Consider the following 121,896-nt stretch of genomic DNA (forward strand, 5'->3'; position numbering starts at 1 on the left):
CAGTGGGTTAGCACATTATCATTCCCAGCTGTCCACTTCATCCTGTGCTCTGGAGATCCCTCCCAGGAGGCTGTAAAGGCAGCCCCAGCTTGCAGCCCTGTGCCTTTGTGCACACCCATGTTCAGCACAGGCAGGAGCCACTGGCCCCACAACTGCAGTAACCAGGGCACAAAAGGGAGATCCCATCTGTTGTCCTTGTCCCTGAGGTTACACTGCTGTAAATATGTCTGAGCTAATCTACCTATGAATCTTCTGCCAAGAACAAAAGCAGGGGAAAAACTTCTAGAAAGAAAAGTTCAGGAACTCATCTGAGCTTCTAGGCTGTACTACACACACCGCTCAGTCTTCCAAGAAAAACCCAGCCAAACCCATCACTGTGAGCACCTCAAATAGTAAGTCAGGCTGAAATCTTGCACTGTGGTGCCAATGCACATGGAAAACCTCATCCCAAATCAATATAGGAACAAATCTCCACCAGGGTACTTGGGTAAGGGTGAAATGGGTGGTGGGATCCATGGGCTTAGCTGACACTAAGCCATGTCAGGGGTGATCAGTAGTAAGATGCCAGGTACATCCCAAATTCACCTCTCACGAATCAGAATTGTACTACAGAAGACAGCCTTCAGTGAAAGCTGGACATTCAGTGTTCATACTGAATATGAAACATACAGTTTGGAGTTCAGCATCAGCCACAGCATCAGGTTCAAATAACAGGTCTGGAAGATCTTGGAGTGCACTGATGGTTTTCAAAAGCCAAAGACTTTCCCATTTCCCAGAGCAGATGCCCAAAATTTAGTACTGCCTTGAGAGAAACTTGAGTCAAAATTCTGCTTCCAGACACCTTTCCTGCTAGCTGTAAATATGTTGCAGCCTAAGTCCTTCTCACTAGATACACAAAAAATGCCCTTTTCCCCCTCAGTAAGCAGATTTTCACTGATACACCTCAAAGTGTTTGCAAAATTTCCAACAACATTATGAGTGTTGGTGATTTATCAAAGCTGAACTGGAAAAGCAAAATTCTGCAACCAGTTAAAGAGCTTCTAGCTTTAATTATGGGAGAGGGAGCAGATTGAAGGGAGTAGGTGGAGGGAAGTCTGGGAACATACAGTACTGTGCACCATGAAATGTTGCAGGGAAGTGGAAGGCTGAAGGGCAGCCCCACGTATTTTAGAGATCTAACTGTAAATGTTATTGCTCTGCACATGTGAAAGACATAACATGTATTTTTTTTCAGTCTAACCAGCTCACTTCAGATTGAGGCAAACATGGAAGAATAAGTATTAAACCTCCATAGGAGACACACAGTGACTCACAGTTGTACATCTGAGATGAAAAACAAAAACGGCAATTGCCTTGAGTTGCCTTGGCCACAGGAGGGACTCCTCATGATTTAAGGAAAGGGGTATGGCACAATCCCTTAGTGAAGAAAACTCAGCTGAATTTAGAGACTCTTTCACTTCTCATGAGGCTAAACCCCACTAATTTCATTAATTTCATTACAGTAGCAACGTTTCTCCCAACATGTTTGGGAATCCAGACTCCCTGGCACCATAGCTTTAGCCACACAGCCATCCTTTCAATTGATTGCAGCAGGAGGTCCCCATATATGCCACAGTATCTAAGATTGCAAAGTTGGATTGCTAAATCTGAGCAGGAATTTCCACAGGGATGATCAGAAAATTAATTGGTGTCTTTTGGCATTGGAAATTTTTACATTTGTCAGCAACAGAGTAACAACACAAAATCCAAGTGATCCAATTCACAAATTTTTCTGGAATTCCTCATGTAAGTGCTTTCACAGTCTCTTCTTCTCTGAGAACTAGACAGCACCTCCTGGATATGTCAGGATCTTATGCTGCATCATTAGCAGTGCAGTAAAAGACATCCATGGCTACAATGCACTATGAAATGTGTCATCTGTCATAGGAGCTCAACCCATAGAAATAAACAGACATCCAAACTAAAATAATCCTGAGATCAGGGTCATTGTAAGAAGCCCAAGCTTTCCAAAAAAGCTTGGTTTCATAAACATACCCTTTCCACTCAGTTACTGATGAGAAATTTTAAAATAAAAGTTCAAATTCTAGCCCTGACACCACAATTTAATTTGTTCATTAAAGTACAGCCTAGTCTCTTTGAAAAAAGAGCATTATATAAGTTCTACTGCCAGGTTTGACCATAACTCCCTCTTGAAACTGCAGAACCAACAATTTTAGTAACTTGACAACCAGCACTATTTGTAGGCATCAATGCCCAAATTGCTCTGAATCTGAGCAGCTGCTTCCTGAACTTTATCATCACACCACACACAAAACAGAAACAAGAGGGGCTCTAGCAGAAGTCCAGAGGAATGCGGAAACCAAGCCCTGAGAGATGGTAGAGACCAGAAGGGAAGCAGGAGTAACGGTCCTGGAGAAAAGAGAAGTTTGACATGCTTTCCAGCTGAAGCAGGAAACTGCTCTTCTAACTGATCCCAACAGCTTCTGAAGCTAAAAAAAAAAAAAAAAAAAAAAAAAAAAAAAAAAAAAAAAAAAAAAAAAAAAAAATGGAACTGTCAGGAATAAAAAAAAAAAGAGGAAAGACAACCCTCTGACTGTTGCCACACTTGATAAACAACTGCAGGCACTAACTTTTTGTCCCAAGCAGATTATGCAACTGCAGAGACTGCTTTAGTGGTGTGGAGGACAAAATCCAGCACAGGGACACAGAGCTTTAGAAATACCAGTGCTTTTTATCTCCCTCCTTTGAACAGTCATTTTAATTTACCAAAATTTAGGGCTCAGGTACTCCTGTTAGACCACACTGATAATCTGTGGGCTCACAAAGCCTGGCTTAGTTAAAGCCCTCCAGGCCCTCTCAACACTTTCATTCATTCTGTGATCTCCTCTAAGCAATCAGGTTTTAGTCACACAGGCTTGCTGATTGCCCGCTGCTACAGCTGTGGGGCGCTGACGCAAAAACAGGGTTAGACTTATGGGGATGCTGGCTCAGCCTCACAGAGGGCACTTGTGACTCAAGTTTCACCACAGCATCAAAGGAAAATTCTCCCAACCTGTTATTTTCAACTCAGTGAGAAGATTAGTTCAAGCAACAATAACTTAGAAACAGAACTCAGTTCCCAAGACTATATTTATCACTACCAGATCTGTGTAAACCAAGGAGCCTATGGCTGCTTCTGCACATGCCACAGTTGCTTCTCATTTTTCCACAGAGAACTATGTTGGATGTGCAGGCTGGCTGGAAAGCCATTATGAGGGACAAAACCATGCCTAAAGCAATTTTGAGGCTCAAGGTATTTTTCCAAATTGGCCAAATCTTTCCCCTCCTGCCACAGCTTTGGAAAACAATTGCACATTCTATTGGTCGTGGCAGCTGAACTGTCAGTGGTTGCTGCTGCCTGTCACCAGAGAGTGACATGTTGGCAAGCCTTCAGGCACAGCATCAAGTCTCATGGAAGCTAGCAAGGAAGAAGGTGGAAGTGGTAGGAAAACAATTGTGTTTTTACAAGAGTTTTAGAGCTTTTTGCAGAGAAAGGGATACTGCAGGAATGGGAAAGAATCACATTCAGAAGAATAATGACAATTATCAGTCAAAGGGCTCCCTTTGGCCCCACAGCTCTGCTAAAGTCTCCCAGAAAAGGAGAAATGTAGAATATTTCCTGGCTTAGAAATATCACAGGATGATGGACCCAGAAAAAAAGTGCTGCAGTATCCCAGTTAACACAATTTTATTTTCAGTTTTGGACTTTTCATCCCACTCCAGAATTCAGTTTCCTAACCAGCTTCACTAAGCCATCTTGTGATACAAATTAATTAATAAACATCTTCATAACCAATTGCTCTTCAGTGCTGAGGAAGGAATGGCAATGTGCAGAGTCTGGGAAGAGCAGTTGTGCTGAGACTTCACCATTGACTAAGTATTGGCTATCCACCATTGTGGGGAACTTGCCGCCTTTGAGCTTGGTCATTTTCCTACACAGTAGATTCTAGCCTCACACAGGTTATCACCTGAGTGCACTTCAGACTGAAGAGGCAGGAAGGACAGAAGTAGCTACTGAATGCAGGGTGTGGGAGCGCTAAGCACTTATTGGAGAACTTTTAAGAAATATGTAATTTGTTTTTTATAACACTTATACATTTTATATATTATATATACAGTCTCATTAAAGTATCTCATTAAAGATACCACTTGTAACCCATTGCTTTGTGTCTTCAAACAGATCCCCAGCAAGATTTTGCTCTCAACATTGACCATTGTTCTGATATTGCAACCCACACCTTTAACATCAGAGCTGCAATGGTCCTAGGTAAGTCAATTGCTATTTTCTCACGCTGTACACAGGTAATTCATATGTGATTTCTGGTATTAAGAAGTAAGCAAGGGTGACAATCGCCTATAAAATATGAATGGGCTTCATTTCTTAGAAATTTCAAAACCTGTGCAGGGGTACAAAAATGTCAGTTCTGTTATCAGCTCGGCCTCAGACTACATATGTCACCCGAGAGAGGAGTATATCAACTTTCAGCCTCTATTCTGCTCCCACTCTTCATTTGTACACATGGAGAGCCAAGGGGGGCTGTTCTAGAGCTCATCATCTTCATAGCTAAGTTTTCTGGGGAGAGTCTTGTTGACTCTCACACACATTCTTGTGTCAGTACCTCACCAAATTTCCAAGTCTGTGACCCTTGCAGGTAGGGGACTGAAGGGACTCCCACAGAGTAGCACGGGGGACACTTCTCTGTCCCTCCTGGGAGTACAGAGGAGCATGATGGGAAAGTGCTGGCCTGAGGCAACAGTCATGCCATCAGTTTGCCACCTGCACTAGCTGAAATTATACCCTGATCAGCAATAAAGGTACAAACTGGGCGCACAATTTAATATTAGCCATAGCTTGCTTTGTGATTCTTTCACAGGAAAGCCACCTCTTGCAAACCTGAGCCCCAAGCTCATCTAGATCCTGTACTACCAGAGCATAAATATGAAAGCGCTGCTTTATACTCTAGCTGCTGAAAATAAATTTGCGTGCCAAGTGTCTTTTAGCACCTCAGAATGCTTATTTACATGCAAAAGATCTCCCTTCCCGTGAGAGTGCGGGCTATTTGTCCAGGGAGCATCAGTTTTCAGGTGGCTGCAAAGGTAAACAAGCCTGAAAAGAAAATCACACTACAGACATTTGCAAATACTTTTCCCACAAGTCAGAGTACAGGACCTCTGTCTAAATCCAGTAGCCTCACTGGCTCTACCTGTGTCAGCAAGCCAGGAACAAGCAGGCAACCTCCTAGCACTGCTAAGCTGTTATGCTGGTCCCTGGCACAGGTTTGGCTCAGGCCAGTTACTATTTTCCCAGGCAGCAGTTACAGGTCACAGGTTGCTCTCAGGGGCCCATTGGATATGATCCCTCTGCTAAGAACACAAGAAAAGTTTAGATGCAAGGACATGAGATTTGCTACGACATTTGACCGAGTCAGAAAATGGTCAAGGGCATAGTTTATTTAATAATCAAGATAACTGCTATTATGTCCCCTGTCATATACCTTGAAGGGCCTAGAGACCTATTCCTGAAGCACAGATTTCTATGTATCAGGAGTCCTCTATGAAGAGAAAAAGTCTAATGGCTCAAACAGCAGGAAGGAAAAAATATAATCTTTTTTGAAATAAAGTAATAAAGTTGTTGATCCTTGTGCTTTCTCTGAGCTCTCTTTCTACTTTGTGTGTAGGACACAGCATCAAGGAACTCTACGTCAAGCTGGACATGATCGTAAATGGAAAGACTATCTTAACCTACTCAGACACGCTTTGTGGGCCGGGTCATTCTAAGCTTATTTTCTGTGGAAAGAAGAAAGGAGGTAATTTAGGTGGCACTCTAAGTGTTTGATGGCTACTGAATACTCCAAGCAGGATGCGCCTGCTGTGCTGTTGAATGCACCAATACATTGTAATGTTCTGTTTACTTCACCAGCATGTTAATGGGTGACAGGAACACAGTAGGACAGAGACATTTTAATTTAAGGGCCTGCTTTTTCCCCCAACCTGTTTGTTTGTATTACTTTTAATTACAGAATATTGCACACACATGGGATTTCAAGTCCATTAAAAATAACTGTGGTTATGTGACCCCCATCCACCAGCAAAGAGGTTCATAAGCCCTATTTAGAGGCACGTGCTTGTCATGTGAGCAAGAAGTATGACAAAAATAAAGGCTAGTTTGGTAAAAGAAATGGTGAGCAAACAAACAACCATTCTGAATATGTTCTTCACTATTAAGCAAGTCACACCTCCTGTCCTCAAAGGTAATTCTTTAATCACTTTATGAAGAAAAATGTTTGAATAACGATATTTGGAACAAGATACTATTTGCTACCATCTATGGTTTGCATCTTCTTTCTGTTCAACATGTGCCTATGCAGCAGTCAAATGAATTCAGATCATGCCAGTCACACTGCCAGCTGGTGACGACTTACTCTAGTTGGTTTAGAGTGCTATTACTTGCCCCAGAAAACAGGCATCTTTGGGCCCAGGTGAGCCTGGGCAACTCAAGGCCCCTTCTGCCACAACCCATGCTAGGTAGTCCCAAGTTAGCTGTGCCATGTCTGGAAAAGCTGTGGTCATGCTTCTGGACTGCAGTAGTCATGTATCCAATAATTCTTAAATCCCCCTCATATCATGATCATCTATTTAGGTTGATTTTATAAAAAACAAGTAGAGCCACAAAGAAGTTTGGGTTGTCAGAGCACCAGATAGTTACAGAAGCTCTGCTTTCCTTGAGTCACTCGCATCTTCAAGCTGATAGCACTGCAATAACTCATGTGCAAGGGCCATGAGTTTAAAGACCATGCACAGCACTACTGCTAAGACAGTTCCTGGAAAATTACTACGACATTTCACACTGCACAAAACTATCACAAAGAATAATAGAGAAATGCTGCATGAGCAACCAATTATGTAAATCCTGCAAGCCAGATAGACAAAAAAATTAAATTCAGAAGTTTCTTCAATTGTGTATTGAATTACAAGAGGAGAAAACCCACCCACAGACCTACTGAAAAACTATCTTATTCTGATGAAGTACTTAATAACATCCTTTAGTGAATACATTAAGGAGAAGTAGAGTCAGTCCTGAGCTGAGCACAAACTGCTATTCACTCATTAAGCTACAAAGCCAAAACCTCCTGGGGTTTCCAAGTCTCTTAATCTTAAACTGACAGGCGATTGTTTCTGCTAATTGAACTACATTATGATATAAACATAATTGGTTGTTTAAATAATACTATATATCTTCATCTAGAAGTATCCCTACTTCAGTGCAAAGACATCTGCCGTGCACTTTTTAATACACACCCTCTCATCCAGTTGCTGTTTTTATTTAGTAATTAAGTCACAGTGGAAATGAAGTGAACTTTCTCGAACAGGTTCAAACTAAAAATGGGGTATTTCTTAATTAGTTGACAGTCAAATCTACCTGATTTGAAGAAGAGAATTAAGAATTGAGCTGAAGACCAATTTAAGGCTGTTCAGGCATAATTTACCGTATGAGCACAGTTGTAAATCTGACCTAATGCCTGTGAAGGAAGGACATCTTGTGAATGGCCAAGTATGCAGACTACTAAGACACAGGAGTGCAGAGAGCCCTTTCAACTGAAGCTTTTCATAGAGAGCCTCTTTTCCCTGCTGTATGGGCAACATTTCCAACATCTGGCCAGACCTGACTGGAGTTTAAATATAGTTTCACACAGGATTTGCTAGTCTTTCACAAGCAGGCCAAATATTGCCTGCTCCTCCCTCTCCCAAAATTAGACAGAACATCATCCTTGTACAGGTTTTGTTGATCCACTTACTTGTGGGGAAAAGCAGAGCAGAAGTTACAAGAAAAAGAGACTTTTAAAAGCCAGCTGTGGCAAAGTTTTAGTTATTTGAGGGAAGTTTTCTTGTTTTCATTACTACATTTTTTCATGACTGGAAATACTCTGTGTGCTGAAAAGACTTAATATAGCTTAAGATTTCATGTTCATCATAATCATATAGTATTTACTATTTTTGTTAACCAAAGGTCATGTCTGGCACTGCTCACTCGGACTCATAAATAGGATTCCAAGATCTTTTTCTTTGAGCTATATGTCTGTTGTGAAGTTGTTAGCTCAAAGTTTGCAAGGAAATTTACCATTGTCTATTTAGGAACAATAGCAACAAAATTGCTAAATTCTTTGTGGCATAACATGAACTCAGGCCTTCCTCTTTTTTAGTAGAATGTACTGGTTATTCCCAATTTCCTCCAAAGAAAAAAATTACGTAAGATTTAACAGATTTCCCAATGCAATCACTAAAATCAGAGTGGAAGATCTACCAGGGTAATATTAAGCAATGTGCCAACCACAGCTTGCAGGCTTAAGCAAAGCTACCTGACAAAAAGACAGCTGCCTCCTCTGCAAATTTTCTTTTGGGCTCAACTGACATAGGCACCATCAGAGCACTTGCACAATTCCTTGTGCAAACACCCCAGACCATAGAGAAACCTCCACCTTCCTTCAGACCTCCATTCTTTTACATTATTGTCCCCTTCAGTAGGTGTTACAGTGAGCAAGTTTCTAAAACAGTATTTGTGAATAAAAGTAGAGAACATAACATGAATTAAAAGACTGGCTATCACACTGAGAATGTAAGTAGCTGTTTCTGAGAAAGCAGCTATACCACAAAGCTAGGTCTTTGGGCTGACACACAATGCCATCTTGCTTATCCCCTTCATCTCACCTTTTCCTCACCAGTAAAGAGATTGAATCTTTCTCACCTGGCCACGTATTTACATATGTTTTTTCCCACTCAACTATACATCTATAGCTGGCAGTTATTCACATAGTTCCTACATCCATAGCACCCACAGAAGCTGTGTGTCAGTTGCATCGGTGCAAGATTGTGTCCTAGAAGAACTCCAACATGGAGCATTGAAGTTCTAAAAATATTTAAAACATAGAAAAAGGAAGAGGTGGGTGCAGATGTACAGGGCCTTTATATAGTATAAGAGTGTGAGAACGCATAAAGATTTTCAGTGAAAGGAAGATTTGAGAAAGAGGAGTGAGAATTTCATTATAGGTGTTTTGTCAGGAAGGAGAGGCATCTTCATGACAAATGATAACTAGTAATTTGAAGTAATCCTCAGGAAGTTCTTACTTACACATTTGAAAGCTCTGCCTCAAACTGGAAACTACTAAAGGCATGCTCACTAGCAATGAAAAGGACTAAGTCCCTTTTGGTAGAAAGTACAGTGAAAAGCTGCTACAAAAATACAGTAGTATCACCTTGATTCAGTGGTACAATAGAAATATTTTCTAGGCAGTTCTACAGAAATCACTTTCAGATAAATCTATAAGAAAAAGGACTGAAAGCAAATCATTGATGACAGCATGCTTGACAGGTACCACAAATTACCAGCAGACAAAAAAAGAAAAAGGATAATATTTAATTGGAAAAATACACTCATGGTTTATGCTCTTCCAAATGTGTGAGCATTTTTTGCAACCATATTTGGGCTTTTCTCTAGGAAGACCATAGAATTCTTTCAATAAGATAGGCTCAGTGTTTGTGACAGTTATACTTACTGCAGCAGATGTGTTCATCCTCTTTCAATTGAGGAATGTAAAAATGTATGAATATGTGGAGAAAAAATGCATATTAAGGATGCTGTGATAAACTGCAGTCCTTCAAGCCTTGGAGGATGTTTACCCTTCTAGAATTATAGTAGAAATCCCCATGCAACTGGAACACTGAATGATCTTTTAAAAGCCTGATCCACTGAGGAGGTTTCCATAGTCCAAAGTGAATGTGAATGATAAAATTCAGCTGATTTATGAATCCATAGTATTTCCTGAAAGGTCTCAACTAGCTGAAAATGAAAGCTGCCCTTACTTTCCCATAAGGACATACTTTCAAAGCAGCACAGCTTCCCCCTCCCCATTGAAGCAAGGAAGATTACAGGAGTTTCCAAAGGACTGGTTACAGAACCACAGAACTGTTGAGGTTGGAAAGTCATTTGAAGATCATCTAATCCAGTTCCACATACTTCAATCAGGGCCATGTCCAGGGCAAGGTTTTTAGATATAGCTAAGGATGGATGCTTTACAACCTCTCCAGGCAACCTCTGCCAGTGCTCACTCAGAAGTGTTTTGTGAGTTCAGGAAAAGCTTCCTGTGTTTTAGTTTGTGCCCACTGCCTCTTTGCCCTGCCACTAGGCACCAGTAGAGACAGCCTGGCTCCATCCTGTTTTACAACCCCACTTCAGGTATTTGTACATATTGATGTGTTGTCCCCTAATGTTTTTGTTCTCTACGCTGAACAGTCCCAGCTCCTTCAGTCTCCTCATTGGAGAGATGTTCTAGTCACTTAATTATATCAGTGGCCTTTCACTGGACTTTCTCCAGTAGCTCCATATGTTTCAGCTCTGAACCACTGCAAGACCCCTGGTTAAAAAGAGCTAAATAAGGGTAAAGCTGAAGCATAAAGCAGTAAATGTGGACCTCAAACTGGACAAGCAGCACCTGCTGGTCCACATTTGAAGGCTCCCTAAAAGATAATACAGTGATTTCTTTGATAACTGAGCAAAGGCATAGCTACAACACATCAGAGCAATCAAGGAAAACTTCTCAGAGTGGGCTGAGGCAGAGCCCTGAGACTGCATTCATCTAGTTACTTTATCACAGTGAAGTGTGTGGGGGAAAATAGCTTCTACCTACACTAGATGAGAGATTAGCATTGCCATCATTTCAGAAGCAAATTTATGGCCTGATGACACCTACTGCATTTTAAAATACAGGCTTTGCAGAGCCTGAATGCTGCATCTATGTTTTTAGATTCTGGATGGCTTTCTGAGAGCCTAGATGAGATCCTAACAAGCCACATGATCCAAGAGAAGCTTCCATACCCCCATGCAGAAGGACTTTGGGTGATTGTTCACAGCCCAGTTTCCTCTCCACTCTCCTCTGCTGTCATCCAAGATTTGCTAGGCTGCGAGTTGACTGAAGAAAAGGTAGTCCTACAAGGCTCTCTACTGAGCAAAAGGACACACAAAGCATGAGCCCCACCACTGCATGGTCCACACTACCCTGAGGGAGCAGCTCCCAGTATGCCTTAGATCACATCAACACACACAGCTCAAGTCCCAGGGGAGTCACTCACCATTATGCAGTCTTCAGTGCCTTTAGTTCCCATTTAGAGTCTATTAAAGCTGTGAACTGAGAGGTGGGCTGTACTGTAGTTTTTAAAATTTTTGAGTCACCACTCTCTGCAGTGGAGATGTGTCAGACTCCTGGGCTCTTGCTTCATGCACAGAAGCAAGTAGCAATGGTGACTGCTCTCTGAAAACAACAAGACTTCTTGCTGTCCACATGAATTAGCCAGGGATGCAGAGGGGAATGAGTACAGTACAATTGCTGTAGCATAGTTGATCTGTTTGGGATTGACAAACCGAGAAATAGTTATTCTGTTCTCTGTTTTGGGATTAGGTTTTTCAATGCAACACTAAGTTGTTTTGCATCTTCTCCACCTCCCAGGATCATCAGGGTGTTACACTAAACAAACTTCTCACTAATGCAAAGGTATAGAACACTGGTAATACCTCAGGTTTCTCCTTTTCCTAGTTTATCTTATTGTCATGATTCTTTCATATAATTTCGTTACAGGACTAACATTTCACATCATGTGTGGGAAGAACTTTTGTGGACTGTTTTCCAAGTCCATGCATACAATCTAAAGATGTTACAAAGCTTTTATCCAAAACTTTCACAAGAAACAGTTTAAATCAACAGTGAGACTAGACTAAAACAACTCTCTAGAAGTGAAAAGCATCAAAATGCCAGCACATACTCATATAAACATGATGAAACACTCCTCTGTCACTGTCAAAGTAAGGAATATTTCATGACACCTACAAAAAAGAATCCTTAAACAGTTCTTAGACTTTTCCATTACTTGTGTGGGGCAAGTTGTGCAAGAAATTCTGAAATACTGAAACATCTACAAGTTTTATTTTCAGTCAAGTCTGTACAGTTTGGCCCAGTAAGCTATGAAGAAGTAGGAGGAATTGCAGAACAGCTTGCTAATTCTCTCCATTAATGCCAAAGTTGCCCTTTCTTTAACAGCCAAGAGCAGGCATGCCTCGTATGATTAGGGAGATGAGGATTGGAAGGTGGAACTCCCAGGCTCTATTCCAGTCACCAACACAGTTGTGATGACTTTAATACCTCATGTAACTTCTTGATGAATGTTCCCTCAGCAGAGAGACAGACATATTCTTATTACTTTAAAGTCATGTTCAGCAAGCATTCAGAAGTCCATACCTACAGCTCAGCTCAGATTGGATTTTCTAAAAATTACCAAAACAGTACAGTTCAACTACTGCAGGTATTTAATAGTTCATGCTAAAGGACTTGAGTCTGGCAGTCCCCCCCTCCCCTTTCATTTTCAGGATGTGTGATGACATAGGTACGCCCAGCTGGTTGTGCAAAGACACACCCCCTTTTTCCATTCACATGAGCTGCAGATGCTCCTTGAGCCCAAGCTCTGCCTTGCTTTCCCCACAAGGCAGCATACATCCTGACATTTCCCTCAAAGGAACTGTTGCAGGGCTGTGTGTGGAGCATTTTGCAGTTCCATAGGACTTGTCACTGGAGGCTTTGAAATGTCATTACAAAAAAAAAAGCATCTATGATCAGCAGACTTTTTCCTTCATGTCTAACCATCCATAATCATTGTTGCTTTCCAGAACAACTCTATTATGAGGGGCCAGTCACACTGGGAATCAAAGAAATCCCTCAGGTAAGTTGGTCATGGTTGTGTTTCCAAGCAAAAGGGCTTCCCAAAGAAGGTATGGTCAGAGGACTACCAGAAATCATGCCAGTACATTCCAGGCTTCCCCAGCCAGCACACTGGATCTGATAGTGTTTTATATTAATAACCCTTTTCAATATGAAATGAAGCGGCTTTGCTTATAAAGAGTTACAGAGGCACTACTGTCCAGCAACAAAGTTTTGGTTTTTTTTTTCAGGCTAGCAAATGTCTGTACCAGCATTAAGTCAGACAGCCATAGAGTTCTTTAGTAGGCTCTCCCTCTCTTACTCTTAAAATAGCAAGAAAAGAAGCAGTTCCAGGGGACTCCCCAGAGACCAAGGCTGCAATTTTGCTCAGTCCTTAGTGAACTGAACAATTTGGAGAAGCTCATTCATCCTCTCTGGCTATAAAGGCAATTTAGATATCTATTGCAATTGAACAGGTTCCACTGTACATACATGGTGTCAGGCAGAGAGACCAAGGTCTTCTAGGTGGCAACTGAAGGTGCAAGTTATTAGGCCAAGAACACTTTCTCTGGATTTATGGAGCCTTAAAATAAGAAAATAATTTCTTAGGAAGGTGAGAAAACAAGTAGTAGTGTAGGTGCTGCTCTGAATTTCCTGGTCATCCATTACAGATGTTTTTTACTGGCAGCCTTCTCCATACACAGCTAAGTCTCCTAGAAGAGCAACCAAATCACACTGGAAAAAAAGCAATATTCAAAAGCTGAATGCAACAGTCTCTTAACTGGGCACAGCATGAAGATATATTTGATCAGTACGTAACAAAGGATTTTTTAGAGACATACAACGAAGAGATTGGATTGAAGAGAAGAAGGCAAAGTCTTTGATTATCAAGGCATCTTGTTGAGAATGTGGCAAAGAAAGGATCACAGTCACCACTGAAAAAGCACAGAGTTCATGTGCTCAGTACAATACCCCTTAGATTTACTCAGAGAGGCACAGCATGAGCTCTCAGTTCTTCAGCAGCAGATATAAAATGTATGTCAGAGGCTCAAAGATGAGGTCTGGGATCTGCTCAGCGCTGGATTGCTCTAGGCAGGAAAAGAAAACAGGATCAGAACAGGGATAGAGAACAAAGACATGAGTCCCAAAGAACCAGGCTTACCAAGACCTGCAGAGGTGATAACAAGGATAGCTGGCTTCTGGAAGATTGAGCCTCCATAAATGCTACCATCTCATATGTCTCAATCTTCCTTTGGTGATAGGAGCAACCAGGACCTTCATTTTCCCAAGGCTTTCACACAGGGAGCTGGACCCCCATTATGCAGGCTGTTATCCCACCCTAACCAGCCTGCTCCGCTAGAGGTTATACCTACAGAGGCTGTGTTGGGCACTGCCTTTTGATGTCTCACACAGGAGTGCCTGAGCTCCCATCAATCATCATCCTGCCCCAGGAGCAGCTTTACTAACATACTTATGTAGTAATGCCTCAAGACAAACTGAAGAATAGATCTTTAAACCAAGAAGAAGCCCCAGAAACATGCACACAGACCAGTAAAACTCCAATTCTGGGAAAATCAGCCGAATTTTCAGCTAGTTTCTGGAGCTAGAAACTCCAAGACTGATCACAAGCCTCTTTTAAAAACATTTTTCACCACAAGCAAAAAATAATTCTGAAGGAGAAAAAAGAAATCTAATCACTAATAAGCAATGGAAATTAGTTATTATGAAGTCTCTTCCATGAATTAAACCATAAGCTTTTGGAGAGTTAACATGCTTGTGTGAAAAGGAATAGGAAGCCTCTTTTGTTAATTAATCAATCAGGCAAATAACACCATCCTTCCATGCTGACAAAAAGGAATGATTCCATACAGCAATCATCTTCTGCTCATTGCAAAGAACAACCTCATCTGGAAAGCCTGAGGGATGTTTGCATGATCTACACAGGAATTACAACCAGGCTCTATTCTCAAGAGCATGTTGCCACTGGGTCTCTCTCTAAATTTAGATTTTACTCTTAACTTGAACCTCTCTGTGAGGATGCAGGCCAGGTATTGCTTTAAAAATCCCATTGAAAAAGGCAAATGCCAAGAAGCCTGACTCATTCTATCCATGTCTCCTATTCCAGAACCAGAAGGGCTCTAAATAGGGCACATGGTTCAAAGCAAGGAGGTCACTGCTGCCAACCTCTCTCACCCCACATTTTGCTCCCCTGTGTGCGCCAGCAAAAAAAAAAAAAAAAAAACAAAAAAACACAGAAATAATTACTGCAGTGCAAGCAATACACAGTGAATAAAATCTAGTTCACCTCTTCTTCCAAATCTGTTAAAGCCACTTTGGTCACCTTGGTACAGTGCTTCTCCAAGTGTCTGGAGAGCGCCATTTTACCTATACAAGATAGCCATGGCTTCTTTAAAGTTAAGATTTTTTTTGCATTGTAATGATATAAGTTCTCCCAAAAGCCTGAATTCACATTTTCAACTATACTATTGGAAATTAGACTACTTCTTGTTTTATTATATAGGAATTCATTACAGATTGAGTCAGCTATACACACTTCCCCCAGCATGCTCCGTTATAAAAATTCATCTCACTAACACTGAACAACAAGATCCATGTAAGAGAACTGCCAGAGAACTGAGGGCCTCTTTTTCCAGTTACTAAATAGCACAGGCCATATTGTGCTCGCTTATAAGAATCATGAGAATTTCCACAGATTTGAAGGGATTTTTTAATGCAGAAAAACATTTCATCCCCTTGCACTGTTTAACTTTCAATTTATGCTGTCAGCATTGATATCCCTGAGGAGAGTATTTTGGCAGAAAATATGGGCACATCCTTTACCACCTCTGAAACATTTGGACGAGGAAGGTTTTGGAGGAGCTTGATGGGAAAACATTGTTCTGTTTCTAAAAAGAGGAGTCGGAAACTTAAGCAGTTATATACTACTATGGGCTAATCTCTTGCTTTGCATTTTTCTCATACAGGGAGATTACACTGTTTCAGCAAAGCTGACTAATCAAGATCACGTCATTGTCGCTTGTGCCGATTTTACTGTGAAAAATTATTTAGACTATTATTAGCAACAAACCAATTTCATGAAAGCTACAGACTACCAAAACTATTCAAGTCAAGTAGGCTGCTTGCATGCTACAATGATTCTGAAGAAAATAATCCTCACATGGTGATTCTCATGCTGCTCCTCTTTATAATTTGCTATTTTCAAGAAGTTACTAGATCCTCTAGTGGTAATTTTATCTCTAAATGCACACTGTAGCCTACTTTTTTCTTCTAATATATACAGCTGTAAGAAGAAAGTATCCAATACCAACACTCTCATCTTAGGATGAAAATAGCATGAAGCAGAACAGGCGAGAGCCTAAACACTTTTTGCAGTAAGTTATGGAGGTATCCATTTCTAACACAGGCTAGAAGATGACTTTCACATATATCACATATTATGCAGTTACAGAACTCAACATCTTAAATCTTCTCTGGAGCCTGTCTGGAGTTTCCACTAGCACAGCTTTTGTTATAACCACAGAACAAAAGGAAATAGGATGAACATGCCTTTTTTCCAATGATCAATGTTGTGTCACTGGATTCATATCATTCTAGTCTTCTGGAGTCTACCTGGAATTTTTGGTTCTGTAATGTCTTTTAAATGATGCGTGAATCATTCTGTACTTAGACTATGTGCTCTTCTTGCTTCTCAATAAATTCATAATGAAAGACATTTTTCTCATTTTTTGTCATGTTTCTCGGATTTCTCCAAAGTTTAAGGGGGGGGGGGGAAGGATGATGAGGGAAACAAGTTCAAAGAGCACATTTTAAATATGAAGTATCAGTCATGTTTACACATATTTTATATTCACAGAGGACAAACTGTTCCTTGCTTTGAAGCCCCAGGAGAAGTAACACAAACTATATCCCAAGTGCAGCACATCTCCAAACCATCTCATTCCAGGAGTCTTTGTAACTGGCATAGCTGATGGGTAGATAGATAACCAAGTATAGGGCAGCACATAGGATTAGGATCTTGGCTTGGAGAGTGTAGAGACCTGTTTGGGATCCTGATATGGAGTAGGGTTGAGATATTATTTGAAAAGGTATAAGCAGGAATCAGAGACACAGGAGGCTCCTGGAGCTGAGCACAAATTTACAAAGGCTGGCCAGAAGCACTGGGCTGCATGCCTCATGTTGGAGAAGTTCAGTATGTACAGCTAGGGCAGCTGTGGCTCACATATGGCCACCCAGGAGTTCTGACATATGGCCTCCATCCTACACACCCACATTCTGCAGCTCAGACAAATTCCTGAGCAGCCAAAGAATCCCTGGTGCACAGATGACCAACACCTCAGAGCGGCCAAGAGGTAGCAGCAAGGGAGAGTCTCTTGTTTTCTTCTTGTGCAGCAAAACTCTCACCTGCTAGCCCAGCAACAGAGAGCAAGTCTGAGACCTGGGGGAGTCACAGGGAGGCTACCACAGCTGAACATGAACCAGCAAGTACACAAGATGGGATAGAGCACATTAAATACACTGCTCTTTCAGCCCATTTCTATTACACCCTGGTTTGGAGAGAGGAAAAAAGAAAAGAGGAAAGAGAGAAGACCAAGGTGTTCATCACAGCTTTGACCGCCACACTCCAAATCATGTTTCAAATTATGCTGTTTTGAAAACAATTTATCCAAGACACCATCATTGCTGCATTTTAGGTCCACATAAACAATAAAACAGTATCACTATACGGACACAGGAATTTTTTTTTCTCCTCATGCCAGCAGCTCTTCAACTTTATCTGACCCCCATGATTCCCATGAGATATCAGAAGAACCATACCTTGAAAAGCTAACAAAATTCCATTCAGCAGCAGCATTCATGAAAGAGCCCACTTGCTCAGCTCTATTTCACTGCAATCGCACAACAAAACCATGACTAAAACCCAAATTCCTGCCACTGAGCTTCTTGGTCTGTTATCTGATGAAAGACTAAGCAAATTAAAAACAGACACAGTGCTAGTTCAAGCACTTGTATTTGAAACTGATCCCATAATAGCCAAGATCTTCCTAGCCAAATTCACCAGGCTCCTTATAGCCTTGGGCACATCTGAAGGGGCCCCCAGGTCCACCACAGCAAAAAAGCCAACCTTTGCCTCCACATAGTACAGAGGCTCCCCCAGAGCATCTGTAGCAGAATCTGCTGTAAGAGGTCTCAGCTGACTAAAAAAATTGGAATTCAATCTCTAAAGCATCAAACTTCTGGCCCTTGAGATCTTCTGACCCTTCACTGCCCACCTCACACATGAACATTGCAAAGCCTCACTCCCAGCACCAGCTGAACAGCATTAGGCTTCCTATCACAAAAACTGCTTGCCCTTTTTCTGTGGGAATTAAGCTGAAAAACAAACACTACGTCTCAAACTCACATTCCACCACTTAACCTGGAGCTTTCTCCATAGTAGGAGAAAGGTATGTCTGTCATACCACAGAGACAGGGACATTTGTTGTCTAAAGATCATTCAGGGGTTAGAAGTTCAAGATTGCTGCTGTCCTCTAAATTAAAAAGGGCTTTACTCCTTCCATCAAATAATTTCCTTGGTTTCTTCCTTGAATTCTTGTTTCTAATCAGACACCACTTTGGCATGGTCAAGCAACAAAACCAGAGCTCATCTTCACTGATCCCAGCACAGCAAAAGAATCCCTTGCTGTCCCAGAAGATTTGTGCAATATTCACGCTATCATACCTGAATTTTAGTACATCTAGCAGCTACTGCAGTTATCTTTCTGAAGGAGCCTTGAAAGCTTAGTAAGGACTCTGCAGCAAGAACCAGGCTCTGAACACAGCTCAGCTGTGCACAGGTGAGAGCAATATCCTCAGGGATGTGCAGCCTGAGCAAGAAAGTGGTGGGGTTTTGCTAAAGCAAAGATCTGCACATTTCCACACAGATCTCCTTGAAGTAAGGGGTATGAGGCACAGGTGAACCCCATGGTCAGATTCTGGGCCAGAATTTCAGCCCTTGCTGGCAAGATTACTGGAATTGGAAGTGTCTTTATGTTGTTACTTCTGTTATGTTGAAAGACGCTACTCTTTCCGTAAAAATCCATTGCTTAAATTTTTCATATACCATCTCCTACACTCTCCAGTGCAGCCCTAAAATAATCCCAGAGTGACTGCATTTTGTTATTTTGATGGTGTTCTGCAGCATGAGAAAAGAGAGTAGGGGGAGCAGGAACATCTAAATTATGTTATTCCAATTGAAATCAAGTTTTTGTCCCAAAAGACACAAGGGAAGGTAAAGTATCTTATCTTTACCCTCAGCTCTTATGTAATGGACCATGATGAAGAATCCACCTAGAGCACAAACTCCAATTTCTTTCATGGATCATTCTGAAGTAACCTTCCCAGGACTGACAAATGCTTCAGTGAGACAGATGGGATTGGACTCTGCTCCCCAGGAGCTCCCACAGGGCTCAGGCAAACACAATGATCAGTGTGCTACAAATACACTCACTGATCAGCTAAAGCTGAGATAAAACAGCTACTACAATGTTTCTACCAAGTCATGCACACCCTAGTCACAGGGACTCCTGTGTACCAGCAGGCAAACTCCCAGACTGCCAGACACAAACAGATCTCCCACCATTCCTTCATACCAGCTCATCCCTAGTTCATTGTGAAGGTCCACCCACCAAGCCAGCTCCCACCCAGCCTCCTTAGAGGGCTGTAACTGCTGAGACCCTCATTTCTGTGCAGCAGTAGGATGGGGCATATGCTACAGGGATCAAGCAGCAGAGAACAGGAAAGCCTTCCCAGACCTCACATATGGATGCAGGACCTTCCTCATGCAGAGCAAGAATGCTGACTGTGGCAGATATGAGGGCAGAAAGTCACACATTTTACCCTGTGAGGGTAAGGGGGAAGTCTTGCTTGAATTGCTCTGTCAGCCTTACAGATTGCTTCTGTTTCCCCTCAACACCCACATCTCCAGGAGGCCTCAAAAACAAGTACTCTGGCCTAGCGTTGGCTGGATAATGTGGAGCTATTTAAAAATAAGAACTGTAAAAAAATATATTATGAAACAATCCTTTGCAGTCTAACCACAGGGTTAACTTCCTGCTGCCTGCTCTTCCCTTGCTGCTCAGCCCAGTCTCCCCTTGGAGGCAGGGACTCTCTCTGGTGTATCAGCACTGCCCTGACCCAGGAAGGAGAGCTGTTCATATCATGAGAGCTACATTCAAGCCCAGCCTCACTCTTGCCTCTCTAGAGCAAACACATTATAAATTGGTCTTAAAATGAATCTGAACTCTAGCACACAGATGTCTACAACAATCTCCCCAACAGAGTACAAAATAAATAAAAGAAATACAGAATGGACAAAACAAGTAAGGAAAAAAAAAAAAAAAACCTGGAAAGTAAGTCAGAAATAAAGCTGCCTTTGTTCTGCCCTTAGCGCAAAGTGAGATGCAAGATGTTTGCATAGAAAGATCCCATCCCTGAGGACATAAAAACCTTCTCCTCCCTATGTTTCTCTCATGAGACTACTCTGTTTCTCACCCATATACCTCCTCCCAAAAGTTCTTCATGTGTTTCCCCAGCCAGTGAGACTGAACAAGAACACCACATTCACCAAGTGAGCTCCCCCCACCAGACATCAACCATGGAGCCTGAATGTATCAGAGAGATGTGTGTTTCAGCCAAGAGACTCATTGCCGAGAGGGGATTCAAGCAGCTCTTGTTGGAGGAGAAAGGGGGAATCCCGACCAAAGAGATCAGTCAGAGAAGAGGCTCTGGAAAAGAAGAGCCTGGGGCTCAAGGTGATTTCTGCCAGCGGGCTATTTTGTTGATAAGGATTACACAGCTACTCAGTCTGCCAGACATGAGCCTGCAAATGGTAAAGCATTCCCTGTTGGCCCTGTGATAATACCTATACCATCTAGTTATACAATAAGCCTCAGGTTGTTTTCCTAAACCAGGCAGTTGCTGGCAAAGCTAAAATATAAGCTACTGTTGTCTCACACTGCAGTAAAGCAGCCTCACACAATTTCCCTCTCCCTCCTGATACTTTCTTCTATACAGCTGCACAGATACTAACACCATCAATGCAAGATCAGGGCACTCCCAGTCCAAGCAGGGAACAACTTAAAAGAGGTTCAAACTCCAACCACTTTGATCAGGGGAGTGGCTCCACCAGAGCCAAAATAAATGTTTGCTGATAATCCCATGCCCTGTTTGCTTGTGTGGCTCCCATTTTATTAGCCTTCTTATGGTAAATTTTACAGCTGGGGTTAGCAGAGTGATAAAATGCACAGATTATATTCTTCACTGTTGCTGGTCTGCTTCTCCCCAATTCAATGCAGCTTTACCTTGAAAAAACAAATACTTTGATCCAGGATGCTCTCTTGCCCCTTGCAAACCTTCACCTCCTTCTACCACTTGACAGTCATCAGTTCTGAGAACAATAGCCTGCTCCAGGGTGGAAGGAGAGCAAGTCACAATCAGATTTCCCTACTGAATGCTCTTTACAAGTGTACTCAAATCAGAGATCCTTCTCAATCACTGCACCACTGACAGCAATTTACCCCTCCCTCCCTGCAACGTTCTTCCTGGGTTCCAATAGGACCCCTCAGATGTTGAAGTACAAATAAATTCAAGATCCAGACCACAGAAACTTATTGGCGTCCTATGATTTGATTCCTCACACAATCATCACTGAAGCAGAAACTTCAGTGTCTATGCAGTAAGTTTTGGCCCCAAACAGAATACCATAACTTTCATCTCCTCATTCTTGGTTTATTCAAGTTATGCCCCAGCTTTCTCATTCTGAAAGCCAAGAGAGAAGCCAGCACAAGAAAGGGACTTGCTTTGCCTTTATTTCTCCAAATTCGAACTCCTATGCTAATCTGCATCACTTAGCTGGAGACACCTTTGTTCTATCTATATAAAAATCAAAGATGAACCAATTTATTAACTGTGGCACAGCAAAAGCTGAAGAAGCTGTCAGCAGCTCTCTAGTCCCAACATGGAATTCCTATTGCTTTGCAGCAGACTAAGAATTACTGTTCAGCCTTTAATGTTGAATTTTATGAATGGAAAACGGTTTTGCCCCAGAGCTTGTATTTATTATTCATAGCTTGGTCTGCTCCCTAAAAACAGGAAAGCAACATCAAATTCAAGGCTTCCCTGGATTCCTAGGGAACTACAGACCCAGATCAGGAACACAGAATATTTTTCCATTCTTAACTCTTTTGTCAGCATAAACATGGGTAAACATATAACAAGAAGCATAAGAGTTTAGAAAAACATTGGTACCTTGTGGATGATGAGTACAAACAAACAGGCCTAGAGACACTACTACAATGAGCTTTGGTACTGCAATTGCAGAAGTGGGAAGCAAATAACACTGCAGGATTCTTTCACCTCCAAGTCACTGCTGCTTGCTCACACAGTTCTCTTCTATAGTGTTGTCTACAATAGCAAACTGCTCCCACTGGCCAAAAAAAAAAAAAAAAAAAAAAAAAAATATTGAACAAAAACCCCAAGTACAGCCAACCATGATAACTATTCAGGGAAATTTTTCTATGTTGGCTTGACTGAAACAAACTCTCTGTGCAGACCTTCATATAACTGATAGCAGCCTCAGTATTGAAAGATAGTTTCTCTGCTAAATTTCTAGGGTTTACCTTCCCCTCAGGATGAAACCCCAAACACAGGTGAGACTGAGCTAACAGGCAAATATTAAATTTTGAAGACTTTCTGCTCTAAGTCAGGGTGCAGCCAGATCAAACAAAGCACTTTTGTCTTGAAAGAGCAGTGGCTAAAGAAGGGATTAAATGGAGGAACCTTCCAGACACAGACTGGGACCACACAGCAGAGAGGACTGGTACAACAAAATTCACCACAAGCTATTTGAAAGAAAGTCCAAAACTATAAAGTTGTACCTTTACAATATGGGGACTCCAGTAGCAAAATTGGCTGAAGGAATTCCTGGTTGTGTCAAGACACTGAACTTGCACTATTGTCTTATTTACTTATTTTAGGCTCAGAAAATTCTCTGGCCTGCTTATACTACAAAATCTTTAGCTGGGCTGAAGGATCGAGGTGCCAGGGTACAGCATTGTTCACATCAAAATCACTGCTAAGGTTTCTGCATTGCCCCACTGCAGTGCTGCTCAGGAGGCACTACCACACTACCAGGTTTTTCCACCACAGTGATTTCAAGATTTTCCTGCCTCCTCTCCTTCTTCAATAGTTACTACACCAACAGGAAACACTGTAGAATGAGATGAAAGAGAGGGGGATGGGGAACACTGTGAAATACAGATATAAATCCAAAAAACTTTCCAAAGTGGTACATCAGAGGGAAAATTTGAAAGCCAGTCTACCGTATTGCATAAGTGATTACATTTTGTACCATCTAGAGAAAAAGAAACACAACACCCATGCTGTTACTGGAACGTCTGCAAAGCTAAATTGTTTCCTTAGAGAGGGAAAAGCTGCCTGTACCTATAAGGTCCTGTACATCTCTAAGTGCTCTTGAGAGCACGTTGCAGCAGCTGATGTGCCTCAGGAAGTGCACCCTGCTGATGAAGGCCTGCCCCAGCTGCACTGGGAGCTATCACAAACAGCATCCACAGCCGAGCAGAGCACTGAGGCTCCTGGAGCTGTGCTCATGCCCGTGCCACCTCAACTGTGCACTTCCTTTCCCTCCCTTGCACCCACACAAGGTTCATTCTGCTCTGCTGCACAACTGCTCACAAACTACACCAGCAGAAAGCTGCTCACCTCTGCCTTGGGCTTTCTTCTTGGACTGGCTCTGCAAGGGTCATAGAAGTTTTGTAGCCACAAGAGGGGAAACAAGGTAGGAGGTTAAGAGATGCCTAAACTGCTCTGGGACTGCTGCTTACATGCAGGGCAGTTCTGAATCCTGCTCAGCTTCATGGAAACTTAAGTGCAATAGCAAAAATAATTTTGTGAATCCAATCCTCTAGGGAAAGCAAGGTGCCCTCCAAAGCTGAGATCCTGTTCTACTGGCATCCCTAAGGGCAGCTTTTTCCACAGTACCCCGAGCTACAGCTCCTCAGACCCAGGCAAGTCCTAGCTCTCCAGCTGATCCCCTTCCCATCTTGAGGAGGAGCCGAGATGCCATCCTGGCTCAGGAGGTATCTGCAGCAGGACCCAGTGCAGTCCCAGCAGGGCTGCCTGCCTACATCCATGCTGCCTTGTGCAGCGGCCCAGGTCCTGTGCTAATTGGTGCTAATAGATCAGACGCCAAGAGGATGGGACAATGGCTACCCCCTTAAACCAGGAAAATCTGGTTCTAAGAAAACCAGGAAAATCTGGTTCTGTCCTAAGGAGAAATCTTTACAAGAGTGCCATTGAAAAAGTGATTTCATTTCAAAGTATCTTTTTTTTTCCTTTAATTAGCATGAAATTTAAATATCAGGATTTGGACAATTGATCTGACCTCACCAAAGAGGATCTCTCCTATCATCTCTCCCCCACTGGGAGTCAAAACATTTTATGTTCTGAGCTCCCCCATCCCTGGGAAAGGAGGCGAGATCAGGGCTTCTTTTCATTCAATGCAACAACAAAAAAAAAAAAAAAAAAAAAAAAAAACAAAAAAAAAAAAACCCACAAAAAAGTAGGTGCTTCCATGAAGTGGAAAAATCCTGTTTGGGCCAGCCTTTGCACACCAAAGACCGTTCCCAGCTGCTGCACTGACCAGGCCTAAAGCTGCAGGTGATTTTTCCCCTTTGCGGCAGTGTTCGTCGCCTGGCGAAAAATCCGTGCGTGGGACTCCACGGCTGCTGCTGGTAGCGAGTAGGTGTGGGACACGTCAGTGGAAGCTGGGACACCCCTCCGTGCCAGGGCCAGCCAGGAGGTGGCACTCTTAAACTGCTGAGCCTTCCCACTACCCTGGAGTTTTGTCGGCTTTTTTTTCTCCGCTCCTACCTCCCCCCCAGTAATCTATTTTCCTGCCTTGAGGATGGCGATACACCATAGCAAAAAATCGTCGGAAAAAAAAAAAAAAAAAAAAAAAAAAAAAAAAAAAAAAAAAGAGCTTGTTAAACAGACGATGGCTTTGTGATTTCACGATTGTTTCCCTCTCGCATAAAGGGCTGGCCGGCTGAGAGGAAGAGGTTTACTCGGTGTAAGGTGATGTTATACAACTTTCTCCCTCTAGCAAGTGCCGGAACTGTTCTGGCTTAACCCTCTGACACCTTGACCCAGCCCATTCAAAGTCCCTTTTTAAATTTCTTTTAAGCGGCCTACACCCTTAACGCCCAGCAATGCAGAGCACCTACCGAGCCCTGACCCAGCAGGCGAACAACAAAAGCGCTTTATCTCGAGGGACGCGTTATCGCCCAGCTCCCGCTCCCTGAGCAAACAGCAGCGGTGGCCGGGGACAGCCAGGCTCCTCTGCCCAGAGCCCGGGCTGCTGGACACAGAAACAGCACTGACCTACCCCCCCTCAGCAGTTTGTACCACGATTTGCTGAGCTGGGGGGACAGTCTTTCCTAATAGGACTCAACAAGTCCCTAATCCCCAGGGAGGAGGCAGCGATGCCGCAAGGTTTTCCAGAATGCATGTCGGCACTTTCATGTCCCAGCAAGGCCCCGCGAGAGCATGGCTTGTTCACTGAGGGGAGGTGACTGAACAAGCTGCTGCAGTTCACAGCAGTCTTTGACTCTCTGTGAATCTGTAATAAAGCTCCAAGTGGGCAAAACATTGTCAAAACTTCATGGAATTATCTCCACTCACGCTTTGATGAAGCGGACACCAGCTTTCTTCATAGACCCCCCCCTCCTCATCAGCAACACTCACTCCAGTGCAAAGCCCCATCATCCAGGAATTATTAATATTTCTGCAACTATTTAATCATCTGTTTTTAAGAGAAATATGAGAATGAGAACATACATGCTGGATTTTTACTTCTCAAACTTCTTTAGCAGCCATGGAAGCAACAGGTGGGAAGTAACTAGCCAGCCGTGACCTGCTGGCTCTCCCTAAGCTGCATCTGGCCGTGGTTGGAGGGAAATCAGTGGTCAGAGGCTCAGCATGGGAACTGCTCACCTACACCATTTCTACTTTCAGGGCTTCAGAGAGTTTACAAATGAGTGCTGCTCCCTTGAGTAAGGAGGTCCTCAACTGCTCAGCCTGCATTTTTCAAGTAACAGCCCAGATGAGTCATAGCAAAGATTGCAGTGTCTGTGTCTTTTTTTAGGGAGTTAAAAGTTCTCATGGCCACTTTTTTCTTCCCTGAAACTTGGCCCTTTTCTACCACAACTGCAGAAACTACCAGAAAATAGGGCTTTGTGAGCCAGGTACTCCAGGACAGCAGTGCCCCAGTTGCTGGTAAACAGGCCACAGGTTCTTCTTGCCACATGAGTACCACACACCTCACCTTTCCTGAGCATCACACGTCGCACACAGATGGAAGAGCCAACCTGTGTACGTGCAGACAGCTCAACATTTCTCAGAAACACTGCCTTTTTTGTAGGCACTCAGACAAGCCTGTGCCCAGCCTGCTTTCCACTAAGGCCATCAGAAGGATGATGCTGAGCTGGTGGTACCAAATAAAATAATTTTCCAAGAGCTCCTGGGATTCATTATAGAAATTACCCACAAGCACTGATTTTTCTGGAAACCAAGCTAATTGCCAGCTTTCCTGAGGGCCTGGCAGCCTCTCCTCTCCCACTGAGAGAGCTCACACCTGGCCTCCTGATACAGAAATGACCATCATGAAACACAGATGGGGCTGCAGTGCCTCAGCTGCAAGAGCACTGACAGGACCAGCATTTAAAAGTAGCCCAATGCCTGCTTTGAAAGGCTCTCTAAACAGGTGACAAGGACCAAGCCAGAAGCCTTAGAAATTGCCCCACTGGGAACTTACTTGTCAGAGCAAATCCAGTGTGATACACCAACACAGTCCAAGTGCCTTGCAAATAGAAAGTTTCCAGTTAGACAATCATCTTGATCTTTATCAAAGCCACTTTTCTAGGACTTTACCACATGAGGAGATATTTATCACTGAAGTGTTAATGGCTTAAGTATCATTTATGTCCATAGTAAGAGATGATTTCAGCCTATGTTGACAAGACAAAGTTGTCTCAGAACTAGAGCAGCACTAACCCTAGCACAGTACTATTGTTACCCCTTCTGACCTCTGCAGCCAGCCAAAAATGCAGGGAGTGGGAAGTTTCCATTACAAGCAGATTTGGTAGCTGAATGGGGTGTTCCCTCCATTCCTTGCAAAGAATGCACGAATTCCTTTTTTTCTCACCCCCCAACAATGAACACAGGAGAGATCAAACAAACAATGTATTTGCTCACATTCTCATGTCACCTTTTGAAATTCATTTAAGCTCTGTTTAAAAGCCTCTTCAGCCACTGACAGTGGCCCTGGCTATTCCTGCTGCAGGACTCAAGGACACTGCCAGTTGTGGGCCACTGACCCTTTCTGTGCCAGAAATTACTGCCCTGAAGAGTGGATAACTGAGCACAGCATATATTGCACCCAAGCCACCCCAGTAAACAGGCTGGTGTGCTAGCAAGCCTGACAATACCGGGCATTAAGAGATCTGCTCAGCTCCTGCAGCAGATACACAGCCCCTTCGTTAACAGCTTCAGCTGCCAATACAGGAGTCACCAGATTTTGTTTCTCTGAGAATCACCCTCAGATCACTGGCTCTTACATCCTCAAAACCCCTGTCTGCAGCTGAGCTTCTCCCTCAGGCCAGCATGACCATCCCTGCTATCCCACAGCAAGCTGATGCTACTGGGGGGGAGGTGCAGGAAGAAGGGAGAGAAAAAGAAGGGAAAGACAGAAATGGGCAAAAGGGGACAGGGGGAAGGAAAAAAAAGGAGAAAAAAAAGCGGGGGGGGGGGAAAAGAGTATCACTGTTGGGGGAGATGAAGGATACTGGATTTGTGTCTCCTTAGGCAGCTCACTTCATAGTCAGGAAGGAGGAAGAGAGGAAAGAGGAGAGCTGGAAAGTGTGTTCGATAGCAACCAGCCATTAAGACAGACTTCCTCGATCATTACAAGAACACCATCATTTTTCCTTCCTCAGTCCTTTCACACGTGAAAAATCAAGTAGCCAGCTGAAGCCACTGCTGCCTATCATTTGTGAGGGAGGGATTCCAGTATTTCCACCTTCAGGTAGCACTAGGGGTCTTAACACTTTCCCACTTCTGCCACTGAAGGGGAGCAGTGTGTGCAGATTCTCCCTCCACCACCAGTTTCAGTGAGGTTTAGTCTGTTTGCAGTCTGACCTCAGTCTATTCGTGTCTGCAGCAGCCCTTGTTGAAATTGATAGAAGAGATCCCCAATTAAGGTGGGAATTAAATTCCTTCTCTTTCCAAGCAGCCTTGAAGTATTTTTTTCTGTTCTTTAACACTGCTGCATCCTTCATGCAAGGAGAGGACTGAAATGGCCCTTTCTACTCAATTTCACTGAAGTGAAAATAGGGGAGGATGAGCCTGATCTGAAAATTGTACTCCAATCTGTGTTGTCCTAAATAAGGCCAAGAGATGTTTTCAAGAGGTTTAATTCTGTCTTCTTTTGGTGGGATTTTAAGGCTGCTGACAAAAGTATGATTATTAAGTCAGGTTTCTGTTTTGTTACAGGGTAGACACCTGTGGCTTGAGACATACTTGATCTTTCCCCATGAAGGGGAGAAACTAAGTGTGCTTCCTTCAGGTATGGGATGGGATTTCCCCCCCTGCCACCCCAGCTCTAGGAATACAAAATAAACATGGCCTTATCTGGTTTTGCAAAGATCAAGATGTTTTCAAGGCTGAGTATCATGTGCTCTTATGACTTTTGTGAAAAAGAGGAGTACTGAATGCTTAGGAAAGCAATGCTCCAAAATACTCCTAAACACTTGGGCACTAAAAGTACTAACTACATTAGTTTCTTCATTACCATGATGCCTTTTAGGCTGGTCAAAAGCTCCGTGTTAAGATATAAGGACTTGTTTAGTGCATTCTGACAAAAGGGAACTCCCTCTGTTTTTTGGGGTTTTTTTTTGTGTTACAGAACTTCTAAAAAAATCTTAATCATGCTTGCTCTCACACTGTACTAACAGCTGACTCAGAAGAACCTGAACTATTTTGCCAGTTCACCGGGCTCAGTAAAGGAAAAAGCAAAACGCTACATTATGAAGAGTCTGTTAGATACCCAGATTATTGCCGTTTTAAGTGCCAGTGTTCCTAATAAAAACACAAAAGTGATAGGTCCATGAATACTCCTTTAAGTAATGTTCAATATTCCAGAGCCTGAAATCCATGACAGAGTAATTATTATCTCTGTTTTGCTTCCCAGGGAAGCTGAGGCCGGTAGCACAGCTGGGAATCTCCTACACTTCCAGATTGCCAGCCCAGCATCCCCACTAGAAATTAACTGTCCCTTTCCTGTCTCTGACATGCCTGTGGATCCTCAAGCAAGAGGCTGTCCCAAGAGGAAGCAAGGAGCCAGTCCATGACGCACCTGCTCCCAGACTAGTTTCGTCCATCTCTCTCCTCCAGCAGGGAGGGAGAGGGGCTGTGCCAGCTCCCCACCCGCACAGGCTAGGGCAGGGCAAGGCCTCAAAGCTTTGTGAGTGCCCAGGGCTGGTTCGGCTGCAGCCAGGGCCAGCCACAGGCACGGTGTCGGGGGGCTGTGCCAGCACACACCGGTGCCTTTCCCAACCCCTGCTGAAGCAGACAGCACCAGGTGTGCTGCTGAACCAGACCGGGCACGGCTCTCACGCAGTCCCCGAGATCCTTCACCTTGAGTCAGCTGCTGGCAGGGCTCCCAGAGAGGCAGTCTGCTTTGCATCTTCCATCCCAGGGCAGCCCTAGCAGTTGGGAGAAGATGGGCACACAGTGCTATACCTCTGTTCTAGCACAGCGTTACAAATCCTTTTGGCTAACATACACTTCTATAGGAGTGAATAAAAGCATCTAGAAGGCATTGAATCAAAATAGGGTTAAACTGCAGGGATAAATGTGCACCAACCCATTATGAATGCACTGCTACAAGCTGACAACCGGTTTTTATCTGGTTAGCACTGTGCTCATCAATTAATTACAGACCAGCATGTCCACACCATAGTTTCTCTGTGATTTAGTCAAGTCAATTTTCCAAAACACTTTTAACTAACCCAGTCACAACCGAATATGTAGAAACATATTTCATGATCAGGGAAAGCAGAGTACAGTCAGGACTCTCAGGCACACATAAACGCAACCCTTCCAAATGCATTACAGAAACTCGCTGGGGCTGCTTATACTCCCCATGCCCACCCCAACTCTCTTGCAGGGGCTGCTGCACTCCCCCAGTGATGCTGGGGGAAAAGGGTACCTGGCTGCATCTTATTTGCCTTAGAAAGGGTAACATTAAGTCTAAACTGCTGAGGAAGGCTTGTGTTCAGCCCCTAGCCTGCAAAAGGAAGGTAACAAACAGCTGAGGAGCGGTAGCATCTTAAACAGCTGCAGCTGTTTCCCCAGTGAACGTGATTCAGATCCACACTGTTCGAGAGCTGAAGCTCAGAACATAGCAACAATTCTTGCAAAATATTTTGCTTCTTGTCTTTTTTTTTTCTTCTCTTCTCCCCCACACAGCTTTTTAACCTCTTGGTGCCTATGCTGAGGTCCTCCCAAAAATAGGTTTCAGGGTGGAACATACTTGCCACTTGATCCATGGCTTGCTAAATTTAGCCAAACACACACTGCCTGTATAAGATGGGTCTTTTGAAATGTCAGTAGCCACAAGTAAAGTTGCCAGTGTCATCCAGGAAGTGGGAGACCACGGCAGTTATATTTTTCACTTAAAATAATAATAAAAAAGAAACTTTCTTACTCTGTGGAGATGCAACCATACATTTGATTCCAAAAAGTAGAGAGAGTAAAGAAAAGACAGACTTTAACAAAGCAGCACTTAAGCCAGAAGAAAACCTTTGTTTTAACATATGTAGAAGAGATTAACTCTTCGTATTTGACTAGAATCACTAAAAGCTGTAAAAGGTAACAACCCATCTCAACTGGCTTTTGGCATTATAGAGTTAAAGTAGAAAACAGACTGATAGTCTAGAGGAAGGAAGGACGTGGAAGGAAAAGAATACACCAACACAACACACAGTTCCACCTTCTTAAGTTATTAAATGTTTGATGTCAACCTCTAAATTTATAAATACATGACTTCTGAAAAAATATCAAATGCCCAACTGCTCCTCCATTCAACAAGGCACTGTGATCCACAAAAACAGTTTTCCCAGGAGAAACATGGATAACTTATGAGGAGTGACACCACAGGCTGCTAAAGAGCCTTTCTTTTGCAGTCCCTAGGCAGTTTTTCCTCCCTGTACTCCTTGCTGCATCTTAAAGAGCCAAGTTCTGACATTCAGCATCAGCCTTGCTGTAAGTATTCCCAATGTAGCTTTAAAAATATTTTAAAAAATATATATATATATGGACAGTTGTCTATGAAGTTAAGCCCATGTTTAAAGAATTAAAAATAAACAATATACTTATTTAAAAATTATCTGGCAACAGTACCTTTAGAACCAGAGAAGTTTCTGTAGATGGAGTATAAGATCAGTTTATCTCTCCATGAAGGAGAAGACAAGAAACTGACAGGAATAATACTTCCAGCCTCCTCTTCTCCCACTTCCATCCTTCCTAAAGGGAAAGGAAGAACTGCTAGTGAGGCCAAATCAGTCAGGGGTCAGTTGTTAAGGCAAGCAAGTTCTGAATAAACTCCCTCTACTCCACTTTGTAAATCCCCTCCCTGCCCTCTGCATCCACAGACAACCCTGCCAGGCTCTGTTAGGTCTTACAAGCTTAGAAATGACCCCAGTTGTAAATAAGCCCCTCTTTATCAGCAAGTAAGACCAGTCACCTGCTACACATTCAGGAACATGAACCACTTGCTGGGAGCTCAGCTTAGCTAAGGGGAGGAGGAATCTAAACATGACTATAATTAAGGAATTGTTAGCATGCAAAATCATCATGGTTTACATCCAAAGTATATAGAAAAGCTAAGCAAAAGCAGAGCTCCACTGGCCCAGGGCTGCTGAGGTTCCCATCCCAGGATGTACAAACAAATGAGGGCCTAAAACCTGGAGAAGGTTAGGAAGCGTGTCTGAATGTGAGGCTCTGAGACGAGGCTGGGGTATGGGTACACTCAGGCTCAAGAACTGTCTTGTTATGTTGGCAGAAGTGCTATCTCATATGTCAGCCAGTAAAATGTGATATTGCACTCTCCTGGCAAACAGAGACCCTAGCATTTAAGATGCCTTTGGGGAATAACCTGTTACATCTCAAACTTAGTTAACTGTCTGGGTAACACAGAGCTATTTTCAATATGAAGATGCCTGAACTTATCCTCCCAGAGACTGAGGCAAAGGAGTGAGAGATTAACTGTGAAAAATGTATGCATATGGAGAAATAGAGCTGTTATTCAATATCATGCAACATTTTCCCATTTGAAGAGCTGCCTGACTCTTCAGATAGATAAGCTTCTGGCTGTGATGGGATGGTTGTGGGAAGGGATAATGCAGGGTTCCAGACGGCTGTGGGACAATAAAATGTTCACTATGCAACCAGTAGTATAGATGCTGCAGTACTCTGTCATCAGTATTTTGCAGAACTCTCCATAAACTGTTGACCTACTTGCCCAAAGTCACAGGTAATTATCTTCATATCCAATATAAATTTGTCAGAAGTGGGTGTCACTGATACTGAGACAGTGTAACTTGCATCCTTACTGGCATTCAGTGATCAGTAAAACAAACCTAACTATGTGCAGAGAATGATTATGGCAGGAAAAAGGGGAAGATGCATGATTAAAACTGGTGGGTGGAGCCAACAGCATCAAAATTGTGCTGATTCATCTTCCCCATATTTTATATTTTAAACTTAAGCTCTTTTCCTCCCTCCACTAAATATCTCCAGGGTCAACTGAAGACCCAGCAGGTATATAGTTTCACAGTCCCCAAGGCAGCAACATAAAAACATTCACCTTTTTTTCAATTTGCTTAGAACTTTTGGAATCCTGATGACTGCAGCACAAATCAGAAAACTCAACAGAACTCATTGGAGATGTTCACCAGCATAAAAGTTGCAAGCTAAAAGGGAAGTAGAGCCTTTATTCTTAAATAATTCTTATTTAATTCTAATATCTATCAATCAGTTGGATGAAAATCTCTCTTTGTTTAACATTCAACATCTGCTGTTTTATTAATGCCTCCATAAGCTACTAATCTGGGTTCCCCAAGGAAGACCTCCAGCAAGAAATCTCTGGAAAGAAAATCAGATTTTAAAAAGGTGTGGGCTTTTTTTCCGTAAGAGGTGTGAGGGAGGGATGGAGCAGAGGGTTTGGAAGTACTTTCCAAAGTTTTCAGAGGCTTTGCACAGTTGCATACTCTGTTTAGTTTCAGAGCTCCTGGCTGGCAATGTCCACTTTTCACAGCCAACTGCAGCTACAAGCTGTGCATGTGCATAAACCCCCCAACCAGCATGAGGCTGGCAAGCCCAGCAGGAAAATGCAGGGCATAGTCTGAGCAGATACGGTCAGATTTGTACACCTGCAAACTTCCAATCATAAGAAACAGACCTGGAGCATCATACTCAGCCAGAGCTCCTCTGGGTGCTAATAGTTTCAGAACCTGAGGCAGAGCCTTTGACTGCAAAGGCTCTTCCTGTTTGTGTTGTAAATGTCACTGTCTGTTAGGAAGAGAGAGAACTGCCCAAGCCATGGCAGCATCACTCGGGTTACACTACTGTCTTGGCCAGCAGTGGGGTAAAACAACCATCATTTAGTCCAGTGCAAATGTTATTCTCATTAAGCTTGTGCCAAGTGATTTGCTAGTTCAGCTAATCTGAATTGGCTGTGGGTACCCAAATGCCAAATAAGCACTTTCCCCTCTTTAATTATAGTCTTTATGTTTCATGATTTAGGTTGCTCCTGTCATTGTTTGCAAGGAGGATGGGGTTGCATAACAGTGTGTAACACGATACAGCTGCAGACAGGGCTGCTCAACCAGCACAAGCCCAAATAGAGAACAGCTTCTTCTGTTAACCGGCAGCTGAACAACAGCAGGGAAATCTCATCCATCCCTTTTCCACTGGTAGGGGTAAGGGAAGGCCTGTGGGCTGTCCCTTTAGTCTGTTTATGTCCAGCTCATTACAGCCATCAGCATATCCATGAGATTCAACGAAATTCTCTCTGGTGAGTTCTGCTTAGAAGAAGAACCCAAACTGGTTCTGTGTGGAGAGTTGCTTTTGGTGAGAGTTTTGCCATCTTTATTTGAAGAAAATGGGAAAGTCACCCCAACAATTTCACTTTTCACTTAGCAAGTGTCAAAGCTAGTAGGTCTCCCTCAGGCAAAAATCCAACCTATGTCAGCAGGACGTTTTGTTTTGTTTTGTACAAGGCCTGTAGGATCCAGTCCAGCAACTCTTCAGCCATCATGTTTGGGTCCAGAATTAGTCCCAACTTCGCTGGATCTTTGTACTTCTGAGGGAAATTCTGTAGGAAGAAGGGACAGTATTACTTTACACTCTTCTGTGGCCTACAGGAGGATCTGAGATCAGAGCCTGAGACCAAATTTTTTCCTTGCATTCTTCAACGTAGTCCCTCTGAAGTCACTGTGACCAGATAAGCTATGGAGCATAGCACAGCCTTATGTGGACGCTTGGACAGAGTGACTTATTTTTAGCTCAAAGCTCTACCTTAAGGGTTGTCTGTTTTAACAATCCAGAACAGCCCTTGCTGTTACCTGAGAAAATAAATGAGTTTAAAATCATACAACCACTTTAGAGCGCTGCAGATGCATGTGGATGTTCATGTTGGTTTGTAAGGCATCTTGCATCCCAGTGTTTTAACAGAGGAAGCTGCACAGATGTTGCCATTTTTTAAATCAGTGCAGTTTCTGAAGTAAAAACTACACTGCAACTTAGTGGTTTCACTGTTCTATCCAAAAGAGAAATTTTAAGTATTTCATTGTGATTCTAGGACATGAGGGGTAGGATTTGTCAAATCAAATTAACAGCTGCACATGCTCTTTGCTGTACAGGCACAGACTGAGCAATTTAAAAGCTGATGAGTGCTACTAGATGTAGAAAGACCACCTGAAAACCCCACTGGTGCAAATGCTCAGCAACAGAGATGTGACCTAGAAATCATTTTCACACATGGCTCCTTGTTCAGTGTGTTGCACTGACCTATAATGGCAGCTTAGGAAAAGCAACCCGTGTAGCAGAGCAGTTTTTTTACTTGGTGCATGCCCAAACCTGATCCAAGCACATCCCATAGCACTTTGGCTACTGAGTGCAGATTGCTATTAAACAGACTGCTGCCTACATTAGTCAGGAACATTGCTTACTAAGTATATTCAGACTTCTGGTTGTCTTGCACCAGCCTATTATCTGATCTTATAAAGCTACCCAGCATTCCCCTGCTGGTGAAGGCTTTGCAGATGGCTACATGTCAGAACTGCAGCCATCTGCAGATCAGGTTGGTCTGCAGCTCATCATTCGCAGTTCAGGCAGCGAGGGAGGAGATGGAGAGCACAACAAAAGCATCCAAAACACGGCCAGCTAAACATGACTTCTATGCCAGTTCAATTTCCTTGGGACTTTCCCAGCATTCTTACCCCAACTGTTCTCAGCAGTGTTAAGATTCAAGATTTCTTTTTCTGGCCCAGGCATCCTAAGAGTTTTTCAGCCTGGCTGCAAAACTATATAAACAAGGATGAAATTCTGGCCCATGTAAATCATGGCAAAACTCCCACTGATTTGAATGAAGCCAGGCTTTCTGCCCACCACCCCCCTCCACCCTCCAAAATGTATGAACCCGGATTTTAAATATATTTTATAAATAGAGCACTAAAACTGTACTTTCCAGGCTGAATAGAAGAGGGAATATCAAGGACTGTAGCCTTGCAGTTTTCATTAAACTTTCACTAAGGCTGGTTAACTGTGGTGGAACTACAGTTGTGATCCTGTGCTCTCACGGAGATTGTTATCAAGATTAGCAAAAGTAGTTAAGTCAAAAGAGAGAGAATGTTGTGAACAAAGTCAGGCCCCAGTTCCTGGGACTTTCTTCCAAGTGTTCTCAGAGTGCCTGTTTGTGTGCTTAACTGCAATTCATCTTTCATTCTCCCCTGTTGCTTATGGACTCCAGTCCTCAGTAGGATGCTAGATTCCTTGGCAAAGAGATACAGGCTGTGTCGGTACCATTCTTCAGACTTCACTGATCCTTAACTCATCTGCAAAATTCCTTCCAGATATCTTACTGCTTCCCCAGTACTGCTCCAATACATCAGCGTACCTCCAGACAGTCTTAAAGATTTTGGTTCTGGGACAAAAATCCGAACTGCACAACACTCAATGAGCACCAGGCTTTTCAGGGAGCCTGTGTTGATTCAGGGAATGCTCCCGAGGGAACAGCATGCTGTACCTTGCCCGCTGATAAGCAGCAGCAAGCCATTCAGCAGGGAACTGCATGGTCCCACTTCCCAAGAAATGTAATCCCTCTAAGTCAACAAGGCAGGCAGGGCACCGATAATTTTCTCCGAACAGAGGAGACATTATTATAGGTCTGGTAGTGAGTGAGCAGAAGTTGACACTATGTGTCTTGGTTACTACAGAAAAACTTTTCACAAACAGCTGTCTGAACTGTCTCCAACTGTTTGGGCAAGTGCCTTTCTTTCTGTGTCTTTCTGACCAGGTCTCCTGTGGTCTGCAGAAAGTTGATGGAGTTCAAGGACTACGCTGTTGCTATTCTTTGTCCACCGTCTAAATCACATCTAAAGCTGTTAGGAAAGGCAAGTACTTCCCTAACAGGAATCGAAGCAGGATGAGATGTGGCAGAAGCAAGGAGAAAATGATGGGGTTTGCACCGAGTGCAGGGAAGAGGCATATTAAACCATGAAGAACAGTGAAGAGATCTCACCACACTTTCTCTCCAGAGATTTGTCCCATGCTATAAAAACACTGGATAAAGTTCTGAGCTAAGCAGATTCCTTGCACTGAATGCACAAAACCCGTGCTGTCCCAAGGCTCGCAGGGACCGACAGCCATTAGAGGGCAGCAGGTATCTAACACATGAATTGACGGATCCCTTTCCGATACAGGATGTCCCAGCCTGCAGATCTCACTGGGCAAAACAAGACAAAAGGTATTTACTTTAAAAAAAAAAAATCTCCTTTAAAGAAGCACAGTCAGCCAAGCACTTGCCACAGGCAATGCAGCCACATGCCATCCTATGCCAGGAATAAAAGTGTTGTAATGTCTCATCCTGAATGAGCCATCCACCATCCTATCCAGCTATTATCCTGGAGATATAAGAAAGAATTGCATTTCTGGCAAACATCCTGACTTAACAGCTGAATGGAAGTCTGGAGTGAAATATTCATCCCATGGGCTGCTCTCAGCTTCCAGCAATGAAAATAGAGAGGGGAGGAGGGGGAAAGCCCCAAAATACTTGAGCTGGAATACTTGTGATTCTGACATTATTTGTTTTGCAAGGAGCTGACCCTGCCACATAGGTACAATCCCCGTTGCCTTGTGTCACCTGGTCCTCTGGTGAGTGGCCTGTCCACCAAAGGCGAGATGAGCTCAGAAGACTCTACCAGCAGAGCATCCCCAGAGCAAGCAGCAGCATCTGCCTGGGGAGGAGGCAGGGCTCTGCCCCTTGCTGAGCACTCTTGAGCAGGAGGCACAGTTTCACTGGCAGCTCCTCTCCATCCCACTGATCCAAAGGTGAAGCCTCTCAGCAAGCATAAGGCGTACAGTGGAAATAAAACCAGCCTGGCAAGCCAGCAGCCACTCAGCTCCCATCACTGAGAGAAACTCACTCCTCTGCTCGCATTGCCAACACTGAGGCAGCAAGGGCTTAAGCCCAAGTCAGAGACTTGAAGCACAACATGATGCCAGTGATTTCAAGTGACAGACACACCCAGAGAACTCCTCGGCCATGTTCTAACTCCAGCAGCCAGCCATGCACAGACACAAAATGTCTGCAGGCCCCTGGGGAGGCCCCGAGCTGCTGCAGCACCGCCCTGGGGAGCCGACCGCACTCCCGGGCCCCAGCCCCACAGCCAGCAGCCAGCCAGGGAACTGCCTCCTTATATACCCCGAGATCACCCTGGTGTTAACAGGGGAAACTTCTCCTCCCCTGGCCACGAAACAAAATGGGTGCCCTGTCTCAGTGGTGCTTCCTTGCTCTCCAGGCAGGCAAACTGAGACTGCTATGGGTGATGTAACCTGCGGGCTGGTGACAGCCCTGCGTAGAGATCAGGACAGCCCTGCCAGCAGGGCTAACATGGCTCGTGGGGGCCTGCCCACGACAGCTGTGCCAGCCCCAGGCATCTCCCGTGGGGCAGGCAGGGCAGGGCTGTGGGGAGATGGAGACGGGCCCTGCTGCCACATTGTTTGGACCACAGCTGATGGCCCTGGGGGCTGCCGGCTCCGGGGGCTGACATGAGGACCGGGCTGTGAGGGAGCCCTGGTCAGCCAGACAGGACCTCAGGGATGGTGCTGCCCTTAGGGTCTGAGCGGAGCTTTGGATCTGCTGGGCCTCCTGCCCGGCACGGCACAGAACAGGCTTGGGCACATGTCTCCTGCGGGACCTGGCAAGCCCGTGGCTGCTGTGCCCAGTCTGCTTGCACAGGCAGTGACAGCCATGCGCCCTTCCCACGAGCTGCCTGGGCCCCCTGCCCTCAGCCTGCCAGCAGCAATGCCTGACATCAACCTCACTTCCCATCTCGGTTTCTGCATGCCATGTTTATGATGGCCATTTGCTTTTGTGTCAGCATTGTCCTTTAACTGAAATAGCTCCTCTTCCTCCTTAGCATTAACCTCCAGGATGTATTTATAGAGAGCAATCATATCCCTCTCTCAGCCTTTGTGGTTCTGGACTAAATAAGCCAAGCTCTTTTAGTCTACTTTTATAACTTCAGCTCTCCAACACCCTAATCCTCCCGCTGCCTTTCTTTGCACCTGTTCCAGCATGAATCAATCTTTTTGAACATGAATGACCATAACTGCCCCTCATTGTGCACATGGCATGTCTCACTGCTTTCTACAACAGAATTAGTATTTCCCTCTCTTGAGCACCAGAGCTCTGCATCAGGCGGCTGGGGACCTTGCCTGCCTTCCATCCTCATGGATGCAGAGTCATCCTGAATCACAAACTAAGTTCTGAGAAGGCCATGATATGCTGGGGCAAAATAGCAGTGGGCAACAATGATATGGAGAAGCACATGATATAAACCCAGGAGCATCATATTTTAGCAACTAGAAAAAAATACTTTGGAGCAATGCTGTGGACAAGATTTTTTATAAGTTCATTAAATGGAAAATCCAAATCTCTTTTTCTGTGACAATCTCACACTTTAAAAACCTATTAATATGGAACAAAACATTGTGAAAGGGCTGCGTGGAACAGGACTGTCATAAAAACCGTTCACAGGTGGCAAAATTATCCTTACAACAGAAGAACCAACCAAGTAAAATGTGTCCTATATAGAGCAAATGATGGCCACTGTCCCACATGTCTTTTGCAGCATCTCTGAGTGCCAGTATTACTGTTCTTGTGTGGCTGCTGTGCTTCTTTATCTTCCAGCATCCCTTTTGACACCCATGACAATCAATCCCAGTCTTTCTATCTTTAATCCTTCTACACTTTGACTGGTGAAAGGAGACATTTTGATCTCTGTAAGTGCAGTATTCTGAAAATCCATTTCTTAGAGCAACTCCAGGGCTTTTCTGTACTCCAGTCTCCTGTGGTGAACAGCCAGGGATCCCAGTCACAGCCCAGATACACCACACTGGAGCCCATATCACATCTGACCACACAGCCCTGTTCCTTTCTGAGCCCCCCAAACACCAGATGCCTGTACTGATAAAGGAGGATGACTGTTCCATGTGCTTTCAGCTGCTGTCTTTATGCTATCCATCAGGATGTTTTCGAAGTCATGCAACACATGGACTCTGTTCTCCAGCAGTACTGGAGAGGAAATGGGGCAAGGGAACTTCTGCCCAGCCTCCTGGAGACCTCCATGCACCCGGAAATGGTCTCCAAAAGTGCCTCCAAAAGCATTTAAAGGTAAAGCAAAAAGCCACAAATCTTCAGGCTCGTCAATTGAATAATCAACCCGTGTGTTTCACTTCTCCTATTTGTTTTCTGTGCTAGATGGGCCTCCTCCGTTTACAGAAGGTGACCCCAGGGAGCAGGCGCTGACCTCCCGACGGGAAGCCGGTGTCCTGCGGTGTGGCCATCCATGCCCAATGCACTCTGCTGCCGGGCACTAGGGGCCACTCTCCGAGCTGCTGAGCGCGGCCAGCAGCTGTGTCTTGTCACTGTCCTCCCCTCCCGCCCCTGCCTGCTGCCCTGCTCACTGGAGCTTAGCTGGGAACCGGAGGGGAGAACTAGGGAGGGAGGCAGAGACAAGCAGCAGGGATGAGGAGCCGGGCTGGTACTGGCTGGGAGCGGTGGGAGTGGGGGAAGGAGATGAGCTGAGCTTGGGAGAGGAAGAAGAAAAACATGCTGCTGCAAGTCCTTCCCCCGTGGAATCTGAAGAGAAGAAAGCTGATTGCTGACAGAGATGATTAGGAAGCCCTCCCTTGTTCATGCCAGCCCATCCTTGTGAAAAGCTGCCACTTGGGTCCTGTCCTGGGACTTGGTGTCAGAGCACAGAGCTGAACCAGAGCATGGGAATAGAGGGACCTCCAGCTTGCTTGAAACAGATGGGGCACAAGATTCATACACCCAGGAGTCATCTTCCCCCAGAGTCCAGCTGGAAGAAGCACCCCTTGGGCCTTGCATCACCTCACAGCTTCTTTAGTGAGGGAGGACCTGTAAGGGATAAGGGCAGAAGAGGGAGGAGGTGCTGGGGAAGGCAGAAAGTCAGAGAGCAAGTGATTCTCTTACCCCTGGAGAATCCCAACAAACAGTTCTGAGATGCTCTCCCCTTAATATAGTACCATATGCCCAGCTATTTTCTCCCCTGGCTCGCTCACAGGGATCTCCACATTGCGATCAGTGTGTCTGGCATACTTGAGCTAGCTGCAGCCCAGCGGGGTCAGGCAGAGAGCAACCGCAGCAGGGGCACAGCAGCCAGCCCTTCAGCCTGGTCTCACAAAGGCAGCCAGTTCTCCGGGTCCCTGAACTGGTTTTTGCTGAAGGCCATGCTGCTCCCTCTCCCCTGCTTTGACCTGTACTGACCAGATCAGCCAGCATGTGCTGCCTTGCAACAACTTCAGAGCAGCCTGGTCCCTGGGGAGCATGGCTCCATGCAGCAGAGGCTGGTATGCTGGATAAAGAAGGAGAACAGATACACCTGGGCACTGGTCTGAGAAACAGTTTGGCAGGTCTCATTATTTTGTCACAAGTCACGTTATTCCATATTTTTTCATCACACCTCAGAGACAAAAGCTTCATTCTTCAACAAAAACCTGACCTTGCATAAGAAGCCAGTAAGAATACCACTTTTGTACTCGCTGCTTATTTGCTTCTCTGAGCCTTGCAGTTTGGAAGGTAAATTGATTTTTCTCTGGTTCAGTATGGTGGTAGAAGGAATTTTAAGAGATAACACATTTGTTCTCAAAGGATGTTCTTGCCTGTGTCTTTTTTCATCCTTTTGTGTTTTTTATCTACACAGGCTTTGTGGTCTCTGATGCAGAACCAGGGCTTCACCTGATTCTGTTTTTCACAAAGTTTGGGCTGCCATGCAAATAATAATTACAATCATTCATATGACTGAGCAAAAGCCGTATTTTTTCTTTTCCCTGAAATGGGTGTGACACAGCGACAGACTGGGCAAAGTTTGCAAAACATTTTGTACTGTATGCTGATTGCTCCATCTTTTAGACCAAGTTAAGGCTCCCGAGAAGAGAGGGAATTTGCCAGGGAAGATCCAGCAAGGACCAATGACTCACCTGACACAGTAGAGGCCTGTGCTTTCCCTGCAAAGATAGCATGATGTCCATCTAAGTACCCTGAATCCAAACCAAATGATAAATTTCCTCCCCTATGAAGCAATCCTACAGCACAAATCAAGATTAATTGACATCCTCATGCCTTCCACAGCTGCACAAATGGTTGGTACAGCACAAGTGGGGCCTGTTCACTAATCGTGAAGTAGCTAAGAGCAGACCTTGGATTACTGTGGTCTATAGTAATATATCACTTTCCATAAAAAGAAAAGAACATTGTGCTCTCTTTCCCAACACTCTTTCACCCCAGCTCATCAGTTGCCCAGCAATCACTCTCCTCTCCCAACACTTGCATAGCAGACAGAGTGGCTTTTAATCCTGGAGAAGTTCTGCTGTGCCGAGCTAAAGCAAAAAGAGCAGGGAGAAGCAGCTGGGTGCAGGGGGAGGAGTTTTTTTTTTTTTTTTTTTTTTTTTTTTTTTGGGGGGGGGGGGTTGTTTTTTTTTTTTTTTTTTTTTTTTGACAAGAGCAAAAAGAATGCAGTACTAGGGGAGTTTCCAGGTTAACAGAAGTCTAAAGGCCACTCTGTCTTTCCTAATGGCTCCAAAGTGCTTAACTGCCACAGAGAGAGGGAAAATATCTGACGGAGGGAGCAGACTCCTCTCTCTTCAGACTAATTCCATCTCTCACTGCACACTCAAAGGTGCTGTTGAGTTATGGTCTTGTTTCAGTTGCAGGAGCCTTCTAAGGCATATACATTATGTTCTCTGTTGTGAAACCTGTCATTTCGCAAACTGGCTGAAGTTTTCAGTCATTTTGCAAAATGCCAGGAGATGATAGGTATGCACATGAAATCCTCACCCTCTGGCCATTACTAACTCCCTAAGTCAAAGAGAGATGCAAAACTATTCTTATGTTCATTTCTACAACCAGGCAGTCTTTTGTAATTACTTTTAAAGCCAGTCAGCAACACCCATCCCCTAACAAAGCTAACTAGTATTTTCACAACTGAGCATTGTAACATCAGCCATTATATTTCAGTCTGGCCAGTAACATCTGCCTCTGACTCCCAGTGCTCTGGCCCACCACAACTCCATCACCCAAGCCAGCCTCCCTCAAATGAATACTGATCGACTATCTGAGTTCAATAATAAAAGTTTCTTTCCATTAACCAAAGGAAAAATAAAGAAACGGTCACAGATATAATTTCAAGTAGCACAGCACTATATGCTATGGGAAATACATCAGTTCCCAGATCCAGAATGGTGATACGACAGTCTCAGTACACATTCTGCAGAGGAAAATCAGGGTCATATGTAGAAAGTCAGTCAACAGTGAACACCATTAGGAAAAAGGCAAACAACGTGCTGGATGTATAAACAGGAGAAAACCCTCAGGACGAGTGAAGTAATCCTTCCATCCAGGACTCTCCAGGCTGGAGCTGGACTGCTCTTTGGTTTTGGAGGCAATTCTTCAACACCAACCAACTGGAAAAAGTCCAGAAGAGAGGTGGGAGATAGACAAGAGGCCTAGAAAACATGATCAGTGACAAATGACCAGAAGAATTGTGTCTGTCTGAGAGCATCCCAGTCAATACAAAGTTCATGCAAGCACAGCTGCCCACAGACTAACCTATTTCTGATAACTGTGATAGCTGTAGTGCACCAGGGTGCCCAGGATGCCAATTTTAGCAAAGCAGTGCCAGGCAGCTTACAAATGACTCCAACTTTCCATCACTTAGCATGTTGATGGAGAAGAGAAATAAGGCAGCAAGGTAAAATGTCTGCAATTCCTATTCCAAAAAGACTAAACTTTTAGTCATCTTATGAATGAAACATGTTGCAAAATAAAAAAAAAAACTGCAGTCATTCCATGAAATTATTTTGCAGGATGAGTAATTCACATATGAAAATAATTTTTAAAATAATTCTAACCAATTTGGCCACATTGTCATACTACCTGAACAGTGTGCAGTCTCAGGGCCCTACACAGACTACCAAGGGCTGCTCATTTCTTTTGAAAAAAGGCCAGAAGGCTCCAAAAATTGTTCACATTATTTGACCACAGAAACTACAGGAGTCTTTGGCTGAATCAGGATCCATAACAAGATCTTGTAAGTCCAAGGCCATATCCCTGTCTGTGCATTCCCCATTTTTCATGCTGGTTTTGCTCTTGGTCACCCATTAGTACAAGTAGAGCTATAACTATATATTACCTAGCACAGCAAACTACCTGAATCCTATGGGAAGTAGCATAGCATATTCACCCAAAATAGGACTAAACCTAGTCACTTTTGATCGTGCAGGGAAATTCAGATTCAGAATCCCAGCTCATGTCTAAAATCACCTTCTAACCTAGGCCGTGCAAGACTTCCCACCCCATAGAGTCTGCATCAGATCAGGGAAAGTCTTTCCCCTCTGTTAACAGATAGACAGAAACTGAGCATGGAAATATCAAGAAATATCATGGAAAACTACTGGTTATCACAGTCCTTGTTGTACAGGGCAGAGAAGGCCTGCCTGCTTTCTCCTAAAATCCTTGTTTGGCTCAAGGCCTGTGTGTACACAACTTTCATTTCCTCTCCTCCATCTTTGTGTTCACCCAAGCTCACATTTCCCTGGAAAGTGCTGCCTGGCACTCCTTGTAGTTGTTTTATGATTACAGCGAGCAACCTCTCCTAGACGAAAAAGATACGACTGGAGTCAGACTTTTCCTAGATTTTTCCAGCTCTCCTCTGGTGCCAGCTGGACCCTCTGATCAGAACTGCTTCTTCATGGCTGCTGGCACTGCACTGCGATGCAGCGGTACCCCAGTCGGGTGTGTGAGGTGTCAGGGAGGTGTAGCTGCAGTGGCACAGGGCAGCAAGAGTCTGGAAATTCAGGTGAATGCCCTGCCAGCAAGTCCTCACCCCAGTGCTGTGCTGCCCTGGCTGTGCTGGCAGGTGAGCCTGTTCTGGGGAGGATGAAGTTAACTCCACTCCTTCAGCACAGCCTGCAGCATAGATTGATTGCAGTGCAAACACATCCCAAATTTCTAAGCCTGCTGGTCAGCCTCAGGACTTGGCACTGATGCATCCCCAGAGAAATCTGAAAAAATAACTGATTCCATAAAAGTAGCCTATCAGTGTTAACTTCTCAAAGGCTTTTTCCTCCAGTTTCCTCCATTTGTTGATAAATATGAAGATTCTTCCCCCTCAGCTGTTGCAACAGTCTTGTGTAGTCAGGACCCTCGGCTGCTGAGGCAGAGGTGTGGATTTATAGCACTGGCTTTTGCATAGTATAACAATGAGCCTCAGGGATCAAGGGTTATGACATTTTTATGGCTTCTCTTCTCCTCCCTCATATGAATATGAAGCAACTGTAAGGAAAAACATCTGGTTTCACTTTTCTTTTCTCCACCACTGTTCCCATCTGACAAAACCTTAAAAACTTGCCAGTGTTCTAGCGAGCTGTGTGTGCCAGCAGCCTGCAAAGAGCCAAGGATTTTTTGGTGTCATCACAAGCGAGAGTACACTGGTCTGGAAGTACTGACTCCATCGTTGCTAGAAGGCAAGACTACCCAGATCTTGTCCCACTGACAGATGCACTGGCAGCCCTCCTCTTTTGCTAGAGCAGGCTGAAGGGTTGCTAAAAGGCTGTCCCTCCATCTTGATCTCATTACAGGCGGCATCTCCAGGGGGAAGTGTGGGACACTGTGGAGAACACTGTGAGAGGAGCCAACCCCTGCTGAGGGGAGGGAAAATGAGATGTAAGAAGTTCTGCCTCACCTCAGAGTCTTGAGAGGGATTCTTCTGGAGTAGAAAAACAGTCTTGCTCTATTTCTGAACAGTGATGTGCTGAGAAAGGCTTGTGCCTGGCTCTGTGCTCAGGGCTAGTCTGCAGCAGAAGATGAGCCCAAATATCCTAGAAGCTCCTAGGTCCAGGTGGGACCCACACTGTCAGTCAGGAGAAGAACAAAATACTACGAACTCCAAGGCCAGTCTGGCAAAGGTGGCCAATAGCTGGCCAATAGCCTGTTTCCACAGCTGGACACTAAGAAATATAATCAGTTCCCTCATGTTATCTTATTTACCCAAGACAAAATTAAACTATTTCCAGGAATCTGAAAGTGTTTCTTCTTTATCTATAGGAAAGGAAGGCATCTCTGCAACATTCAGTGTTGTGGCTCTGGATAACCTCCCTAAATAATCTCTTCTCAGGATCCCCCATCTTCAAACTCCCAGAGGAAACCAAGTGGACTGTTTGGACACATCTTACAAAAGGGGGACAACTGCTGAGTGCTGGCCCCAGGGACATGCTGCTGACTACTGCCATGGAGGCCATGAGATGTCAAGGTGCTTCACAGGGATGAAGTTACAGGACTCTGTGGCAAACAGGGTCCTATGTTAGGCATCCTAAGAGCAAAGCACCCAAATAAACAACACTGGCCTCCAAGAAAGGTCTCTCAGGGACAGGAACCAAAAGTGGTTGTGGCAAAGGATATTGAACATGAAGGCACACAAAGAAAATGTTCTGTGCTGTGGGCTGCAAGAGAAGACCCACAGTATTGTTTTCCAGTTTCTTGCTCTCTTTTTGACTGTCCTTCTTGACTATGCCAATAAAAAAAAACACCACTCCCTCCTCTTATTCTTTTTCTTTGTTTACTTAACTTCTTTTCCTCGTAGCAACTGCATAAAGCTGAAGCCATCTGATATTTCCAAGTAACCAAGACCATTATTCACTGAAGGCACTGGCCTGGATCCTAATTGCTGCTGGTTTCATACTCAACACAAGCCTTGCAAACAGCTGTAAATATCTCTATACAGTACTTCTCTCATGTCAAGCTGACCCTAATTCTTAGTAGTCCCCTGAGATGCAAATAAAAGTGCTGCCAGAGAAAATAGGTGTGCTAGGTACACTTTGGAAGGACAAACAGCAGCAAAAGGAGACACTGTAGAAATACTGTTTTACGCCCTTTTCCAAGGCATGCAAAGGGGAAGCAGGTGAAAGGAGTTGGTGGTGACCAGTATTTACAGGCCATGTGATGGGATGAAGAGGCCTTTGCATCTGTGTGAAACTAGGACAATGAGGACTTTCTGGATCACGTCCCAGCACCCAGAGGATGTTTAAGAAGGAAGCTGGAGCATCCTCTTCCCACTTACTCTTCCAAGCCTTTGTTCCAGGCATGCTATTATTCTGGCATTACCCAATTTCTTCATCTTCTTTCCCTCTGTTCACACAAAAGGCCTGTGTTTCACGTGAACTATTGTTTAAGGTTAAAGAGCATCATAACTGCCAGGTAGCAACATTGCATTATACGGATGACAAGGTCAGGGTAAAACCCCTGCTAAGGAGGAGGAGCAGTCCATGCTTTGCACCTCTCCTTGCCAGAGTCACAGAAAGGAGAAAAGGACAGAAAAGCAAAACACATGCCAAAGTGGAAAATATGGTACTTTTGGTTTGGTTTTAGTCTGCTTCACTCCTATAACCAGAGGAATGCAAAAAAAAAAAAAAAGTCACAGTGCAACCACCTAACTACAAAAAAAAAAAAAAATATAGTCACTTAGCTATCTTTTGGGTTTCTTTTCTATTCAAAATACAGTTCAACTCAGAGATGGGGGTGGGAGAGACATCCAGTCTTTTACAAGCTCCCCAAGAGTTAGGCACTCATAACACTCCCTCACCTTTTATTGCCCCTATTCCTCAAATCCTGCCCATCCCCTGTGTGATTTTATGCTGCCCTTTTGCTCTACTTCCCATCTATCACACGGTATCTCCCTTTTCCATTCATTTCCTCCTCTTCTCTGATCCACTCATGCATTCCAGCTTCCCTCACTCATCTCAAAGTTTGCTGGAACACCAACAGTCCTCCGATGCCTTCAGCCCCTCATCCCACATGGCTGGCTGCACCCTGCCAAGGGGCTCCCCTCCTGACAGCATGGCTGCAGGGGGCTAAATCCTGTGCTTCTCATGGCCAAGTAAGTTCCACCACAAAGAGCAGAAACTGTGGGGAGAAAACTGGGGGAGGCAAAGAAGGCACAGTGTGAAAGTCCACAGCTACATACCGGGAGATGGAAATCAGTACAGCTGGTACTGTGTGTTCAGCTCACAGCCAAAGTCCTTTCTCTCAAGGTTGTGCTGACAGACTACAAAAACAACGGCAGAAAACAGAGCATGAAAGCAAGTGATGGGGGACTTGCCCCAGCAGAAGGAATCTGTGAAGAGGAAGGTTCAACATGTTTGTTTAGATGTCGAGCCCTTGGCAGGGGCTTGTCAGCAGAGACAGTGAAAAGTGTTCATCCAATGCACACCTAGTGCTTCTTGATGCACATGTGTATTTCACCCACCTTTTCCACCTAAGTGCTCTCCTTAAGACTCAGCCCTTTCAGAGTGACATTTAAGAAGGGCACACAGACCGCCCCCCACCGGCTCCAACACATGAGATATGCTGCAAACGAAGACATGTGGCAAGCAAATTTTTACCAGGAACAAATATTTGCCGTCTTTCTGGATGGCTGCTATGCCACACTACATTCTTCCTGGCACACTTGAGTAGACAAATATTCTCAGAAAATTAAGGAGATTTCTGCCATCAGAAAGGGCTGACAAACACTTGAGGCCACTGCACCCTGGGTCTTCATTTCTTGTCAAGTTGGGGGCCTATGCACACAGCTGGATTCTCTTGTGTGCTGGCAAGATGAAAGAGACAGAGGGTCAGGTAAATACTAATTGTTAGAAAGATGTGGACACCCAGCAGAGTGAAAACTGCACTAAGGATTGCAGATACCTGCCCTGTAATAACCAGCCACTTCTTAAGATCTCTCAAGATTTCTACTGCCATTTCATTTATTCTCTTGCTCAAGTGCCACGTCTACCTGGCAAATGAATTCCCTCTATTCCCTTATGCCAAGTTTCACTCCAGCATGTCAAAACCACTGCCCTACACTGCAGCATTCCTTTCCAAGTGAACTATTCCCCCCCTCCCTCCCACAGGTCCTGCTGATGGCAGCTCGAGGTTGTATAACTGCATGCTCCCTCCTTGATAATAGCAAGAACCAGGATTTCCTGGTATGCCAGAAATGGTTTTGCCACTCCTGCCTGTGTGAAAGGGGTGGGATAGGAGGTGAAGCAGCCATCGTGTGTTACAGCTCTGGGTCGTGTCTGTGCACCTTGACATCCCGCCAGGCAATAATAAGAGAGACCTGCAGGGAGCAACATATGTCAAAGTTGGTAATTTTCCTTCCTGCCTTCACTCCTCGAAACCGCCTCAACTGGATCAACGCCCGCCCAGTTCCTTCTTTGGACAGCCAGCGAAGCATGCACACTGCAGGAGCAGCTGCCAGCTCTGCTGGAAAATGTACAGACCAAAAGATCACCTGTGAGCACGCAGTCTTGGCGTGAGCTGTTCTGCACGTCTGCAGCTCGACAATGCTGCTGCGGCTTCAGGAGGCAACAGCAGCCAACCGCAGCGCCAGCCGGCCACTCGCAATCCACAGCCAGAGGCGCCTCTGAAAACATGCTTCCTGCAGCAGGGAGACTTTGCAGAAGCCTCACAAACCTCCCCTCATTTTTAAGCTGAACCAGGTTAATAATCCTCTCCCTCTCCCTCCCCCAGCAATTTTTCGCTTCCCTGGACAGCCATGGTGTCAGTCCACATCTGGAAAGGGCATCACTGGGCCATTTGCAGCTGGATTTGAGCCAGATGCAGGAAAGATTTGAAAGGACCCTTGCACTGTCTTCCTTCAGAATTCCTTAGTGCTGCAGTAACGCCAAGACTGCTGGTGACTTCAAGTGGTGCCTGCTAGTGCTCCCTGCCATGCCAGGCATTTGGCTGAGATGTTGCCCTGACACTGGGCAACCAGGCTTGGAGAACTAAGTGGTCTTTGGGGCCTCCCTCCCAAGAAGAATCATCAAAATTTGCACCAAAAAAGCCCCAGTTTGCAGAGGTTTTGATAGCTTGTATAGCAGCCAGGTTTTTAACTGCTTCTGTGGACATAATTCAGATGCTCCATTGTTTGAGGCTGTCCCATCCCGCATCAGGGCCAATCTGTCTTAAGATTCTTTCTGAAGAAAAACTGTAAAGTCACCTGACCGGTCATCTTCGAGCTTGCAGAATTGCCAAAGTAGTTCTGTTTTGCCTTTCCTCCCTCCTCCTGCCTCCCTTCCCCCCAGCTACTTCATAGATGCATGTGGCACACTTCACACTTTCTAAACCCCTACCTGAATATGGGATTTTCAGGCTGTTTATTTTTGTGGAGTTCGTTTCAGGGAAAATAGGAGCATCAGTGTCATCACATTACCAAGCTCACCATATTTTCTGCATTGAATGCAGGCAGGCTGGCAGCACTGCTTGACACTGGGTCACTCCTTTGACAGGAGCAGGAAAGACCATGTACTCACACCAACTAATTCAGCTGATTTGTTTTTAAATGCTGTAATAAGGCAGGCATGGAGTGAATGGAGAAGTGCAAACCCACTGAGATCTAGAAGGCTCTCAGAGCTGTGTTGCTTTATGCCTCTGCCTGCCTCTCAGTTGTCTCTGTGAGTGATTCAAAAAACCTTGTTTAATCAGATTCAGCTCCTGCCATCTGTTAAGCGAGACACTATAGGGACTGAGTATTGTAACAAATGCATATCAGAATTGCCCTTGATTTTGCATATTTTGTGCAACATGTCCCATTGCCCTCATTCACAGAAATCAGAGTGAGGCTTTAAGGCTTCTTTTCTCTTTGGGATCTAATGACTCACTGCAGTGGGGAGCAGACCACACCGACCCTCTGCATCCCCCCAGCTCTGAGTCACAGGCTGGGATTAGAGGGACATTTTAGGATTACAGACAAGCACTCTCCCAGAAATCTCCTTCTCTTCCGCCTTTGCCAGTATATTGCTTAACAGAGGCTGTGTATGCTCTCTGATGTGGCAGAAAGGATGGAAATTCAGGGAATTCCCAGACAGCTTGTGATTGTATAGCCAGGTGTCTGATCAAAGGTACGTATCGATCAGCTTGGTCAGTGACACCCAGCACACATAAAGATGGGATCGCTAAGTCCATTCATCCTTATGCCAGGAAGTCTCTTAACTTTTGCTTAAGTGAAGCAAAAGAGTGTATTGGCAGTTGTCAGAGATAGGTGTTGTGCAGGACACCTGGCACTTCTGAATGGCTCCTCCAGACGGCATTGGAGCAGAGGCTTCATTTTACACAGCTTTGAGATGATGTGCTTTGTGCTTTTTAAAGCAGTCACAGGTCTGTTGTGGTGAAACAACAACCTTATTTCTTGAAGACAACCCAGCAAGATGCATCATAATGCCATGGGAGCAGAGCTGATTATCTCCTCCTGGTAGGGTAGTTAAGCTTTCCTCTCACAAAATCCCTGGTTAAGCAGTACCTGCCATTTTGGAAGAACATCTGCAGTGGCTGGAGGGGATGCATATCCCGTTGTACTTGGGAAACACCTTCCCACATGCTTCAGTGTGTCACTCAGGCTACTGCTGCTGAAATACCTGACCTGGTTTTACAGGGATGGATACAGACGTGAACATGAACGCTTGGAGAGTGACTCAGAGAGTCAGGGACTTTATTGAAATGCATTTTAAAAAAATAAGAAGGAAGAAAATGAAAGAGGGAGAGCTGTCATCAAAATGAGCAACAGAGGACACAGAAATTGATGGATTTCACACTTGGTCGATTAATTATGCAATTAATTACATAAAAGGAGCTGTGACAGTGTGTACCAAACTGCTCCCCCCACACAGATGGAAACTCCACAGTTAGTGAGGCCAAGGGAATCAGATGTTGCAGAGGATCCAGTTGCACCATATATTTCCACATCTTGCTCAAGCTCCCCAGGTTAAGTGTCTGGATTTGGTTTCTGCGGTACCACACCATGTGCCCAAATTCATCAGGACGGGCGTGTTTATGCCTGCTACCAGCCTGCTGGGTTTGCCTCCCCGCGGGGAAAGCAGGGAGGAAGCAGAGAAATTGTCGGGTTTGCATTTCACAACCGCCTGCATAATCCAGGTTGCTGTGCACATCCCGTGGCTCAGCCTTTCAGGCCCAGTGTGATGGGAAGCGGGAGGGAGTGTTTACACAGCCTGCTGGCCGCTCTGCAGTCACTATAGCAACCCCAAGGGTCAGTTTATAGTAGGAGAGGAAGTTCACTATTGGGGAGTTCAGCTTTCCAACACCAGCATCAAGCATGGCTGAAAAACAAAAGGCCAGGCAGTGGGAGGAAACACATTTAAAGAAGCTTCCTATGTGCAAAACCACCCGAGCTTTCTCAGTCACGGGGAGATGCTGCATTCCTTTCCTCTTGGTCAAAGGCACGCTGCCATCCGGCTGATGCCTGAGCCAGAGGGGTACCTCCCCTCTCCCACAGATGCCTGTGTGTTTGAGAGCAGGGCAGCTGTGGAGGAGTGCAGCATGGTGCCCCACTTTCAGAAACACCCCTGTGCTGGCAGCCCAAGCTGAGAGCCACAGGACCGATGTTCCAAGTGTACTTGTTGCCGGCTCTGGCTCTGTAGAGGCTGCTTGTAGACCTTCACAATATCTCCCATGGCAGGAAGAAATAACAGGCACTGTCCTTTCTGGCCTGGATGTAAACCAGCAAATGTCTGTGCATGCAGACTTGAGGTACTTTGACCTTATCATGCTAAGACTTAGTCTGTGTCAGTGCTGCCAGTGGTACTGTGATTAAATCTGAAAAAAATGACAGTCATCTCTGAGGTGATGCCTAGGGAAACACCCTCTTTCCAAACACTGCCATCTGTCCCAGAAAGTTTTCTTAACCTGTACAGCTCCTGTTGTACCTCATTACCAAAATGGCCTGAATACTGACCAAGAGCTAAAAGAGGATCTGTCAGCCACTGTTAAAACAGTAGGACAGTGTCAGAGCACATTCACCCTGGGGAATTGTATTTTCTCAGGGAAAGAGGTAATAAACACAGCGTCCCCTCAGCCAAAAGTCCTTCTCTCGCCCAGCAGTTCCCATCACTGGATCTGAAGCAGCAGAAGAGAAAGAGTCCATTGTGGCATGGGGGGCAGGGGTCTTCTTTAAAGAAAGGTCTACCCCTAGCTGAACAAGTCCAACACTAGATGGGACCACAGACTTTCTGAGCTCCCAGCTGAGCTCCCCACTGTGCATCACACTCCAGGGTTTCAGAGCAGGGTTTCAGTTTACCTACCCTGCATGCTAACCCTCTGTGGTAGATATAAGGTTATAAAAGGACCCCTGCACTCAGCAGCTGCTGGAGAAAGAGCCCTGAGTAGTTTTGTGCTTGGTCAACAATTGAGGACATGCAATGGGTACTCCTGTGCTTGGTCTGGGCTGCAGTGTAGAACACAGAGAGAAGAAAGCCTGGTGAATCCCAGGGAGGTGAACTGACTGCAGAGTGTCAGAGCAAGCATTCCAAGGCCTGTTTTCCCTTCTAACATGACAATTTACATCAGTGAAGTATCATCCCAATAAAGTTCCTTCAGTCCGTGAAGATCTGTCTACCAGTACTTGGCTGCTGGCTGCCTGGGAGGTAAACAAGGTAATGGCAATGTTAATGGCTGTACTGGAGCCTGCAGGCAAAGTTTGGTCAGCTCACACAGGTGTTCCCAAAGAACAGAGTTCAACAGAAGCAGCAAGCCATTGCCCAGGGGAAGAGAGAGGAGCAAAGAGAGGATAAGGTAAGGAGAGACTGCATGTGTGGGAAGATTGGGAATTGTGATATATTATGCCAGAGAAAATATGCAGAAAGACACAGCATCATGGAGAAACACAGGTTCCAAGGAGATGAGAGTTATACCTTGAGGCACTGTACAGGAGAAGGAAGGACCACATGGATGGGAAGGAATGACCCATAGCTGAGGCCTTCAAAACCAAAGTGATAAAAAGAGAGGAAAGATGATGAAAATGAGTGTGGGTGCTTCAGAGGTGGAATAGCAATGAAGGCTACATAGATGAGAAAGGTGGCTGAGTGAGGGGAAAAAATTCATCTGGCTATACAAAGATGTCAGACCCACTTGAGAAACAGATGTTTTGAAGATGCAACTTGTCCCAAAGCAGATGTCAAATGCATCATACATCTACTTCTCTCTAGAAAGGGGGAGCTACAGTAATGATTCCAGAAGAAGACACCTACCCAAAGCAGGTCAGATTTCAGTGAAAGAAAATTTCATGCCTAATAATCGTCTGCTCTTGGGTGGCAAGCGGAAGGGCAGAGCTTTGGGATGAGGGCTGTATGTGTGTGTGTGTGTTTGAGGATGATCTCCTGGGAGATTTTCCCCAGGGCTGGGTGTTGCACAAGGAAAGATGAGTAGGTTTCAGTGCTGCTTTGCTGCTGAACTCCTGAGCAGACAGGACTTTTCCAAGGAACTCTACAGGTGGGTTTCACTTTTGCTGGCAATATCCATCTCACACATTTAACCTCACAGGCTTTGAGCAGGGGATGCACATAGGGCCAGCAAGCAACAGTATGTCCAGGAGCAATGAGCCAGCCTGCAGGACAAACTGCAAGAGATGATGGAGCAGCTTGTGCACTGGCATGGCCCCTCACCCTGCCAGTGGCTATGGCACAGCAAGGATGCCCGCATGATTAGGCCTCTGTGTGTCCACAGCAAGCAGGCTTTGGCATCTTTCAAACAGGCTGCAGTTCAGGCCCTAGCTTGGAAAGCCCTTTCTCCATTGCCCTCTCCTTCCTGCCCAGCATGTGGATGAGTCAAAGCAACTCCTGATGTCTCAGGGTCACCCAAGTCCCAGGCAGCCTGCTGCTAGCCCTGATTACAGGACAAACCTGCCTGATCTCCTTACAGTAATTAACAACAGCCCTTCAGATGGTTTAATGTCACCAGGAGTCTTTCTAGAAGCTCAGCTCACATCCTAGAACAGTGCTTCCCACTCCTTTTTCCATGTCAGTGAGCAAAGAGGACTCAGCCCTCTGCCCTGGGTTCCATCATGCAGCACGTCCAGCTCCCTGCATCTACCTCACTGTACAGCCCATGCAACAGTGCCCAGGGATGCTGCAATATCAGCTGAGCTGGGCCACAGAGCATGGAAGAAGCAGGAGGTCACCCGGGTGACTGAGACACCAGCAGCACGCACAATAATGGCTCAAAACCTTGGCATGGCTCTTTGGAAATATTACTTGTGGGCAGGGGGGACAGGGAGGTGGAGGAAGTGTTGTCAGCATTCTTTTATTCATACTGTATGAAGAAAAATACCCTGAAACAATGCAGTTGGGATTGGCAGCAGTTGTGAGTCACTTGCCATAGAGGTAGAGGTCTGTGTGAAGCCCCAAGCAGGGCAGGAATTTAATCCAGCTCCCCAGATGCTGCGTAAAGGTGTAAAAAATGTGAGCTTTGATATTGGCTCAACATCTGCTTCAAGGTACATGTAACAACAGAGTAAATAACATTTCCATGTATTTGCAGATTTACTGGTCAGATAAGTGGTGAGGATGGTATGAAAAGGGCCTGCTTAGAAACAAGTAAGGCTAAAAAGAGGCATCTTCATCTTTGTTGCTACCACTACTTTGTATGGAAATAATGCTTACATTCATTAAACTGTAAGTGGTCATCACAGAGGGTAAAAATAATTAAGGAGGAAATAATAGGAAGGATGTTATTTAACAGTGCAAATGTTTCTATATCCTCACCTGTGCCTGGATATTGCCACTGCATGCACCTCAAAGGGAGTTTATTCGAAGAGAAAGGAAAAAAATTAGTGAGAGAGAAAACAAAAATTGTAGTTAACGATTGAAAAGTCAGGTGGAAAAATCTTGTACCCCATAAAATCCTCTGGCTTGTTAGGAAATGTTTATCCCCCTTAAGTCTAAAGGAAATGAAAATTTCCAGTTCCACAAAAAAGACTGGAAAAATATTTCTATTTGCCCACTCTCATCACTTCTGCCCCAGGGACAACCTCACCATTTTAAACTGATTTTCTAATCCTGCACTAGTAACCTCTCCCAAATAGACACGTCTTATGATCAGATGTGAATCACAGCAGGACAAAAAAGCCACTTCACTTCTCCCATGGTCGCTGTCCCCCTCACTCTCCACTGAAGACAAAAGCCTGGGGGGGTAATTTCTGTTTTCTCTGAGATGCTGATCCTGGGGGGACAATGAAGCCAACTTTCCACAAACATCTCAAGGCTAAGACAGCTTTTAGAAAGGGGATCAGGTATCAACAACACACCTGAATGAGGGACCTGACCTTCTGAAAGGCTGGGAGGCAGGTCACCAGCATCCCAGTGGGATGTAACATAGGTGAATCCTTGTGATAGTGCGGCATCCTCAGCTCCTTCAGCTTACTCTAAAAGGCAGAGCTTCAAAATGAGTCATGTTCAAGACTCCAAGTGGGAGATGGGGACAGTCATGTTTTAATGTCTTTGATGCAGGAGCCCAAACAGCACTTCCTTGTGATGATGAGGACTGGTACGTGGCTTTTTTCTTAACACACAGTCAAGAGAAATGGAGTCATATACCAGGAGAAAGAGGTTTGTTTATCTGCACTAATAACTGCAATAATTCCTGCTCATTTTATCTTCTTTTACAAAAATGCCATGCATACAGAAAGGCTTCCTTACACAGTATGTCTGATAGATCCTACAATTTCAAAATGCACTTCTCTGCATCTAGCCAGATCCTCAGAGAGGGCATTTTTGGTTTATCTTTTATATCACAATGGGGGCTCTAACTGCTGCCTGGCTCCTCCTGCCCCTTGAAGCAGTCACATTTCCACCTAGAAGAATAGCAGTGAGGCCCATCCCAGGTACATCTCTTATGGCTGAAGTGCTCTAGAGCAGAGGACATGCTTTAACTTTTGCTTCTTTTTGCAGCTTTCTTATGACTGTTCTCTTAATGCTTGACTTAGCCTGTTTCCCAAATAGGCAGGACCACTTCCCTTCCTGTTTGGGGACAGGGCCACTTTCTCACTCTCATCTGCTGGCATGCTGTAGGTGTACTGAGGTGTCCAGCTCTCCCTAGGAAAGACGTTTAACAATCATAAGATGTCCCCATGGAAAATGCACCACTCTTCAAGCACATCAATATTCATACAAGGCAGGAAAACCCTTACTAAAAGAGAAAAATTCACTACGTTTTTGTTCATTCTTCTCGAGGGTGTCCCTTCAACAGCACTCAACAGCTGTTAAATGGGATAATCGCCTGCTAGCCTCATGTCACTAATTCAAATGCTAATGGCTCTTAGTGCATGAGAGGTTATTCAGCCATCCGGCACCCCAGGTACACTTTGCATGAGGAGGATGATGAAGGGATTAAGGTCTCTTCTGGGATTCTAGAAACTTTGGAAAGAAATGCTTTCAGATTAATTTGGAGAGGATATGATGTCCAAGACAGTGTATTTGGTTTGTATGACAAGGTTTTTTGTAGTGGGGTGCTCTAAGGGTGGCCTCTGTGAGAAACTGCCAGAAGTTTCCCCCATGTCCAATGGAGCCATTTCCAGCCAGACCTAAATGGACCTGAAGCTGGTCAAAGCTGAGCCCATCATTAATGGTGGTAGCGCCTCTGAGATAATGTGTTAAAGGAGAAAAAGTTGTCACACAAGAGCAACTGCAGCTGGAGAGAGGAGTGAGAATATGTCAGAGAAACAGCCCTGCAGACACCAAGGTCAGTGAAGGAGGGGGAGGGGGTACTCCAGGTGCCAGAGCAGAGATTCCCCGGCAGCCCATGGTGCAGCCCATATGAGGGCAGGCTGTGCCTCTGGAGCCCATGGAGGTCCACAGTGGAGCAGATATTCACTGTGGAGGACCCCATGCTGGAGCAGGTGGATGCCCAAGGGAGGCTGTGACCCCATAGGAAGCACATGCTGCAGCAGGCTCCTGGCAGGATCTGCAGCCCTGTGGAGAGAGGAGCCCACCCTGGAGCAGGTTTGTTGGCAGGACTTGTGACATTGTGGGAGACCAGCACCGGAGAAGGCTGTTCCTGAAGGATTGCACCCTGTGGAAGGGACCCACAGCGGGGAAGTTCATAAAGAACTTCAGTCCATGGGAAGGACTCACCTTGCAGAAATTCATGGAGGACTGTCTTCCATCGGAGGGACCCCTGGCTAGAGCAGGAAAAGAATGTGAGGAGTCCCCTCTCTGAGGAGGAAGGAGCAGCAGAGATGACGTGATTAACTGACCACAGCCCCAGTTCCCTGTTCCCCCTGCACTGTAGCCCCAGTTCCCTATCCCCCTGTCCTGTGGGGAGCAGGTAGAAAATTTGGGAGTGAAGTTGAGTCCAGGAAGAATGGAGGAGTGGGGGGGAAGGTGTTTTCAAGATACAGTTTTATTTCTCATTATCATGCTCTGATTTAATTGATAATAAATTAAACTAATTCCCTGAAGTCAAGTCTGTTTTGCCTAGGACTGTAATTGTTGAGTGATCTCTACCTGTCCTTATCTCAATCGAGGAACCTTTTCTCTCTCCTGTCCAGCTGAGGAGGGGAGTGATAGAGCAGGTTGGGTGGGGACCTCACATCCAGACAGGGTCAAAGACAGGGAAACTAGGCAAGGAGGAGGCCAGCAGGAAGGATTTGCATATTTTGATGCCTCAGAGGGACTCCAACCCAATGCTGAGAGATCCTGTGGCCAGCCCAGCCTTGGTGCCAGCTGACCGAGCTAGGGCTCAGTTTGATCTCAGAAAAGTACTGCTTGTGCAGTGGTGGTGCTCAGCAAGCACAGGTCATCATTCTGTTGTCATGGCTAAACCACTGTCCCAGTAGTGCAATATTGGCTACCTGCACAGAGGTACCTCTTCCTAAGGCTCAAGGTCACTTCCACAACTCCGCTCCTAGCCAGGTAATGCCAGGCTCAGTGACCCTCCAGCCATGCAGTGCAAAGTGCCAAGCTGTCAGTGCCCCATGGGCCAAACCCTCTGGTGCTCCTTGCCTCTGTGACAGGAAAAGGCTGCAAAAGGCAGCACCAAAACATTCAAAATCAACACCACTTTCATGGAGCAAACTTTGCAACTTGATCCATGCTTTTGCATGTGTGCACATGTGTGTGTACAAAAGGCTGTTCAATACATTCATTTATATTTTACATGTGCAATTCCCCAAAAATCTCCTGGTTGCCATAAAACTATGCATTTTCTTTTACATGGAAATAACCACAGATTGTATAGTCACACTTCAACAGATCACACCATTACTTGTCAGTGGTATCTACACAAAAGCAGAGTTGGATTTAAGCCTAAAACTACTCTATTATGAAACTGCTGATAATACACGATCAATGGGAGATGGGCCATCACTGTCTGTCCTTCTGCACAGCATTATGGTGATGACAAAGGAAAGGAACAATGGTGACTTTGGCTTCCACTGCAGGGACTGTTTGATGTGCCTTACCCATCTCTTCTGTTCTGCAAGAAGGGTATGCAGTGTCTTCTGTCTCAAAAGTGGCAAATAGGAAGAGAAAAGGAGAATTAACAGATCAATACAATACTCTTGAATGGGATATATAGAAGGTGATGAGGGTAAATGGCTGGAAAAAAAGGACAGATATTTGACAATTCTTCAGCTCCCCTGAAACACTTGTGACCACATTCTCCAAAGGGATCAATAATCAATGAACATGAACTTCTATCTGTTGAAAAAACTATTTTGACATGAAATCAGTGATGTGTTTCATAACTGGTTTTAAGTCCGTGGAGGATGCTATTATTTAAGGAATTTTACTGGCCAAAACACTTTGTCAGCCGCACCATTCATCCTTGACTTTCTTTTTATTTTGAAATTATCCTGTATTCAGTTCTACTGGCTTCATATCTCCAGTCCCCTCAGTAGGTTATTCCTAATTCTAGTTCCTCAGCATCTCCTCCTCTGAAGAGTTACTTATGCACCAGAAAAATTGCTCTCATTTCATGTTCCAAAAAAAATGTGTATGTATCTGTTACCATGGTAGTGGTGTGGGTTCCAACCAACCATTTTAGCCACACTAACTTTAAAATGGTAACCAAGTTTGAAACTCTTTGGTTTCCTCCCAGAAAACACAGAGAGCTGGAACACATTTGCCCTTGTGGGCTTGCAGGTGACCGCCAGGCAGCCATGACTGGTCCCCTCCACAGACTGCAGGGTTGACCCAGTTTCTCCTCGGAGCTGTCATGGCAACCTCCACGGTTGTGTTTGTTGCTTTGCATGGAGAAACCATTTTCTGGCTATGGCAAAGCAAGAACTCAATGCCAGCAGCATTGCAAAGTGGGAGTGCAGCTCAGCCCTTCAGCTCAGGTCCTGATCCTGAACAAAATCCATATCATGTGGTAGCAAAGAAGTTGGATACAGAAAGAAAAACAACCTGTCTCTTACTCTTTTCCATTCTGGTGCTGCTCTGTTCCTCATCAGGCAGCACATTCAGGCTGGCTTGATAAAGAAATGAGGCAGACGGAGCCATTTCATGTGGGCACACCATGAGGCACAGCCTGCCCCTCTTAATTTCCAGTCCTCCCTGAACTCAAGGTCATTGCCCACACAGACCTAACTCAGCAGAGGTTTAATATCATCAGATCCACAAAATCCATGGGAATAGTCCAGATAGGGGAGAGTGGTCATGACTCCACACAGAGGAAGTCAACAGTGGGAGCTTAGTCTGTACCGGAGAGTTTGCATGAGCATGGCACAGGTTGAGGGGCACCTGCCTGGGCTGCTCCCAGACCTCTGGTTGTGCATTTACCCATTCCCAGCCATTCATTACTCTGAGAGGGAGCTGCCCATGGCAACAAAGAAATGTCAGCACTTTATACTAAAACCCTTGCCAGTGAAAGTGGAGAGAAAAATGTTCTGAGCCATGGGGCAGACACCCAAAAATCCCTCCTGTGTGGTGGGGAGAAGGGAAAAGGAGAAAAATTTTTAAAAAACGAAAAAAGAAGAAAGAGCTAAGAAAAAAAAAAAAGAGGAAAATGCCTGGGAGGTTTGATTTATAAAGGGAAATGAGCTGTAAGATAATGTGCTTGGACTGGCCAAGCTGAGGCGGGTGCGAGAAAAGTGGGTGACAGCCAGCAAGCACCAGAAAGAGCCCAGGCAGTGGAGAGGGAAAAGCACAGCCTGCTCAGAGGGAGTGAGATGCACAGAAAGTGCATGCTAAGTAGGAGTGCCAGGATGACATTTGAAAAGGGGAAAATTTAGGCTGAGTGTCAGGAAAAGCTTCCTGACAATGAGATGCATGCACTGGAGCCATCCCGCGGGAGAAGCCCTGGAAGCCTCATCATTTGGCTTGCAAGGGCTGAGCTGGAGGAAAGCTGCAAGTCCTGGAAAGGCCTTGCCGAAATCCAGAGCTTGCAGAAAGTCAAAAGCAAGGCTTGCTTTAATTACCGGAGGCCTGGCTCAGAGGTGAACTCCACAGGCAGGAAGATTGTCCAGGAAGAGGGGAACTCCCAGTAGGTGACTGGGAGGCAGCAGGTCCCAGGCACAAGCATCATTCCCCTTATGGGAGCCTAGAAACAAATGGGTGAGCAAGACAGCGAAACTGATAGGGAAATAATAAAAAAAAAATCCCTTCTCCTTTAAGGCAACATTATCTCTCAGCAAAGAGTTGCTCTGCTCTGGCCAAGGCACAGTCAGTCAGGGCTCAGGCTTCTGTTAGTCTGGGCCCCTGGGAAGGCCAGCTGCCAAAAAAAGAGGGAAAATTTGCTTTAGTCAGGGGGTAGGGCATGGGTGTATTGGGAGGGAAATCAGGGAGAGAGTGAGGGAACTTGCACTGGAGAGCGAGGGAGAGAGGGGGACGTATGTATTCACTGTGTCGCTGGATATGTAGCAAGGCAAGAAGCCCAGCAGGATGGCTTGGGAGTGAGGGAAGGAGGTAATGGCTGCAGGCAGAAGCCAGTGCAGAGAAACTCCAGGAATGATGCTGTTTCTCTCCTATCAAGAAGAAGCCTTGTCCAAAGAAATCCGTGTTAAAAACAGCCAGGGCATGGACTCTGTCCCCAGAGCTCCCTGAGCCACCAGCCTTCCCTATCACAGGAGGAGGAGGAGGTGATTTCCCGTGAGAGGAGGCAAACAGAGTAACTTCTCCTGCAGGGGACTATCCCTGTGCCCCATGCCTGGGCACACCACTGGACCAACTGTGCCCAGCCTGGCTGGGAGCAGCCTCTCCATTGTGGCACATGAAGACCTACAGCACACAACTCCAGAGGTGTCAGCCAAGCTCACAAGGAGCCTGGTGTGAGTTGAACATCATCCCACCAATACCAGTGGCCTTACTGGGAGCTGAGATCACAATGTCACTTCCAGAGCATGAAACTGAATTTGAAACTTTGATCCCTTATGAGATCCTTCTACCCCCAAGGAAAGTATCTCTGTGCCAAAGGTAGCCACATTCATGCAGGAGATAATCAGGCATGGGCAGTTAAAGCAATAACTGAGCTGTGGCACAGCTGCCCCGGGAGTGCCATCCGTCTCCCATCCCAGCTTTTACTGCTGTATTCCTTTATTCGGATACACCGCCCTCCCCATTTAAACAGCAAACCCAGCGGGGCAGGAAATGACAGCCCATGCTCTTGCTGAGCCAACAGAAATGGAGCTAAAGTGGAAAGCCTATTTTAAGAGTAAAGTACAATATAAAGAGGTTGCATTTATTTCCAGACCAGACATTACAAACCCAGGGAATTCAGAGTTAAAGTTATGCTTAAAATAAATTCAAACTTCTTAAAGTGTGGCAGTGTGCTACCAAGGAATACAAATAGCCTTAATTCTGCCCTGAAGTGACACACAGCCGTATGACTGTGATTAAAATGTTTTAGTACTTGTGCTCCTAAACTAGATTACCCTGATAAATACAATTTTTTTCCATATTCCCTTGCTTTTCTCCTCCTCCAACAACCCTGTGCCCCAGATATAGCCACTAGCACAGATTTCACTGCCTACTAGGAAAAAAAAAAATATATATATATATCACAGGTCCTTCACATCTGTAATGAGAGCCCCAGGCTAAACGTTGTCTTGGAAATACCCTCCCTCCCACCATCAGTCAGATCCGCAGCCACCCCTGCCAAAGGCTCTGGAGAGCACAACTGAAGTGTGCACCAAGTGATCATTTAGCCCTGCTGAGGAGAATGGAAGGATTTTCCTCACACCTTTGATACCACTGTAATCTACACTCATGTATTTATTTCACAAGTCCATTTAAACCTTGGGTTTAAAGTGTAAAGAAAATAAAAGAGAAAGAAACATCATCTGGATAAACAGTTATGGCTTTTTGTCAAGGATTCAGGAGCTAATCGAGTCCAGATCTGTTCCACATTTACATGTGAAATTGTACTTACTGAGCTAGGAAAAGTCAGATGAGCATCAAGAGTCAGCTCTGCCCCTCAGCTACATGGTGCAAACCCTGGAGTGAATGAGGGCTCCAGGGGTGTAACAGAAGGCAAAGTTTGGCCCCAAATACTTAAGGGCCATTTGGCTGAGATGCACATGAAAGTGGCTGCTCTGCACTTCAGCCCAGTTTGAAATGATTCTCCAGAAGTTGTATTTACATAAGAGAGTGGGTGGCCTGAATTGTCATGATGTGTTCAAATATTTGGCACTAAATCACAGCTGTCCACTTATTTGTACTTTTGCTGCTGGGCAGCAGGAACACCCCTGGAATTAGTCAGCATCAGACGAACTAATGAGCTAACAGATATATTATGGTTTACAGTTTGGACTGTTTTTGTCCATATAAATACACACCTCCTCTCCACTTGTTTCCCAGAACGGCATATCTTCTTGAACATGTTGACTTTACAAACTTTATTTTATCTGGCCTTTATGAATGAGCTTGCAGAATTTTCTGTTAGACACAGAAAAGCACCTTGCCCCTAGCAGCCTTCCTGAGCATTACATACAGTCTTGGAGAGACTCAGGAGTGTAAGGGGAAACAGTCCAGCCTTGGAGAAGTTCCTCTTCACAAGCCAAAAGCCATCCTCTGCATGCAAAGATCCCAAGTAAATATGGAACCAATAACAACCATGAGCAAAGACCTTTACATATGGAAAATATTTCCAAAGTCCGTGTTACAAGTCACATTGTCTGGAGGAAAACGCTTGCACCTTTGCTCTGCAGAAAGCAAGGAATTTGTTGCACCAAAGGAAAGAAAATCTTGTTATCTGGGTTAACACTCCCATGATTGATTCATTCCACTTCTCCATTGCCAGAAACCTTTTATAAATCACAGATAGCATAGGTCATGATTTAATAACTTGCCAAGAAAATTTATCCCGTGCAAGAGGACTTTAGGACCGGTGTCAATTCTTTGCAACTTGTATGCCTAATGGAAGCTAGTTGCAAACCATAATAATTTTTATTAAACAAATCAACAGAGTTTTTACCAGGGTAATGCTCTAGCATGGAATCAGTGGGAGCCAGGTTTTTGTGTGTGTGAATAAAATAGTTTTTCAGAAAAAAATGCTTATTTGCTGACACTGAAGTTTCTTGTGGGAATACATCACTTTTATAATTAAATTTTCATCTGGAAGGTTTTTCAGGTCAAAAATGGAATTTCTGGTCAGAATCATAGCAGGGAGGAACACACAGGAAGCCAGGGTCTCGACTAAGCACAGCCAAGCCTCTTGCATCCTGAGCACTTGGCTTAATTATGGAGCCAGCAGCTCATCTGCCATATGGCTGCTCCTTACCTGGTCTTGACCATTTTTGGACATACTTTTCCAGCAACACTTCCTGGTTCTCCTTCCAGCCCCTCCCAGGAGCAGGAGATGCAAAGCCATAGACAGAAAGCATTTGTATTTTCCAGGAAGCATCCAAATGGGTGCATGCCTCCAGCCAAAGGAGCACAAAGGAGCAACCCCACTGCTAGCAGCCGCTCTCACCCACGCAACAGGATCTGGGAGAGGATGTCTGGCCATATCTGCCTTCCCCTCCATGTGCAGGAACACACCATATCAACAGAAAACACCTCTGGTAAGGGCATAAATGCACCTCCCTCCCCGGGAGGCTGCACGGCGTTATCTGCAGCAGTGGAAGGAAGCAGGAGAGCCCAGCTGCTGGCAAGCCTTCCTACCCTCACAGCCTGATTCACCAGAACAGCCCGGCTGCTTTTTGCCACCACAACGACCACACACCAGAGCTGCAAGCCTGGCTTCATTGGCCAGTTTGTGACACTCTTGTGCCCACAGAGTGGTAGTGAACAGCTGGTGAGCCCCTCCACAAGCTCCTCTGCATTGCATACCTCAGCCAGGCTGCTGCAGCAGAGGATGAAACCGAGTTGTCACCAGCCCCACCACACAGCCTTGTCCTCTGTTCACCTTCAGAAGGGCAAGTCAGAAGTGGCTCAGCTCAGCCACCACAGTCAAATGAGCCTGAAACACTGTTAGGAGGGATTAAAATCACATGTGAGTGTGTGTGTATGTGTGGTTTCACACCACCTCCCTCTCCCCACCGCCAGCCACACCAGTTTCCTCAAAGAAAGGCAGAACAGTAGAGCACAGACCCAAAGCCATGCCGTGATGCATTAAAGCCTTGTTTTCCCACTGCTTAAAGAACTGACCCAGCCCCCTCAAATGTTCCCAGCATACTTGAATTGTGAGTCAGAGACCACAATGGAGATACTTGCCTAGCTTGACAAAGTTTAAGTATCTCCTGCCAAACAGCAATCACTGATTTTTTGCTCTGTCACTCATGAGTCCTGTTCCTGCTGCTCTAACCACACAAAACACACTGCCTCATTGTGGAAGCCAGGATTATTGTTTGGCTGCTTACCTGTAGCATCTCCAACTTTTCATAATCCCCTTAATGAGGAGTGCTGCTAACAAACCAGATGGAAATTTGCAGGTATTGAAAGCTCATGTCTCTGTACCCACTGTAGAAGCAATAGAGGATGGAAAGAATAGAAATACTGAAAAGCAAGGCCAGGAAACACTTCATCTTTGCAGGCACAGTCTAACATTTAAAAGGAATAATAATTCAAGAACAAGATTTCCACAGACTGGACTGGCACCTCACTTAGCAAAACACCCTAAGGCTTAGGAGTTAATCTGTGATGGACCCTTCCTTGGGCTTCATTTGCCATAGCTAAAGCAATTGCCTGCCATGAGTTAGCATCCAGAGTGGCAAAATAAGTTTTTCTCTTTCAGTTGCAGTGGCAAAAGGCCTGCAGCACTGAGCAGTGCTCCATTTTCTTCCACTCCTCTGCTCCACCACGTGTCATCCAAACAGCTCATACAGCCCTGCTCAGGGCAAAAAGATTATTATTTTACTCACAGTAGGTCACACTCATTTCCTATTTGCTAATTTTCCTACACGATCCTGAGTGCAGTGCTAGAAACATATTTTCTTAATTAGCTTCCCCCCGCCCCTTTTTTTTTCCATCAAAAAGCACAATTATCACGCAATCCGAGCACTCTGGCAGAGAGGCACGAGGGCTTCAAGGAAATCCCCCAGTAACAGAGTGCAAGGCTTGATCTGCAGTGAGGAGAGCTGGCAGCCCTGCACTGCACCTCAGCATGCCAGCTGTTGCTCCAGTGGTGGAGCCACACTGGGAGGAGTTCAAGGACCAGCAGCTGAGAAAAAAAGTCAGACAGAACCAAACTCTCCAACATTACATGAGGTCGAGGTTGTGTGTGTGCATGTGTGTGCATTTGCTTTATTTCTCTTTTTTTTTTTTTTTCCACCACAACTAGACTTAGTATTTCTTCAGAGGATTCATGCTTGTACTTGTACCAAGAAATCATTCCCATTATCTCCTCCATCGCCTGGGCAGCAGTGCAGAGAGCAGCCTGCTGTTATCCATCCCTGCTGTCTGGGGTTTGGGACAGCTGGGCTGCAAGGCTGGAGAGATGGGGGAGTTTCCGGGCTCTGGGGTGCACAAGGAGGAGGGAGATCATTTTATGTGCTGCTAATCTGTCTCTGCAGGAGCACTGGTTTTCGCCTCTGTAGCACCTGCCATGGGGCGCCTGGGGGTGGGACACAGGAGCAGGAAGAAAAATAACTTCAAGCAAGATTTACTCCCTTCCTTATTAGTTAATGCTTGCCAAAAAAAGTTATGCAGAGGCAGGGGGTTGAATAGGTCTGAATTGACTTCACATAATTGATGTAAACATTACACTTTTGACATCTCTCTCCTTTCAGGAAGGGGGAATCTTTGACTGAAGCTGTGTCCAAAGCCCTAGACAGAAACCCAGGACCTCTAGGATGTTCTTTTCCCAGTTCCGCCTCAGGCTTGACATTTCAGGACCATGGTGTTTTACTGACAAACCTGAGCTGTGCTAAACTGAAGATAAAATACCAGTGAGGGTTTCAAACCTCCCATTCCCCACCCCCATCCCCAGCACAGTATGCATTGCTCCAAGCTGCACACATGTACTGACCTCTCCCAGCTTGGTCCTGGTGACAGGGTGATACACAGCCCAGACCTGCACTCCCTGAACTCCCCACAGGCTCTCATCTAGCACAGAGACAGGTGCTGGAGGTGTGTAACAGGGAACAAGGAAGAAAAAGAAGCTGTTTCACTGTGCAAGTAATACAGATCTTAATATGAATCTCTTCTGAGCTGAAAGAAAAACCCTGTTGTATGGTCACAGTAGGTCGGACCAGCTAGTGCAGGGGGATGCAGTGCATATTTAGAGCACACTGTTCTGGACAACAAGCTTTGGAAAGTGTTTCTGAGGCTGGGCCAACCTCACGGTGCTGGCCCCAAAAATATTTAATGCATGCTCTTCTCAAAAAAGGCATCTGGATTGCAATCTGAATGCAAGCAGCTCCTTTCAGCTCTCCATCTTCAGATGCATTGCAAGCAAATCAAGCAATTCAAGAGGCTTAAGCTGGCCCTGGTAAAGTCTCAGCCCCCAGCTTTCTCCTGAAGCCAAAAATAAAGAATACATCGGCAAAACCATTGCATATTCACCTGGTAAGTTTCTAATGCTGTTTGTCAGAACAGCGGCTGCCACCACTGCACACTACAGCCCTCTCCCTGGTTTCGTGCCACCAGCAAGCCATCTCAGCTGACCCTGTGAGAGTGTCAGCTGCTGCTTGCATTACAAAATCTGGAAGGGATGGACCCTGAAACCAGAGAAGCAGCAAACAAGGACCGCAGCAGAGCAGGACAGGCTGCTCGTCAGAAGTGCATCCAGCACTTAGGAGATGACAGATTTTCTGGGCACTCAGAAAACCTACATAAGCACAAGCATTTGCACAATGTGCAATGAAGTACTGGCTCTGCTCTTTTGACAAGGGCATGTAGTGATGGGACAAGAGGTAATGTCTTTAAACTGAAAGTAGATTTAGATTAGATACTAGGAAAAAATTCTTTGCTGTGAGTGTGGTGAGACACTAGAACAGGTTGTTCAGACAAGTTGTAGATGCTCCTGGCAGTGTCCAAGGCCAGGTTGGACAGGGCTTTGAGTAACCTGGTCTAGTGGAAGGTGTCCCTGCCCATGGCAGGGAGGCTTGGAACTCAATGATCTTTAAGGTCCCTTCCAACACAAGCCACTCTGTAATTTTGTGACTGCACATGAGACTATAAGAGCACCATCTCCTCACATCTGACAGTCAGACATGAGGACTTCAGAGGCCTAAAACAGGGGGTGTACCTCTCCCTTGCCCCTGCTAACTCACAGCAGTTGCAAGGGAGGCAGCAGCACATGTCCTCACTCCAACCCACTGCTGGAATCACCAGCAATCCACCAGGCTGTTACACCCTTACAAAAGGGCTTGGCAGAGCACTTCCCCAGCCAAGGCAAGGCTTGTATCAGGGGCTAAAGATCAAACTGTATCTATCTCTGAACACACCTTTGTTAGTTTTGGCTGCACCCTTTCAGGTATCACCTGCCTCCCCAGGCAAACACGTTCCTATCCCGGGCGCCCCAGGCCTGCTGTGCTCCTCCAAGGGCTGCGTCCGCCTGCCAGGAATCTGTGGACCTACTGCATCCACATCAGCGGCCAGAAGCCAGGGAGGGAGAGCCCCAGCACTAATGTGGCTGCAGCAAGGATGTTGCAGTGAGCAGAGGAAGCAGCTAGAAGCAGATTCATGGTCAGGCTGCTGCTTGGTTTTGTTGGAAACTGGAGTGGAAAACTGGCACCGGCATCCATCCACCCCAACAAACATTGCATTCATATGCAGAGCTACAGAGCAAACGATCTGTCAGTTGTTCATCTGGAGAACAGGTTTCACCAGCCTGGATTAAATGATTATGTTGCCACAGCATATGCTTCTGGCTGCTCTTGGAGATAAAGGAAGTAAGGCACAAGGAGCCTTACAGGAGGGAGGCCTGACCCTGCAACCCAGCTCCCAATACCTTTATGCTTGAAGAAGGTTCAGACCAGCACAGAGCATGGGAGATGGGGAGCAGATGTGTTTAAAGAATGAATTTTGGTGCTGATGCGCTGAAATCACAAATGCAAGAAAACACCTCATTCGATTGAGAACAGAAGGTGCACGCTTTACCTCCAATTACTGCCTCCAGATGTGTACCAGACTGGCTGTATTTCTGAGCCTGCTGCTCCTCGTTCCCACAAAGCTGAAGGCAGAGCGAGTGCAGTTGGAGGTCTAACAGCACATGTGCAGCTCCACCAGAGCCTGCGTCCTGCCTCCACAAAACCCCCGTTGAGTGACTCCCTTAGGATGTAATTGCAGTCGACTTCATTCCAGGCCATGAGCATATGTCTGGCTATGGACATTACTGCAAGTACACAAGGAAAAAAAAAAAAGAAACATAAAGCAGAAAGTGCAAAAAAACACTGGTAATCCAAGCCCAGTTAGGATAATGGGTGTTTTCCTCTGTAGAAAAAGGTTACTTCACTATCTTTGGCAGTCTGGCCAGCTTCCCTGCATTTGTCTCTTGCAAGGCAGAAGAGAAAGGCTGGCACCAGCTTTGCAGACTCAAAACAAAAATATTGCACCCATGGGCACCAGCAACAACCCCTGAATCCCTCTGGAGCCCACAAGGGTAAAAAGCAGAGGCCCAAAGAGCTAAAACAATAATTTTAGGACTCTCACAGACTTCAGAGAGCCTTGAACCCTTGTACCAGGGAACCCAAGGCATCTTTTTCTACTCTGTGGCCTTTGATAGGTTCAGCCCCACCAAGGTTCACCCCATGTCCCTATCTCTCAGGGGATGATGTGTCTGTGGTGGGTGCAGGAGTGCAGTCACAGAACAGTGTGGGCAGCAGGAGCTGGAGTCACCATCCTCTGTCCCCTCTCTGCTTCACAAGATGAGCAGTAGCAGCAGCACTGTTGCTTTCATATTTGCCTTTTTTTACCCTCAGAGAGTGGAAAGCTGTGCTCTGAGCATTGGGAGCTGTTACAAACACTGCTCTGGGGAGAAGTCCCTACAAATAGCCTGCAGCAAGCACCCAGGACCTAAGGCTCCCAGCTCAAGCAGTTGCAGACTGGCAAATCCCTGAGCCATCCAAAGTAAGGTCTTGTCAATGGGAAGTACCAGCCAGGCCTAAGCAACACTGAGCTGCCCTCCCCACTTCTTGTGGCCGTGAAAACACTCAGGATTTGTCCAGCTGGGATGGCTCCTGGTCAGGCATTTAAGTTTATGGCTCATGGACAGGTTTTTAAAAATACATCCCAGTGCATGCACGGATGTACTCCAAGATACACTTATATCCACAAGCACATGACCTAGGAGGTGGGTTAGAGCTGAAGTGACTCAGCCTCCCGGTTACAGGAACAAAATTAGCAACCACTCATAGACGTCTTATGTCTTAGATGGGGCTAGATGGCACTGTAAGTTAGTTAATGTCCCTTTGCCTCAGGAGATTTCACTTTGGCATTCAGATCAGTGGAAAACCAGGAAAGCTGGTGCTCCCTAGGGTATATTTTCCAGAGCTGGGCTAGTAATTCACACCAACAACCTGATTCAACACATTTTCAAGGTACCTAGTTAGGAGCTGCGTCCAATAATTTAGTCATTCTCTGGAATTTACTTTTTTTTGAGAAAATAATTCTTGGCTTGACAGCATTTAAACATATGTTTTCTCCAAATACTTGGCCTACATTTTCCCTTCTTTAATTTATCCCATTTCTCCTCATTAACCCCTGCCCCCCCACCCCCGTTGTTCCCATGCTGGATCCCTCTACCTCTCCCGGGAGAACAGTGATGAAATGACATTCGCCTCCCAGACCTCCTAGCACATCACCGTTTCTCTTCAGGAGCAGCCCAGCGGGGCAAAGAGCCCTTTGGCCCGGAGCCCCTGAATCACTTAAGGATGCACAGCTAAAACGGAGCAAAGCAAAGAGGTGGAGGGAGGCGAGAACCGAGCTAGGAGGGACAGTGCCTGGCTGTATTGAGGTCAGAGCATTCCGGTCCCACGGCCTCGGGTGTCTGCCTGAGCTGGTTGGGAGACGAACGAGTAAGGATCTGCCCTAATCTCACACCCAGACCTTCCAGAGCCTTTGCACTCCGGAGAGCACGCTGTGGCCGATGGCACCGTGCCACCGCAAGGGAACGGCATCCACGTGGCTGGGGAGGAAGGGGGACGTGCAGTCCTGGTGCAGCACATCTGCCCCTGGGGCTGGGAAGAGGGTGGCCACCTCTTTAACAGAGACCCTATCCGTGCATCTAGCACTCCGATGGGTATCTCTCTCCCATCAGATAACAGAGGGAGCAACCCTCTAGGGAAAAAAAAAAAAAAAAAAAAAAAACCCAAAAAAAATCCCCAAAAAACCAAACCCCCAAAATCCCCAAAACACTCCTCCCAGCACAGGATCCCATCGGCTCCCTGACCGCCTAGGTCATTCATGCCTGTGAATCGTTTCCTCAAGTAACAGATTAGTCACGTACATTTGCAATGGCAGCGATTCTGCCAAATAGCTGAGGAGCAGGGCAGGAGAACAGCAACATGACAAAAACAGGCAGAGGAGGGGAGAGGAGAAACAAAACGTTTCTTCCTTTTCTCCCAAGCCCCTTGGGTTTTCAATAGCATTTGCATGCACAAGCTGCTAAACAGCTGCATCACGTGGTGGTGAAATCCGGGCGTTATCTGGCCAGAGACTTGGACAACCCTTTCCTTTTTCACCCCCGGGCTGGCAGAAGCTTTGCTCAGCAGCCAGGGCACTGACAGCTTCTGTAAGGTTGGGACCAAAAGCCTCCCATAGTAGGAACAATATTTGGCAACTGGGAAAACTTCTCAGTTGACCTCCCATCTTTGGAGTGACTGACAAATGCCAGACCCCGGCAGGGCTGACATAGGCTCGGGGCTGCAAAGAGTCACTCAAAGAGGAGAACAAACAGGAAAAGGTCCCCAAAAGCTCCTGATTAGTATGTGGCTTACTGCAAAGAGTTACTTTCTTCTTCCAATAACAGGCATGAAAAATCACCGCTGTCACTAGAGCAGCAGTGCATGGAGCTGTGAGCAGGTCAGACTGCTCCTCTGTGCTGTGCATGCTCTGTCAAACTGCCCCTGTCCCGACAACCTCCCAGCCACGAATGGCCTGGTAGGTAACAAAGAGGGAGATTCAAAGCAAGAACACCTGAGTGTTCCAGTAACAGGGGGAAAAAATGCAGGCTGTTTTGGGTCATGTGATTTGTTACATTCCCAGACACTCAGTCTGTCCCTTGTAGTTCAGGGAAATGCTAAATGGGCAGCATGGCCTGGAGAAACTGTAAGGAGGGGAAAAGCAGACAAGTGCCTGGGGGAAAGCTGATGAGCTGGTTTTCAAGACAAGCGTTACTACTGCAATAAGAGATAGAGACACATGCAGGCGTTCCCTGTCCTGGTAATAAATAACAGCCACAAAACTCTTATTAACCTCTGTAAAATATGTTGGTTCTGCCAGTCCATCCATCACAAACCTATCTGTTACTGTGGTACTCACTTCAGCTGTCCTAGTGAAAGACAGAAAACACAGCAGGCCAGCCACAGCAGCCCACATTCCAGCCAAAGGGAGTCACAATTGCAAAGGATGCATCCTTGTTGTCATAAAAATGATGCTCCCCTCTTGTATCCTCTGCCTTAGGGGGCAGCACTGAAAAAGGAGATTAAAATACAAGCATCACTTTTGAGACAGGAACTTCACCATAACACAAAAATGAACGAAAAAAAAGAGTCCACCTCAGGAATCGTCTACCTTTCCTTCCTAGGAACAAGTAGCCCTGGGGTTTGGCCTGAGCATCTGGCCCGGTGAATTCACTTGCAGTCCAAAGAAAGCCTGGCCCCATTCATCAGCAGGGATGGGAAGTGCCAAGTCTCTTCTCCTCTCACCATCCCACTTCCTGGAGGGGAATTCAAGGAACAAGTGGCCTGATAGTGCTGAGAGGAGTTCTGTCCCATGTGCTGCCAGGCTTCCCACGCTGTCCCATTTCAGAAGTAGCATGGGGAGGAGCGGGAAATGCATAAATCAGAGCTCGGATACTTGGCACTACAGCAGGACACAGATTAGACCACTCAATCATTTTAATTGCTATCCAACAGTAATAATCTATTTAGGTGATTTACTCGAAAATATGCATTGCACTTCGGTATGTTTATAATGCTAATTGGGAAGGTCCTGAACCAAACAGCCACCCTGGGTAGCAAAGCTGTGTATTTGGGGAGATTTATTTGGTTAGCTGTTTTCAGAACTTCACTAGAATACTGCTTTTCTTAGCTTTTTTTAGTTCAACATATATATTTTTGTCTATTTACTTGTCAATCTCATGTATTTGGCAGACATAAAAAAATGCAGAGCAGTAACCAAAATTACACACACTTCCCATGCAACACAGGGTTATTCTTCCTTGTCTTGTTTCTGCCCTGCATATTTAATTTTGTACTCCTGTGAGGACCTGGGTACTCAGGAAGAATGCCATTTTTAGAATTACCAGACATAAGTAGCTGCAGGTACATAAATGAGGTGTATGTCAAGACCCAAGGAGAGCCAATGGTTTTACAAGGTCATCAGTTAACCCACATGGCCAGGAATGCAGGTGTGAAGGAGATAATCCACCTCCAAGACACATCACAGCATGCCTCCATGGGAGTTTTGTGCTTCACAGAGACACTCTGCTCTTCCTTAAGAAAGATGGTACATCAGAAAAAGTTCCTCCCACTCTACCTGCACTGTTAGCACCTGTGTTATTGCAGGTAGGCACTGGGAAGGGTGTGTTGGGTATGCAGAAGCAGTTACTTACCATATACTCAGCAAAACCACAGAGAAAAAGATGGTGCAGACTCTGCTCTAGCTGTGTTTATCCTACGTGTCAATGAACAATAAAAACAGGGCACTGAAAAATAAACCTAACAGCTTCAAAAAGCCCCCAGGAGAGTTTCTTCATTGGTATAATATTTTTTGTTTCTTTCTGATTTTTTTTTTACTGTTGAAGTTGACATCTTTTTCCTCTTGCTGAACCAGCATTTCCTGACAGCAAACCATAGTCAGAAATTTTCCATCCAGCCCTGGAGTACGTTTCAACATTTGGTGCTTGTGCATGCTTATGAAAAGAGGTTAATGTCAATCTCAGAAAATTATCTACATGATGTTCAAAAGGGTACCAACAGTGAAGAGCAGCACCTGCATTTGGGGAAGTCCGGACACTCTCGCTTCTTCGCCTCAGAGTTGGGGTCAGCTCTTCTCTGCTCTCTTACATTTGTAATGGTGATCCTCCTTTGCATGTTTACTGCACAATTGACCTGTCACTTGGAAAAAATCTTTTCATGGGGAACACTCTTTCTTGACACAGCACATCCCCTTCCAAACACCCTGGGGACATTCTGACAGTTTTAAAACCAAACATCTTGGAAAAGAGCAATGCTCTCCCAATAAACAGCACTACAGTCAGGCCTCAGAAGGCAAACAAGCAAGGCAGGAGCTTGTGGGAGGAGATGGTAATAAATGCAATAGTCAGCTTCTTAATCACCATCCCCAGTGCCTGATAACCATTACCTTGTTTCAGCTGCCCTGTGCATAACATTGACAGGACAGCCCTCCACATTTGGAGGACTTTACCCAGCAAAATCTCCTCAGGGATGAACAAGCACTGAAGTGTAAACACACCCAAGAACTTTTAAAGGTTGGAAAAGTAAAATCTCTTATGCTGTGAGAGTCATCAGGCATGAGGCAGCCTGGGTACATCAGCCTCCAGTCTGCAGCAGTTGCACTCAGCAACCCCAACAGTCCAGGCTTTTTTTGGGAGCAGGGGTGGACACAGTGAAAACCAGCCTGGCCTTACTCAGAACTCTTGCCTGCAGGACTCTCAAGCCAAAGCTGTCTTAATATGCTTTTAAAAGAAGGCAAATGACAAGCAAGGCATCATTTCCTTCAAAGCCCGGCACTTCTCATCCACTGAGACATCTAGAGCTGCTATTGTCAGCTTAAGGGGCAATAACTTCATCAGGAGACGAAGCTGGTTTAGGAGGGGGAGGAGGAGGAGTTAAACCAAACTCATCAACCCACCCAGTGTCATCAGCCAGCAGCTCTGAGCACACTCTCACCACGGGGAAGCGGCGGAGAGACTCGACATCCCAGCAGCACGTCCAAGAGAGGATGTGTCCTAGAGGACACAGCTGATTCATCATCCCGCTCAGGAATCTCGGGCAGTTTCAGCTGCAGAGGCCTGACCTGCTTGGCAGCCAGCCGGCCGGCATCAGCTGCCTCCTGGAAAAGGGAAAGAAAAAATAAAAAGCTTTGAAACGACAGAGTGGGCAGAGGAATGGGGAGGAGGGGAAAGGAGGGAGTGTGGGGGGGAAGAGGTGGCCTCGCAGGCTCTGGTTGAGTAAGAGGCTAATTCCCCCCCCACTCCCTGACCGCGACTCCATCTAATTACCCTGTTTCCTCTGAGCTGATTGGAAAGTGGCCTTGTGTCTGGAAAAGGCAGTAAGCATCTTACATGCATCTGTTCCACCTAATCCCTAATAACTAGTGCCTGTGTGTTCCGGGAGAGGAGGAGGAGGTGGGGGAGGACAGGCAGGGAAGGGCCGGGAATGGTTTCCCATGTAGGCTGCGGTGTGGCAGAGGACAGGGCGGCCTTGTGGCCTGGGCTGGGGGCTTTCAGGGAACTAACATTGTTCCTCTTCCGCCTGTTTCACAATCTGGAGGCCCTTTCCTCCTTCCCCTTGCAATAATAACAAATTTTATTAAAAAAAAAAAAAAAAGCCTGTGGCTGGGAATAAAGACACATTTTGCTGAGCCTCGCTGCAGTTGGGATCTGTTTAAGCCACTCGTTTTCCCCTTGCCCTAATCCTGCATTATCCTTTAGGCATGATGTTCAATTCCTGAAGGGGGGTGGGAAGTGCTCTCCAGGGCCCTGCCTGGTTTGCCCAGGAATTTGGATTGCACTTTTTATGTGCAGCTCCAGGAAGGGGCAGAGGGACAATTACGCAGCTGTTTAGTAGCCAGGCAGGCACATTTTCAGCGAGCTCTTCCTAGTGGGAGCTAATTCAACTCGAGGAGAGCACAGGGATAAACATCTCCATTTGCCAGTAAAAGGATTGTCACATCTGGAATTTACACAAGTTACAAGGAGCCAGGAGCCACTATTCCATTTCACTTGCGTGGCGTCATAAAACATGTTAGCACTTTAAAAGTGTTGCGGGGCAGATGGATGCAGGACAACGACAACAACTCCCACAGCCCTGCCATGCCCCTGCCCTCCCCTGCCACCATCGGGGACACCAGACTCAGCCCTGCATCTTGCTCAACGCCCTCAACTTTGCTCCAGCCCCTGGGAAGGGAGGCTTTTGGCCTCCAACGCTGCCAGCTGGCTTCTCTTCTCCACGTTACAGTCCCAGGAGGCTGGGAGAGGGACCTGCTGTGCCCCCTGCACACCTCACAGGGAGTGCCAGCCTTCCCCTCAGGCTTAACCCACATGGAGGAGGACTCAGCAACTGATCGCTTTAAACCAGTTTCAAAAAGGTTGGCTGTGCCTATGTGGGCTGTTTATTTTCAAGAGCTTTCCACATTTATCCAGCCAGTTTTCCACTGTTTTGCTTTTGGATTTTTGCAGTTGCAGGGTCTGAGTGCTCCTCCTTGCAAGAGCATCCTTGCTCATCCCTCAGCACACTAATGGTGCCAGAGGTGGGAACGGGCCCTGTGGGCTGAATTCCCACAGGAAGCTCCTGTCCTCACCCCAACAAAAACACTGGGAAGCATCCTGAAAAGAGCAGTGAGATACAGGCATCCACAGGCTGGGCCCATCCCATCCAGTAACAGTGGACATAAAAATTAAGGGGAAGAAGATTAAGTCAGTGGCCTTTTGACCTTTGGCATTTTTCATCTCATCTGCACACAGGCCTTAAAGATGAGCAAGGCAAAACCCAACAGTCCATATTTCCCAGTTTGTTTTTTCTCTCACTTTGTCTTATGGAGCGGTGGTTACCCAAGAAATCTGCTGCCTGCTGATTTTCATTAAGGGACCAAGCCACACTGGTAGGAAAACCAGAACAAGCACAAAAGTCATCTCTTGGCCCACCATGCTGTTTGTGAAACACCATGCAGAGGTAAAGGCCTTTAGGTTACCATGTGGAAACCCGGCTGTGATTTATACCTCCTCCTCATCCTCCCTCCAAGGGACAAAGGGCTGCCTTGGGGAGGTTCATTTCACCCTCCAGAGGACTGGCAGCATCACTGCTTACTTTGCTGCTTGCTGGCAGGGCACAATCCCAGCTTTTATGAGTCATCCACCTAGCCTGTGCAGTACGGGATCCACAACCTGGAGTCCCGGCAGCACTCACACGAGCCTGTTGGGAGCAAACCTCATGCCAGGGATGGCCAGCTGCCCTGCAGTGGAATACACAGCAGTAACTGTGCAAGGGTGATGGGAGATGGGGAGAATCGGCTGCCTTCTGCTTGAGCTCTCGTGACTGACCAGAAAAGTGAAGTGAAAGAGCACAGTGGGAAGCTGCAAGGTCACACTTTGGTTCTAGTTTTGTCCAGATCCTTCTGCAGAGCCTTCCTACCTTCCACATGCATAATTCATCCCATGTCGCTCTAACTAAACTTAAAGCCCCTTGAGGTAAGTTGGTGCAACTTTCCCATGAGTGCAGGCTCCTGACACTGTAAGATTAGCAGCTGAAAGAAAAAAAAAAAAAAAAAAACCTAAAAAAACCAGCTTTATAATATCTTCAAAACCTCCATCTTTAGGTAACAGATAAGTGGCATAAACACTCAAAGTATGTTCCTCAACCACAGGCAGTTTTCTGTTAATTCATGCTAAAGTACTCCGAAAAGGGAGGTCACCTTCCTCCCAAGCTGCAAAGATGACTTCAGGGAGGAGCTGTGACCACAGGTGTCCCTGTGGTTTGAGTGCTCCTCCTTGCAAGAGCATCCTTGTTCATCCCAGACTTGCCTGAGTATGTGAGGGTTGGCATGAAATATAAACAGTAGCAAGCAGACGGTGTTTTAGGAGGAGAAAATATCAAATTTATGGCCAGAGATTGTGCTTACAGTTACAACTGCAGCCTCACCACCTGCTCCTCAATATTGCTACCAGCCATGCCACAATAGCTTCAGCCCTCTGAACAACACCTTTTCCACAGCCTGGTCATTGCACCCTCAGGAAAAAAAAAATCAAAACAGGCCAACCTGTTCCTCAGAAGACACACTGGCATGAACTCTGCTCCCCAGCTACACCTCCAAATGACAGGAGCTGCAGAGGGGGAAGAAGGAAGAAAATGTGGCTCAAACAGATCTCCTCTATTAAAGAGTCAGCACAGGAGGAGATTTACGTGCACCAAAGTGCCAAAGACTGCCAAAACTTACCTAGCATTTATTTGCAGAGCTGGGAGGAGAGCAGGGAGGTATGGCCACCTAGGCTTCCCTCAGTTGGTGCCTGTAGCAAGAGCAAGTGTTCGCAGTTCAGGAGCTGTGTCTCGTGGTCCTGTGCCATACATAGGAAGTGTCAATCAGTCCCTCATTATCTTGTATTCTTTGAGATCCCTTTCAAAGCCTATTTAAGGGTATCTAAAATAACATAGGTGTTTGCATGACAAATTCCACACGTTGCGTACACAGACTTGGTAGTTTTCAAAAGTGCTAAAGAAATAAATTCACTGTATCCTACTTCATGCTTGGCATATGGCACCATGCTCCCAGCCTAGAAGGAAATAAAACAATCACTATATTGTATGATACGGGTTACAATGAAGTGGCTATTTTCTACTGTGCTTTCACTAAAGTCCTGTCTTTCCAGGATGAAACCTTTATATTTGGGAATACTGAGCAGATTTATTCTGACACCCGTTCTCTGGGGAAAGTCTGCAGCTTCTCAAAGATGGATCATGGATACAGCATCTTGATGGTCACAACCCACTGAAGCGCACTCATTATCACCCATCCCAGCTGACGTAATTAATCCTCAGTAGTAATGCCTTATTTTAATTGTCTGAACTCTGTTAAGGCAGGACCAAGTGCCCTTAACTCCTCCAATTCTAGGAGCTCGATTTTCAGCTCACTTCATGGTTTGTTTTTTTCTTTCACTCTTGCACTGTCTTTGCACTAAATCACATACCACAGACCACACCTTGGGGAAATCCGTATCTTCAGGCCCCTGTCCTAGCCCAGGAAAAAGCTGCTTTTACATGGAAGATGACCCTACTTTGAAGGTGTCACTTCCGCCCAAAATGTCTCTGAGATAAAGACTACTTGAGTGGGGATAAGCAGAGTCGAAGCTGCATGAAGCTGGGCTGATCCAGAGCATGGCCAGGGCACTCAGCTTCCCTGGGAGAAGCCTGGAGATGCCTGGCTGGGGGCCAATGCCTAGAGATGGTCTCCTCTGGGGCTGTTGATACTCAGCAATGAGTATAAAATAATGTCACATGAATGGGCTTGGGGGCAGAGTGACCGCTCCTGAAAATCTGAGCCAAAAGTGCTCACCCAGGTAGTGAGTGAACTGGCAGAAGCACAAGCCTTCATTCTCCTTCTTGCTGGATCTCTTCTTTAGCCACAGACTCCATGGTAAAAACTTATCTGCTGCAACTTTATATAACAATTATTTTACCATTAGATTTCAGAAAGCACCTGCAGAATTCAGTTAACTTGCCACACCAAAAAAAAAAGAAAAAACAAGGTACTTCAGATGAAAAAATAAAATGATGACATTGTTTTCAAGGGTGAAGCCTTTACACTTAATAATTAAATATAACCCTCTATTTGCACTATTGACCAAACTTTAATGGAAATCCTTGAGAACTTTACTTAATACACTTTAATGATAAAATGTAAATATGGCATTTTAAAGCAGGTAACAAACTTCTTTTGCAAACAACAGGAAGTATTTTGCCCACACCACCAATGTTACAGGTGATCCAACTGAGGGGCCAAGTGGACACAAACTGTACACTTTTCCCTTTCTATATTTACTGGTGTAAATCAGGAGCAATTCAACTGTTCAGTAAGCATAAGAGAAACACAGGGGTATGTTGTGGCTATAGCATATTCAGCTATGGGTTTATAGTTAAATATTTTTACAGTATCTTTTACATTGGTGCTTGGGGACTCCCAGGTAGTCAGAGATGCAATTAGATAAAAGAGGCTGTTTGACTTTTCATCCTTATTCCTTCCTGCCTTGCTTTTGTGGGTTTAAAGCATAAATCTTTCAACTAATTAAACACATTTGAATATTCTGTTGTGTGTGCAATGAATGTATAATTAGACTCAAGAGAAAGATTATGTGCTTTTGAGCTGACACTAACACTTCAGCATAAAGGTACCCCAGGCACCACTAAATGTAACCTATGAGCTCCTGCTAATAGTACTCTGCCTCTGATCTCCAGAGGATTATCTTACTCTGGAGCTCTTATAGGAGCTGTATACTGAAAGGGGCCTGAAACAGATACCCTGTAATTTACATCCCTGCTTAGTGCCTCCGTGAGGAAAGGCGGCCTTTGCTCCAAATTGTAAGTGTTTTTTTCCTTCTCTGCTTTTCAGGTCTGAAATTAAGGCACATGATCTTCAGGGTGCAGAATGCAGTAAGGAACTTCTGGGTGGTTTCAGGGAAGGGAGTGTATTTTTTTTTGCCTTTTTTTTTTAAATTCATATTCAGTACCACTTTTTCCCCTATAAACACAGAGAAACCTCTTAAATTATACTAGGCAAAACCCCGCCTTTCTGCTCCAAAATTAAAGATATCTGCTGCTTTATCCTCACCAAGCACTACCTCCTTGTGCTATTATTTACTATACCTCATAAATATCAGTCCTTTTCCTTTCCTCTACTTGGCACTTTTCCCATCAATTTTATGCTGCTGTGTTTTGTTTTTGTTGTTGTTTTTTAACAGAGGTTACCCTCCCAGCCACCACATGATAGTGATTTTTTTTTCTTCCCCATTTTGTGGTTGGACCAGCTCAGACAACTAGATAAATATTGTGGGGAGCTGACCCTTAAATATCGGGTTTGCCTGTATTTTTTCACAGAGGTCTTTATTTCCTTAAGTTGTAGGTGGTCTCTTTAAGACAGCAGGGAGACGAACCTGGTGTAGTGAAAGGAGGGGAAAAAGAAGAAGCAGAAAAATCCCCTTAGGATGTTTCCTGTGGTAAAACAGAATAAGGAATATTTTCAGAAACAGTAAGAAATATTTTAGGGCAGCTCCAGAAAAATTCAAATCCAAATCTTGTAGGGTTCAGTGAACTCTGCAATTTGTGCCTTTCCTCCAAAACCCGAATCCAGGCAACTTGAACCTGATTTTAGAGTGAGCAATGGGGACCCTGGCATTTCTGTACTCCTTGGCATTTGTGAAGAGGGTTGTGTGGGGTTTTTAAGATGTCATTTTTTTCAGAGCAAAGTTTGCTTAAATAAACAGTGGGCTAGCTGCTGAAAATCAGCCTCTATCAATTATTGTCAGCCACAGATCCAGATGAGGGGCAAAGCTCCTTTACCAGCAGTATGGCTTTAGCATAAGCAATCTGCAAATTTTCTCTTATCTGAAAAAGAAAATGATACCTGGGCAGGCCAGGAGATAACAACAGACAGGCAGCCTCAATGTCAGCAATACCTGTGACATTGCTAGCATTACCCTCGGGTTAGCATGGCAAATCACACCGTGCCATTGCAGTTCAGTCCCTTTTCCGTAGGGTCAACCTCCTTTAAAAACTTCCTCCAGCAGGAGGCTGGCTTACATTTGTTGTTGTTTACACTGTCAATAGGACGTGTCCTCTGCCGGCACTGAGGAGAACTGTACTGGAGAAGACGTAGGATCTGTGTCAGTGTACTTGATCCCCGGATTTCATCACACATAACTTCACTGCAACTGCTTTGCTTTACCCCTTGCTCAACAACAAAGAGGTACCCTGACTTCAGAGCTTTGTATCTGTGCCCAGGCTTTAAGGCTGACGTACCTCAACATCGAGAATGAAGTGCAAAATCTCCTTTACTGTTCCAAAAGCATGCAGTTTGGAAAGTTCAGAGATGAAGAAGGTGCTCAGTTAGGGAACACTGTGTGCTGGTCCCAGCTTATGGTGACCAACTCCAAACAAAGCTGCTCCTCTCCCTGGGCCATATGTAGTCAGGTTGGCCCCACTGACACCCTTCTGCAGCCCACCCCTAGCCATGGTAGAGCTGCTCTGTGCCACTCACTGTGCTCTGCTTCTGAGCCTTCCAGGGCTGCAGGTACCTGACATAGGGCATCTCCTGGGACCCTTCTTCACTTTTCTTAAAGGCCTTTTCTATTGGGAAGGAAACCCCAAACTGTGTCTGCCTATTCACATGGAAACATACCGTGTATCTCAACTGGAGCTGCTGAGGCAGATTGCTAAACTTAATTACCAGTTCCAAGGGCTGAGACAGTGAATGACAGGTCAATTCATGCAGTGAGCTAGCAAAGATTGCTGATAAATGCTTTCTAATTGAAAGGATGATAAAACAACTATTAGTCACTGAAGAGCTTGAAGAATGAGTTAGTCCTGGGTTTTTTTACACATGAAGAGCAAGAAGTGCTAATCTCATCAGCACTCTGTTGTCATTTCCTACCAGCCTAGTCACTCAAAAGGTCCAGAAGGGATCATGAGTAACATTTTAGAGGGGTGACCAGTCACTGCTCCCTCAGTGGAGATTGAACAGAAATAATTATTAGCAATGTGGATAAAGTCTATTGGACTCTGGAGAACATCAGACATTTCTGTGAATTAGGGAAAAATCAAAGAACAAAAATAACCTCTTGCACACAACTCCATTGGGAAATCAGTTGTGTTAACAACACAATGTATCCTTTGCAGAGCACTTTTCAGCCCAAAGTGTAAGATGAAGGCTGTGGCATCAGAGGTCCAGGTACTCAAGGCCCCTCTCCAACAGCAGCAATGATCTGCTGAATACAAGCAGTTTGAAACTTGGAGACTGAACTTTGCCCTAGAAAAACCTCTACATGGGCACATGTACCTGCTTGTCACTCAGGCATTAGGACAGTCACTCTGGCAGCAGGGCACAGCAGTCATACAGGATGAGAAATGCTCTTACATTGTCACAGCACAAAAAATCAGTAGAGCTGCACTGCAAAAGCCCTGTGCCTAGACATGACCCAAAAGTTACCTGCATTAAGTGACAGAACACTGGGTGCTGGGAAGGCAAGAAAACAGCCACCACCCATTAGCAGGAACCTGTGCTGCCTTGTTTCCACACTATGCAAGGATGGATTTTTTTTCTGCTGCTTCTCTTTCCTTTCCTCCTCTTTGGCCAATCTTTCTAGACCAGGAGATGTTCAGAGTGAGACTGCCAGTGTACTTGCTCTCTACCTAACACGAAGGGCTACAGCCCTGGCTTAAGCCTCTGGCTACTACTGTCACATGGATAATCATCCAGGACACTTGCACACACCACAGTGCTGAAATGGTAGCCATGTTAGAGGTGAGCTTGGGACGTGGCCAAGTGACACAGGTCACAGAACACGTATAAAGTGAGATTTTGCCAAAGGCAAAAGGTCAAGGCATATTTGCACCCTTAAGAAGCAGACCTCACTTTCTGCATTAGGACGTGCCTTACTTTCCCTTTTTTCCCCCACCAACATCCACACACAGTTCTCACTACATGGTATTTGGTATCTGCAGTGTGAAGCCTGACATTTTCCAGGAGGTTGCAGTACTCCCAAAACTGTGTTTTCCATGTTTAACTAGTGACAGATTTACTGTCTCTCCACCAAAAACTGTGTAAATTCTTTCCTCAAAGAAGACCATTTTTCATGGAAAAGAGTGTACCTGGCTGTTGCATCTGACTAGATATTGACATGAGGGGAGCGAGACAATATTTACACTAACCAGTGTGTGAAAGTAGTCCAATGATGACATGATAACTGTGCTTGTATTTATGGATTGAACAAGTTTGTAAATAATTCCAGATCCCCAAACTCTTGGAAGTCCAAATCAGTCTTGACCAGCTCATTCTTCTTGTGCTTAGTATGCTTTGCCTCAAGTCAAAAGCCCCTGGCTATGGACAGACACCTTCTTCACAGTCAGATGTGCAGGTAGGTAATTTTGACAGAACTGCATGAGGCAAGTCAGATCAGTAGCTCTGCCAGTAAAATCTTAGAGATCTAACTTGCAAAGGAGGGATAGAGCAAAACATTCTTCCAGCAACTGTGTCCAAAACATTCTTCCAGCAACTGTGGACCAACATGTCCAAAGTCAGGAGTGTAGTGACTACAATATTATATTAACATTTAAACTAGGAGCCTCATGTAGTGCCTGACCATTAATGAAGGTCACTTTGGGCCACTCACTTTACACCACATCTCAGACTTGATCTCCATATGCTCTACATGTTATAATTACGTATCAAATAAAGTTATGCATATATAATTAGGCATCAAATATATATTGGTTTAGTTTATATAGTCTCTAAGAGTACTATCCCTGTTGCACAGGCACCTTTGTTGGTATAAAACTTTCCTTTACTGATTAAGTAAAATATATTCCTATAATATATTTATTTACGGATTTTAAAAAATTTGTTTGTACTTACATAAATATTTCTAACTTAGGGATAAGCTGTGCCACTCTACATCCATACAAACTACTATGTGTCCATTCTCACTGCAATCTTTTCTACTGGTGTTTGGAAAAGGGCACCTGCTGAAGCAGTGCAGTCCATGGTTGTGGTGGTTATAAAGCTTCAATATTCCTCCCAATAAAGATATGAATACACATGTTCCACACATACTGTGGAATAAAAGAAACATATCTCAATGCCACAGAAGCTTTTCTCCTTCAATCTATGTTTTCATCATCAGTGAACATCCTTTGGATCAAAGATTGTTGTTTGATCCCAGGAAAAGGTTAACAGTGTCAGCAGCGCTTAGGCAGTTGCTCCAAATGGCCTTCCTAGGGGTGCACTACAAATCAGATCAGGCAACTAATCCCCCTTTTTTTTAATAAAAACATATTTAATTTTTCAGGGTGCCTTTTTTTTCTCGCAACATTTTTTCAAGCCAGCTGCAGCTGCATCCTCCATCTCCTCAAGCCACAGCCTGAATTAGCATCCATTAAAATTAATAAGACAGATATCCCAAGTTTTATATTTCATGCTTACAGCCAAGCTGAGCAGATGTGATGCATGTTTACAAATGCAGAGACATTTTGGGAGTTGCCCTGTTTGATGTCTGGACTTGTTTTGTACACACTCCTCATATTGCTGCGAGTTCTTGGAGGAGGATTCTTCCATGGTGACTTTACTAAATGAAATAAAATGAAGCCTCCTTCTGTTTAAGTCAAAGGGAACTTGGCTTATAGCTTTTCTTTTTCCTTTTTTTTTCCAGTTGCAAGATATCTCTTTAGCCTATATCTAACTGTGTCATCAGTAATTAGGCATGTAAAGGAAATCAATCTCAACAGGGATGCAAGATTCAAAACCTGCCAGTAAGCAGAAGATAACAACTCTTTTTAAGCACAAGCTCTTCAAAATTATGCTTATTAGTGGAATACAGTCTCTGAGTCAAACTCCCAGATAACCTAACAATAATTAATTTTGTTGAAAAGAATAAGCTTCAACTGTTGTGCTGACCATAGGAATACAAACCACTAAGACAAAGCCTGGACAGAGTTCCTCTAGGCTGGGAAGTATGAACAGCAGTGTGACAATTGTGAGACAGCAATGTAAAAAACAAAGATACCAACTAAGCTCCCCCCCCCAAAAAAAAACCCTCGTAACAGAAATTTAGGTCTGGGAAATGCATGTCAGCCAGTAAGGAACTCTGTTCCCGTTAGCCTGGAGATTCACAGTGTCCTGACCAGGTGCAAACCACAAGGACCACTTTGGGGGAATTTGTTTTCTCCAGTGGTGGTTTGCATCAAAAAGTTTTCTCTGATAGTTACTGGAGCTAAGATTTCCCACCCAAGCAGACAGGAAAACAAGGCAAAGCATAGATACTTTTTCATCATACATGTACTTCCATATCTCTCTACACACACAGTCACATGCAAACACAGAGAAGGTCAAATGTGGAACTGAAGAGAGGCAGTGTCCCTTCCCTGATTAAATGTCTGCATACGTAACATCAGGTTCAAACACTAAGGTGATGTAAATTGGAAATGCTTTGTTTAAGTCAATGGGGTTAGGCCATTTGATGCTCATCCAAAATATCTTCTCTAAGTATGTAGGCAGGCCATGCCTTCCTAAATCTGAGCAGATCCACTGTGTCAGAGGTAGCTTATAAATAATCAGTTTTACTCTTTTTTTCCTTCTGTCTGGAGTCTATTAATCTATAAAATTTGGGAAACAATGAAAACCCACTGCAGTGTATTATTAGATTTTGAAAAGTCCTGCATTCAACAGTTGTAGTTACTTGCAGGAGTTAGATTAACTGAGTTGCTCTAGCAACTCGGTTCTTGAGGTGCAGTCAGCAAACCAAGACTACAAAAACAAAGAACCCACAAATCAAGCCCACAAGGACAGGCAGCTAGTTCCATTGCTTCTGACAGCAAAGTAGTTTAAGCCCTGCTTTCATTGGCCACGTGTGTCCTTAGTGATTTTGAAACTGGGAAGGACCTATTAGATATGTTGAATTGGGGTACTGCCAGTAGCTATTGCTTTCAAGACCTTTACACAGTGAGATGGGAAGAATGTGTCCATGAAATAGATACTGGAGCCTCTGTGTTTGTGCATGTGTGAGTCAACTTTAGAAGGAAAAAGGCCTGAATGAGCTAGGTTTGTAAACTTAGCTCCCTTTGGGAGAACTCCTCCTCCAGAAACCTTCTACTTTTTCAGAAAACACACATTCTTATTATTCCAGCTCTCTCATATATCTTGTAATTCTTACATGCAGTGAGATTAGTGTCTACATTGGCATGAAGGACTCCTGCAATTATGGCACAAATGAGCAATAAAATATCAAGACAGATACACACATTGATGTCTAGGAAGGTTTAACATGCTGCTTAACATTCATGAATAAGAGTGCAGGTGTACCCAGATACATCTCTATCTTTGCTTTTATAATTTTCACGTAATGACCTTATTTAGTCAAAATTCTTCTATATCACAGAAAGAGACACTTGGAAGGCACTTGGAAGGACACCACAACACTTGCCTGTCTGTTTCCATCTTGCATGCATACCCTGTGATTTCAATTCCACCTCCAAGTTGGGCTGAAGTGGAAGATAAACCAGGTGCCACTCCAGAGCATCACTCTGATAGGGAGACAAAGACACCTGTGGATGGAGAGCAGCTTAGAGGACACAAAGCTGACCACTGCTCACACTGCATTACTTGCTCCACCCCTTGACTCTGTGCCACTTCCAGACTTGCCTTGTAGCAGGCTCCATGAGCCCTTTTATCAGCCCTGACACCCAGGAATTGCCTGTCTTTGTGATTTTAGAGCTCCTGCTCGATCCACAGCTGGTAATGGAAGCAGCCAGGCATCTGGAACAATTGGCAAGTCCCTATTGCCCTCCCACGGAGTGGGGTGTGCCCTCCCATCCATTTGCTGTCTGGACCAGGAGTGCAGGAAGGGCCAGGGGTCCTACCCCACATGCAGCCATGGCAGCCGAGCTCAGCTGGGAGGCGCCTGCAGCTCCCAGGTTCGAGCCCTCCACGTCCAGCAACTGGAATTTCTCAGATGAATGCTCCTGCCCTGGAACTCACTCCCCTTGGCAGCTGCTCAGACCTTGAGTCTAATAACCTTCAGGGCACCATACAAACTTTATTCATTTTGTTTAACCTTTGATTAACTGAGTTTCTTCTACAGTTTTCTCTGGGATTGAGGCCTCCATGGCAAACAGGAGTAAGAAACAAACTTCTTAAGTTTTTCTGCTAAAGACAGCAGGGCAACAAAGTACCCCATACTATCTAAAACAAAAAACAGTACTGAAATGTGTACAAGAAAACAACCTTAACATTGATAAACCTAAAAACACGGTCTATAAAGAGTTGACTGCCTCTGCTTGTCTCTTTGGCAAAGAAAACATTTCTGACACAAAGCAGGGCCAAAATAAAATGCAGAATTAATCTCTTCTTTAATTTGTAAAAACACCTGCTATGCTAAGGATGCAAGAAAAGTATTTCTTTCCTCTCTGAGCAATTGTTAGAGCTACTGCAGAGCCATTTTGCAATTGTGAATACAAAAGCAGATGGTTTATCTGGCAGTCAAGCTGTGATTATGATGAAAGTCTGAAGACTGGTGCTGGCATATGCATGATCCCCTGTGCTGCAGCTCACCCAGTCTCTTTTTTTTTTCCATGTCACAATTTTGTCATGAAGTTTCTGAACCCCTTGCCTGTGGTTTCAGATCATCTCCTGCATCAAGTGAAGGGACTGCCTCAGGGAAAGACTGCCTAGCTAAAGGCTCATGTCCTAGTTGCCAGGATGAAGTAGGGGAGGGGAGAGGTTTAAGGGATTTTAAAGTGTTCCTTGTAATTTGACAGTTATTAAACATGTTCCTGCTCTCTTAGTGCCTCCAGCTTCTTCATAACTTGGTATGTACCTGCAGAACTCCAAGGGTTTCTATGGAGCTCACAAGGTGAAAAGAAAAATCCCTGTGTTGTTCCCAAAGCACTTCAAAATTAATTGGCTAGATTGTGGTGTAGAGGTTTGTTGAGATTTTTCAAAAATCCTAACAATTTCTGTGGCCCAAAGCAGGACTGGCTGACTTTCAGAGTCAGTGTGGTTGGAGCATGTTGCATTCCCTCAAAGATAAGAGAGAGAATCATTTCACACTTTGCCCGGATGTGCAGTAACACTGGAGGTACGTGAATCATGGCGATAAATGTTGCAATGCACAGCAGACTCTTGATTCAAAGTCTTCCCTTTATGAAGCTTTCCTATCTCTAAGAGAGTATGATGTAGCTCTTGGATAGATCCCAGATGTGGGATCCCACTTCAGCACAAACCACACTGAGACCTTTGTGGCAGAGATGAGTCCTGTCTTCCTGGCCAGACAGTGCAAACACAGCTCAAACCCGCTCATCTCCTTTGGGTTGGACCTCGTGAGACCTGGAAGGAAGAAATGAGCACTCCAACTTTTTGTGCCTCAGCCATAGAAAAAGGACAATTTGTGCACGGCTGACACCTATTAACCCAACGATTAATGGTTCATACACTGGGCTTTCAGTTCTGCATATTTTCAATTTGATCCCAGTTAGGCAAGGTAGTGTCCACCACAGATATGGCCTCAGTGTTTTGGGGGGAACCAGGCAAAACCTTGTGACTTCAGCATCTAGAGCTGCATCCATATTTTGTATACTGCCCAGCCCTGCTTTGCATTAACAGTTTTGGAAAACACCATTACAAGAAGAAGGGAAAACCAAAATTTTCCTACTCTGTGTGATGAAGATCCCACTTGGGAAATCACCTACCCCACTACTACTGCAAACAAGGTGCCAGGCATAAATATTTCACCCAGCTGAAAGTAAATACAGATCCTTTTGCTAAACCTGCAGCTCCAGGCAAACAGAAAAAGCTTAAATGAAGGTGTGAGACCAAACATGAACTTCAGCAGCATGAGTAGGCACAGTGCTGGGGAGCACAGGGAAGCAGAGGTGAAATCATTTAGCAAGAGTACATGGTGGGAATATGAGTGACTCACAGGAGCAGCAGCTTTCATTATTTCAAACCATTGAAAAACACCCTTGGTCCCCACACCAGGGTGTGGCTGCACATAATGAAGTTGTCTCAGGTTTCAAGTGGTGCATCAGTGGGGCATCTGGGTATCCCTGGGACTCCTCCCTGCCCCTTGATTCCCAGGCAGAGTGGAGGGCTCTGCTCTGGAGGGCTGCCCACATTCCTGATGTTTCAGGCAATCCATGTGGCAGGGGAAGGTAGCCCCCTGCCCAGGATGCACCCCTGTAGGGATATACTGGCAAGGGGATCAGCCTGTGTGTTGCTGTGAAGACAAAACTTTGATCTTCCATCTTCTGAAAAAAGTAAAGTGGTGGGAAGGATAGAGAGGGGAGAGGAGGTCACAGAGCATGTAACCACCCAGCCATATTGCCCACCACCTGGGAATCCCCCGAGCACGGGAGAGGGCTTCCTTTGCCAGAAAGCTCAGCCAGCTGTTTTCCCAAAGGGCTCACTGGGGCTACAAGTATCTACACATAACAAGAAGCATCTTTTAGCCTGCTCTGTTTTTTATTAAGGACTTAGTAAGCACTTTCTTAATTCATTTAGTGACATATTTCCTTCATTTCCCAAAGCCAGTCATCCACTGAAATTACTGACCTTAGTAAACACCAGAAAAAGAGTACCATTCTTTTCACAGAAAAGCTTGGCATTAGTTCCCAGTAGCAAGGGCAGAATCCTTATAGAAGAAGCCAATTAAGCAATAAAGCACAATAAAGTACAGCCTATTACACTAACATAATAATTCACACCTACAGTATTGCTACTAGAATCACACCTGCAGTGTTCCATAAAGCCAAAAGCCAGGAACTGTTAAAACAAGCTAGCCAGTTTATTATTACGATATAATTTCTGCCTGGGGATACACTGCAGAAAAGATAAAATATTGGTATGTGCTCTTATTAGAGTGTGAACAAAATTCTGGGTTTTAAAAGGGAAATGAACAAGTGGTTTAATAGTAAAGTCCGATGGAGCTTGATTAATTTAAAATTATACAAAGCCAAATGCGGAAAATTAGCTAGTGGGGTGGGAGTCTGCAGCAGAACAGGAAAAGAGTGGATGAGGTGACACAATGGCATCTCGCATCTGGTCTGTTGCCTGCTATCATGGGGCAGGTATTTAGCTGACCTTAACTGAAGGACCTCATTGAATCCAACAGAACTATTATGGACATAGAGCTAGCTGCTGGGCTGGAAGTAATTTGATAGAAAAAAAAATTAAGTGCTTAGTCTAAGTATCTAGCATGCTTTCCCTTTGAAACATCCCCCAGTGATAACTATCATAATCATACTTCCTTGCTCAGGTTGGTTACAGAGGAATTAGACAGCCATCACCCATTCTTGCTCTATGAAGAGTTTCAGCTGTGTTAAAGGCATGGGACATGGCACTACTCAACCATGTCAGCAGAAGGTCATCCCATCCTGAAGTACTCCCAGACAAGGAAGAACTAAAAAGATCCAGACAGGAGAGACCACCTTTCTTATGGCACTCCCCAGATACTTCAGAAAACAAAAGAAAGGTGTTGTTTTCTTGCAGCATGAATGGAGCTGGATGTTCCCATTTCACTTGGTTATGACCCTAATTGGACCAGTTCCAGGATATAAATGATAGAATGGTGCTGTGGTACTTGTGAAGTACCTTTTCCATTTAGAATTGTGGCTGGCCAGAGAGCAGAGGTAGCCTGCTCCTGCTCCAACACCTGGAAGATTCTGGGGGTTCATGGGGAAGCTGAATGATGGCATTCAGTCTTAGTGCACCTGTAAGAGTGCCTGGAGCTGCCCCTGGCATCACAGGCAAAATAAAGGCACTGCCCATTCCCACGCACTGGCTAAGAAACCTACACCTTACTGTGGGCTCCTTTGGCAGGCTGGGGCCCTAACTAACAAGCCCCACAACTTTTGTGTCTCCTCATCACCCTGATGGCCCGAGGCCAGTCTCCTCAGCCCTGCTATCACATCCTCCTCCTGCCTGGCCTCCTCACCCTCTGCTTTCCTGTCTGCCTGACGAGCTGCCAAAGAAACAACCTTCCCACTGCTTGGACCTTGTCCCCGGGTGCCCCTGGGCAGTGATGGTCACACCAGATCTGCTGTATGGAGGCTGCAGCCACCTTCCCTGGTAACACTTTAACTCTAAGCAGCCAGGCAGGCAGGTGAAAGGTCAGGGTGGTCCCTGTATTGCCCCTGCTGACAGAGTCCATTTCCCTGCTGTGGCTCACCACGGTCCTACAGACTGGGTGTCTATCCTGCCCAGGTGCTAGCCTGCATTCTGGATTCCCAAGAGTACCTTTGGGACAAAAGCCAGACATGATGCTTGCCCACCACCAGATGCAGAGGACTGGAGGGCACTTGACCTCAATGTCACTGTGCCCTAGGTGTCCCCTCAGATCTCCAGACCATGGAGTCTCCAGGAGTCCATGTGTGACAAAACCCAGGGATCCAGGCACTCTGTGAGGAGCTGAACATAGAACCTGGTGGAAACTCCATAAATTAAAGCCCACAGAGTTATTCAGGATTACCACTAATTAGTTAAACAAATCTTACCCTCTGTGATTTCCATGGAGACTCATGGCCCCAGCCTCCACTGCTTCTCTTTGGAGCTGAGACGTTATCAGGGGCACTTCCCTCAAAACTGGGTTGAATTGCAACATTTTTCTGTGGCAGTATTTGCTTTGGTCTGAGGATTTCTGTTGCAAAACAAACAAACAAACAAAAAAAAGCAACCCAAAACACAACAAACAAGTAGATAATTTCTAGGAACAAATTAATGTGTTTAAGGACCAAGTTGGAAGAAGGGGGTGAGAGAAAAAAAAAAAAAAAAAAAAAAAAAAAAAAACCAAAAAAAAACCAGTGAGGGACTTTAGAAATGCCTGGAACATGCCCAGAGCTTGTCCTAAAGTGAAACAGGGTGAAAAAGGGTCAGATCTTTTTCTTTCAAATTTGTATTCTACCTGTTTAAGTGGCTCCTTGAAAACTTGTAACAGCCAAAAGTGTGTTTCTCTGCTCTGAAGTAAAAGTAATCTGGTCTTCCTCTGTTTTTTTTTATGAAACATCCCTTTACAAAGGTATATGCTGCTCTCTATTCAGCTCCCAAGCTGCACTACTGAACTACCACAAGTACATACCATTAATTCTAAAACCTAAGAATACAGGGGAAGGGGAGTGACACTTTGTACACTCTTTTTTTTTTTTTTTTTTTTTTTTTTTAAGAAGCCATTTCTAAAGATGTGGCAAGGGGGGGAAAAGTGCAGAAAGACACATTTTATATTAAAACCAGATGTGGAAAGGAGGGGAAAAAATTAGGTTTGTGCCAACCAGCATCAAGGAGAATTTTTTGTGTTTCAGCTTCGGAGTTGAATCTGCAGCACGCCATGCCACATGCTGATATCCATCAGTGTAATGACTGCGGCATCTTAGCAGCATAACACTCCTGCCAGCAGAGAGAAGGGAGTTGGTAAACTAAAATCAACCTCTTCTCTCCATCTATTACGGTATAACCTTTTGGACAGTTAGTGAAAACCGGTTCAAACTGTGCTGCTGTCCAAACTTCAGACACATTGAAAAGCCTGCCTTGGCCCCAGGCCAAAGTCCAGTGTTTCATTACCAGTCTCATGTCTTTCTCTCCTTTGACTTCCATTACCCACTTATTTTCTATAGCTTTTTATTAAAAAAAAAAAAAGAAAGAAAAAAGAAAAAAGAAAAGAAAATAAGTATCCTTATAGTACAACTATCTTAACAAATTCTGGTACATGTCACAAACCTCGTTAATTGATTCCACATCCAAAACAGAAGACTTGGGCTATTTTTGTTGTTCAAAGCTGTACATTGGCCAACATCCTCTGCATATAATTAACCCCCTATTTCCATGGAATCTCTGCATTAACTTATTACAGACTCAGCTGGTAATGAACTCCCAGGAGAAGTCCACACACAAACATTGGCCATTGGGTTCGCTGCCCACGTGTATTAAACAAAAATTAATCTCGTCTATTTGGTTATTCATTTGGTGTCTTTAAATTGGAGGCGTTTTTCTGCTTCGTTTGATGCACACAAAGAAAGAGGGATCTGGCTACTGAACTTTATCCAGAAACATCCATGTGTGGAGCAGATTAATGGGAACTTTTCATACCCATAATAGCTTTACAGCAGCGAAGTAGAACACGCAGTTCTCCCTGGGTGACTATAATGCTCTGGGAGACAGGGAAAACAAATGTGGCTAGAAGATAGTAATGTTTTGCTCATCAAGTGCTGTGTAGTTTAGACATCATTAAAGTGACGTGTTTAGAACTGAACCTGGGAGGAAATTTTGTTAACGTGGGGTTTTTAGTTTTGTTTTGTTTTTTGTGGTGCAGTCAAACTTTTGGACGTGAAATAAAAAGAAGGATGTGACAGACAGAGATGTCCCAAAACAGCTGCTGGTATCAAGTGGCGACATGTAAAATGGTAAAAGGGAATTGACAAGGCAGACTAGTAAGGAAAAGAAGTGGAAGCAGCAGGGATTACTGACTCTCCCTCTACCCACTTCTCACTGGAAATGGTGATTTCTAAATAAAGAAAGCAGAACAGATATTTTTATATCACTTATAACTTAACTGGTAGGAACCACCTAGCTGAAATCCCACAGAGCAAGGTCCTTCTCCAGGCTTTACACTGACCACAGCTCAGCCACCTTACTGCTGTGTTTTTCCCCATGGGATAAGGCAGGGTAAGAATAGCAGTGTCCTCTGGAAAATGCTCTGAGAGCAACTAGAGAAGAAGACCTTAAGTGGATAATTCTAAATAAACTCACTTCTCCCCTGCCTCCTCGCCACCTCTCAAACTCTTTCTCAAAAAGAGGGTGGCTCCTGGGTTTTGGGGTTGCAGTCTTCAACAGCAATCATCACTATACCATGTGTGGCTCTCTCTGGTCCCTTGGGCTCACATGGAGGTGTCCTGAAGATGTGTCATCAGGACCAATGATCTCGTCTCCCTGCCATGGACACAAAAACTGTTTCTTGACGTTAACTGGCTTTGTCAGGTCAAAAACATCAAGGTCATTCCATCTGTGCCAAGGAACTTCCTCAACCAGACCCTTACAAATTCACACTCTAACTTTTGTGGACACTACTAATCCCATTTCTTGCATGAGATCCAAATGTAGCAAACCTGCCTTTCTCGTAAATGCCCCTCCCTGCCTCTCATGTGATTTTGGTTCTATTTAGAAAATACTCATTACTTGGAAAGGTATTTATGCAAATTTTCAGTCGAGGGTGTGCCATGTGCTGTGAAAACCCACAGTACTACCTAAGTCACCTCCTTGTACAATATTCCTGCTGTTGTAGGACATTGTGAAAGACAAGCAGACCTGGCCACATGCTTCAGGGTCCTCAGGATTTCCCCTGCCCCAGACAAGTGTTCCTCTTCCTGCAAACCAGGGATGGAGCCCCTCCAAGACCAGCACCTCAGAAGTGGCCTGAGCAGACTGAAGGACCACATGCAGCACAGCCCATTCCTCACAAGGGAGCTGCTAACCAAGATCAATGCTGAACAAAACCTCTGCCTTTCTCTGCAATGCCATCATTTTCAGACCAAGCTTTTCAAGCTCACCTAGCACTTGCTCAGGTGATTAAGGGTTGGGCTGGCAATTCCCTGCCTAACAGCACCCAAGCCAGTTGGATTAAATTTCCCTGGTGTTTGTCTACATGCATCAAAGCCTTGCAGACAAGCAGGGGCAGATGGGCTTGGAGAAAGTTGAGCGTGGTGGCCCAGCTCCTTCTTGGAGGCATCTCTCCCCTCCCACCCCCCACCTCTCCAGCTAGCATCCTCCTAGGCAGCAAGGCTGAGGCAGCAGCCAGGTGTTCCCCACCACATCCCCAGCAGCTGCTGTCCCCCTGCCACCTCAACATCCCACTGGTGTGGAGAGCTACATCAGTGGCAGAGCAGCCATGGGTCACTGGTGTACAGCAAGAAGCAAAAATGGTCAATGTGCCATCAAAAATGGTCAGTGTGCCATCAAAAATGGTCAGTGTGCCATCTCTGCAAACAGCCTGGAGCCCCACAGAGCAAGAAGCACAGATGGGTGCCCCTCAGGGAGGAGGGGACTACCTGCCCTGCACCTCAGCCTTGCAGGAGGGAGTGGCAGGAGCCATGTACCTTGTAATACCTGTTTCAGATGCACCTGAACAGAAAGCATTATAAATCGCTGAAGGGCCTGGGAAAAGAGAGAGCATTCACATCCATGGCCTTAAGTGCTCTTCACCTAAAAACCACCTGCTGAGATGTTGCCATGACTCTTATGGCAATGCCTGCAGGGTGGTGTGTCCTGGGGTGACATTGCCATTCACCTCCTGCAGTTTGAAAGATGAGCAACAGGACTGTGACTGGGTGCCCCATGCCTTCTGTGTCGTTTTCAGGCTGGACAGAGAGTGGATAGGCTTTGTTCATCCAACAAAGGTCTCCAGTCACTTCTGACAGGCTGCCACAACCTACTGGCTGACATCTCCTGCCAAAAAAAGAGAGCAGAAAGCAAATGGTGTACAGAAAATGGAAATCAGGCTTGAGGACAAATACCAAAGCCAGTGAGGATGTGGCTGAGTCCCACCCACTTCTGTAAAGCAGCTTTGCAAGTTCTTTTGCCACTAGTATTTAACCAGTCAACCAGTTCATCTAGTCAGCTACGTCAGCAAGCACCTCTGCTCCAACCACACCACTCTGGTCCTCCAAGCAGTTGCTGTTCAGCACTGTTCAGGCACACCACTGCCAGCTGGAAACACACTGGCTCAGGTACTGAAGCTGTGCAAAAGAGCAGCAAGGCACAGGGGATCAGCTAGCTGCTGGAGGCTGACACAAGTTCTCCAACACAGCTGCCCAGCTTGCCTTTTTCCAGGCACAGGGTGCCTTTTCCCAGGAACAGGGTGTCTCTGGCTAGATTACAGAAAGCAGAGTACAGCTAAGTCCAAGGCACAGCAAGAAGAGGAAGCAAAGCAGAAGTGTCACATATGCATCAAACCCAACATCTGAAAGACACTGCTGGCATTGACTGTACACAGATAATTTCTGCAGGCAAACACATCAGTTGGACGTGTCCAGGCCCATGTTCATTACCAGCTTGGAGATGAAGTTGGTGGGATTCCTGCAGTGCTGAATTACTTGGCTCATTGCTAGCACACATTCTCACATACAAGTTTTTGCACCAGAGTGCAAAAAACATTGTGTAAGAATTGTGACTTTAAGATCAGGATTGCACCTAATCTAGCAGTCTTTATTTCACAGTTTCCATGAAAACAACAGTGTGATTGGCCTTTATTCAACATTTACTAATGCTTCTAAAATACTGGGAAGAATTTTGCTAATCATCCATTTCCTTACGCTTCACAAAAGAGCTGAAATAAACCCTTAAAAATTAAAAGACGTGCAACAACCAGTGGAGGTCTGTAAGCTGCACCAGTTAAGTAACCAGCCAGCAGATTACAGCACAAAAACCTTTTCAAAGGGAACTCGATAGCAGAGCATCGCGGAGAACTCCGTGAATGAAGATTGCTGAGTTGCCTCTGAGGGACAACTTTGCTGAAAGTCAATGAGACCCTAGGGGAGAGATTTAGGGAATTCACTTCTCATTCAGCCTGAAGTATTCTCAAAGCAACTTGGATATCCACACCAATAACCAAAGCCTCCTGCTCAAGCACCCAAAATTCAGACCACCCACAGCTTTCACACACATTCAGGCCCCCAAGGAGAGTCGAGGCTTGCCTAGTGGATCCAGAGTTTCCCACTTCTCTGCTTCTTGTATTTCCTGACTCCATGGAAACTACCCTCAATACAGGAGGGAGCTGCCTATATTAGCAGGGAATATAACCTGGAGAGGAAGATGAGGAGAAAGCAACTCCTACTGCTCTTCAGCCAGCCCCAACCATCCTGCAAGCTTTGCAAGGCTCTGCAAGGAAGAACACAAACCTCGGGGAACCTATGGTGCATGTGATTGCCAGGTGACATCTTCCCAGGAATCTGGTGAAGGGCCAGCTGATGGAAACAGTGACCAGGCAGCACACTGAAAACCCTGGGATTTCAAAGGCTTCCTTGACGTTTAAAACTTGATGGCCTCCATCACGCACTTCCCAGTCAGACTTCCCATGATCACCATACATTTTTTCTTTACTCTTTATGGTGCTCTGGATGAAAGATACCAATCCATCTGTAACCACAGAAAAATAATATTATAAAAAGTCCCAATAAGCTGTTGGGACCCAGTAATTTCTATGAATTACATTAAGTTCAGGAAAGAAAAAACAGGAAATTGATCTACAGTAAAAGCAGACGATGCTGTGTCAGGAAAGAATAGAACTTCCCTATTTATCAAGCCGGGAAATGTCTGCTGGGGTTTTAAAACCCAACCTTTATGTGTCAAAAATGTAAAACTCACAGCAGAGCCAGGCTTCCCAAAGTTTATCTACACAGTTGCAAGCCTTGTATAGACACGAGGAAGTTCTCCCAGCTCAACAAATACCATGATTTTTACAGTGAGTTATTCAGGCCAGCTCTGTGAATGTGTATTTAATTTTCCATTTATTTTGGTTTAGATTAAAATTGACTTCAAAATCAATTATTCTGGTTTCAAACCAAGTTGTCCACTTTGTAACAATTTTAAACTTTGCTCTCAGTTGTGGAAAGCAACTTTCTCACAGAGCAGTGGACAGGACAAGTTTTATTTCACACCTTTGTTTATTTGTGAACTCCTGTTTGGAGCTAGCCTTATTTTAGAATAAAAGCAGTCATGTAGGGACTCAAGCAACAAGAGAGTTAGAGCCCATATAATTATTTCTGAACATTTTGTGTGTGTGCCAGCTTTGTATCACAACACTCATGCTGTATGCCTGTTCTGACGTCATGACATAACTCATTGTAATAGATTATTTGGGGATTAAAACCAAAACAAACAGGTATTATAAGGAAAAATATTGCCACATGAGGGCATGCTTCATCTCTTTCAAAAGCTTGCCTTTTCAACTCAAATCTAAGGCAAGTTATATTTTAAGACCTAGTTTTAGAAAAAGGAAAACTCAGTTTTTATTTATGATTTGCTAGGTTTGTAACATACCAATTAAGTGCAAAATTAGCACAAACTTTGAAAAGAAACATTCTTTGCTTCCATCCGTGGTCACACTATTTTCCTGTGGTGACAGCAACATGCACTTTGGGCTTAGGGCAGAGGAGATGAGCTATCTCAATGCATAATACTCGTGTTCTGTACCACGTTGTGCAAAATAAGCACAGCACAAAATCCAAACACAAAGTTATGAAATACATAAATTTCACCTTTTGCCCAATGGGAACAGCTTCCCGGCCGACCAGGCACGTCAAGGCAAAGGGAGGCACCTCATACTGTTCTCTTGCAAAAGAAGGGCAGGGTTGCAGGGTTCCCCAGGGTTTCCCAGCTCTAACACACCACTGGATCCGTCTCCTCCCAGAAAAAATCTGAGTCTGCAGCCCCTTGACCGTGAGATTGCTGCCAAACCTGCAGTAGACCTTCCTGGGGATTCCTCAAGTCACACGGTCACCCCAACAAAGTGTTCCCTGCGAAGTCCCTCTTTTGGGCAAAACTACCATCATCAAGCTTTCAGTGCCTACCAGATTATTTGCACCAACAGCCTAGAAATTAATTAGGCCTGCAGACGGTACTGCAGACAGGCAGCAAGAGGTTAATCTGTCCACCTAGACAGCTACACCAGAGTAGGAATCCTCAAGGCCACAAACATTCTCTGGTCCTGAAAGGAGGATTTTGGACCCATGGTGGAGCACAGTGATTAATCAGAAAACCACAGCATCCAAGTGTTTGAGTCACTACAAGTAATTTTTTTTTTCTAGTGAGTCAGAGTATCTGCACATTCTTGCTTCCTGGAGACTGGAGTAGTCAAACATGCAGCATCCCACTCTGGTATCACATCTGTGTCATGGAAATGATTTCACAAAACACTAGGATTCTCCCAGCTAATTCTATTCTCTAGTCAGTATCCACTGATGCTCAGCATGCTACAGGATCTGGCTTGAGGTGATTTGTTAAAATCCAATAGGAGGGTGTTTTCCCACATTCCAGAGGAGCGGGGTCACACACAAAGTTTCAGAGCCTGCCACTCACCTGACCTGGGCTCAGCCATTCCTGCCAGAGGAGAACCAGATCCTGGAGCCTTTATCCTTGCCTGATCCAGGGAAGCAGGAAGTTGCAGAAGCTGTAGCTCTCACAGCACACGGCTGCACAATTTTAGAAGTCTGAGCTTGTGCTGACTAAGATGTTCACACTGACGATAAAAGCCAGCTCACAGGGGAAATTTTTCTTCAGTTTCTCCCTTTATCCAAGAGATGTGAATTCACTGTGTGTATCTTTCACCACCGCACCCATGCTCCAAGATGACTTCATCTGGCCACAAAAAGACAGACAAAACACGAATGCTCTGATGCTTGTGAAGACAGGTGCAGTAAAAGCCTTAGGTGGAGCAGTAGATAAGCAGAGAGAAGGGCTTTTAATCCGATAATGTGGAAAATACTGAATTCCCAAATATTTTTGTTGTTGTAAACATCTTTCAATCATAAAATTGAAAGCTGCCAGGCTTTATGTTCTCACTGTAAAATATCACAGGAAAATGCACTGTGGTATTAGATGGGAGTGTCACAAGTATTCTGTGCTAATGGTGAGTACAGTTTTGCCCTTTCTTCTGTGATTGTACCAAAAGTAGTTTTGAATTTATGCCAGAGCACATAAATACCTGGACATTTACATTTGCACTATGCCCCTGGAGGGGCAGACCTGAAAGAACAAGAACCCTGGTTGTTTAGGAAGGGATCAAGTTTCTCCTTATCTCCCTTGCCAGGCCATGAACTGCTTTTTCATGCACCTCCTGGCTTCTCCACCAGCTTTTGCACCACAGCCTGAATCCACCCATCCTCACACACCACCCCTGCTCCAGAGTCCTGCAGCTCCTGGTGGAGCTGTAGCCAGCCACCCCTGCCAGCTGGCTTCGACTGCTGCCCCTTCCTCAAGGACTTTGCACAGCCAGCTGGTCACCAGGACCCAGAAGGGCTGCACTGTGATTTGCTAACAGGTTGGAAAGAGAAACTGGATCCCCCAGAAATAAAAGCAAGGGCAAGGATATGATCAGGCTGTCCTGCTGAGTGCTTAGGGGGAAGATAGGCTTCCCACTCGCTTGCCTGGCCTGTGGTACACACAGCAGCAATGTTATCTGCACCTCTGAGCATCCCAGGCTTGCCTGGCATTGGGAGATAAAGGAATTCTATCATATCTTTAAAGAGGGACAGGCTGTGTGAGAGGTGGCCTGTGGCCCCATCTCAGAACTGGCAGGAAAAGGTCAGCGAGTGTGTGGGAGCAGGCGTGAGGGACACCTGAGTCACACATGGTAAGAGCAGCCTGGCACAGGCACTCACCCAGCTGGGGCAGCGGGATGGCCCTCCCACAGCTTCCTCTGCTGAACAGTGTTCTACGCACAGGAATGAACTCCAGCACCCGAGGAACAGCCTTCCCATCAAGCAAGGAGGGAGCTGCAGAGAGCAGGGTGAAAGGGACTGTCAGTCTGAAGAGCACAAAGGGAGAGAAGTAAAAGTTATGGAGCTGAGCCAAGTAAATTAAAAAAAAAAAAAGAACACAGTGAAAATAAATAGAGCAAAGTAAAAAAATAAATCCATAAAAAATAAAGGGGAAGGAGAAGTAGCCACTTTCTTACTGGCTCCTGCTTCAGCAGCACAGTCCTCTCCTAGCTCATGGAAGGACAAGAGTGGGTCTCACAGGGCTTTTTCCCAGGAGGAACATCACCCAGTGGACAGATCCCACAGCAGGAGCCTTCTGTAGACAGCAGAGGAGCTGACCTCCACCCATAGTGGCCAAGGAGGCTGCCCCACGACCAGGTGGGTGACAAAGGGGCCTCCACTCTCCCTGGGCTCCTTGGCTCAATCGCAGCCTGACCCGTACCACCATTTCAGACATGGCTCTGGCTGGGAGTCAACAGGAAATCAACACCCCTGTCAAAGGCTGGAGCAGCTCAGAGGGCACAGCAAGCCATCTGCAGAGCTAGTGCCACTACTGCTCCCATGAAAACACACGAGAAAACACTTCCTTTTTCAGTCCATGCCCTCCTGAATTAGGCAGGACAAGGACATTTGACATCACCTGCCCATCCAGGTGGCCTGTGCACATCCCTGTGGGGGGACTGCTGCCCAGTACAAAATCTTCAGGGAACATAAGAGGGCACTGGAGATGTCCGCTTTCCTATGTCCATGGCATTGGTTGGCTCACCAGCTTCCCCAATACACACTGATAGGACACATGCAGCAGGGGTAGGATGCAAAATCTCCAAGCCCTTGATTTCATCTGAGCTTTGGTGTTGTTTCTGACCAGCCACCACTTCAGCAGGTGGCATTCTAGCCTATGTGCCAGCATGTACACTTGGAGGTCTCTCTGCCAAGACCTGCCCTTTCTTCACATCACTGCAAGCATGAACTGCCTGGGAGGGTTCCCTGAGTGCTGAGAAGGAAGGGAAACAGCAACATTAAGCTTAAAAGGCAAAATGACAGCAGGATTCAAGCACCGAACTTCCTTTTGTGCCACTGAAAATCCCATCCAAAGTCCCAGCAAAAGCAGGTTATACAAGTCAAACCTGCCCACACACAGGCACTGCTGTCCCTGGGACTTTTGCTCTACTCACAACAATAAATCTGTTTGTAAAGCACCAGCTTCCTGTTCCAGCTTCACTACTTGTTGCAGCATCAACAAGCCCCCTCAGCTACAATGCTGCTCCTTGCCACTCATCCCATCTCCTGACTGGAGCCAGCAGGGCAGAATCCTGTCCACCCCAAAGCATCTCCCGCTGCTCCGCCGACCACCCTCCCGCAGCAATCCTGGCATTGGTGGCTCTTGGGAAGCCGCCAGGCTCCACGTGGCCACAGCTGAGGTGCGAGCACGTTTTGCTTGCAAAAACCTGCACCAGAGAGGCAGCCAGCAGCTGGGCTGAGAAAACTGCTGCTGCTTGCCAAGTCTACATGGTCGCCATAAAAAAAAATATTGCCAGGCTTTTCATGGAGTAAGAGCTAAGCACGAGCTCCCACTTCAGCCCAGAGACAACTGCGCCTGCTTCTCTCTCTGCAGAGGAGAATTCCTCTTTGACTGCACAACAGGCATAAGGGAAACAGCACATGGCAGCAATCATGGGAGAGTGGCAAACAGCCATCCGAAGTGGTGGTCACAAAGCTGTCCAGCAGCTGCAGAGAGAAAGGCAGGGGGGAAATGAGCCAGAGGGGGATGGAGTGGAGGAGGAGGAGAAGTTTTAAAGATAGGCAGATTAAGGGCAGCCTCTCAAATGAGTCAAAACTCACTGAGATGTGGTTACATCTCCCTGTTTAGCAGGAGGCATCTACAAATTAATAAAAAGGAATAAAACCTGGACAACTAGGAAGTCGTAGTCAATCAAATTCATACATATTTAACAGGGACATTCATCTGAATGGCTTGCTTGTAGCATGCTAGAAACAAGTCACACTGCCTGGGAGGCTCACACAGAAAGCTTTGCTCCAGGCCAGCACGGGACAGAAAGGCAGGGGATTGTTTGCTGTGCTCAGGGAAAAAGCAGCCCTGATGTGAACAGACAAGATGAACATGCTGGTGAGGTGCAGGGGAAAGGTTATCTCCCATGCTGGTGAGATGCAGGGAAAGGGCATGCTCTCTGGACCCTGACCCAGGAAGGACAGGATAGACCATGCTCTGTTTCACAGCTGAAACCCACCTCCTGGCACACGCTGCAGGGACAAGCAGGGCTGCTGCCTGTGGAGCCAAGGCAGCTGAGCTGCAGCCCAGGAGACAGCACAGCTGCTCAGGAGCAGCCCCAGGAAAAAGCTTTAGCTCTTGTTTTCTGGTCCAGAGCTCTCGCCGTCAGTGCAGGAGCACGGCTTTGACAAGAAGCCCCAGAAAGCTTCTTGAAACATGTGCTGGGATCATGACTGACATTAGAAGGATGAGGGATGGAGGGATCACATCTCCTTTAGTCCCTCTAGCAATGGCCTGGATCTAGGCATAAATGGGCTATAAACCTATTGCCACACATCCTGGTGGGTCCTTTCAGAACTGCATTAGTGGGAATTCAAGCCTAAGAGACCCACACTGCATCAAACCACATTACTTCCGCTGCACCTCTGCCTGGGCACTGGCTGAACCAATGCCCTCGCGCAGGGCTCTACAGTGGCATGTCCTGTATCAGAGTTGCTCAATGGGCAGCCCTCAGCAATCTTGGCATTTGATGTGAACCCATTAGGATAAAAATGGGAAACCCAAACTGGGTACCACTGGCTTGGGTTCCCCCTGCCTACTGTCCTCCACTGGCAACCATATGGAACACAAAAACAATTGTTACTAAGGTGAGGTCCCTCTCTGTCCAGCACAGCCTGTCACAGGAGTTCTGCAACCCAGGCTGTGTCCTCGCTGACACCTGCTCAACCTCAGAAACCCTCCAGAGGTTTGCACAAGCACAACTGGCTGAACTTTCCAGTGAGACACAGGCACTCTCATCCCACAGGAATTGCTGCAGCCCTGCTGACATGGAGGCTTATAGGTGCTGTTTCCACAGCAGATTTCCCTCTCTCCTCATTGTGGAGGCTCTCCCTTGGGGCAGCAGCAATGGCTTCAGTCCACCCTGTCATCTGTGGCAAAAAGGCATCGGCCAGACAAGGAGAGGCTCTTATCAAACAGATGGGAGGCAGGACATAGCTGAAGAAAAAACGGGGTGCGCACCTACAGCACATGACAGTAGTACGTGATATGTTCCAGAGATACAGGGAAATGACGGTTATGAAAGAGACAGGAGGGGAAGGGAACGAAAAAAAAAGCCTTTTGGCCCAAGTCCAGGGGGGAAGGTTCATTTCTGTCATCAGTCTTAATGGTTCAGCCTGGGGAGAAATGCAAAAGGCACCAGGTCCTCCCTTCCCAGAGAGGGAGAGCAGGGTCAAACGCAGCACCACCTTTCCTCTCCCTGTGCACGCCACCTGCCTCAGCCTGACCCGAGGCAGGAGCTGTCCTGAGCTGCCATTGGAGCTGGGTTTTCAGACAACAGCAGTGGCCTGGTGATCCCTGCATCATGTAGGGAATCAGAAGTACTTTTGCCCCAGGCCATACAGTAAGCTCAGTAGGAACCAGTTTTCATGCATCAGATATATTACATGGATGCCACATATCCCATTTGGCAACTCCCTCACTGATTGCAAGCTTCTGGACAAAGGGACTCCAAACTCTCTGGATCTGGCACAGCACTCACTGGGCTTGAATTTAGACATACATTCTTGGCCAGCAGCCCTGAGCTCTGGGAAGGAAGCATCCTTTTTCCCCTTCTCCTCCCTCCTTCCCACTCCTGCCCCCAGATGGAAGGCATATTGGATCACTCCTCTTTGTGAGTAAGGGAGTGCTCTTCTTCTGAAATAACACCCTCTGCATAGGCAGCTCGGCTGGTCCTGCTCTTCTCAATCCACCAGGAAAAGAAATCTCTGCTGGAGTACTGTTCTGCTGGAATCAAAAGACATCACAAAATCCATCTGACTTGGTCAGGATTTTCCTTAAGAAGCAAACCAGGAAAAAAAGGAGTTCCTGATAGAGTGCATTGAAACATTTTACAGCATGTTTAAATGCAGCATAACTGCTTTTTTATTCCTATTTCAAAGCTACTTTAATTGTAATCTTGTCTCCTTGTATTGCATTAAGTAAGCTGCAAAACTCAAATTAAAGCTTCCAATTTAAAAAAAAAGCTGAAAGAAAATTGAAGATTTTAAAATTTGCCATATCAAATTCTGAACAGTAAAAATCCTCAATAAAACCAAACCTAAATATCAATTTTCACCCTTTGTATAAATATTAAACATTATTTGAATGCAGTTCTCAGTCTTTGAAATCCCCTGGTGTAGATAAGCCTTTAGTACTAGACAGGATGATAAAACTGATGTACAGTGTAAGAAGCTGCTATTAAATTATTATAACTCCAGTAGGGGGTTCTACAGCAAGTACAACATCTAAGTTTTTTGAAAATATACATATATTCTACAACCAATAAAATAGGCAACTAGGAGAGAAGCTATCTATACATCAGTATTTACAGGTTTAGGAATTATATAAACCTAAGTGACATTTCTCAGCATTCATCCTCCACACAATTTTTCAAAACAGGCAAATTCAGCATCCTGTTAACTGTATTCTCATGTGCATGTATGCAGTCCCATTGGTCTCACAGGTGCAAATTAGGGCAGGATTTGGCCCATGATATCCATAGCCCAATAGAGTGACTGCAAATCCTTAAAGGAGCAGCAGGGGGAAAAAAACAGACAACAGCCCTAAAATAATTAGTGAGATTAGAGACAAAAAAAAAAAATGTTGATGAAAGCAATGCCATATGTTAGCTTGACCCTAAATAAAACCTTAGATACTGGCTAGTAAGTTCTCTGTTGAAATCACTGAACTGAACACTAAAATAAAAGCCAGTTTGGAGGGGGCAGCAGCTTCAAACCTACAGAAAGCAGCTTTACATACCAACTGCAGGCAGCAAGTAAAGATCACTGTGTTTAAGCAGAAATTGCAGGAAGTGTGTGGGTGGCAATAACCATCCTCCACATTAGAGTTTAGTGGAGGACACTGTGACCATTCCTGTGGCTGGTCCAGGAAAATATCCATGCTGTGGCGAGATACACTGCCAAGATGCATCCCTGCTTTCCAAGGGCTCAGCAGCTGGACTTGGGATGAGCCTCTCGGATTTGCCAGGGCCTGAAACAAAATTAGACGAGCCAGAAATGAAAGGTGAGATCTTGGACCAAGTACTATAGATCTTGGATCCCGTACAAAAGTCACAGAGATCAGATGTCACCCAGTGATTAGGGGAAGTTGGGATAATATCAAAGAGAAGGTAGGCCAGCTATGTCAAAAGGAAGAAAACTCCTTCAATTATAGCCCAGATTTACAAGTCAGAAGATGTAGTTTATGCTCTTGACAAAGCTGAAAGCTTCCTGTGACATCTTAAGCAAACTAGTTTGCTCCTCAATCCAAGAGGATAATATTTTACACAGTCCAGAGCTTTCCAGTAACTGAAGTGCACAGACTGCTTGCAGCTCCCAAGGAGAAAAGTGCTCTTACCTTAAAACACACCAACAAAACTCTCCCATCATCCATCTGCTGAGCACAGTGGGAATGTTGTTGGTGGGGTACCACACACAGCCAGCTCCTACTGATGTAAAACATATTTTAGTGTTTGCTACATAGACCCATCATACCACTTCCTATCCCTTATAACCATCTCTATCCCACCACATTCTTCATGAATGGAAACTCTTCCTATCACTATACTAGAAATAGCCAAGTAAACAGGAAAAAAACCCAGGAGATTTGCCATCAGGTGCTATGGGAGGGGAGAAGGCGATGGTGATCAGCAGCTTTGGCAGCCATGTAAATGGTACCAAGCACGTCAATTTAGCCACCTCTCTGTCAAGAAAGTCAGAAACACGGGGATTCATATTTAGAGAAGGCTTTCCAACACACTGTTGGCTCTTATCTCAACCCAGCATTGTACATGCTATTCATCATCACAGGCCACGACAGAAATTATATCAGCATCAACAGCAACCAGAGTAGCAGAATATTCTGCAAGGAAAAAAACCCAACCAAGAAAACCACCAGTGTTTACCATGAATAATGTCAGTTGTTCTACAGTTTCCAACATCCAGTTAGGGTTATTTGGCTCTGAGCTAATGAAAGCACTTTGGGAATATCGGCTGGAAGGAGGGCAGCATCCAGATGTATTTGACAGGAGTAAGAACCTATGTAAGCCCTACGTTTCTTGTCTAAAAGTCACCACCCCAGAATAGCTTGTGATCTAGTTATTTTTATTCAGAGAAGAGCCTGTGCCTTGAGTTTGGATCAGAGTCCAAATTCCACTAGAGTTTCAGGCTGTTGTTAAGGTAGGATGCTCCAATCTGGCCCAATTCGGAAACAGGATGACCAGTAAATTAGGGATCTCATTTAGAGTCAGGCTCAGACATTAGGGGCAGTCCATTTTGACAGGTTTGTGTCACACAATAAATGAGCAGTTGTACATGCAAAGTAGGTTTTTTTTTCCTCAAGAAAGGAGGAATTTAGAAACTGTGTCCCCATTTCCACATTTCAGAAAGGCTGCAGATTGTTTCATGGATGCTGGGAAGACTTCTGAGTCTCACCAGTCCTCAGAGATTACCATTTGATAAAGGAGAGCACATTTCACTAGCTAAAAATCGCAGTACTGAGTACTAACAGGTCTCTCTGTGTTGAAGCACTATCAGCACACACACACACATTTACCATTAGGCCACACACAGTATTATAGCTTGCTCTGTTTTGTCTGTGCATGCACCAAGGATTCTTTGACAGTTTTCTATATTTTGGGATGTGGAAAGCCTGTAGAAACTACAGGATCTCTTAAAAACCACCTGCCCATTTTCTTCCTCCTTCCTCCCATTTATCAGTGATCCCTTGAGTACAGGAGCTTTCTTCATTGCCCCAACGGGATATTCTTGAAGATTTTGTTATAACTCACTGCATTCAGCTTTAACCACAGCAGTAGTAATGTAATAATTAATATCAATTTCTTGGAAATGCTTTGTTAGTAAATCTGGAAAATAATGATCTTTGTTTCCCAGGCTTCCACTGTGTACCCATCCTAGAGCCTTTGCTTACACAGGAGGCTGATATAGTTCCAAATACACCATTTTAGTTGCTCATGTAACAAATAAATACTTCACACATATTTTACACACATGCTTGGCACAAAATTTAGAAGTACACATGAAACAGGAGTAATATAGTCTATTCCAGTAGATGCATCCAGTCCCACACACGTCTTCGGGCCTGTAGGAGGCAATGCACAAACTGTTTGTGTTCCGTGGGAAAGAAATGAGCCACCTTCTCTCCTCTCACTCTTTTCTAAAACTCAGGGTAAAGCACTGTTAGTAAAAGTGCTCTCTCTTAAACATAAAGAATGTCAGCTGACTTAACAAGCACCACCCTTTCCTGCACTCAGAACTATCTGAAAGGCTTCACCTGACAGATAGGAAGACCTTGAACAACCTTTCCTAAGAGCAGAGCAAGGGATAAAGATGCCATCAGCAGAGGATTGGTAGCAAGCATCTGGAATGGCTGTAAAATTTCCAACCAGCTCAGCTGTTTGAAAATAAATGCCATCCACAGCGTTAGGGAACTGAGCTGGTACATCTTCAGACATCCCTTACATAAATCTCTTGTGCACTCAAGAGATTTATGATAAACACTTGCTCTTTCCTTAACCTCCAAAACCTTTTCCACCTGCTGAATAACTCAAGAGTCTTTCCTCTCACCCAGCCTGTTCAATATCTATATAAAGCCTCTGGAGAAGATTCGGTGGCACCATAGACTGACTTGTCAGCAGTACACATATGACACCCATCTCTACATTATCTTCACCTCCCATGCAAATAACACCATTACTCAACTCTTCAAGGGCTTGACTAAGATCAGCAAATGAATGAAGTTGGCAGAAGCTGAATTGTTGCAAGAGCCTGGGCTGACGATGATATAGTAAAGTATTTTACACTTTGACAATGTCCATTGATGGCATTAAGACTAACTGAAGATTTAGTGTTAATCTGAATTCCATCATCCTGAAAACCCCATAACTGTTGATGCAAAAGCCTCAATCCTTCAGCACAATTTCCAGTCAGATAACTGAAAAGATTGGACTTGGCCCTTATGCTTGATTTCTACAACCTAATGGACGTAGAACAACCCATGCAAGAATACTTCTGGCCATTTACTCAGCAGCACAAGACCACCAAACAAGCTTAAGCTCTGCTCTTTGCTCTGCTGACTACTCAGTCTCAGCTTAAATTCAAGGCTTTGCTCTTCTTTTCAAAGCCTTCATGACTTTAGCAAAAATTGATTTAAGGGCATTCACGCCTCTGAAACATGACACCGTCGAAACCTGACAGTTATACTGCTCTGTAACAAAATAAATGCCCACTTGGGAGGGTGTGTGCACGAGGGTCAGAGATTCCCTGCTGCCTATGACACAACCTGCAAGAGACACCTATAAAGCTCAGAAGTGCAAGAACAAGAGAGAAACTCCAGTTTTTCAACCCAGCCTTCCTTTCTCTGTTCCAACAGTACCAAAACCATCAGCATGAACAAGGAGTCCATGACTGAGAGATTGGAGGAAGTCTGACTTCCAGGGGCCTCCACTGGGAGTTCCCTGGTGTCTGATGAAAAGGTGAGCTGGGCTGGTAGCATGTTGAGGCTTCAGCACAGACAGGCTCTTTCATGTACACATCTAACCCTCTCTTTCAAACTCACAGGAACTTCACTTTCAGATCTGTATTCTTTTGTTAACAGGCTCAAACTTTTGGGGAGATGAGAAGGGAAAGCACATGGAATCACGTATACAGACAGACACACATAGCATGTATTCAGATGCTTTGTTTTACCAGGAAAGAGTTATTGGCAAAAGCACCGTATGTAAAAAAATAGGAGAGGAAATGAGAAAGAGGGATGTCAAAGATGTCTTGTGTTCATTCTCATGAGCTCATAAAATGATTGGAGGCAGATAGATAAAGGGATACAGGAACATCTGAGGAGTCATTGCTTTCCAACACACCAGTAACAGCCAGCAACTCAGAACCTGGAGAGAATCCTACAAACATTTCCAAATGACAAATGAGTCACTAATAATAATTAGTTCTGACAGAAATTTATTTCCTCCTATAACAAATCCAAATATTGCTTTTCAATTATATGAGATGCAAAACAAGGCAAAAAGTTGAGATACCAGTGAAATACACCTGGATTCTATGTCCATAACTCACTGCTGCACAAGGAGGGGACGTTGTTTTAAGGTCACACTTCCATGTTACTTTTTCATTTCCTGAGCCCTGTTTAGTTGCAATGCATCTAACTATGTTTAAATTCCCTGACAAGGAAAGTAAAGCGGAGGTGCCCCAACAGGAGAACCAACCCCACATGTATCTATACTCTATTCAGAATAAATGTCCTGACAATGCAGAATTTTGTGATGCATCTAGCATTCCATGAATCCTCCAGCTGGTCTTGCCTGGGAGGAAAAATGTGCATGTATGAGCAGGGATACCATTCAGAGACACTAAAACAGGTTCATAATAAGTCATACTGTTTTCTTCAGCACAAAAATAAACCCATATCAGGCATTTTTTTCTGACAACAACTGGTAGTAACTTTGTGCATTTGAAATGCAAGGCAGACAACTTTTCAAATTATTAAAAGGTGTGTGAAGGTTGAAAAGCTTGGAAGTCTTGCCAAAATTGATAAAACTTCACTGAAATGTTAAACAAAAGTTTCCATTAAATTTTCACTGTAACAACCATTCAACCTGAAATCTGTGTAAATTTCTTCAGACCTTTGGGCTCATCTGACAAGAAGTAAAGTGGTCAAGCAAACCATCAGAACTGAAACTTGGAATCACCAAAGAGGCCCACGCCAAGCCTCTGCTTGGTAGGGTTATATCTTGTCAGGCTCTTCCAGTGCTTGATTCCAGCAGCAACATTTGGGCTGGCACACTGTGCCAGAGAGACAGCATTTTTGTGTTACAACTGAGAAAACAAGCCAAAAATAAAAACAAAAATTATGTCGGTTTAATCATTTGGTAAGGCATCATCTTGGAAATGTCCAAATTTTAGTGCAAACCATCCTCCTCCCCATTCTCTCACAAAACTCTTATCTTCTTTTCTTAAACCGACAATTCAGAAAACAGCCAGAGTGCTGCTTCTTTTTTCCTTGTATCCTCTGCCACGCTTGCACATGTGCTTATCCAGTAACAGGCACCACTAGTGAAATGGGATTATGTTCCAGTGGTTAAGCGCATGAGCACAGCCCTGGGTGGGGCTGCTGGAGGATCAGCTCTTAATAAGGTGTCCAATTTATAATCTAGCAGGGCGAAGAGCAACTGGCTCTCAGAATGAATAGCTCTTCTGTCTCACCATCTCCTGAGGCTGGCTGCTGGGCCGGCCCGCCTCATCCCTTTTTTTTTTTTTCCCCTGTGTTTCTCTGATGCTGTTATTCTTTTCACTAAGTTTTTGCTGGAAATACAAAGAGGAAAGAAGACAACAAGCATTCACCCGTATCTGGTCACCCACTACAAACTGCAGCAGGATGAGCAAATGCTCTGCTAGCGTAACAGGCTATAAACCCTTGCTATTTACTTATTCCAAGAAAGCTTCGTTTCAGCCCAGGATCCTGCCCTCGGGGACCGCCTTTGCGCCCTGCGATGTCTTTAAAAGGGATGCTCCGCGCAGGACGGGACAGCGGGCACGCCCAGGGCCCAGGGCGCGCAGCCGGGCGGGCAGCGGGACGCGGTGCCCGGGCGCTGCTGTCCCCGCCGCGGTCCCTGACGCCTCCCGCCGCCTCCCGCCGCTCGGGGCCCGCGGGGCGGGGGCGGCGCGGGCGCGGCCCCGCCCGCGCGGAGGCGCGCACGGCGCAGCGCCCTCTGGCGGCGCGCGGGGGCGGCGCGGGCAGCACCTGCCGGGAGCGCCTGGCCAGCCCCGGCTGCGGATCCCTGCCCCGCGCCCCGCTTCCAGGGAATATCCCGCACTTACCGACGGGCGGGACACCGCCGCCGCCGCTGCAGAAACACCTCGCGGGAAGGCTTGGCGCACCGCTTCTGCAAAGGCTGCTGGTGGTGCACTCGAGCATCTCTCTCTCTCTCTCTTTTCTCCAAAGTGGTTCTCTGGCCAAAGATTCCACCTGTCCCGGAAGGCTGGTCTCAGAGCCTCCCATACCTCCAGGAGGCACGTTTAGTAGATTTCCTTTCCATGGCGGTGAACTTATCCAGCCTCTTAACAAAGCACACATCTGCAGCGTGCTGCAGTCAGGAAGGGCTGCTCCTCAAGAGTGACTGCTCCTTGCTACCCAACGTCCTCCTCCCTTTCTGTGTCTGTGCTTGCACTGTGTGGTGTAGAATGCCTCTTTACTGTTTGGAGCACTTAAACAAAACACAACAACAACAACCCTTAAATACTTTCTGAAAGTACCACCTGAAATCTTTCCATCATTCTGTGCTTCCCCCCTTGCCAAAGCAAAGTGAAAGGTGATACCACCAGCCACTTGATCAATCTCTGTCAGGGTCGGGGGCATCTGGCTCCCGTAAGATTTTTTTATAGTAGGAGTCTGTTTCTAGGACCCTTGGCTCTTCTGCAGCAGGATGCTGTTTTCCAGATCTGATTTAAGCTGAACTCCAAAAGACCACAGAGAAAGAAGAAGCGGGGAGTGTGCACCCAACTTCCTGGAAAAGACACCCAAGCTGTTCTTGTAGCCTCCTGCAACCACACTCCATCCTCCCCAGCCCCTACAGCTGGTCCCAGCAATTGCCAGCACTGTGCACTCTGAAGGCACGGGAAGTGGCCTGCAGCTGGCCTAGGAAGCCTGCCTGGTTTCAGCAGTGTTTTCAATTATTAGTCTGCTCAGCAGCCACATCATGTTCTGTGAGAAATGCTAAGTGTCACTAGCAGTCTCTTGGTCCGAAATGTTTGGGAGAGCCACTGTTCTGTCCCCAGCCTCACAGGGACTTTGCATCTGGGAGGAATGCCTGGGATGGAGAACACAAAAGGACAAGCTGGACTGGAGCACCCATTATGCCATTGAAAAAAATGAAAATAAGATGTCAACAATTCTATGGGCCTAATTGTTTCTTCTCAAACAGATTGTTAGCGTATGTGAATCAGGGTAGCTCTAATGAGTAAACCAAAGAATGGAAGGGGGGGAGGGGGATAGCCTTGGGGATCAGAAAGGCACAATATGGGTCTTTATCCCCATTGCTTGCTGGCTACTGAGTAACATTAACTTATTGCCACCCCACCCACGCACCCCCCAAGAGATAGTGGCAAGAGAGATGAAGAGAGAGAGGGCAATAAGACTGCCTAAGTTTCTTCAACCACCACCACACAAGGCCACTCGAAGGACTGGGGCTTGACTCCTTCTTTCTGCACCTGTCCTTGGTGCTCAGCTCTACCATCAAACTGAACCACACAAAACTAAACTGATTAAAAAACAGAAACTGCCATTTTTTGAGCCAGATTTCTCCCCTGAACTGGTCTGCCTTACAGCCACATGCACTTTGGACCAGGTGCAAAGATAATACAACTACTTTTTTCAGTATTTGAAGAGTACATCAGACTGCAGCCTGGTGAAACACTGGGAAATCCCACAGTGAGCCACAGTCTAGGAAGCTGTACTTTAATTTCAGCAAAACAAAGATCAGGCAGTGAGTGAATGATGCAAAAGCACCTAGTCAGATTTCTCCACTGGACCTTCAAGTGAAAAGAGGTAAAACATCAAGCACAAAGGGCAGCCTGGCTTCTCCAAACACAAAATCAGGACAAGCCAAATCCTGTCCAATTGCACAACATTAAAGAGTGATTCTGTGCTCTCTTACCTTATGCTAAGGGAACAGCAATGTTCTGACCTGCAGTGATTTATGTGTAGCAAATTCGTCCCATAAACAAGTGAGAGAAACCAAAATCTCATGCCCTAATCCCTGAAAGCAAAACAAAATTCTTTATGGTCAGCAAGCCTGCTGATGAAGGAGGTAATGCTTATCCTTATTTGAATCCAATAAAAACATCCAAACAAGAGAAACAATGCTCCAAGTGCTTTTCTCTGTTACATTTGCAAATAATGTTTAAAAATTAATTAATAATTCCATATTCTTTATAAAAATTAATTTATCTTGATGTTTCCCCAGCTAGACAGGTGTTACTTACTACCTCCAATGAACATAGGAGCAAGCTGAGTAAGACAGACATGGCCCTGGTTTTTTTAAGTAACATCTAATTTTCAGTGCACTTCTATGTACAGGCAGCTTCTGTTCATTTTGACTAGAGCTGCAAGTGATTAATACACGTGTAAGACAGATTCTGGATATCTCAAGGTACAGGGCTAAAATTAAAGCCCATACTCAAAAATGTGATCCTAAATGACTTGCCCTTGGCTGGGCAAGGCAGGGAATCTGTTGCAGGATCAGGAAAATAAGCCAAGTCTTTAGATTCCTTGGGGCTTGTCTCCACAAGAATCGTAGGGAAGCAACACAAAATTGCAGCATGCCAGGAACATTCTCCTCAGGAGGACCCTTTGGTGTTCACTGCTTTCAAAGAGCAAATTTCAACCCCTCCAAAAATTCACCCCTTTCCCCACAAACACAGAGCGACCCACTTCTTGGTGCTTAGCACCGTCACTTGTTGCCACTTTCTAAACTGAGAGGTGCTGAACTGAGAGAAGGATGTGGTGGCTCCAGAGGTAGCAATAAGAAAGCTAAGGGTAAGTTTCACTTTGGTTTCAGCAGAAAGCTTCCCCATGAAGATGTTTTGGTTGGCAATCAGCAACGAAGCAGCTTACCTGTGTTTCAAAGATGGGTGAGCTACCTCCCACTCAGCACACTCAAGGTTGTGTGTACCCATTTTAAGCAGACATATGGAGGATCTGAATAGCTGCCCACATTACCTGGAGGACAATGCCAGCCCAAAGAAGGAGCTGTGTGGTTTCATGCTAGTACTAAGCAACATTTGTCTGTGCAATAAATCCTCTAAATATAATTTAACAATGTCTGCACAGGAGACTGGGGTACAGATGCACATCCTCCCAAGCTGAGGTGCTGCTGGAGAAGTCTATCAACCCAGCCTGTGAATACCATCCCTTCAGGCCTGCTCTGCTCAACTGTGTTGGACTGCTTCTCACAATTTTTCAGGCTGAATGAGGTAGGTTAGAGGGGGCCTAGTATTTCAACATTACAAGCTGCCACCAAATGACAGGAAGTGGTCAACCCACAGCTTACTCCCTGGATCTGAAGCAGCAGGAACCTCTGGCATCAGGGGATAGGTGGAGACAGAAACTTCTGCCACAGCCTACTTGAATGTCTGTGGCATAAGTGCAGGGTAACAGTGTCCAGAAGTTCATCCTCTGGCTTGTCACATGCCAGCTTTCACATGGAAATGAACCTGGTGCTAATGCATTAAGTCCTGGCTAACATTTAAAATGGTGTGGGCATAGTACTGACATTATTTAAATTTTGAAATTGGTATGATTTAGCTTAACTGGCAAAGACCAGTGTAGACTGGGTCTGCCAAAACTGGAGGGGGCAAAGGAAGTGCCACAGTACCCTGTGGTGAGGATGGCAGCCAGCCACAGAGTGACCACCTGGTGGGTGCATGCACCACACAGGCAAGCCTGAGGTCACTTTATGGTCTTGGTGGACTTGAGAAGGAGAAGAACACTTCAGGTTACAGACATACAACTGTTTGGACTGTAGCAGAGCCCTTTGGTGTAGCTCCCCCTCATTCCTCACAAACCCACAGAAAGACTTACACCTGCTGTCCCACGACATCAAGACAACTGTTTGTGTAGCTGAGCTCCAAAGACTTTTTTAAGGACCTTTGGTTTAAAAAAACCCACCATGTATTCTCCCTGAAATGCATGTCTTTTCTTTGAAATGGATCATTTCACAGGAGTGGCTTAAAGGGCAGCTAGACAAACAGCTGTATCAGCACAGCCGCTGAAGCAATAACCTGGGGCAGCAGAGAAGGAGCCGGCCAGAGCAGCCACCTCCCTCAGCTGCAAGCTAAAGCTGGACACCTATCTGTGACCCAGCTCTACCTATACTATCCAAAGTGTCTGTTTTGGTTTGGATTGGTTTTCTGGTGGGTATTTTTTCCTTACATTTCCTAGATAAATTAGATTTACGTAATTGCTCTTTCTGTCAGTTTTCTTGTAATCTGTTTCAAGTCTGTTGTCCCATTCCCATTCTCAGTCAAATCTGAGAGAGTTTCAAACATAGCATGACCCTCTAAATCTGTCAGTGTCTGGGTAGAGGCCCAAACTTGTGTCTTCTGCAAGGGGTAAAGGAGGCAAAACTCAGCTGCTACCCAATGCTGCTCTTTAGTTGACACGTGGCTCTGGCCTGTGGCTTCAGAGGGCAGGGAGGGAGCTGAAGTGGTGAATTTGATGCTCATCATACAAGGCTAGGCTTTGTCACTGTAATTGCTCGTGCACAGCCTGCCTTTATCCAGACTTTGTACCTTATGGCATGTAGACTTCAGTGTATACTTGTGTTTCAAAAGAAAGCATGCTGTCAGAAGTTCCTTCTCTGAGTCATTAAATGTAGTTAGCACTTTTAAATCAACTCAGTGACTTCTGCATCAGGCTATTGTAAGATAAATTGTTTTAACAAAAAATACTACAGATATCCTTAGTGAAAAAAGGTGATATTTACTTCTGTGCTGGGGCTTATGTGTACCATTTGTAAATCTGATGACTGACACTGCATTCATACTGCTAAAATGCAGTTTCTGGAGGAAGCTCAACACAGAGATGAATTTCATCTAACATGAGAGGAAAAGGTAACTTGTCGGCCAGATAGGTTATTCTCTGATCTATAAATCAGAGAGAATAACAATGCATACTGTATTCCTGCCTGTTCTCACATACTCCTGCTTGTCATCGCAAGAGCTCTTTAGTGCCCTGAAATACAACTTGACAATAAAAATTAATTGAAAGTGCACTACAATCATTAACTTTTGGAGCTTCACAGTTTGCCCATCCTTAAATAATGCTGGTTATAAAATCCTGTTTGCACTACAATTCCTTGGCTCTGTGCCATGTAGCATGTAGAGAAATCAGCAATATGTGCAACAGGGACTTTGCTGGCTATAATATGAATGCACATAATAGACCTTCTTCTTTAGCTCAGCAGCAGAACACTGACTCAGATCTAGAGACCAGTTATAGTCCCAGTGGTGTTTACCCCGTGTAATTAGCAGTATCAAGTGTGTTGTCTTTTGGGTAGCCTGATTGTTTCCATATGCAAAAGCACCTTCTGTGAACGAAGGCAGGGCAAGAGGCAGACAGCACTCCACAGCGTTATGGGAAGAACATATGTTTTAAATACCTTATCTCTACAATTAAGAAGAGTTTAGAAATTGGCCATATCAATCTTTGGAAATTGGGCCAGGAGAGAGAGGAAAAGATCTTCTTTCCAAGCAAGAACTTTGCCTGGGTAACTACTCAAACCCCGGTGCCGGAGATGGCGCAGACATCTCCCTACTTGCTGATGGGAGAGCAGCATGAATCAGTAGCTCATGCATTGCTCCGGGAGGGAGAAGGCTGTTGATGCTGTGTTGGGGCCCGGAGGAAGACAGGGCTGGCATTCGAGGTGGGGCGTGCCTGGGAATGCTGCACAACATTCATCTTAGGGGCAGGTACTTGCTGAAATTCCAGTTACTGAGAGAGATGGCTGAGGCAGAGTGAGGCCTTGCCTTTGCTTTGCAAGGCATTTTTTTTTTACCTCAAGCTAGTGTTTCTGACCTGTCCCAAGGTAAAAAAGCAACTTCAGCCTCACTGCAAGGCAAACCAGGCAAGGTCAAGTGGGGGCTGCTGCTGGACTTGCCTACAACAGCAGCAGTTACAGCAGGGTTGAAAAAAGAAAAAAAAACAATGAAAAAATCCTTGAGCACAGGAAAGACCGGCTCTAAGGTCTGTTTTGAAAAAAAAGAGTATGAAAAAGGGGTTGTTTGGGCTTATTTGTTATCCCTGTCCCTTCCGCCCCCAACATTGCCACATCTGTCAGGCTCTCTCACCCCAACCCTCAGGCCTTTGCCCCGTGGCTGGCAGCATGGCTTGAAGCTGCAGGGAAGCGGGGAGGGACAAGGAGAGCCATTTCTATTGCAGCCTGGCTCCTCCTGCTCCGCACTGTCCTCAGGATTCTCCACACGCTTCTTGTTACAGCAGGGCCCCTCTGCACCTCACCCTTAATGACGGTGTGCCTCGAGGCATGCCTTGCTCATTGGGAAAGGCTCTCCCAAGATATTCCCTCGCACACCTATTTTTATGGCTGCAGTAGATGCCTGAATAAAAGCCACCTTAAGTAACTGTCTTACACTGCGTGCTCCTGTGTGCCATCCCAACATCCCAGGACAGCCTCCCCTCCACGCTCTTCTGTGCCTTCCAAAGCCTCCTATGCATGTGCCCGCTTTACCACTTTGCTAACAGGATTTCAGTATCCATTGTGTAGCAAACCACTCCATCTATATATAACCTGGACTCACCCAGGAGAGTGCGTGGCCAGCATATTACACCTACTTGGTTGTCATTTTTGCTGCTGCAGATGTGGTAAAGATTTAACCTCAAAACTTGCCTTGCAGTACAGAAAATACATCCTTGCAGAGCACCTTTAAATTTGAGCAAGTGCAGCTAAGGCTTACTGGCTGTACCAACTTGCATCACCTAATTTCACCTGCCCTTCTCTGCTACCTCTAGGAACTATCAAAAAAGCTCCCAAGCAAGCTTTTTAATTGCTAAATCTTCACTATAAAATACTAAAAAGCAATATGATATGCAACAAATCCAGAGAAAACATTCTTCTCTACATGTCTTCTTGAAAATATCTTGTAGTTTGTGATTTGGATAGAATTCTTGAAGCCTAGTAAGAATAAAAATCTTTTATTGAAAAAGGCATACACTGCTTATGGTCAATCATTCATTAAACAGCCTAGCAGTTTGTTTCAATCATGTCTTCTGACTTTAGGAATGAGGATGCTACTATTTTAATAATAAGCTATCAAACTGTTTTGCAAATAGTCACTGCATTTTAATTTCTTGAAAAGCTCTGAAAAGGTGAAAAATGCATTTGCAGCACAGCTACTGCTGCTTATTCAGAAGTGTATATTATTTCAACCTCAAGATTTGTTTATCTCAGTGAAAAATACTGCATTAAAAATTAGTTTAGTAGTTTTTTATATCTATCACTGTTGCCATTCTGCATTTATTATTTTCTCAGTGGTTCCTGACAGGTTTTTTTTCCTATTTTTTCTTTTATCATTTCCAATTAAACGTCTTGCACTGACAAAAGGACTTCACAGCATGCAGTCACTGTCATTTGTGGTCACGACAGATGCAGGGAAGCCCAGTGTAATCACTCAAACTAAAAAACATTTTCAGGCAGTGAAATAATCTGTGTGCAATCCTGTGTCCTTACAAACCTCCCTGCAGGTGTGTAACTCTTCCCTAGTGCAGAGGAAAGTTTAAAGATGTTTGAGGTACTGCTACCAGCTTAGTACTCACAGTACTCAGGACAGTGCATGCTATTTTAAAGCTTATGTAAATAATAAATATGTTTTGTGGCCCTTTTGTGTGTAAAATGTTAGGTTAATTGAGAAGTTAGATCAAATTTAGTAGGTAAAAACACAAATGTACTTCATACTGAGTACCTAGACAGGTCTGAGACCTGTACCTCTATGCACATTTACATAGAGAGAAAGAGAGAATATCTGGAAAAACCACCATTTCCGCTGTGATGGAAATAATATACTGTTTATGTGTCATGTTATTTTGAGTCATTATTAATCTATTACTCAGCCAGGTTTGTAAATGTGGTACAGCACTAAACATTTAGGGTGACACTGAAGATTCCAGCTCTGAACTCCACAGATGTAAGCATATGTGTAACATGTGCTGAAGTGCTTACAGGAATGGAGCAGAAATATGTATCAAGCCCAAACTTGAAAACAGGTGGGTTTAAGTTATACAAGGACAAAGAACAGTGAACTAATTTTAAGCAGATGCTTCTAGCGTTCTGAAATTAAATGGTTCTTTTTAGTCCCATCTCCACCACCCAAAAAAAGGAGTTGAGAGAGAAACACATGAAGTCTAAGTCATAATTTTAAAACTGAGGCTCCTTTTCACCATGGAGGAGGTGGGAAATCACTTTTTTTTCCCTTTTTATTCCCCAAGGACTGCCTGTCCTGCATCAGCCCAGGTCCCCGGGCCAGCAGATGTCTAAAACTATGGGACAGGAGCACTTCCTTGGCACAAACTAGGGCACTCCTGCAAGCTGGGCTCCACAGCAATGAGCTGGTCATAGCTGGTATTTTGCAATAACAGAAGAGAAAAAATAAACATTAAAAAAAAAAAGGAAAAGAAAAAGAAAAAGAAAAAGAAAAAGAAAAAGAAAAAGAAAAAGAAAAAGAAAAAAAGAAAAGAAAAAGAAAAAGAAGCTTCGATTAGCACGTGTCGTGGGCACCGCGGTGGGCCGGTGCGTGTCCCAGCAGCTGGGCTCCCCTGTGCCCCCGGGAGTGTTCCCGCCGCCGTGCCCTCAGGCCCGGCACATCTGCGTCCTCGGGGAGCTGCCCCTTCCAGGCCTCGGTGTGTAGGGAGCTCCCAAGCCCAGCACCTGCTCAGGGAGCCGGCGGTAGCGGGGCCACCCTCCTCTCTCCTTGCCTCGGGCACGGCTCTGTTCCCTGAAGGGAGCCAGGAAAGGCGGAGCCGGGCTGGCAGCCCCCATCCTGGACCTCGTGAGCCGCAGCCCTATTCCAAACGCTGGCACCCTCAGGGTGGCACCTGCCCCCGGCTTGTCCACACCCCCTTCCCAAACAGCAGGGCCCTCCCACGGCCTGGAGAGGCCTCGGCTGCCCGGAGCACAAGGCCGGGCATAAGCGGGCTGGGGGAGGTGTGTGCAATGTCTGCCCCGGCGTGGGGCGAAATCCTTCTCAGCTGCCCGCAGGGAAAGGGAGTGTCCCTCCTGGGAGAACTGACGGAGCGCCCTCCTCTTACTCACCTGCCTGCCCGCCACCTGGGGAGGCGGGGGGAGGTGTTGCAATTATCCGGGGAAAGGGACGAGCGTCAGGAGCCTGAGTGGGACAGGAATGGCGGGGTTACATAAAGGAGGTGGGCGAGAAGGGGAGCGGGCAGACAGGTGTGCGCGTCCAGGCCGATCCGGGGGCGAGGGGATGGCGGAAGGGGTGCTGGCAGAGGAAGCTCAACACTCGTCCAAGAGTGGCTGGGAAAGCAGAGGGAAGGGGCACAGCCTCACGCTGCAGCTGGTGAGGGTGCAGGCATCGATGCGGGTCGAAAGGGCTGGAGAAAGGGCAGGAGCAGCACCGCTGCACAGACACAGACAGGGCGGCGAGAGGGAATTCCCTCCTCTCCCCGGGGGCCGCAGTCCCCCCTCCCTGCTGTTCCCCGCCTCCCGCAGTTCCCCGCCTGCTGCTGGGGAAACCTGCGCTGCTGCTGCCTGCTAGGAGACAGCTCGGGGCTGCGGGTGTGCGAGGCTTGCTAAATGGAGGCTCTGCTGCCCTGCTGGTTGCTGCTGTGCTCGGGGAGGGAGGAGGAGAGGGAGGAGGAGGAGGAGGAGGAGGGAGGGATGTGAAAGTGGGTCAGGAATGTAACTAGACTCTGCCCCCCTTGTTGCAGGCGCAGGCGGCGCTGCCTTAGCGATGGAAAGCAGGCAGTTCAGTGTTGATGTTCCCCAGTCCTGGCGGCTGACGGTTACTAGGGGATCCTGAAG

The 121,896-nt window shown here is 45.4% G+C and overlaps 1 protein-coding gene and 6 long non-coding RNA genes across 13 annotated transcripts in view; 2 read left to right on the forward strand and 5 right to left on the reverse strand.

Moving 5' to 3' along the window:
• LY86 (lymphocyte antigen 86) overlaps positions 1–16,512 on the forward strand; it is a 25,671-nt gene extending 9,159 nt beyond the window's left edge. The window contains exons 2-5 of the mRNA XM_068198878.1: positions 4,220–4,306; positions 5,718–5,846; positions 12,749–12,801; positions 15,764–16,512. Of these exons, the coding sequence (XP_068054979.1) occupies positions 4,220–4,306; positions 5,718–5,846; positions 12,749–12,801; positions 15,764–15,859 (365 nt within the window). The 3' untranslated portion in view covers positions 15,860–16,512. The remainder of the gene's footprint in view (positions 1–4,219; positions 4,307–5,717; positions 5,847–12,748; positions 12,802–15,763) is intronic.
• Positions 1–37,270, reverse strand: part of LOC137478932 (uncharacterized) — a 58,590-nt gene extending 21,320 nt beyond the window's left edge. Inside the window, exons 1-3 of the long non-coding RNA XR_011001884.1 lie at positions 36,223–37,270; positions 32,782–36,120; positions 31,317–31,439 (exon numbers count right to left, since the gene is read on the reverse strand). This is a non-coding gene — a long non-coding RNA (uncharacterized lncRNA). The remainder of the gene's footprint in view (positions 1–31,316; positions 31,440–32,781; positions 36,121–36,222) is intronic.
• A 13,597-nt stretch (positions 37,271–50,867) lies between these two features.
• On the reverse strand, positions 50,868–78,405 carry LOC137478906 (uncharacterized). 7 transcript variants are annotated; one of them, XR_011001868.1, is made up of 4 exons: positions 75,340–76,382; positions 64,821–75,170; positions 63,326–63,560; positions 50,868–52,374 (listed from the first exon to the last, which is right to left on the reverse strand). It is a non-coding gene; the product is annotated as an uncharacterized lncRNA (long non-coding RNA). The 7 variants fall into 7 exon arrangements; XR_011001871.1 differs by lacking the exon at positions 50,868–52,374 and having other exon boundaries at positions 61,847–63,560; positions 64,821–72,810; positions 74,970–75,170; XR_011001869.1 differs by lacking the exon at positions 50,868–52,374 and having other exon boundaries at positions 61,847–63,560; positions 64,821–72,888; positions 74,970–75,170.
• Positions 75,170–85,244, forward strand: LOC137478933 (uncharacterized). Its single transcript, XR_011001885.1, has 4 exons — positions 75,170–75,389; positions 76,881–77,816; positions 77,854–78,856; positions 81,653–85,244. It is a non-coding gene; the product is annotated as an uncharacterized lncRNA (long non-coding RNA).
• Positions 85,245–85,632: 388 nt separating this feature from the next.
• LOC137478925 (uncharacterized) lies at positions 85,633–103,859 on the reverse strand. Its single transcript, XR_011001882.1, has 3 exons — positions 99,651–103,859; positions 92,084–97,709; positions 85,633–88,919 (listed from the first exon to the last, which is right to left on the reverse strand). It is a non-coding gene; the product is annotated as an uncharacterized lncRNA (long non-coding RNA).
• A 944-nt stretch (positions 103,860–104,803) lies between these two features.
• LOC137478936 (uncharacterized) lies at positions 104,804–106,454 on the reverse strand. Its single transcript, XR_011001886.1, has 2 exons — positions 106,080–106,454; positions 104,804–105,065 (listed from the first exon to the last, which is right to left on the reverse strand). It is a non-coding gene; the product is annotated as an uncharacterized lncRNA (long non-coding RNA).
• Positions 106,455–109,692: 3,238 nt separating this feature from the next.
• LOC137478940 (uncharacterized) lies at positions 109,693–121,556 on the reverse strand. The gene is made up of 2 exons (XR_011001887.1): positions 121,168–121,556; positions 109,693–111,163 (listed from the first exon to the last, which is right to left on the reverse strand). It is a non-coding gene; the product is annotated as an uncharacterized lncRNA (long non-coding RNA).
• Positions 121,557–121,896: the final 340 nt, after the last annotated feature.

This window comes from Anomalospiza imberbis, chromosome 1 (assembly GCF_031753505.1).
Source record: "Anomalospiza imberbis isolate Cuckoo-Finch-1a 21T00152 chromosome 1, ASM3175350v1, whole genome shotgun sequence".
In the NCBI taxonomy this organism is placed as follows: domain Eukaryota; kingdom Metazoa; phylum Chordata; class Aves; order Passeriformes; family Viduidae; genus Anomalospiza; species Anomalospiza imberbis.